The sequence below is a fragment of the Macaca nemestrina genome, chromosome 14 (genome assembly GCF_043159975.1).
Source record: "Macaca nemestrina isolate mMacNem1 chromosome 14, mMacNem.hap1, whole genome shotgun sequence".
Lineage (NCBI taxonomy): Eukaryota > Metazoa > Chordata > Mammalia > Primates > Cercopithecidae > Macaca > Macaca nemestrina.
Genome location: NC_092138.1, coordinates 104,075,406 through 104,219,584, shown reverse-complemented (window position 1 = coordinate 104,219,584; position 144,179 = coordinate 104,075,406). Strand labels below are relative to the sequence as shown.

Below are 144,179 nucleotides of genomic sequence, written 5' to 3'. Positions count from 1 at the left end.
CCCCCTCACTTTCAGGCACCCCAATCAGACGTAGATTTGGTCTTTTTACATAATCCCATACTTCTTTCAGGCTTTGTTCATTTCTTTTTCTTCTTTTTTCTTTTGGTTTCTCTTCTCGCTTCATTTCATTCATTTGATCCTCAATCGCTGATACTCTTTCTTCCAGTTGATCGAGTCGGTTACTGAAGCTTGTGCATTTGTCACGTATTTCTCGTGTCATGGTTTTCATCTCTTTCACTTCGTTTAGGACCTTCTCTGCATTAATTACTCTAGCCATCAATTCTTCCACTTTTTTTTCAAGATTTTTAGTTTCTTTGCGCTGGGTACGTAATTCCTCCTTTAGCTCTGAGAAATTTGATGGACTGAAGCCTTCTTCTCTCATCTCGTCAAAGTCATTCTCCGTCCAGCTTTGATCCGTTGCTGGCGATGAGCTGCGCTCCTTTGCCGGGGGAGATGCGCTCTTATTTTTTGAATTTCCAGCTTCTCTGCCCTGCTTTTTCCCCATCTTTGTGGTTTTATCTGCCTCTGGTCTTTGATGATGGTGATGTACTGATGGGGTTTTGGTGTAGGTGTCCTTCCTGTTTGATAGTTTTCCTTCTAACAGTCAGGACCCTCAGCTGTAGGTCTGTTGGAGATTGCTTGAGGTCCACTCCAGACCCTGTTTGCCTGGGTATCAGCAGCAGAGGCTGCAGAAGATAGAATATTTCTGAACAGCGAGTGTACCTGTCTGATTCTTGCTTTGGAAGCTTCCTCTCAGGGGTTTACTCCACCCTGTGAGGTGTGGGGTATCAGACTGCCCCTAGTGGGGGATGTCTCCCAGTTAGGCTGCTCAGGGGTCAGGGACCCACTTGAGCAGGGAGTCTGTCCCTTCTCAGATCTCAACCTCCGTGTTGGGAGATCCACTGCTCTCTTCAAAGCTGTCAGACAGAGTCGTTTGCGTCTGCAGAGTTTTCTGCTGCTTTTGTTGTTGTATAGTTGTGCCCTGTCCCCCGAGGTGGAGTCTACAGAGACAGGCAGTTTTCCTTGAGCTGCTGTGAGCTCCACCCAGTTCGAGCTTCCCAGCGGCTATGTTTACCTACTTAAGCCTCGGCAATGGCGGGCGCCCCTCCCCCAACCTCGCTGCTGCCTTGCCGGTAGATCACAGTCTGCTGTGCTAGCAATGAGGGAGGCTCCGTGGGTGTGGGACCCTCCCGGCCAGGCGTGGGATATGATCTCCTGGTGTGCCTGTTTGCTTAAAGCGCAGTATTGGGGTGGGAGTTACCCGATTTTCCAGGTGTTGTGTGTCTCAGTTCCCCTGGCTAGGAAAAGGGATTCCCTTCCCCCTTGCGCTTCCCAGGTGAGGCAATGCCTCACCCTGCTTCAGCTCTTGCTGGTCGGGCTGCAGCAGCTGACCAGCACCGATCGTCCGGCACTCCCCAGTGAGATGAACCCAGTACCTCAGTTGAAAATGCAGAAATCACCGGTCTTCCGTGTCGCTCGCGCTGGGAGTTGGAGACTGGAGCTGTTCCTATTCGGCCATCTTGCTCCGCCCCCCCTCTTTCCAGTTTTCATCATAGGCCTCAGTGCGCTCCCAAATATCCCTTTGCACATTCCACGAAAACACTGCTACCAAACTGGTCCAGGAAAAGAACAGTGCAACTTTGTGGGATGAATTGATACATCAAAAAGAAGTTTCTCTGAAAACTTTGTTCTAGTTTTAATGTGAGAATATTTTCTTTAACACCATAGGCTTCAATGTGATCCAAAATATCCCTTTTCAGATGTCCCAAAACAGGGCTACCAAACTGCTCCCTGAAAAGAAAGTTGTAACTCTATGAGACGAATTCAGAAATCACAAAGCAGTTCCTCAGAAAGCATCTTTCTAGTTTTTGTCTGAGGATATTTCCTTTGTAACCATAAGCTTCAATGTACTCCAAAATATCTCATTGCAGATTCCAAGAAAACAGCGTTAGCAGACTGCTCAATGAAAAGAACAGTGTAACTCTGTGAGATGAATTCACACATCACAAAGCAGTTTCTCAGAAAGATTCTTTCTAGTTTTTGCCTCAGGATATTTCCTTTATCACCACAGGTTTCAATGAACTCCTAAATATCCTATTGCAGATTCCATGAAAACAGTGTTATCAAATGGCTCAAAGAAAAGCATGATGTATGTCTGTGAGATGAATTCAACCACCACAAAGCAGTTTCTTAGAAAACGTCTTTCTAATTTTTATCTGAATGTATATCCTTTTTCTCCCTAGGCCTCTATTTGCTCCCAAATACCCCTTTGCAGATTCCATGAAAGCAGTGTTAGCAAACTGCTCAATGAAATCAAAGGTGTAACTCTGTGAGATGAATTCGCACATCCCTAAAGCCTTTCTCAGAAAGTCTCTTTCAGGTTGTTATCTGAGGATAATTTCTTTGTCACCCTAGGCTTCAATGCTATCCAAAATATCCCTACTCAGATCCTCGAAAAACATTGCTAAAAAATTGATCCATGAAATGAATCATGTGACTCTGTGAGATGAATTAACACATCACAAAGTGGTTTCTAAGAAAGATTCTTTCTAGTTTTCATATGAATGTATTTCCTTTGTCAATGTACATTTCAATGCGCTCCAAAGTATCCCAGTGCAGTTTCCTAGAAAACAGTGTTAGCAAACTGCTCAATGAACGTAACAGTGCAACTCTGTGAGATGAATACACTCATCACAAAACAGTTCCTCAGAAAGCTTCTTTCTAGTTTTAATCTGAGGATATTTCCTCTTTCACCATAGGCCTCAGTGCACTCAAAAATATCCCTTTGCAGATTCCATGAAAACAGTGTTAGCAAACTGGTCCGTGAAAAGAAAGGTGTAACTCTATGAGATGAATTCAGACATCACAAAGAAGTTTCTCTGAAAGCCTCTTTCTAGTTTTAATCTGATGATATTTCCTTTGATACCATAGGCTTCAAAGCAATCCAAAATATCCCCACCCAGATTCCCCTAAAACAGTGCTATCAAACTGATCCATTGAAAGCATTGTGTGTCTGTGAGATTAATTCAGAAATCACAAAGCACTTTCTCAGAAGGTTTCTTTCTAGTTCTCATCTGAGGATATTTAATTTTTAACAGAAGGCTTCAATGCACTCTAAAATATGCCATTGCAGATTCCAAGAAAACAGTGTTAGCAATCTGCTTAATGAAAAGAACAGTGTAATTCTGTGAGTTGAATTCTCACATCACAAAAGAGTGTCTCAGAAAGCTTCTTTCTCTTTTTTCTATGATGATATTTCCTTTTTACCATAGGCCTCAATGCACTCATAAATATTCTTTTGCAGATTCCACGAAAACTGTGTTAGCAACTGCTTCATGAAAATACAGGTGTAACTCTCTGAGATGAATTCACACATCACAAAGAACTTTCTCAGAAAGCTTATTTCTAGTTTTTTTTCTGAGGATAATTCCTTACTTACCATTGGCTTCAATGAGATCCAAAATATCCCTCCACAGATTCCCCAAAAACCGTGCTACAAAACTTAACCATGAAAAGAATCGTGTAAGTCTGTGAGATGAATTAACACATCATAAAGTCATTTCTCAGAAGGCTTCTTTTTTGTTTTTATATGAGGATATTTCCTTTGTCACCATAGTCTTCAATATGCTCTGAAATATCCCATTGCAGATTCCAAGAAAACAGTTTTAGCAAACTGCACAATGCATTGAACAGTGTAACTCTCTGAGATGAATTCACACATCACAAAGTAGTTTCTCAGAAAGTTTTTTCTAGTTTTTGTCAGAGGATATTTCCTTTATCACCATAGGCCTCAATGTGCTCCAAACTAACCCTTTGCAGATTCCACAAAAACAGTGTTAGCAAGCTGCTCCATGAAAATGAAGGTGTAAATCTATGAGATGAATTCACACATCTCTAAGAATTTTCTGAGAAAGCTTCTTTCTAGTTTTTATCTGAGGATATTTCGTTTTTCAACACAGGCTTGATTGGGATTCAAAACAACTGTTCTCAGATTCCTCAAAAACAGTGCTATCAAACTGATCAATGAAAAGTATTGTGTAACTCTGTGAGATGAATTAACACATCATAAAAACTTTCTCAGAAAGTATCTTTACAACTTTTGTCTGAGGATGTTTCCTTATTCACAGTAAGTTTCAATGTGCACCAAAATATCCCATTGCAGATTCCAAGAAAACAGTGTTTGGTTTCATTACTCAATGAAAGGAACAGTGTAACCCTGTGTGATGAATGTCCACATCACAAAGCAGTTTCTCAGAAACCTTCTTTTTGTTTTTTATCTGAGGATATTTCATTTGTCATCAGAGGTTTCAAAGCACTCCCACCTTTTGCATATTCCATGAAAACAGCGTTATCAATCTTTTCAATGAAAAGAATAGTGTAAACTTGTGAGATTAATTAACATATCAAAAAGCAGTTTCTCAGAAAGCTTCTTTCAAATTTTCATCTGAGGATATATCCTTTTTCACTGCAGGCCTTAATTCATCCCAAATATCACTTTTCAGATTCCATGAAAACACTGTTAGCAAACTCCTTGAAAGGAAAGGTGTAACTCTGTGAGACGAATTCACACATCCCAAAGAACTTTATCAGAAAGCTTCTTTCTAGTTATTATCTGAGGATGTTTCCTTTGTCACCATAGACTTCAATGTGCTCCAAAATATGAATTCTCAGATTCCCCAAAAGCAGTGCTACCAAAGTGGTGCATGAAAAGGATCATGTAAGTCTAGGAGATGATTTAACACATCACATAGCAGTTTCTCAGAAACGTTTTTTCTAGTTTGTATATGATGATATTTCACTTGTCACCATAAACTTCAATGCACTCAAAAATATCCCACTGCAGATTCCAAGAAAACAGTGTTAGCATACTGCTCAATGGAAAGAACAGTGTAACTCTTTGAGATGAATGTACACAAAACAACACGATTTCTCAGAAACTTTTTTCGGTTTTTATCTGAGGATATTTCCTTTGTCACCAGAGACTTCAATGCGCTCCTAAATATCCTATTTCAGATTCCACGAGAAAAGTGTTATAAAACTGCTCATTGACAAGAATGGTGTAGCTCTGTGTGGTGAATTTGCACACCACAAAGCAGTTTCTCAGAAAGCTTTTCTCTCATTTTTTTCTGAGTATATTTCCTTTTTCATTTTAGGCCTCAATGCACTCCAAAGTGTCCCTTTGCAGATTCCATGAAAACAGTGTTAGCAAACTGACCCATAAGAGGAAAGGTGTAACTCTAAGAGATGCATTCACACATCACAAAGAAGTTTCTCAGAAAGCTTCTTTCCAGCTTTTATCTGAGGATATTTCCTTAGTCACCATAAGCTTCAATGTGATCCAAAATACCCCTTCTCAGATTCCCCAAAAACCGTGCTACCAAACTGATTCATGAAAACTGTTGTGTATCAGTGTGAGATGAATTAACACATCACAAAGCAGTTTCTCAGAAAGCTTCTTTCTCGTTTCTATATGAGGATATTTTCTTTGTCACAATAAGCTTCAATGCACTCTGATATATCAAACTGCAGATTCCAAGAAAACAGTGAGGAAATTGCTCAATGAAAAGAGAAGTGTAACTCTGTGAGATGATTTCACATATCACAAAACAGTTTCTCAGAAAGCTTCTTCTTGGTTTTCATTTGAAGATAATTTCTTTGTCACCATAGGTTTCAATGCTCTCCCAAATATCCTATTGCAGATTCCATGAAAGCTCTGTTATGAAATTCTTCAATGAAAAGAATGGTGTAACTGTTTGAGATGAATTCATACATCACAAAGCAGTTTCTCAGAATGCTTCTTTCTAGTTTTTATCTGAGGATATTTCCTTTTTGAGTATAGGCCCCAATGTGCTCCCAAATATCCATTTGTAGTTTCAACAAAAACAGTGTTACCAAACTGCTCACAAAAAGAAAGTTGTATCTCTCTTAGATGAATGCACACATCACAGACAACTCTCCCAAAAAGCTTCTTTACAGGTTTCATCTGAGGATATTTCCTTAGTCATCACAGGTTTCAATGTGATCCAAAATATCACTTCTAATATTTCAGAAAACAGTGTTACCAACCTGATCCTTGAAAAGAATCATATAACCCCATGATATGAATTAACACATCACAGGGCAGTTTCTCAGAAAACTTATTTTTGATTATTTTCTGATTAAATTTTCTTTGTCACAATAGGCTTCAAAGCACTCCTGAATATCCTATTGCAGAATCCATGAAAACAGAGTTATCAGACTGTTCAATGACGGGAACGGTCTAAGCCTTTGAGATGAATTCACTCATCACAGTGTAGTTTCACAGAAAGTTTCTTTCCAGTTTTTATCTGAGGATATTTCCTTTTTCACTATGGGCCTCATTGCACTCCCAAATATCCCATTGCAGATTCCACAAAAGCAGTGTCAGCAAACTGCTTCATGAAAAGAAAGGTGTAATGCTGTGAGTTGAATTCACACATCACAAAGAACTTTCTCAAAAAGCTTCATTCTAGTTTTTATCTGAGGATATTTCCTCTGTTACCATAGGCTTCAATGCGATCCAAAATATCCTTTCTCAGATTCCTCAAAAACAGTGCTACCAAACTGATCCATGAAAAGAATCATGTAACTCTGTGAAATAAATTTAACACATTAAAACACGGTCTCTCAGAGAGCTTCTTTCTAGTTTTAATCTGAGGATATTTCCTTTATCACTACAGGCTTCAATGCAATCCAAAATATTGCTTCTCATATTTCCCAAAACAGTGCTACCAACCTGTTCCATGAAAATAATTGCATAAATCTCTGAGATGAATTTACAAATCACAAAGCAATTTCTCAGAAAGTTTCTTTCTAGTTTTTATATGATGATATTTCATTTGTCACCATAAGCTTCAATGCACTCCGAAATATCCCATTGCAGATTCCAAGAAAACAGTGTTTGCAAACTGCTCACTGAAAATAACAGAGTAACTCTGTGAAATGAATTCATACATTACAAAGAAGTTTCTCAGAAAGCTTCTTTCTAATTTTTATCTGAGGATATTTCCTTTTTAACCACAGGACTCAATGCACTCACAAATATACCTTTGCAGATTCCACAAAAACACTGTTAGCAAACTGCTCCATGAAAAGAAAGGTGTAACTCTGTGAGATGAATTCACACATCACAAAAAAAGATCTCAGTTATTAGAGATCTTCTAGTTGTTAGTTGAGGATATTTCCTTTGTCACCATAGGCTTCAAGGCAATCCATAATTTTCTTTCTCAGATTCCGCAAAAACAGTGTTACCAAACTGTTCCATGAAAAGAATCATGTAACCAGGTGAGATGAATTCACACATCACAAAGCAGTTTCTCAGAAAACTTCTTTCTATTTTTTATCTGAAAATATTTGCTTTGTCAGCATAGCTTTCAATATGATCCAAAATAAATCTTCTCAGGTTCCCCAAAAACAGGGCCAACAAAGTGATCCAACAAAACAATCATGTACCTCGGTGACACGAAGTAACAATACACAAAGCAGTTTCCCAGAAAGCTTCTTTCTAGTTTTTATATGAAGATATTTCCTTTGTCACCATAGTCTTCAATACACTCCAAAATATCCCATTGTGGATTCCAAGAAAACAGTGTAGTAAACTGATCAATGAAAAGAACAGTGTAACTCTGTGAGATGAATTGACACGTCAAAAAGCAGTTTCTCAGAAAGCTTCTTTTTGGTTTTATCTGTGGTTATTTATTTTGTCCCCATAAGCTTCAATGCACTCCCAGAAATCCTACTGCAGATTCCAGGAAAATAGTGTAATCAAACTGATCAATGTAAAGAATGGTGAAACTCTGTGAGATGAATTCCCACATCACAAAGCAGTTTCTCAGAAAGCTTCTTTCTAGTTTTTATATGAGGATATTTCCTTAGTCACCATAAACATCAATGTGATCCAAAATATCCCTTCTCAGATGCCCCATAAACAGTGCTATCAAAATGTTCCATGAATAGAATCGTGTATCATTGTGAGATGAATTAGCACATCTCAAAGCAGTTTCTCAAAAATAATCTTTCTAGTTTTTATATGAGGATGTTTCTAATGTCACCGTTGGCTTCAATCCGATCCAAAATGTACCTACTCAGACTTTCCAAAAACTGTGCTGCCAAACTGCTCCATGAAAATAATCAAGTAACTCTGTGAGGAGAATTCACAAATCACAAAGCAGTTTCTCAAAAAGCTTCTTTCTAGTTTTCGTCAGAGGATATTTATTTTGTCACCATAAGCTTCAATGTGCTCTGAAATATCCCATTGCAGATTACAAGAAAACAGGGTTAGCACATTTTTCAACGAAAAGAACAGTGTAACTCTCTGAGATGAATTCACACATCACAAAGTAATTTCTCAGAAAGCTCCTTTCTAGTTTTTATCTGAGGATATTTCCTTTTTCACCATAGGAATCAATGCGCTCCCAAACATCCCTTTGCAGATTCCATGAAAACAGTTACCAAACTGCTCCGTGAAAAGAAAGGTGTAAATCTGTTAGGTGAATTCACACATCACAAAGAACTTTCTCAGAAAGCTTCTTTCCAATCACAAAGACGTTTCTCAGAAAGCTTCTTTCTAATTTTTATTTGAGGAAATTTCCTTTGTCAGTGTCGGCTTCAATGTGATCCAAAATATCCCTTCTCAGATGCCCCAAAACAGTGGTAACAGACTGCTCCATGAAAAGAAAGTGTAACTCTGTGAGATGAATTCACCCATCAGAAAGCAGTTTCTCAGAAACTTTCTAGTTTCTCTCTGAGGATATTTCCTTTGTCACCATAAGTTTCAATGCACTGTGAAATATCCCTGTACGGATGCCAAGAAAACAGTGTTAGCAGGCTGCTCAATGAAAGGAACGTTGTAACTCTGTGAGATGTATTCACACATCACAAAGCAGTTTCACAGAAGGCTTCCTTTTGGTTTTTATCTGAGGATATTTCCTTTGTCACCATAGGCTTCAATGCACTGCCAAACATCCTCTTGCACTCTCCACAAACACAGTGTTAATAAACTGCTGTATGAAAAGAATGGTATAACTCTGTGTGATGAATTCACACATCACAAAGCACTTTCTCAGAAAGCTTCTATCTAGTTTTTATCTGAGGATATTTTGGTTTTTGCTATAGGCCTCCAACTGCTCCCAAATATTACTTTGCAGATTCCATGGAAACAGAGTTATCAAACTGCTCAATGAGAAGAACAGTGTAACTCTGTGAGATGAATTCACACATCAGAAAGCAGTTTCTCAGAAACCTTCTTTCTATTTTTCTTTTTGAGGATATTTCCTTTTTCCCTATAGGCCTCAAAGTGCTCCCAAATATCCCTTTGCATATTCCACGAAAAGAGTGTCATCAAACGCTCCATGAAAAGAAAAGTGCAAGTCTTTGAGATGAATTCACACATCACAAATAACTTTCTCAGAAATATTCTTTCCAGGTTTTATCTGAGGATATTTCCTTGTCACCATAGGCTTCAATGCGATCCAAAATATTCCTCCTCAGATTCCCCATAAACAGTGCTAACAAAGTGATCCTTGAAAAGAATCATATATCACTTTGAGGTTAATTCACATATTCAAAGCAGTTTGTCAGAAAGCTTCTTTCCGCTATTTTACTGAGGATATTTTCTTTGTCACCATAGGCTTCAATGAGATCCAAAATATCCCTTCTCAGATTTCCCAAAAACAGTGCTAACAAAGTGATCCATGATAAGTATCGTTTAACTCAGTGAGATGAATTCACACATCCAAAGCAGTTTCTCAGAAAGCTTATTTTCACTATTTTTCTGAGGATATTTCCATTGTCACCATGTTCTGCAAAGTGATCCAAAATATTCCTTTTCAGTTTTCCCAAAAACAGTGCTAATAAAGTGATCCATGAAAAGAATCATGTAACTCTGTGAGATGAATTCACACATTCAAAGCATTTTCTCAAAAAGCTTCTTTTTGTATTTTTTTCTGATGATATTCCCTATCTCACCATAGGCTTCAATGCACTTAAAAACATCCTCTTGCATTTTCCACAAAAACAGTGTTAGCATAGTGCTGTATGAAAAGAATGGTGTAACTCTGTGTGACGAATTCTCACATCACAAAGCAGTTTCTCAGAAAGCTTCTTTATAGTTTTTATCTGAGGATATTTCCTTTTTCACGATAGGCCTCAAGATGCTCCTAGATATCCCTTTGCAGATAACACGAAGAGTGTTAGCAAACTGCTCCATAAAAAGAAAGGTGCAACTCTATGAGATGAATTCACACATCACAAAGAACTTTCTCAGAGAGCTTCTTTCCAGTTTTGATCGGAGGATATTTCCTTGTCACCATAGACTTCAATGCAATTGAAAATATCCCTTCTCAGATTCCCCAAAAATAGTGCTAACAAAGTGATCCTTGAAAAGAATCGTGTAATCTTTGAGGTGAATTCACACATCCAAAGCAGATTCTCAGAAAGTTTCTTTTTGCTATTTAACTGAGGATATTTCCTTTGTCACCACAGGCTTCAAAGCGATCCATAATATCCCTTCTCAGATTCCCCAAAAATAGTGCTAACAAAGTGATCCATGAAAAAAATCATGTAACTCTGTGAGATGAATCCACACATTGAAAGCATTTTCTCAGAAAGCTTCTTTTTGGATTTTTCCTGAGGATATTTCCTATCTCACCATAGGCTTCAATGGGCTCGCAAACATCCTCTTGTATTTTCCGCAAAAACAGTGTTAACATACTGCTGTACGAAAAAAAGGTGTAACTCTGTGTGATGAATTCTCACACCACAAAGCAGTTTCTCAGAAAGCTTCTTTATAGTTTTTATCCAAGGATATTTCCTTTTTCACTATAGGCTTCACAGTGCTCCCAAATATCCCTTTGCAGATTCCATGAAAAGAGTATTAACAAACTGCTCCATGAAAGAAAGTTGCAACTGTGTGAGAGAATTCACACATCACAAAGAACTTTCTCAGAAAGCTTCTTTCCAGTTTTAATGTGAGGATGTTCCTTGTCACCACCATAGTCTTCAATGCGATCCAAATTATCCCTTCTCAGATTCGTCTTAAACAGTGCTAACTTTCTCAGAAAGCTTCTTTCCAGTTTTAATGTGAGGATGTTCCTTGTCACCACCATAGTCTTCAATGCGATCCAAATTATCCCTTCTCAGATTCGTCTTAAACAGTGCTAACAAAGTCATACATGAAAAGAATCGTATAACTCTGTGAGGTGAATTCACATATCCATAGCTGTCTCTCAGAAAGCTTCTTTTCGCTATTTATCTGAGGAGATTTACTTTGTCACCATAGGCTTCAATGTGATCCAAAATATCCCTTCTCAGATTCCCCAAAAACAGTGCCAACGAAGTGATCTATGAAAAGAATCGTGTAACTCGGTGACATGAATTGACACATCCAAAGCAGTTTCTTAGAAAGCTTTTTTTTTGGGTATTATCTGAGGATATTTCCTATGACTCAATAGGCTTCAATGTACTTCCAAATATCCTAATGCAGGTTCCACAAAAACAGTGTTATCAGACTGCTCAATGAAAAGAACGGTGTAACTCTGTGAGATGAAGTAACCCATCACAAAGCAGTTTATCAGAAAGTTTCTTTCTATTATTTATCTGACGATATGTCCTTTGTCACTGTAAGCTTCATTCTGCTAATAAATATCCCATTGCAGATTCCAAGAAAAAAGTGTTAGCAAACAGATTAATAAAAAGAAAAGCGTAACTCTGTGTGATGTATTCACACATCACAATGCAGTTTCTCAGAAAGCTTCTAGTTTATATCTGAGGATGTTTCCTTTTTCACCATAGGCCTCAATTCACTCCCAAATATCACTTTGGAGATTCCATGAAAACAGTGTTAGCAAACTGCTTCATGAAGGGAAAGGTGTAACTCTGTGAGACGAATTCGTACATCACAAAGAAGTTTCTCAGAAAGCTTCTTTCTAGTTTTTATTTGAGGATATTTCATTTGTCAGTGTAGGCTTCAGTGCAATCCAAAATATCTCTTCACAGATTCCCCAAAAACAGTGGTTACAGACTGCTCCATGAAACGAAAATGTAACTCTGTGATATGAATTCATACATCAGAAAGCAGTTTCTCAGAAATCTTCTTTCTAGTTTTTATCTGAGGATATTTTCTTTTTCACTATAGGCCTCAAAGTGCAACCAAATATCCCTTTGCAGATTCCACGAAAACAGTGTTAGCAAACAGTTCTGTGAAAAAAAGGTGAACTTCTGTTAGATGAATTCACACATCCAAAGCAGATTCTCTGAAAGCTTCTTTTTGGTTTTTATCTGAGGATATTTCCTTGTCACCATAGGCTTCAATGTGCTCCCAAATACAATAATGCAGATTTCACGAAGATAGTGTTACCAGACTGCTCATTGAAAGAACTGTGTTACTCTGTGAGATGAATTAACCTATCACCAAGCAGTTTCTCAGAAAGCTTCTGTCTACTTTTTGTCTGATGATACCTCCTTTGTCCCCATAAGCTTCATTGAGCTAGGAAATATCCCATTGCAGATTCCAAGAATATAGTGTTAGCAAAATGCTCAAAGAAAAGAGAAGTGTAACTCTGTGAGATGCATTCACACAAAACAATGCAGTTTCTCAGAAAGCTTTTTTCTAGCTTTCATCTGAGGATATTTCCTTTTTCACCATAGGCCCCAATGCGCTGCCAAATACCACTTTGCAGATTCCATGAAAACAGTGTTAGGAAACTACTTCCTGAAGAGACAGGTGTAACTCTGTGAGATGAATTCACACATCACAAAAGTTCCTCAGAAAGCTTCTTTCTAGTTTTTATTTGAGGATATTTCATTTGTCAGCCTAAGCTTCAATATGATCCAAAATATCACTTCGCAGATTCCCCAAAAACAGTGGTAACTGACTGCTCCATGAAAGGAATGTGTAACTCTGTGAGACGAATTCACACATCAGAAAGCAGTTTCTCAGAAACCTTCTTTCTAGTTTTTCTCTGAGGATATTTCCTTTGTCACCATAAGTTTCAATGCGGTGTGAAATATCCCTTTATGGATTCCAAGAAAACAGTGTTAGCAGATGGCTCAGTGAAAATCACATTGTAACTCTGTGAGATGTATTCACTCGTCACAAAGCAGTTTATTAGAAGGCTTCCTTTTGATTTTTGTCTGAGGATATTTCCTTTTTCACCTTAGGCTTCAATGTGTTCCCAAACATCCTATTGCATTTGCCACGAAAACAGTGTTAGCAAATTGCTGTATGAAAAGAACGGTGTGTGTCTTTATAGCAGCATAATTTATAATCCTTTGGGTATATACCCAGTAATGGGATGGCTGGGTCATATGGTACATCTAGTTCTAGATCCTTGAGGAATCGCCATACTGTTTTCCATAATGGTTGAACTAGTTTACAATCCCACCAACAGTGTAAAAGTGTTCCTATTTCTCCACATCCTCTCCAGCACCTGTTGTTTCCTGACTTTTTAATGATCGCCATTCTAACTGGTGTGAGATGGTATCTCATTGTGGTTTTGATTTGCATTTCTCTGATGGCCAGTGATGATGAGCATTTTTTCATGTGTCTGTTGGCTGTATGAATGTCTTCTTTTGAGAAATGTCTGTTCATATCCTTTGCCCACTTTTTGATGGGGTTGTTTGTGTTTTTCTTGTAAATTTGTTTGAGTTCTTTGTAGGTTCTGGATATTAGCCCTTTGTCAGATGAGTAGATTGCAAAAATGTTCTCCCATTCTGTAGGTTGCCTGTTCACTCTGATGGTAGTTTCTTTTGCTGTGCAGAAGCTCTTTAGTTTAATGAGATCCCATTTGTCACTTTTGGCTTTTGCTGCCGTTGCTTTTGGTGTTTTAGACATGAAGTCTTTGCCCATGCCTATGTCCTGAATGGTACTACCTAGGTTTTCCTCTAGGATTTTTATTGCAGCACTATTCACAATAGCAAAGACTTGGAATCAACCCAAATGTCCATCAGTGACAGATTGGATTAAGAAAATGTGGCACATATACACCATGGAATACTATGCAGCCATCAAAAAGGACGAGTTTGTGTCCTTTGTAGGGACATGGATGCAGCTGGAAACCATCATTCTTAGCAATCTATCACAAGAACAGAAAACCAAACACCGCATGTTCTCACTCATAGGTGGGAACTGAACAATGACATCACTTGGACTCAGGAAGGGGAACATCACACACAGGGGCCTGTCATGGGGAGGAGGGAGGGGGGAGGGATTGCATTGGGAGTTATACCTGATGTAAATGACAAGTTGATGGGTGCAGCACACCAACATGGCACAAGTATACATATGTAACAAACCTGCACGTTATGCACATGTACCCTACAACTTAAAGTATAATAATAATAAATAAATTTTAAAAAAAGAAAAAAAAAGAATGTACTAAAATATAGTTAAAGAGAAACTTTCAAAACTTGTTTATATAAATTTGACACACTACTTATAAATCATACAAATTTAAATTTGAAAAGATGACCAATGGCAATGAATTAAATTCTGTATGTTTTATACATTTATGAATAATAAAGATGTTGTCTTAGTTCACAAAAAAAAAAAGAAAGAAAAGAACGGTGTAACTCTATATGATGAATTCACACATCACAAAGCAGTTTCTTAGAAAGCTTCTTTCTAGTTTTTATCTGAGGCTATTTCTTCTTCACTATAGGCTTAAAAGTGCTCCAAAATATCCCTTTGCAGATTCCACAAAAGGAGTGCTAACAAGGTGATCCATGAAAAGAAAGGTGTAGTTCTGTGAGATGAATTCACACATCCAAAGCAGTCTCTCAGAAAGCATCTCTTTGGTTTTTATCTGAGGATATTTCCTTTGTCCCCATAGGCTTCAATGCACTCCCAAATAACCTAATGCAGATTCCACGAAAACAGTGTTAGCAGACTGCTCAGAGAAAGCAATGGTGTAACTCTGTGAGAAGAATTAAGGCATCACAAACCAGTTTCTCCAAAAGCTTAATTCTATTTTTTATCTAAGCATATTTTCTTTGCACCATAAGCTTCATTGTGCTAAGAAATGTCCCATTGCAGATTCCAAGAAAACAGTGTTAGCAATCTGCTCAATGAAACGTGTATCTCTCTGAGATGCATTCACACATCACAATGCAGTTTCTCAGAAAGCTCCTTTCTAGTTATTATGTGAGGATACTTCCTTTATCACCATATGCCTCAATGAGCTCCGAAATATCACTTTGCAGATTCCATGAAAACAGTGTTAGCAAACTGCTTCATGAAGAGAAAGGTGTAACACTGTGAGATGAATTCACACATCACAAAGAAGTTTCTCAGAAAGCTTCTTTCTAGTTTTTATTTGAGGATATTTCCTTTGTCAGTGTAGGCTTCAATGTGATCCAAAATATCCCTTCTCAGATTCGCCCAAAAGAGTGGTAGCTGACTGCTCCATGAAAGGAATGTGTAACTCTATGAGATGAACTCACACATCAGAAAGCAGTTTCTCAGAAACCTTCTTTCTAGTTATTTTCGGAGTATATCACCTTTGTCACCATAAGCTTGAATGCACTGTGAAATATCACTTTATGGATTCCAAGAAAACACTGTTAGCAGACTGCTCAATGAAAATAACATTGTAACTCTGTGAGATGTATTCACACATCACAAAGGAGTATATCAAAACGCTTCTTTTTGGTTTTTATCTGAGCATATTTCCATTGTCACCATAGGCTTCAATGCGCCCCCAAACATCCTATTGCATTTTCCACGAAAACAGTGTTAGCAAACTTCTGTATGAAAAGAATGGTGTAACACTGTGTGATGTATTCACACATCACAAAGCAGTTTCTCAGAAAGTTTCTTAATAGTTTTTATCTGAGGATATGTCCTTGTCCCCATAGGATTCAATATGCTCCCAAATATCCTAACGCAGATTCTAAGATAATAGTGTTATCAGACTGCTCAATGAAAAGAACGGTGTAACCCTGTGAGATGAATTGTCCCATCACAAAGCAGTTTCTGAGAAAGCTTCTTTCCAGTTTTTATCTGAGGATATTTCCTTTGTCACTGTAAGCTTCATTGTACTAAGAAATATCCCATTGCAGTTTCCAAGAAAACAGTGTTAGCAAACTGCTGTATGAAAAGAATGGTGTAACTCTGTGTGATGAATTCACACATCACAAAGCAGTTTCTCAGAAAGCACCTTTCTAGTTTTTATCTGAGGATATTTTCTTTTTCACCATTGACTTCAATGTGCTCCGACATACCACTTTGCAGATTCCATGAAAACAGTGCTAGCAAACGGCTTCAAGAAATAGTGGTGTAACTCTGTGAGATGAGTTTACACATCAGAAAGCAGTTTCTCAGAAATCTTCTTTCTGGTTCTTATGTGAGGATATTTACTTTGTCACCATAGGCTTCAAAGCAATTAAAAATGTCCCTTCTCAGATCCCACAAAAACAGTATAGCAAAAGGCTCCAGGAAAGTGTAGTGTAACTCTGTGAGATGAATTCACACATCACAAAGCAGTTTCTCAGAAAGCTTCTCTCTTGTTTTTATCTGAGGACATTTCAGGCCTCAATGAGCTCATGTAAACCTCATTGCATATTCTGCAAAAACAGTGTTATCAAGCTTCTCAATGTAAACAACGGTGTAACTCTGTGAGATGAATTCACACACAAAAAAGCAGTTTGTGAGAAGCCGTCTCTCCAATTTTTATCTGAGGATATTTCATTTTTCCAAATGGGATTCAGTGATATCCAAGATATTACTTCTGAGATTCCACAAAAAAGTGCTAGCCAACTCCTCCATGAAAGAGTGGTGTATCTCTGTGAGATGAATTCACACATCACAAAACAGTTTCTCAGAAATCTTCTTTCTGGTATTTAACTGAGGATATATCTTTCATCCGTAGAGTCTTCATAGTGATCCAAAATATCACTTTTCAGATTCCACAAAAGCAGTGCTAGCAAACATCTCCATGAAATAGTTGTGTAACTCTGTGAGATGAATTCACATATCTCAAAACAGTTTCTCAGACAACTTCATTCTGGTTTTTATCTCAGGATATTTCATTTGTCTGTATAGTTTTCAAAGATATCAGAAATATCAGTTCTCAGATTCCACAAAAACAGTGCTAGCTAAAGGCTCCATGAAATAGTGGTATAACTGTGAGTTGAATTCACAAATCACAAAACGGTTTCTCAGAGAAGTTCTTTCTGGTTTTTCTCTGAGGATATTTCCTATGTCAACATAGGCTTCAAAACGACACAAAATATCAATTATCAGATTCCACAAAAACAGTGCTAGTAATTGGCTCCATGAAAGGGTGGTGTAACCCACATCACAAAGCATTTTCTCGAATGGGGGCAGAGCAAGATGGCCGAATAGGAACAGCTCCAGTCTCCAACTCCCAGCGCGAGTGACACAGAAGACGGGTGATTTCTGCATTTTCAACTGAGGTACTGGGTTCATCTCACTGGGGAGTGCCGGACGATCGGTGCTGGTTGGCTGCTGCAGCCCGACGAGCGAGAGCTGAAGCAGGGCGAGGAATTGCCTCACCTGGGAAGTGCAAGGGGGAAGGGAATCCCTTTTCCTAGCCAGGGGAACTGAGACACACAACACCTGGAAAATCGGGTAACTCCCACTCCAATACTGCATTTTAAGCAAACAGGCACACCAGGAGATCATATCCCACACCTGGCCGGGAGGGTCCCACACCCACGGAGCCTCCCTCATTGCTAGCACAGCAGTCTGTGATCTACCAGCAAGGCAGCAGCGAGGCTGGGGGAGGGGCGCCCTCCATTGCTGAGGCTTAAGTAGGTAAACAAAGCTGCTGGGAAGCTCGAACTGGGTGGAGCTCACAGCAGCTCAAGGAAACCTGCCTGTCTCTGTAGACTCCACCTCTGGGGAAAGGGCAATAACAAACACAGCCAAAACCTCTGCAGACGCAAACGACTCTGTTTGACAGCTTTGAAGAGAGCAGTGGATCTCCCAACACGGAGGTTGAGATCTGAGAAGGGACAGACTCCCTGCTCAAGTGTGTCCCTGACCCCTGAGTAGCCTAACTGGGAGACATCCCCCACTAGGGGCAGTCTGACACCCCACACCTCACAGGGTGGAGTACACCCCTGAGAGGAAGCTTCCAAAGCAAGAATCAGACAGGTACACTCGCTGTTCAGAAATATTCTATCTTCTGCAGCCTCTGCTGCTGATACCCAGGCAAACAGGGTCTGGAGTGGACCTCAAGCAATCTCCAACAGACCTACAGCTGAGGGTCCTGACTGTTAGAAGGAAAACTATCAAACAGGAAGGACACCTACACCAAAACCCCATCAGTACATCACCATCATCAAAGACCAGAGGCAGATAAAACCACAAAGATGGGGAAAAATCAGGGCAGAAAAGCTGGAAATTCAAAAAATAAGAGCGCATCTCCCCCAGCAAAGGAGCGCAGCTCATCGCCAGCAACGGATCAAAGCTGGACGGAGAATGACTTTGACGAGATGAGAGAAGAAGGCTTCAGTCCATCAAACTTCTCAGAGCTAAAGGAGGAATTACGTACCCAGCGCAAAGAAACTAAAAATCTTGAAAAAAAAGTGGAAGAATTGATGGCTAGAGTAATTAATGCAGAGAAGGTCCTAAACGAAATGAAAGAGATGAAAACCATGACACGAGAAATACGTGACAAATGCACAGGCTTCAGTAACCGACTCGATCAACTGGAAGAAAGAGTATCCGCGATTGAGGATCAAATGAATGAAATGAAGCGAGAAGAGAAACCAAAAGAAAAAAGAAGAAAAAGAAATGAACAAAGCCTGAAAGAAGTATGGGATTATGTAAAAAGACCAAATCTAAGTCTGATTGGGGTGCCTGGAAGTGAGGGGGAAAATGGAATCAAGTTGGAAAACACTCTTCAGGATATCATCCAGGAGAACTTCCCCAACCTAGTAGGGCAGGCCAACATTCAAATCCAGGAAATACAGAGAACGCCACAAAGATACTCCTCGAGAAGAGCAACTCCAAGACACATAATTGCCAGATTCACCAAAGTTGAAATGAAGGAAAAAATCTTAAGGGCAGCCAGAGAGAAAGGTCGGGTTACCCACAAAGGGAAGCCCATCAAACTAACAGCAGATCTCTCGGCAGAAACTCTCCAAGCCAGAAGAGAGTGGGGGCCAATATTCAACATTCTTAAAGAAAAGAATTTTCAACCCAGAATTTCATATCCAGCCAAACTAAGTTTCATAAGTGAAGGAGAAATAAAATCCTTTACAGATAAGCAAATGCTTAGAGATTTTGTCACCACTAGGCCTGCCTTACAAGAGACCCTGAAGGAAGCACTAAACATGGAAAGGAACAACCGGTACCAGCCATTGCAAAAACATGCCAAAATGTAAAGACCATCGAGGCTAGGAAGAAACTGCATCAACTAACGAGCAAAATAACCAGTTAATAGCACAATGGCAGGATCAAGTTCACACATAACAATATTAACCTTAAATGTTAATGGACTAAATGCTCCAATTAAAAGACACAGACTGGCAAACTGGATCAAGAGTCAAGACCCATCAGTCTGCTGTATTCAGGAGACCCATCTCACACGCAGAGACATACATAGGCTCAAAATAAAGGGATGGAGGAAGATTTACCAAGCAAATGGAGAACAAAAAAAAGCGGGGGTTGCAATACTTGTCTCTGATAAAACAGACTTTAAACCATCAAAGATCAAAAGAGACAAAGAAGGCCATTACATAATGGTATAGGGATCAATTCAACAGGAAGAGCTAACTATCCTAAATATATATGCACCCAATACAGGAGCACCCAGATTCATAAAGCAAGTCTTTAGAGACTTACAAAGAGACTTAGACTCCCATACAATAATAATGAGAGACTTCAACACTCCAATGTCAACATTAGACAGATCAACGAGACAGAAAGTTAACAAGGATATCCAGGAATTGAACTCATCTCTGCAGCAAGCAGACCTAATAGACATCTACAGAACTCTCCACCCCAAATCAACAGAATATACATTCTTCTCAGCACCACATCATACTTACTCCAAAATCGACCACGTAATTGGAAGTAAAGCACTCCTCAGCAAATGTACAAGAACAGAAATTATAACAAACTGTCTCTCAGACCACAGTGCAATCAAACTAGAACTCAGGACTAAGAAACTCAATCAAAACCGCTCAACTACATGGAAACTGAACAACCTGCTCCTGAATGACTACTGGGTACACAACGAAATGAAGGCAGAAATAAAGATGTTCTTTGAAACCAATGAGAACAACGATACAACATACCAGAATCTCTGGGACACATTTAAAGCAGTGTGTAGAGGGAAATTTATAGCACTAAATGCCCACAAGAGAAAGCAGGAAAGATCTAAAATTGACACTCTAACATCGCAATTAAAAGAACTAGAGAAGCAAGAGCAAACACATTCGAAAGCTAGCAGAAGGCAAGAAATAACTAAGATCAGAGCAGAACTGAAGGAGATAGAGACACAAAAAACTCTCCAAAAAATCAATGAATCCAGGAGTTGGTTTTTTGAAAAGATCAACAAAATTGACAGACCACTAGCAAGACTAATAAAGAAGAAAAGAGAGAAGAATCAAATCGACGTAATTAAAAATGATAGAGGGGATATCACCACCGACCCCACAGAAATACAAACTACCATCCGAGAATACTATAAACACCTCTACGCAAATAAACTGGAAAATCTAGAAGAAATGGATAATTTCCTGGACACTTACACTCTTCCAAGACTAAACCAGGAAGAAGTTGAATCCCTGAATAGACCAATAGCAGGCTCTGAAATTGAGCCAATAATTAATAGCCTACCAACCAAAAAAAGTCCAGGACCAGATGGATTCACAGCTGAATTCTACCAGAGGTACAAGGAGGAGTTGGTACCATTCCTTCTGAAAGTATTCCAATCAATAGAAAAAGAGGGAATCCTCCCTAACTCATTTTATGAGGCCAACATCATCCTGATACCAAAGCCTGGCAGAGACACAACAAAAAAAGAGAATTTTAGAACAATATCCCTGATGAACATCAATGCAAATCTCCTCAATAAAATACTGGCAAACTGGATTCAGCAACACATCAAAAAGCTTATCCACCATGATCAAGTGGGCTTCATCCCTGGCATGCAAGGCTGGTTCAACATTCGCAAATCAATAAACATAATCCAGCATATAAACAGAACCAAAGACAAGAACCACATGATTATCTCAATAGATGCAGAAAAGGCTTTTGACAAAATTCAACAGCCCTTCATGCTAAAAACGCTCAATAAATTCGGTATTGATGGAACGTACCTCAAAATAATAAGAGCTATTTATGACAAACACACAGCCAATATCATACTGAATGGGCAAAAAGTGAAAAAATTCCCTTTGAAAACTGGCACAAGACAGGGATGCCCTCTCTCACCACTCCTATTCAACATAGTGCTGGAAGTTCTGGCTAGGGCAATTAGGCAAGAGAAAGAAATCAAGGGTATTCAGTTAGGAAAGAAGAAGTCAAACTGTCCCTGTTTGCAGATGACATGATTGTATATTTAGAAAACCCCATTGTCTCAGCCCAAAATCTCCTTAAGCTGATAAGCAACTTCAGCAAAGTCTCAGGATACAAAATTAATGTGCAAACATCACAAGCATTCTTATACATCAGTAACAGACAAACAGAGAGCCAAATCAGGAATGAACTTCCATTCACAGTTGCTTCAAAGAGAATAAAATACCTAGGAATCCAACTTACAAGGGATGTAAAGGACCTCTTCAAGGAGAACTACAAACCACTGCTCAGTGAAATCAAAGAGGACACAAACAAATGGAAGAACATACCATGCTCATGGATAGGAAGAATCAATATCGTGAAAATGGCCATACTGCCCAAGGTTATTTATAGATTCAATGCCATCCCCATCAAGCTACCAATGAGTTTCTTCACAGAATTGGAAAAAACTGCTTTAAAGTTCATATGGAACCACAAAAGAGCCCGCATCTCCAAGACAATCCTAAGTCAAAAGAACAAAGCTGGAGGCATCACGCTACCTGACTTCAAACTATACTACAAGGCTACAGTCACCAAAACAGCATGGTACTGGTACCAAAACAGAGATATAGACCAATGGAACAGAACAGAGTCCTCAGAAATAATACCACACATCTACAGCCATCTAATCTTTGACAAACCTGAGAGAAACAAGAAATGGGGAAAGGATTCCCTATTTAATATATGGTGCTGGGAAAATTGGCTAGCCATAAGTAGAAAGCTGAAACTGGATCCTTTCCTTACTCCTTATACGAAAATTAATTCAAGATGGATTAGAGAGTTATATGTTAGACCTAATACCATAAAAATCCTAGAGGAAAACCTAGGTAGTACCATTCAGGACATAGGCATGGGCAAAGACTTCATGTCTAAAACACCAAAAGCAACGGCAGCAAAAGCCAAAAGTGACAAATGGGATCTCATTAAACTAAAGAGCTTCTGCACAGCAAAAGAAACTACCATCAGAGTGAACAGGCAACCTACAGAATGGGAGAACATTTTTGCAATCTACTCATCTGACAAAGGGCTAATATCCAGAACCTACAAAGAACTCAAACAAATTTACAAGAAAAACACAAACAACCCCATCAAAAAGTGGGCAAATTATATGAACAGACATTTCTCAAAAGAAGACATTCATACAGCCAACAGACACATGAAAAAATGCTCATCATCACTGGCCATCAGAGAAATGCAAATCAAAACCACAATGAGATACCATCTCACACCAGTTACAATGGCGATCATTAAAAAGTCAGGAAACAACAGGTGCTGGAGAGGATGTGGAGAAATAGGAACACTTTTACACTGTTGGTGGGATTGTAAACTAGTTCAACCATTATGGAAAACAGTATGGCGATTCCTCAAGGATCTAGAACTAGATGTACCATACGACTCAGCCATCCCATTACTGGGTATATACCCAAAGGATTATAAATTATGCTGCTATAAAGACACATGCACACGTATGTTTATTGCAGCACTATTCACAATAGCAAAGACTTGGAATCAACCCAAATGTCCATCAGTGACAGATTGGATTAAGAAAATGTGGCACATATACACCATGGAATCCTATGCAGCCATCAAAAAAGATGAGTTTGTGTCCTTTGTAGGGACATGGATGCAGCTGGAAACCACCATTCTTAGCAAACTATCACAAGAACAGAAAACCAAACACCGCATGTTCTCACTCATAGGTGGGAACTGAACAATGAGATCACTTGGACTCAGGAAGGGGAACATCACACACAGGGGTCTATGATGGGGAGGGGGTACGGGGGAGGGATTGCATTGGGAGTTGTACCTGATGTAAATGACGAGTTGATGGGTGCAGCACACCAACATGGCACAAGTATACATATGTAACAAACCTGCACGTTATGCACATGAACCCTACAACTTAAAGTATAATAATAATAAATAAATTAAAAAAAAAAGAAGTGATGACAAAAAAAAAACAGTGCTAGCAAACTCCTCCCTGAAAGAAGTGTGTCACTCTGTGAAATGAATTCACACATCGCAAAGCAGTTTATGAGAAAGCTTCATTCTGGTTTTTATCTGAGGACATTTCATTTGTCTGCATAGTCTTCAAAGCGATCCGAAATATCGGTTATCAAATTCCACAGAAACAGTGCTAGCAAACGGCTCCACGAAATAGTGGTGTAACTCTATGAGATGAATTCACGTATCGCAAAGCAGTTTGTCAGAAAGAATCTTTCTGTTTTTTATCTGAGGATATATCCTTTGTCTGTATAGTTTTCATAGTGAGCCAAAATATCCCTTCTCAGATTCCACAAAACAGTGCTAGTAAACGGCTCCACAAAATAGGGGTGCAACTCTGTGAGATCAATATACACATCACAAAGCAGTTTCTCAGAAAACTTCTTTCTTGTTTTTTTCTGAGGATATTTCAGGTCTCAATGCACTGCCGTGTATCTCATTGAAGATTCTGCGAAAGCTGTGAAAGCAAACTTCTCAATGGAATCAATGGTATAAGTCTGTGAGATGAATTCACACACCACGAACCAGTTTCTGAGACGTTTTCTCTCCATTTTGTATCCGAGGATATTTCTTTTTTCACCATAGGATTCAATGTTTTCCAATATATCACTTCCGTGATTCCACACAAATAGTGCAAGCAAACTCCTCCATGAAAGAATGGTGTAACTCTGTGACATGAATTCACACATCACAAAGAAGTTTCTCAGAAAGCTTCTTTCTGGTTTTTATCTGAGGATATTTCCTTTGTCTGTATAGTCTTCATAGTGATCCAGAATAATGCTTCTTAGATTCCACAAAAACAGTGCTAGCAAATGGATTCATGAAAGAGTGGTGTAACTGTGTGTGATGAATTCACATATCACAAAGCAGTTTCTCAGAAAGCTTCTTTCTGCTTTTTATCTGAGGATATTTTATTTGTCTGTACAGTCTTCATTGTGATCCAAAATATCACTTCTCAGATTTCTCAAAAAGAGTGCTAGCAATCGGCTGCACGAAATAGTGGGTTAACACTGTGAGATGAATTCTCATATCACAAAGCAATTTCTCAGAAAACTTCTTTCTGGTTTTTATCTGAGGATATTTCAGGTCTCAATGCACTCCCGTATATCTCATTGCAGATTCTGTGAAATCAGTGATAGCAAACTTCTAATGAAAGCAATGGTGTAAATCTGTGAGGAGAATTCACACACCACAAAGCACTTTCTGAGAAGGCATCTGTCCAGGTTTTATCTGAGGATGTTTCTTTTTTCACCATAGGCTTCAAAGCGATCCACAATATCAGTTCTCAGATTCCACAAAAAACGTGCTAGCAAATGGCACCAAGAAAGAATGGTGTAACTCTGTGAGATGAATTCACACATCACAAAGTAGTTTCTCAGAAAGCTTCTTTCTGGTTTCATCTGAGGATATTTCCTTTGTCCGTATAGTCTTCATAGCAATCGAAAATATCACTTCTTAGATTCCACAAAAACAGTGCTCTCAAATTGCTCCATGAAATAGTATTGTAATTCTGTGAGATCAGTTCAGCCATCACAAAGCAGTTTCTCCGAAATCTTCTTTCTTGTTTTTATCTGAGGATATTTCAGGCCTCAATGCACTCCCTTATAACTCATTGCAGATTCTGTGAAAACAGTAATAGCAAAAATTTCAATGAAGCAATGGCGCAACTCTGTGAGATCAATTCACACACCACAAAGCAGTTTCTGAGAAGGCCTCTCTCCAGTTTTTATCTGAGGATATTCCTTTTTTCACCATAGGCTTCAAAGCGATCCAAATATTCCTTCTCATGTTCCACAAAAACAGTGCTAGCAAAGTCCTTTATGAAAGAGTGGTGTAACTCTGTGAGATGAAATCACATATCACAAAGCAGTTTCTCAGATATCTTCATTCTGGTTTACTCTGAGGATCTTTCCTTTGTCACTATAGGCTTCAAAGCCATACAAAATATCATTTCTCAGATTCCACAAAAACAATACTAGCAAACGGCTCCATGAAAGAGTGGTGTAACAATGTGAGATGAATTCACACATCACAGAGCAGTTTCTCAGAAACATTCCTTCCAATTTTTTTCTGAGGATATTACCTTTGTCACCATAATATTCAATGTGCTGTGAAATATCCCTTTACAGATTCCAAGAAAACAGTGTTAGCAGACTACTGAATGAAAATAACATTGTAACTCTGTGAGATGTATTCACATATCACAAAGCAGTTTCTCAGAAGGCTTCCTTTTGGTTTTTATCTGAGTATATGTCCTTTGTCACCGTAGGCTTCAATGTGCTCCCAAAAATCCTCTTGCATTTTCAATGAAAACAGTGTTAGCAAACTACCATATGAAAAGAATGGTGTAACTCTGTGTGATGAATTTACACATAACAAAGCAGTTTCTCAGATCTTCTTTCTAGTTTATCTCTGAGGATATTTCCTTTGTCACCGTAGGCTTCAATGTGCTCCCAAAAATCCTCTTGCATTTTCAATGAAAACAGTGTTAGCAAACTACCATATGAAAAGAATGGTGTAACTCTGTGTGATGAATTTACACATAACAAAGCAGTTTCTCAGATCTTCTTTCTAGTTTCTCTCTGAGGATATTTCCTTTTTCACTATAGGCCTCAAGGTACTCCGAAATATCCCTTTGCAGATTCCACGAAAGGAGTATTAGCAAACTGCTCCATGAAAAGAAAATTGTAACTCTGTGAGATGAATTCACTCATCACAAAGAACTGTCTCAGAAAGCTTCTTTCCAGTTTTATCTGAAGATGTTTCCTTGTCACCATAGGCTTCAATGCTATCTAAAATTTCCCTTCTCAGATTCTCGAAAAACAGGGCTAACAATGTGATCCATGAAAAGAATTGTGTAACTCTATGAGATGAATTCACACATCCAAAGCAGTTTGTCAGAATGCTTCTTTTTGGTTTTTATCTGAGGATATTTCCTTTGTCACCATAGGCTTCAATGCACCCCCAGAGATTCTCTTGCATTCTCCATGAAAACAGTGTTAGCAAACTGCTGTATTAAAAGAACAGTGTAACTCTGTGTGATGAATTCCCACATCACAAAGCAGTTTCTCAGAAAGCTTATTTGTAGTTTTTATCTAAGGATATTTCCTTTTTCACTATAGGCCTCAAATTGCTCCCAAGTATCCCTTTGCAGATTCTCCGAAAAGAGTGTTAGCAAACTGCTCCATGAAAACAAATGTTAACTCTGTGAGATGAATTCACACATCACAAAGAACTTTCTCAGAAAGCTTCTTTCCAGTTTTTATCTGAGGATAATTCCTTGTCACCATAGGCTTCAATGTGATCCAAAATATCCCTTCTCAGATTCCCCAAAAACAGTGCAAACAACGTGACCCATGGATAGAATCTTGTAACTCTATGAGATGAATTCACACATACAAAGCAGTTTCTCAGAAAGCTTCTTCTTGGTATTTATCTGTTTATGTTACTTTGCCCCCCATAGACTTCAATGCGCTCCTAAATATCCTAATGCGTTTTCCAGGAAGTGTTAGCAGACTGCTCAGTGAAAATAACATTGTAACTATGTGAGATATATTCACACATCACAAAGTAGTTTGTCAGAAGGTTTATTTGTAGTTTTATCTGAGAATATTTCCTTTTTTACTATAGACCTCAAAGTGCTCCCAAATATCCCATTGCAGATTCCACGAAGAGAGTGTTAGCAAACTGCTCCACAAAAAGAAATGTGGATCTCTGTGAGATGAATTCACACATCACAAAGAACTTTCTCAGAAAGCTTCTTTCCAGTTTTTATCTGAGGATATGTCCTTGTCACCAGAGGATTCAATGCTATCCAAAATATTCCTTCTCAGTTTCCCAAAAAAGAGTGCTAACAAAGTGATCTATGAAAAGAATCATGATACTCTGTGAGATGAATTCACATATCCAAAGCAGTTTCTGAGAAATCTTCTTTTTGGTTTTTATCTGAGGACATTTCCTTTGTCCCCATAGGCTTCAATGTGCTCCCAAATATCCTCATGCAGATTTCAAGAAAAAAGTGTTAGCAGACTGCTCAATGAAATAACATTGTAACTCTGTGAGATGTATTCACACATCACAAAGCAGTTTCTCAGAAGTCTTCCTTTTGGTTTTATCTGAGGATATTTCCTTTGTCATCACAGGCTTCAAAGTGCTCCCAAACATCCCATTGCATTTTCCACGAAAACAGTGATAGCAAACTGCCGTATGAAAAGAACAGTGTAACTCTGTGAGATGAATACACATATCACAGAGAACTTTCTCAGAAAGCTTCTTTCCAGTGTTTATCTGAAGATAATGTCCTTGTCACCATAGGATTCAATGCTATCCCTAATATCCCATCTCAGATTCCCCAAAAAGAGGGCCATCAAAGAGATCCATGAAAAGAATCGTGCAACTTGGTGAGATGAATTCACACATCCAAAGCAGTTTCTCAGAAAGCTTCATTTTGGTTTTTATCTGAGGTTATTTTCTTGCGCCCAGAAGATTCAATGGGCTCCCAAATATCCTAATGCAGATTCCAGGAAAACAGTGTTAGCAGACTGCTCAATGAAAAGAACGGTGTAACCGTATGAGATGAATTCACTCATCACAAAGCAGTTTCTCAGAAAGCATCATTCTAGGTTTTATCTGATGATATTTCCTTTGTCACCATAAGCTTCATTGCGCTAAGAAATATCCCATTGCAGATAGCATGAAAACAGTCTTAGCAACCTGCTCAATGAAATGAAAAGTGTAATTCTGTGAGATGCATTCACACATCACAAGGCAGTTTCTGAGAAAGCTTCTTTCTAGCTTTTATCTGACAATGTTTCCATTTTCACCATAGGCCTCAATATGTTCCCAAACATCACTTTTCAGATTCCACGAAAACAGTGTTACAAACTGCTTCATGAAGAGGAATGTGTAACTCTGTGAAACAAATTCACACATCACAAATAAGTTTCTCAGAAAGCTTCTTTCTAGTTTTTGTTTGAGGATAGTTTCTTTGTCAGTGTAGGCTTCAATGCAATCCAAAATATCCCTTCTCAGATTCCACAAAAACAATGGTACAGACTGCTCCATAAAATAAAAGTGTAACTCTGTGAGATGAATTCACACATCACAAAGCAGTTTCTCAGAAACATTCCTTCCAATTTTTTTCTGAGGATATTACCTTTGTCACCATAACGTTCAATGCGCTGCAAAATATCCCTTTATGGATTCCAAGAAAACAGTGTCAGCAGACTGCTCAATGAAAATAACATTGTAACTCTCAGAGATGTATTTGCATATCACAAAGCAGTTTCTCAGAAGGCTTCTTTTTGGATTTTATCTGAGGATATTTCATTTGTCACCATAGGTTTCAATGCGCTCCCAAACATCCTCTTGCATTTTCCACGAAAACAGTGTTAGCAAACTACCGTATGAAAAGAACGGTATAACACTGTGAGAAGAATTCACAAATCAGAAAGAACTTTCTCAGGAAGCTTTCTTCCAGTTTTTATCTGAGGATATGTCCTTGTCACCATAGGCTTCAACACTATCTAAACTATTCCTTCTCGGATTCCCCAAAAAGTGTGCTAATGAAGTGATCCATGAAAAGAGTCGTGTACCTCTGTGAGATAAATTCACACATCCAAAGCAGTTTCTCAGAAAGCTTCTTTTGGTTTTTATCTGAGGATGTTTCCCTTTTCCCCTAGGCTTCAATGAGCTCCCGAATATCTTAACGTGGATTCCAGGAAAACAGTGTTAGCAGACTGCTCAATGAAAAGAACGGTGTAACTCAGATGAATGAACCCATCACAAAGCAGTTTCTCAGAAAGCTTCTTTCTAGATTTTATCTGATGATATTTCCTTGTCACCATAATCTTCATTGCACTAAGAAATATCCCATTGCAGATTCCAAGAAAACAGTGTTAGCAAACTGCTCGCTGAAAAGTGTAACACTGTGAGATGTATTCACACATCACAATGCAGTTTTTCAGTAAGATTCTTTCTAGTTTTCACCTGAGGATATTTTCTTTTCCACCATAGGCCTCAATGTGCTCCTAAATATCAATTTGCAGATTCTACGAAAACTGTGTTAGCACACTGCTTCATGAAGAGAAAGGTGTAACTCTGTGAGATGAATTCACACATCACAAAGTAGTTTTCAGAAAGCTTCCTTCTGGTTTTATCTGAGGATATTTCTTTTGCCCATATAGTCTTTATAGCGATCCAAACTATCACTTTTCAGATTCCACAAAAACAGTGCTAGCAAACGGCTCCATGAAGGAGTGGTGTAACAATGTGAGATTAATTCACACATCACAAAGCAGTTTCTCAGAAAGCCTCTTTCTGATTCTTACCTGAGGATATTCCTTTGTCACCATAGGCTTCAAAGCCATCCAAAATATTAATTCTCGGATTTCAAAAAAAAAAAAAAACAGTGCTAGCAAACTCCTCCATGAAAGAGTGGTTTAACTCTGTGAGATGAATTCACATATCACAAAGCAGTTTCTCAGAAAGCTTCAATCTGGTTTTTATCTGAGGATATTTCCTTTGTCCATATAGTCTTCATAGAGATCCAAAATGTCACTTCTGAGATTCCATAAAAACAGTGCTAGTGAACGGCTCCATGAAATAGTGGTGTAACTCTGTGAGATGAATTCACACATCACAAAGCAGTTTCTCAGAAAGCTTCTTTCTTGTTTTACCTGAGGATATTTTAGGTCTGAAAGCGCCCCCTTGTGTCTCATTGCAGATTGTGCAAAAACAAGCTTCTCAATGAAAGCAAGGGTGTAACTCTGTGAGTTGAATTCACCCACAACAAAACAGTTTCTGAGAGGGCTTCTCTGCAGTTTTTATTTGAGGATATTTCATTTTTCACCATGGGATTCAACAATATCCAAAATGTCACTTCTGAGATTCCACAAAAACAGTGCTAGTAAACTCCTCCACGAAACAGTGGTGCAACTCTGTGAAATGAATTCACACATCACAAAGCAGTTTCTCAGAAAGCTTATCTGGTTTTTATCTGAGGATATTTCCTTTGTTCCTTTAGTCTTGAAAGCGATCCGAAATATCAGTTCTCAGATTGCACAAAACCACTGCTAGCAAACAGCTGCATGAAACAGTGTTGTAACTCTGTGAGATGAATTCACACATCACAAAGCAGTTTCTAAGAAAGCTTTTTTCTTGTTTTTATCTGAGGATATTTCAGATCTCAAAGCGCCCCCGTTTTTCTCATTGCAGATTCTTTGAAAACACTGTTAGCAAGCTTCTCAATGAAAGTAATGGTGTAACTCTGTGAGCTGAATTCACCCACAACAAAGCAGTTTCTGAGAAGGCTTCTCTCCAGTTTTTATCTGAGGTTATTTCATTTTTCAGCATGGGATTCAATGATATCCAAAATATCACCTCTGAGATTCCACAAAATCAGTGCTAGCAAACTCCTCCATGAACAAGTGGTGTAATTCTGCGAAATGAATTGACACATCACAAAGCAGTTTTTCAGAAAGCTTCATTCTGATTTTTATCTGAGGATATTTCCTTTGTCTGTATAGTCTTCAAAGTGATCCAAAATATCAGTTCTCAGATTCCAGAAAAACAGTGGTAGCAAGTGGCTCCATGAAGTAGTGGTGTAACTCTATGAGATGAATTCACATATCACAAAGCGGTTTCTCAAAAAGGTTCTTTCTGGCTTTTATCTGAGGATATTTCCTTTGTCTGTATAGTCTTCCCAGTGATCCAAAATATCACTTCTCATATTTCAAAGAAACAGTGCCAGCAAATGGCTGCACGAAAGAGTGGTGTAACCGTGTGAGATGAATTCACACATCACAAAGCAGTTTCTCAGAAAGTTTCTTTCTGCTTTATTCTGAGGATCATTCCTTTGTCAACATAGGCTTCAGAGACATACAAAATATCACTTCTGAGATTCCACAAATACAGTGCTAGCAAACGGCTCCATGAAAGAGTGATGTAACAATGTGAGATGAATTCACACATCAAAAAGCAGTTTCTCAGAAAGCTTCTTTGTTGTTTTTATCTGAAGATATTTCAGGTCTCACTGCACTCCCATATATCTAATTACAGAGACTATGAAAAGAGTGATAGCAAACTACTCAATGAAAGCAACGGTGTAACTCTGTGAGACGAATTCACACACTACAAAGCAGTTTCTGAAAAGGCCTCTCTCCAGTTTTTATCTGAGGATATTTCTTTTTTCACCATAGGCTTCAAAGTGATCCAAAATATTACATCTCAAATTCCACAAAAACAGTGCTAGCAAAGTCCTCCATGAAAGAGTGGTGTAACTCTGTGAGAGGAATTCACACATCACAAAGCTGTTTCTCAGAAAGCTTCTTTCTGGTTTTTTATCTGAGGATATTTCATGTCTCAAAGTGCCCCCGTGTGTCTCATTGCAGATTCGGCGAAAACACTGTTAGCAAGCCTCTCAATAAAAGCAATGGTATAAATCTGTGAGCTGAATTTACCCACAACAAAGCAGTTTCTGAGAAGGCTTCTCTCCAGTTTTTATCTGAGGATATTTCATTTTTCACCAGGGGATTCAATGATATACAAAATATCACTTATGAGATTCCACAAAAACAGTGCTAGCAAATGGCTGCATGAAATAGTGGTATAACTTTGTGAGATGAATTCACACATCACAAAGCAGTTTCTCAGAAAGATTCTTTTGGGTTTATTCTGAGGATCTTTCCTTTGTCACCATAGGCTTCAAAACAATACAAATAATCAATTCTCAGAATCCACAAAAACAGTGCTTGCAAATGGATCCATGAAATAGTGGTGTAACTCTGTGAGATCAATTCACAGAACACATAGCAGTTTCTCAGAAAGCTTCTTTGTTGTTTTTATCTGAGGATATTTCAGGTCTCAATGCACTCCCGTATATCTCATTGCAGATTCTGCAAAGACAGTGATAGCGAACTTCTCAATGAAAGCAATGTTGTAACCCTGTGAGGTGAATTCCCACACCTCAAAGCAGTTTCTGAGAAGGCTTCTCTCCAGTTTTTTTTCTGAAGATATTTCTTTTTTCCCCATGGGATACAATGTTATCCAAGACATCTCTTCTGTAATTCCATATAAAGAATGCCAGCAAACTCCTCCATGAAACAGTGGTGTAACTCTGTGAGATGAATTCACACATCACAAAGCAGTTTCTCAGAAGGCTTCATTCTGGTTTTTTTCTGAGGATACTTCCTTTGTCCGTATAGTCTTCAAAGCGATCTGAAATATCAGTTCTCAGATTCCACAAAAGCAGTGCTAGCAAACGGCTCCAAGAAAGAGTGGTGTAACTCTGTGAGATGAATTCACACATCAAAAGCACTTTCTCAGAAAGTTTCTTTCTGGGTTTTATCTGAGGATATTTCCTTTGTCCGTATAGTCTTCATAGCAATCCAAGATATCACTTCTCAGATTCCACAAACAGAGTGCTTGCAGACGGCTCCAAGAAAGAGTGGTGTAACACTGTGAGGTGAATTCACATATCACAAAGCAATTTCTCAGAAAACTTCTTTCTGGTTTTTATCTGAGGATATTTCAGGTCTCAATGCACTCCTGTGTATCTCATCGCAGATTCTGTGAAAACAGTGATAGGAAACTTCTCAATGAAAGCAATAGTGTAAATCTGTGAGGAGAATTCACACACCACAAAGCAGTTTCTGAGAAGGCATCTCTCCAGTTTTTATCTGAGGACATTTCTTTTTTCACCATAGGCTTCAAAGCGATCCACAATATCATTTCTCAGATTACACAAAAACAGTGTTAGCAAACGGCACCAAGAAAGAGTGGTGTAACTCTGTGAGATGAATTCACACATCACAAAGCAGTTTCTCAGAAAGCTTCTTTCTGGTTTCATCTGAGGATATTTCCTTTGTCCGTATAGTCTTCATAGCAATCGAAAATATCACTTCTTAGATTCCACAAAAACAGTGCTCTCAAATTGCTCCATGAAATAGTATTGTAATTCTGTGAGATCAGTTCAGCCATCACAAAGTAGTTTCTCAGAAAGCTTCTTTCTTGTTTTTATCTGAGGATATTTCAGGTCTCATTGCACTCCCGTATTTCTCATTGCAGAGTCTGCGAAAACAGTGATAGCAAACTTCTCAATGAAAGCAATGGTGTAACTCTGTGAGATGAATTCACACACCACAAAGCAGTTTCTGAGAAGGCTTTTCTCCAGTTTTTATCTGAGAAAATGCTTTGTGATGTTGCAGATTCCAAGAACACAGTGTTAACAAACTGCTCCATGAAAAGAACAGCTTAACTATGTGAATTGAATTCACACATTACAAAGCAGTTTCTCAGAAAGCTTCTTTTTGGTGTTTCTCGGAGGATATTTTCTTTGTCACCATAGGCTTCAAAGTGCTCCCAAATATCCTTTTGCAGATACCACGAAAACAGTGTTATCAAACTGCTCAATTAAAAGTATGGTGTAATTCTGTGAGATGAATTCACACATCACAAAGCTGTTTCTCAGAAAGTTTGTTTTTGGTTTTCCTATGAGGATGTTTCCTTTTTCACTATCGGCCTCAATGCACTCCCAAATATCCTTTTGCAGATTCCATGAAAACTGTGTTAGAAAACTGCTCCATGAACACTAAGTTGTAACTCTGTGAGATTAATTCCCACAATACAAATAACTTTCTCAGAAAGCTTCTTGTTAGCTTTTATCTAAGGATATTTCCTAAGTAACCATAGGCTTCAATGCCATCCAAAATATCCCTTCTCTGATTCTCCAAAAACAGTGCTAGCAAAGTGATCCATGAAAAGAATCATGTAACTCTGTGAGACGATTTAACACATCCAAAAGCGGTTTCACAGAAAGCTTCTCTTTAGTTTTTATCTGAGGATATTTCCCTTGTCACCCTAGGCTTCAATGAGATCCAAAATATCCCTTCTCAGATACCACAAAAACAGTGCTACCAAACTGATCCATGTAAAGAATCATGTAACTCTGTGAGAATAATTCACAAATTACAAAGCAATTTTCCAGAAAGCTTCTTTCTACTTTTTCTATGAGGATATTGTGTTTGTCACGATAAGATTCATTGTGCTTTGAATATCCCTTGGCAGACTATAAGAAGACATTGTCAGCACACTGCTCAAAGAAAACAACAGTGTAACTTTGTGAGATGAATTCACACATCACACAGCAATTTCTCAAAAAGCCCCTTTCTATTTTTTATCAGAGGATATTTGCTTTTTTATCATAGTCCTAAATGCAATCCCAAATATCCCTTTGCAGATTCCATGCAAACAGTGTTAGCACACTACTCTGTGAAAAGAAAGATGTAACTCTATGTGATGAAATCACACATCACAAAGAATTTTCTCTGACAGTGTCTTTCTAGTTTTTATCTGAGCATATTCAATATTTCATTATAGGCCTCCATGCTCTGCCCAATATCCCTTTGCAGATTCCATGAAAACAGTGCTACCAAACTGATGCATGAAAAGAATCTTGTAACTGGCTGAGATGAATTAACACATCAGAAAGCATTTCTTCAGAGAGATTCTTTCTAGTTTTTATATGAAGGTATTTCCTTTGTCACCTTAACTTCAATGTTTTCCAAAATATCGTTTTGTGGATTCCACAAAAACAGTGTTAGCAAACTACTCAATGAAAGGAACGGTGTATCTCTGTGAGATGAATTCACACATCACAAAGCAGTTTCTTAGAAAGCATCTTTCGAGTTTTCACCTGAGGATATGTCCTTTTACACCATAGGCCTCAATGTGCACAAAAAAATCTATGTGCAGATTCCACTAAAACAGTGTTAGAAAACTACTCTATGAAAAGAAAGGTTTAACCCCTTGGAATAAATTCACAACTCATGATGAAGTTTCTCAGAAAGCTTCTTTCAAGTTTTTATCTTATGATATTTCCTTTCTCACCATAGGCTTCAATCCGCTCCCAAACATCCTGTTGCAAATTACTCGAAAACAGTTTTATAAAACTGCTCAATGAAAAGTATGGTGTAACACAGTGATACGAGTTCACACATCCCAAAGGAGTTTCTCGGAAAGCTTCTTTCTACTTTTCTCTGAGAATAATTTCTTTTCACCATGGGCTTCAATGCAATCCTTAATATCCCTTCTGAGATTCCCCAAAAAACAGTGCTACCAAACTGATCCATGAAAAGAATCGTGTACCTCTGTGAGATGAATACACACATCACAAAGCGGTTTCTCAGAAAGCTTCTTTCTAGTTTTTATATGAGGATATTTCCTTTGAAACCATAAGCCTCAATGTGCTTCAAAATATCATATTGCAGATTCCATGAAAATAGTCTTAGCAAACTGCTGCATGAAAAGTAAGGCATAATTCTGTGAGTTGAATTCACACATGACAAAGAAGTTTCTCAGAAAGCTTCTCTTTAGTTTTAATCTGAGGATATTTGCTTTTACACCATAGACTTCAATACCATCCACAATATCCATTCTCAGATTCCCCAAAAACAGTGCTACAAAACTGCTCCATGAAAAGAAAGGTGTAACTCTGTGAGATGAATTCAAAAATCACATAGCAGATTCTCAGGAGACTTCTTACTAATTTTTGTCTGAGGATATTTCCTTTGTCACCATAGGCTTCAATGCGATCCAAAATATCCCATTGCAGGTATCAGAAAACAGTATTAGCAAACTGCTCAATGAAAAGTACAGTGTAACTCTGTGAGATCAATTCACACATCACAAAGCAGTCTCTCAGAAAGCTTCTTTTTGGTGTTTGTATGAGGATATTTCCTTTGTCACCATAGGCTTCAATGAGATCCCAAATATCCTGTTGCAGTTTCAAGGAATACAGTGTTATCAAACTGCTCAATGAAAAAAAACGGTCTACAGATGAGAGATGAATTCACAAATCACAAAGAACTTTCTCATAAAGCTTCTTTCTAGTTTTTATCTGAGAATATTTCCTCTGTCAACATAGGCTTCAATGCAATCCAAAATATCCCTTCTCAGATTTCCCTAAAACAGGGCTACCAAATTGATCCATGAAAACAGTCGTGTAATATTATGAGATGAATTCACAAATCACAAATCAGTTTCTAAGGAAGATTCTTTCCAACTTTTACTGGAGGATATTTCCTTTGTCACCATAGGCTTCGATGCACTCCAAAATATCCTATGGCAGATTCCAAGAAAACACTGTTATCAAACTGCTCAGAGAACTTGGGATATACGGGCGGAGCAAGATGGCCGAATAGGAACAGCTCCAGTCTCCAACTCCCAGCGCGAGCGACACAGAAGACCGGTGATTTCTGCATTTTCAACTGAGGTACTGGGTTCATCTCACTGGGGAGTGCCGGACGATCGGTGCTGGTCAGCTGCTGCAGCCCGACCAGCGAGAGCTGAAGCAGGGCGAGGCATTGCCTCACCTGGGAAGCGCAAGGGGGAAGGGAATCCCTTTTCCTAGCCAGGGGAACTGAGACACACAACACCTGGAAAATGGGGTAACTCCCACCCCAATACTGCGCTTTAAGCAAACAGGCACACCAGGAGATCATATCCCACACCTGGCCGGGAGGGGCCCACACCCACGGAGCCTCCCTCATTGCTAGCACAGCAGACTGTGATCTACCGGCAAGGCAGCAGCGAGGCTGGGGGAGGGGCGCCCTCCATTGCCGAGGCTTAAGTAGGTAAACATAGCCGCTGGGAAGCTCGAACTGGGTGGAGCTCACAGCAGCTCAAGGAAACCTGCCTGTCTCTGTAGACTCCACCTCTGGGGACAGGGCACAACTATACAACAACAAAAGCAGCAGAAAACTCTGCAGACGCAAACGACTCTGTCTGACAGCTTTGAAGAGAGCAGTGGATCTCCCAACACGGAGGTTGAGATCTGAGAAGGGACAGACTCCCTGCTCAAGTGGGTCCCTGACCCCTGAGCAGCCTAACTGGGAGACATCCCCCACTAGGGGCAGTCTGACACCCCACACCTCACAGGGTGGAGTACACCCCTGAGAGGAAGCTTCCAAAGCAAGAATCAGACAGGTACACTTGCTGTTCAGAAATATTCTATCTTCTGCAGCCTCTGCTGCTGATACCCAGGCAAACAGGGTCTGGAGTGGACCTCAAGCAATCTCCAACAGACCTACAGCTGAGGGTCCTGACTGTTAGAAGGAAAACTATCAAACAGGAAGGACACCTACACCAAAACCCCATCAGTACATCACCATCATCAAAGACCAGAGGCAGATAAAACCACAAAGATGGGGAAAAAGCAGGGCAGAGAAGCTGGAAATTCAAAAAATAAGAGCGCATCTCCCCCGGCAAAGGAGCGCAGCTCATCGCCAGCAACGGATCAAAGCTGGACGGAGAATGACTTTGACGAGATGAGAGAAGAAGGCTTCAGTCCATCAAATTTCTCAGAGCTAAAGGAGGAATTACGTACCCAGCGCAAAGAAACTAAAAATCTTGAAAAAAAAGTGGAAGAATTGATGGCTAGAGTAATTAATGCAGAGAAGGTCCTAAACGAAATGAAAGAGATGAAAACCATGACACGAGAAATACGTGACAAATGCACAAGCTTCAGTAACCGACTCGATCAACTGGAAGAAAGAGTATCAGCGATTGAGGATCAAATGAATGAAATGAAGCGAGAAGAGAAACCAAAAGAAAAAAGAAGAAAAAGAAATGAACAAAGCCTGCAAGAAGTATGGGATTATGTAAAAAGACCAAGTCTACGTCTGATTGGGGTGCCTGAAAGTGAGGGGGAAAATGGAACCAAGTTGGAAAACACTCTTCAGGATATCATCCAGGAGAACTTCCCCAACCTAGTAGGGCAGGCCAACATTGAAATCCAGGAAATACAGAGAACGCCACAAAGATACTCCTCGAGAAGAGCAACTCCAAGACACATAATTGCCAGATTCACCAAAGTTGAAATGAAGGAAAAAATCTTAAGGGCAGCCAGAGAGAAAGGTCGGGTTACCCACAAAGGGAAGCCCATCAGACTAACAGCAGATCTCTTGGCAGAAACTCTCCAAGCCAGAAGAGAGTGGGGGCCAATATTCAACATTCTTAAAGAAAAGAATTTTCAACCCAGAATTTCATATCCAGCCAAACTAAGTTTCATAAGTGAAGGAGAAATAAAATCCTTTACAGATAAGCAAATGCTTAGAGATTTTGTCACCACTAGGCCTGCCTTACAAGAGACCCTGAAGGAAGCACTAAACATGGAAAGGAACAACCGGTACCAGCCATTGCAAAAACATGCCAAAATGTAAAGACCATCGAGGCTAGGAAGAAACTGCATCAACTAACGAGCAAAATAACCAGTTAATAGCACAATGGCAGGATCAAGTTCACACATAACAATATTAACCTTAAATGTAAATGGACTAAATGCTCCAATTAAAAGACACAGACTGGCAAACTGGATCAAGAGTCAAGACCCATCAGTCTGCTGTATTCAGGAGACCCATCTCACACGCAGAGACATACATAGGCTCAAAATAAAGGGATGGAGGAAGATTTACCAAGCAAATGGAGAACAAAAAAAGCTGGGGTTGCAATACTTGTCTCTGATAAAACAGACTTTAAACCATCAAAGATCAAAAGAGACAAAGAAGGCCATTACATAATGGTAAAGGGATCAATTCAACAGGAAGAGCTAACTATCCTAAATATATATGCACCCAATACAGGAGCACCCAGATTCATCAAGCAAGTCCTTAGAGACTTACAAAGAGACTTAGACTCCCATACAATAATAATGGGAGACTTCAACACTCCACTGTCAACATTAGACAGATCAACGAGACAGAAAGTTAACAAGGATATCCAGGAATTGAACTCATCTCTGCAGCAAGCAGACCTAATAGACATCTACAGAACTCTCCACCCCAAATCAACAGAATATACATTCTTCTCAGCACCACATCGTACTTACTCCAAAATTGACCACGTAATTGGAAGTAAAGCACTCCTCAGCAAATGTACAAGAACAGAAATTATAACAAACTGTCTCTCAGACCACAGTGCAATCAAACTAGAACTCAGGACTAAGAAACTCAATCACAACTGCTCAACTACATGGAAACTGAACAACCTGCTCCTGAATGACTACTGGGTACATAACGAAATGAAGGCAGAAATAAAGATGTTCTTTGAAACCAATGAGAACAAAGATACAACATACCAGAATCTCTGGGACACATTTAAAGCAGTGTGTAGAGGGAAATTTATAGCACTAAATGCCCACAAGAGAAAGCAGGAAAGATCTAAAATTGACACTCTAACATCACAATTAAAAGAGTTAGAGAAGCAAGAGCAAACACATTCGAAAGCTAGCAGAAGGCAAGAAATAACTAAGATCAGAGCAGAACTGAAGGAGATAGAGACACAAAAAACTCTCCAAAAAATCAATGAATCTAGGAGTTGGTTTTTTGAAAAGATCAACAAAATTGACAGACCACTAGCCAGACTAATAAAGAAGAAAAGAGAGAAGAATCAAATCTACGCAATTAAAAATGATAAAGGGGATATCACCACCGACCCCACAGAAATACAAACTACCATCAGAGAATACTATAAACACCTCTACGCAAATAAACTGGAAAATCTAGAAGAAATGGATAATTTCCTGGACACTTACACTCTTCCAAGACTAAACCAGGAAGAAGTTGAATCCCTGAATAGACCAATAGTAGGCTCTGAAATTGAGGCAATAATTAATAGCCTACCAACCAAAAAAAGTCCAGGACCAGATGGATTCACAGCTGAATTCTACCAGAGGTACAAGGAGGAGTTGGTACCATTCCTCTGAAACTATTCCAATCAATAGAAAAAGAGGGAATCCTCCCTAACTCATTTTATGAGGCCAACATCATTCTGATACCAAAGCCTGGCAGAGACACAACAAAAAAAGAGAATTTTAGACCAATATAACTGATGAACATCGATGCAAAAATCCTCAATAAAATACTGGCAAACCGGGTTCAGCAACACATCAAAAAGCTTATCCACCATGATCAAGTGGGCTTCATCCCTGGGATGCAAGGCTGGTTCAACATTCACAAATCAATAAACATAATCCAGCATATAAACAGAACCAAAGACAAGAACCACATGATTATCTCAATAGATGCAGAAAAGGCTTTTGACAAAATTCAACAGCCCTTCATGCTAAAAACGCTCAATAAATTCGGTATTGATGGAACGTACCTCAAAATCATAAGAGCTATCTATGACAAACCCACAGCCAATATCATACTGAATGGGCAAAAACTGGAAAAATTCCCTTTGAAAACTGGCACAAGACAGGGATGCCCTCTCTCACCACTCCTATTCAACATAGTGTTGGACGTTCTGGCTAGGGCAATTAGGCAAGAGAAAGAAATCAAGGGTATTCAGTTAGGAAAAGAAGAAGTCAAATTGTCCCTGTTTGCAGATGACATGATTGTATATTTAGAAAACCCCATTGTCTCAGCCCAAAATCTCCTTAAGCTGATAAGCAATTTCAGCAAAGTCTCAGGATACAAAATTAATGTGCAAAAATCACAAGTATTCTTATACACCAGTAACAGACAAACAGAGAGCCAAATCAGGAATGAACTTCCATTCACAATTGCTTCAAAGAGAATAAAATACCTAGGAATCCAACTTACAAGGGATGTAAAGGACCTCTTCAAGGAGAACTACAAACCACTGCTCAGTGAAATCAAAGAGGACACAAACAAATGGAAGAACATACCATGCTCATGGATAGGAAGAATCAATATCGTGAAAATGGCCATACTGCCCAAGGTTATTTATAGATTCAATGCCATCCCCATCAAGCTACCAACGAGTTTCTTCACAGAATTGGAAAAAACTGCTTTAAAGTTCATATGGAACCAAAAAAGAGCCCGCATCTCCAAGACAATCCTAAGTCAAAAGAACAAAGCTGGAGGCATCACGCTACCTGACTTCAAACTATACTACAAAGCTACAGTAACCAAAACAGCATGGTACTGGTACCAAAACAGAGATATAGACCAATGGAACAGAACAGAGTCCTCAGAAATAATACCACACATATACAGCCATCTGATCTTTGACAAACCTGAGAGAAACAAGAAATGAGGAAAGGATTCCCTATTTAATAAATGGTGCTGGGAAAATTGGCTAGCCGTAAGTAGAAAGCTGAAACTGGATCCTTTCCTTACTCCTTATACGAAAATTAATTCAAGATGGATTAGAGACTTAAATGTTAGACCTAATACCATAAAAATCCTAGAGGAAAACCTAGGTAGTACCATTCAGGACATAGGCATGGGCAAAGACTTCATGTCTAAAACACCAAAAGCAACGGCAGCAAAAGCCAAAATTGACAAATGGGATCTCATTAAACTAAAGAGCTTCTGCACAGCAAAAGAAACTACCATCAGAGTGAACAGGCAACCTACAGAATGGGAGAACATTTTTGCAATCTACTCATCTGACAAAGGGCTAATATCCAGAACCTACAAAGAACTCAAACAAATTTACAAGAAAAACACAAACAACCCCATCAAAAAGTGGGCAAATTATATGAACAGACATTTCTCAAAAGAAGACATTCATACAGCCAACAGACACATGAAAAAATGCTCATCATCACTGGCCATCAGAGAAATGCAAATCAAAACCACAATGAGATACCATCTCACACCAGTTAGAATGGCGATCATTAAAAAGTCAGGAAACAACAGGTGCTGGAGAGGATGTGGAGAAATAGGAACACTTTTACACTGTTGGTGGGATTGTAAACTAGTTCAACCATTATGGAAAACAGTATGGCGATTCCTCAAGGATCTAGAACTAGATGTACCATATGACCCAGCCATCACATTACTGGGTATATACCCAAAGGATTATAAATTATGCTGCTATAAAGACACATGCACACGTATGTTTATTGCGGCACTATTCACAATAGCAAAGACTTGGAATCAACCCAAATGTCCATCAGTGACAGATTGGATTAAGAAAATGTGGCACATATACACCATGGAATACTATGCAGCCATAAAAAAGGATGAGTTTGTGTCCTTTGTAGGGACATGGATACAGCTGGAAACCATCATTCTTAGCAAACTATCACAAGAACAGAAAACCAAACACCGCATGTTCTCACTCATAGGAGGGAACTGAACAATGAGATCACTCGGACTCAGGAAGGGGAACATCACACACCGGGGCCTATCATGGGGAGGGGGGAGGGGGGAGGGGCGAGGGGGGAGGGATTGCTTTGGGAGTTATACCTGATGTAAATGACGAGTTGATGGGTGCAGTACACCAACAAGGCACAAGTATACATATGTAACAAACCTGCACGTTATGCACATGTACCCTACAACTTAAAGTATAATAATAATAATTAAAAATAAATAAATAAATAAATAAATAAATAAATAAAAAAACAAAAGAAGCCTTTCACTAAGACAGTTCTTGTGGAATGGGCAAAGTGATATTTGGAAGCCCATAGAGGGCTATGGTGAAAAGGATATATCCTCAGGTGAAATCTGGAAAGAAGCTTTCTGAGAAACTGCTTAGTGTTCCGTGACTTCCACTCACAGAGTTACATCTGTATTTCGTGGATCTCTTTGCTAGCCTCATTTCTGTGGAATCTGAGCACAGATATTTCGGATCCCTTTGACGACTATAGGGCCAAAGGAAATATCCTCCGATAACAAAGAGAAAGAAGCTTTCTGAGAAACTTCTTTGTGTTCTTTGAAATCATCTCACAGAGTTACAGCTTTCGCCTCAAGAAGCCATTCACTAAGACAGTTTTTGTGGAATTGTCAAAGTGATATTTGGAATCCCATAGAGGGCTATGGTGAAAACGGAAATATCCTCAGATGAAATCTGGAAACAAGCTTTCTGAGAAACTGCTTAGTGTTCTGTTAATTCTTCTCACAGAGTTACATCAGTATTTCGTGGATCTCTTTGCTAGCCTTATTTCTGTGGAATCTGAGAACAGATATTTCAGATCCCTTTGAAGACTACAGGGTCAAAGGAAATATCCTCCGATAACAAAGAGAAAGAAGCTTTCTGAAAAACTTCATTGTGTTCTGTGAAATCATCTCACACAGTTACAGCTTTCGCCGCAAGAAGCCTTTCGCTAAGTCAGTTCTTGTGGAATTGGCAAAATGATATTTGGAAGCCCATAGAGGGCTATGGTGAAAAAGGAAATATCCTCAGATGAAATCTGGAAAGAAGCATTCTGAGAAACTGCTCTGTGATGTGTGACTTCCACACACGGAGTTCCATCTGTATTTCGTGGATCTCTTTGCTAGCTTTATTTCTGTGGAACCTGAGAACAGATATTTCGGATCCCTTTGAAGACTATATGGCCAAAAGAAGTATCCTCCGATAACAAAGGGAAAGATGCTTTCTGAGAAACATCTTTGTGTTCTGTGAAATCATCGCACAGAGCTACAGCCTTCCCCTCAAGAAGCCTTTCGCTAAGACAGTTCTTATGGAATTGGCAAAGTGATATTTGGAAGCCCATAGAGGGCTACGGTTAAAAAAGGAAACATCCTCAGATGCAATCTGGAAAGAAGCTTTCTGAGAAAGTGCTTAGGGTTCTGTGACTTCCACTCACAGAGTTACATCTGTATTTCGTGGATCTCTTTGCTAGCCTCATTTCTGTGGAATCTGAGAACAGATATTTCGGATCCCTTTGAAGACTACACGGCCAAAGGAAATATCCTCCGATAACAAAGAGAAAGAAGCTTTCTGAGAATCTTCTTTGTATTCTGTGAAATCATCTCACAGAGTTACAGCTTTCCCCCCAAGAAGCCTTTCGCTAAGACAGTTTTTGTCGAATTGGGAAAGTGATATTTGGAAGTCCATAGAGGACTATGGTGAAAAAGGAAATATCCTCAGATGAAATCTGGAAAGAAGCTTTCTGAGAAACTGCTTAGTGTTCTGTTAGTTTATCTCACAGAGTTACATCTGTATTTCGTGGATCTCTTTACTAGCCTTATTTCTGTGGAATCTCAGAACAGACATTTCTGATCCCTTTGAAGACTATAGGGCCAAAGGAAATATCTTCCCATAACAAAGAGAAAGAAGCTTTCTGAGAAACTTCTTTGTGTTCTGTGAAATCATCTCACAGAGTTACAGCTTTCGCCTGAAGAAGCCTTTCGCTAAGACAGTTCTTGTGGAATTGGCAATGTGATATTTGGAATCCCATAGAGGGCTATGGTGAAAAAGGAAATATCCTCAGATGAAATCTGGAAAGAAGCTCTCTGAGAAACTGCTCTGTGATGTGTGACTTCCACTCACAGAGTTACATCTGTATATCGTGGATCTCTTTGCAAGCCTTATTTCCGTGGAATCTGAGAACAGATATTTCGGATCCCTTTGAAGACTATAGGGCCAAAGGAAATATCCTCCGATAACAAAGAGAAAGAAGCCTTCTGAAAAACCTCTTTGTTTTCTGTGAAATCATATCACAGAGCTACAGCTTTCCCCTCAAGAAGCCTTTCGCTAAGACAGATCTTGTGGAATTGGCAATGGGACCTTTGGAAGCCCATAGAGGGCTATGGTGAAAAAGGAAATATCCTCAGATGAAATCTGGAAAGAAGGTTTCTGAGAAACTGCTCTGTGATGTGTGACTTCAACTCACAGAGTTACATCTGTATTTCGTGGATCTCCTTGGTAGCCTTATTTCTATGGAATCTGAGAACAGATATTTCAGATCCCTTTGAAGACTTTAGGGCCAAAGGAAATATACTCCGATAACAAAGAGAAAGAAATTTTCTGTGAAACTTCTTTGTGTTCCGTTATATCATCTAACAGAGTTACAGCTTTCCCCTCAAGAATCCTTTCGCTAAGACAGTTCTTGTGGAATTGGCAAAGTGATATTTGGAAGCCCATACAGGGCTATTGTGAATAAGGAAATATCCTCAGATGAAATCTGGAAAGAAGCTTTCTGAGAAACTGCTCTGTGATGTGTGACTTCCACTCATAGAGTTACATCTGTATTTCGTGGGTCTCTTTGCTAGCCTTATTTCTATGAAATCTGAGAACAGATATTTCGGATCCCTTTGAAGACTGTAGGTCCAAAGGAAATATACTCCGATATCAAAGAGAAAGAAGCTTTCTGAGAAAATTTTTTGTGTTCAGTTAAATCATCTCAAAGAGTTACAGCTTTCCCCTCAGGAAGCCTTTCGCTAAGACAGTTCTTGTGGAATTGGCAAAGTGATATTTGGAAGCCCCTAGAGGGATATGGTGAAAAAGGAAATATCCTAAGATGAAATCTGGAAAGAAGCTTTCTGAGAAACTGCATAGTGTTCTGTTAATTCATCTCACAGAGTTACATCTGTATTTCTTGGATCTCTTTGTACCCTCATTTCTGTGAAATCTGAGAACAGATAATTCGGATCCCTTTGAAGACTATAGGGCCAAAGGTAATATCCTTCCATAACAAAGAGAAAGAAGCTTTCTGAGAAACTTCTTTGTGTTCTGTGAAATCATCTCACAGAGTTACAGCTTTCGCCTCAAAAAGCCTTTTGCTAAGACAGTTCTTATGGAATTGGCAAAGTGATATTTGGAATCCCTTAGAGGGCTATGGTGAAAAAGGAAATATGCTCAGATGAAATCTGCAAAGAAGCTTTCTGAGAAACTGCTTAGTGTTCTCTTAATTCTTCTCACAGAGTTACATCTGTATTTCGTGGATCTCTTTGCTAGCCTTATTTCTTTGGAATCTGAGAACAGATATTTCGGATCCCTTTGAATACTATAGGGCCAAAGGAAATATCCTCCAATAACAAAGAGAAAGAAGCTTTCTGAGAAACATATTTGAGTTCTGTGAAATCATCTCATAGAGTTACAGCTTTCGCCTCAAGAAGCCTTTCGCTAAGACAGCTCTTGTGGAATTGGCAAAGTGATATTTGGAATCCCATAGAGGGCTATGGTGAAAAAGGAAATACCCTCAGATGAAATCTGGAAAGAAGCTTTCTGAGAAACTGCTCTGTAATGTGTGACTTCCACTGACAGGGTTACATCTGTATTTCCTGGATCTCTTTTCTAGCCTTATTTCTGTGGAATCTGAGAGCAGATATTTCGGATCCCTTTGAAGACTATAGGGCCAAAGGAAATATCCTCCCATAACAAAGAGAAAGAAGCTTTCTAAAAAACATCTTTGTGTTCTGTGAAATCATCTCACAGAGCGTCAGCTTTCCCCTCAAGAAGCCGTTCGCTAAGACAGTTCTTGTGGAATTGGCAATGTGATATTTGGAAGCCCATAGAGGGCTATGGTGAAAAAGAAAATATCCTCTGATGAAATCTGTAAAGAAGCTTTCTGAGAAACTGCTCTGTGATGTGTGACTTCCACCAACAGAGTTACATCTGTATTTCGTGGATCTCTTTGCTAGCCTTATTTCTGTGGAATCTGAGAAGAGATATTTCGGATCCCTTTTAAGACTATAGGGCCAAAGGAAATATCCTCCGATAAAAAAAGAGAAAGAAGCTTTCTGAGAAACTTCTTTGTGTTCTGTGAAATCATCTCACAGAGTTACAGCTTTCCCCTCAAGAAGCCTTTCGCTAAGACAGTTCTTGTGGAATTGGCAAAGTGATACTTAGACGCCCTTAGAGGGCTATGTTGAAAAAGGAAATATCCTCAGATGAAATCTGGAAAGAAGCTTTCTGAGAAACTGCTTACTGTTTTGTTAATTCTTTTCACAGAGTTACATCTGTATTTCGTGGTTCTCTTTTCAAGCCTTATTTCTGTGGAATCTGAGAGCAGATATTTCGGATCCCTTTGAAGACTATAGGGGCCAAAGGAAATACCCTCGGATAACAAAGAGAAAGAAGCTTTCTGAGAAACTTCTTTGTGTTCTGTGAAATCATCTCACGAGAAACAGCTTTCGCCTCAAGAAGCCTTTCGCTAAGAAAGTTCTTGTGGAATTGGCAAAGTGATATTTGGAAGCCCATAGAGGGCTATGGTGAAAAAGGAAACATCCTCAGATGAAATCTGGAAAGAAGCTTTCTGAGAATGTGCTTAGTGTTCTGTGACTTCCACTCACAGAGTTACATCTGTATTTCCTGGATCTCTTTGCTACCACTATTTCTGTGGAAACTGAGAACTGATATTTCGGATCCCTTTGAAGACTACAGGGCCAAAGGAAATATCCTGCGATAACAAAGAGAAAGAAGCTTTATGAGAATCTTCTTTGTGTTATGTGAAATCATCTCACAGAGTTACAGCCTTCCCCCAGAGAAGCCTTTCGCTAAGACAGTTTTTGTGGAATTGGGAAAGTGATATTTGGAAGTCCATAGAGGGCTATGGTGAAAAAGGAAATATCCTCAGATGAAATCTGGAAAGAAGCTTTCTGAGAAACTGCTTAGTGTTGTGTTAATTCATCTCAAAGAGTTACATCTGTGTTCGTGGATCTCTTTGCTAGCCTTATTTCTGTGGAATCTGAGAACAGATATTTCGGATCCCTTTGAAGACTGTAGGGACAAAGGAAATATCCTCCGATAACAAAGAGAAAGAAGCTTTTTGAGAAACATCTTTGTGTTCTGTGAAATCATCTCACAGAGTTACAGCTTTCCCCTCAGGAAGGCTTTCGCTATGACAGTTCTTGTGGAATTGGCAAAGTGATATCTGGAAACCCATAGAGGGCTGTGTTGAAAAAGGAAATATCCTCAGATGAAATCTGGAAAGAATCTTTCCGAAAAACTGCTCAGTGTTCTCTGACGTCCACTCACAGAGTTAAATCTGTATTTCATGGATCTCTTTGCTAGCCTTATTTCGGTGGAATCTGAGAATAGATATTTCTGATCCCATTGTAGAGTATAGGGTCGAAGGAAATATCCTCCGATAACAAAGAGAAAGATGCTTTCTGAGAAACATATTTGTGTTCTGTGAAATCATCTCACAGAGTTACAGCTTTCGCCTGAAGAAGCCTTTCGCTAAGACAGTTCTTGTGGAATTGGCAATGTGATATTTGGAATCCCATAGAGGGCTATGGTGAAAAAGGAAATATCCTCAGATGAAATCTGGAAAGAAGCTCTCTGAGAAACTGCTCTGTGATGTGTGACTTCCACTCACAGAGTTACATCTGTATATCGTGGATCTCTTTGCTAGCCTTATTTCCGTGGAATCTGAGAACAGATATTTCGGATCCCTTTGAAGACTATAGGGCCAAAGGAAATATCCTCCGATAACAAAGAGAAAGAAGCCTTCTGAAAAACATCTTTGTTTTCTGTGAAATCATATCACAGAGTTACAGCTTTCCCCTCAAGAAGCCTTTCGCTAAGACAGATCTTGTGGAATTGGCAATGGGACCTTTGGAAGCCCATAGAGGGCTATGGTGAAAAAGGAAATATCCTCAGATGATATCTGGAAAGAAGGTTTCTGAGAAACTGCTCTGTGATGTGTGACTTCCACTCACAGAGTTACATCTGTATTTCGTGGATCTCCTTGGTAGCCTTATTTCTATGGAATCTGAGAACAGATATTTCAGATCCCTTTGAAGACTGTAGGGCCAAAGGAAATATACTCCGATAACAAAGAGAAAGAAATTTTCTGTGAAACTTCTTTGTGTTCCGTTATATCATCTAACAGAGTTACAGCTTTCCCCTCAAGAATCCTTTCGCTAAGAGAGTTCTTGTGGAATTGGCAAAGTGATATTTGGAGGCCCATAGAGGGCTATTGTGAATAAGGAAATATCCTCAGATGAAATCTGGAAAGAAGCTTTCTGAGAAACTGCTCTGTGATGTGTGACTTCCACTCATAGAGTTACATCTGTATTTCGTGGGTCTCTTTGCTAGCCTTATTTCTATGAAATCTGAGAACAGATATTTCGGATCCCTTTGAAGACTGTAGGTCCAAAGGAAATATACTCCGATATCAAAGAGAAAGAAGCTTTCTGAGAAAATTTTTTGTGTTCAGTTAAATCATCTCAAAGAGTTACAGCTTTCCCCTCAGGAAGCCTTTCGCTAAGACAGTTCTTGTGGAATTGGCAAAGTGATATTTGGAAGCCCCTAGAGGGATATGGTGAAAAAGGAAATATCCTAAGATGAAATCTGGAAAGAAGCTTTCTGGGAAACTGCTTAGTGTACTGTGACTTCCACTGACAGAGTTACATCTGTATTTCGTGGATCTCTTTGCTAGCCTTATTTCTGTGGAATCTGAGAACAGATATTTCGGATCCCTATGAAGACTGTAGGGCCTAAGGAAATATCCTTCGATAACAAAGAGAAAGAAGCTTTCCGATACACTTCTTTGTGTTCAGTTAAATTATCTCACAGAGTTACAGCTTTCCCCTCAAGAAGCATTTCGCTAAGACAGTTCTTGTGAAATTGGCAAAGTGATATTTGGAAGGCCATAGAGGGATATTGTGAAAAAGGAAATATCCTCAGGTAAAATCTGCAAAGAAGCTTTCCGAGAAACTGCATAGTGTTCTGTTAATTCATCTCACAGAGTTACATCTGTATTTCTTGGATCTCTTTGTACCCTCATTTCTGTGGAATCTGAGAACAGATAATTCGGATCCCTTTGAAGACTATAGGGCCAAAGGTAATATCCTTCCATAACAAAGAGAAAGAAGCTTTCTGAGAAACTTCTTTGTGTTCTGTGAAATCATCTCAAAGAGTTACAGCTTTCCCCTCAAGAATCCTTTCGCTAAGACAGTTCTTGTGGAATTGGCAAAGTGATATTTGGAAGCCCATAGAGGGCTATGGTGAAAAAGGAAATATCCTCAGATGAAATCTGGAAAGAAGCTTTCTGAGAAAATGTTCTGTGACGTGTGACTTCCACTCACAGAGTTACATCTGTATTTCGTTTATCTCTTTGCTAGCCTTATTTCTGTGGAATCTGAGAGCAGATATTTCGGATCCCTTTGAAGACTATAGGGCCAAAGGAAATATCCTCCCATAACAAAGAGCAAGAAGCTTTCTGAGAAACATCTTTGTGTTCTGTGAAATCATCTCACAGAGCTACAGCTTTCCCCTCAAGAAGCCTTTCGCTAACACAGTTCTTGTGGAATTGGCAAAGTGATATTTGGAAGCCCATAGAGGGCTATGGTGAAAAAGGAAATATCCTCAGATGAAATCTGGAAAGAAGATTTCTGAGAAACTGCTTAGTGTTCTGTGACTTCCACTCACAGAGTTACATTTGTATTTCGTGCATCTCTTTGCTAGCCTTATTTCTGTGGAATCTGAGAACAGATATTTCGGATCCCTTTGAAGACTATAGGGCAAAAGGAAATATCCTCCGATAACAAAGAGAAAGAAGGTTTCTGAGAAACTTCTTTGTGTTCTGTGAAATCATCTCACAGAGTTACAGCTTTTCCCTCAAGAAGCCTTTCGCTAAGAGAGTTCTTGTGGAATTGGCAAAGTGATATTTGGAAGCTCATAGAGTGCTATGGTGAAAAAGGAAATATCCTCAGATGAAATCTGGAAAGAAGCTTTTGAGAAACTGCATAGTGTTCTGTTAATTCATCTCACAGAGTTACATCAGTATTTCGTGGATCTCCTTGCTAGCCTTATTTCTGAAGAATCTGAGAACAGATATTTCGGGTCCCTTTGAAGACTATAGGGCCAAAGGAAATATCCTCCGATAACAAAGAGAAAGAAGCTTCCTGAGTAACTTCTTTGTGTTCTGTGAAATCATCTCACAGAGTTACAGCTTTAACCTGAAGAAGCCTTTCGCTAAGACAGTTTTTCTGGTTTTGGGAAAGTGATATTTGGAAGCCCTTAGAGGACTATGGTGAAAAAGGAAATATCCTCAGATGATATCTGCAAAGAGGTTTTCTGAGAAACTGCTCTGTGATGTGTGACTTGCACTCACAGAGTTACATCTGTATTTCGTGGATTTCTTTGCTAGCCTTATTTCTAGGAATTTGAGAACAGATATTCCGGATCCCTTTGAAGACTATAGGGCCAAAGGAAATATCCTGCGAAAACAAAGAGAAAGAAGCTTTCTGAGAAACTTCTTTGTGTTCTGTGAAATCATCTCAAAGAGTTGCAGCTTTCCCCTCAAGAAGCCTTTCGCTAAGACAGTTCTTGTGGAATTGGCAAAGTGATATTTGGAAGCCCATAGAGGGCTGTGTTGAAAAAGGAAATATCCTCATATGAAATCTGGAAAGAAGCTTTTGAGAAACTGCTTAGTGTTCTGTTAATTCATCTCACAGAGTTACATCTGTATTTCTTGGATCTCCTTGCTGGCCTTATTTCTGTGGAATCTGAGAACAGATGATTCGGATCCCTTTGAAGTCTATAGGGCCAAAGGAAATATCCTCCGATAACAAAGAGAAAGAAGCTTTCTGAGAAACTTCTTTGTGTTCTGTGAAATCATCCCACAGAGTGACAGCTTTCAATTAAAGAACCTTTCGCGAAGACAGTTCTTGTGGAATTGGCAAAGTGATATTTGGAAGCCCATAGAGGGCTATGGTGAAAAAGGAAATATCCTCAGATGAAATCTGGAAAGATGATTTCTGAGAAACTGCTCTCTGATGGGTTTCTTCCACTCACAGAGTTACATCTGTATTTCTTGGATCTCTTTGCTAGCCTTATCTGTGGAATCTGAGAACAGATATTTCGGATCCCTTTGAAGACTATAGGGCCAAGGGAAATATCCTCCGAAAAAAAGAGAAAGAAGCTTTCTGAGAAACTTCTTTGTGTTCTGTGAAATAATCTCACAGAGTTACAGCTTTCCCCTCAAGAAGCCTTTCGCTAAGAGAGTTCTTGTGGAATTGGCAAAGTGATATTCGGAAACCCATAGAGGGCTGTGTTGAAAAAGGAAATATCCTCAGCTGAAATCTGGAAAGAAGCTTTTGAGAAACTGCTTAGTGTTCTGTTAATTCATCTCACAGAGTTACATCGGTATTTCGTGGATCTCCTTGCTAGCCTGATTTCTGTAGAATCTGAGAACAGATATTTCGTGTCCCTTTGAAGACTATAGGGCCAAAGGAAATATCCTCCGACAACAAAGAGAAAGAAGCTTTGTGAGAAACTTCTTTGTGTTCTGTGAAATCATCTAACAGAGTTACAGCTTTCCCCTCAATAAGCCTTTCGCTAAGACAGTTCTTGTTGAATTGTCAAGGTGATATTCGGAAGACCATAGAAGGCTGTAGTGAAAAATGAAATATCCTCAGATGAAATATGGAAAGAAGCTTTCTGAGAAACTGCTCTGTGATGGGTGATTTCCACTCATAGAGTTACATCTGTATTTCGTGGATCTCTTTGCCAGCCTTATTTCTGCGGAATCTGAGAACAGATATTTCGGATCCCTTTGAAGACTATAGGGCCAAAGGAAATATCCTCCGATAACAAAGAGAAAGAAGCTTTCTGAGAAACTACTTTGTGTTCTGTGAAATCATCTCACAGAGTTACAGCTTTCCCCTCAAGAAGCCTTTCGCTAATGGAGTTCTTGTGGAATTGGCAAAGTGATATTTGGAAGCCCATAGAGGGCTGTGTTGAAAAAGGAAATATCCTCAGATGAAATCTGGAAAAAAGCTTTTGAGAAACTGCTTAGTGTTCTGTTAATTCTTCTCACAGAGTTACATCTGTATTTCGTGGATCTCCTTGCTAGCCTTATTTCTGTAGAATCTGAGACCAGATATTTCGGATCCCTTTGAAGACTATAGGGCCAAAGGAAATATCGTCCGATAACAAAGAGACAGAAGCTTTCTGAGAAACTTCTGAGTGTTCTGTGAAATCACCTCACAGAGTTACTGCTTTTGTCTGAAGAAACCTTTTACTAAGACAGTTGTTGTGGAATTGGCAAAGTGATATTTGGAATCCCATCGAGGGCTATGGAGAAAAAGCAAATATCCTCAGATGAAATCTTGAAAGAAGCTTTCTGAGAAACTGCTCTGTAATGGCTGACTTCCACTCACAGAGTTACATCTGTGTTTCGTGGATCTCTTTGCTAGCCTTATCTCTGTGGAATCTCAGAACAGATATTTCGGATCCCTTTGAAGACTATAGGGCCAAAGGAAATATCATCCGATAACAAAGAGACAGAAGCTTTGTGCGAAACTTCTTTGTGTTCTGTGAAATCATCTCACAGAGTTACAGCTTTCCCCTCAAGAAGCCTTTCGCTAAGACAGTTCTTGTGGAATTGGCAAAGTGATATTTGGAAGCCCATAGAGGGCTATGGTGAAAAAGGAAATATCCTCAGATGAAATCTGGAAAGAAGCTTTCTGAGAAAATGCTTAGTGTTCTATTAATGCATCAAAAAGAGTTACATCTGTGTTCGTGGATCTCTTTGCTAGCCTTATTTCTGTGGAATCTGAAAACAGATATTTCGGATCCCTTTGAAGACTATAGGGCCAAAGGAAATATCCTCCGATAACAAAGAGAAAGAAGCTTTCTGAGAAACTTCTTTGTGTTCTGTGAAATCATCTCACAGAGTTACAGCTTTCCCCTCAGGAAGGCTTTCGCTATGACAGTTCTTGTGGAATTGGCAAAGTGATATCTGGAAACACATAGAGGGCTGTGTTGAAAAAGGAAATATCCTCAGATGAAATCTGGAAAGAAGCTTTCTGAGAAACTGCTCAGTGTTCTCTGACGTCCACTCACAGGGTTAAATCTGTATTTCATGGATCTCTTTGCTAGCCTTATTTCGGTGGAATCTGAGAACAGATATTTCGGATACATTTGAAGAATATAGGGCCAATGGAAATATCCTCCGATAACAAAGAGAAAGAAGCTTTCTGAGCAACATCTTTGTGTTCTGTGAAATCATCTCACAGAGCTACAGCTTTCCCCTCAAGAAGCCTTTCGCTAAGAGAGTTCTTGTGGAATTGGCAAAGTGATATTTGGAAGCCCACAGTGGGCTGTGTTGAAAAAGGAAATATCCTCAGATGAAATCTGGAAAGAAGCTTTTGAGAAACTGCATAGTGTTCTGTTAATTCATCTCACAGAGTTACATCTGTATTTCGTGGATCTCCTTGCTAGCCTTATTTCTGTAGAATCTGAGAACAGATATTTCGGGTCCCATTGAAGACTATAGGGTGAAAGGAAATATCCTCCGATAACAAAGAGAAAGAAGCTTTCTGAGAAACTTCTTTGTGTTCTGTGAAATCATCTAACAGAGTTACAGCTTTCCCCTCAAGAATACTTTCGCTAAGACAGTTCTTGTGGAATTGTCAAGGTGATATTCAGAAGCCCGTAGAAGGCTGTAGTGAAAAATGAAATATCCTCAGATGAAATCTGGAAAGAAGCTTTCTGAGAAACTGCTCTGTGATGGGTGATTTCCACTCATAGAATTACATCTTTATTTCGTGGAATTCTTTGCTACCCTTATTTCTGCGGAATCTGAGAACAGATATTTCAGATCCCTTTGAAGACTATAGGGCCAAAGGAAATATCCTCCGATAACAAAGAGAAAGAAGCTTTCTGAGAAACTTCTTTGTGTTCTGTGAAATCATCTCACAGAATTACAGCTTTCCCCTCAAGAAGCCTTTCGCTAAGACAATTCTTGTGGAATTGGCAAAGTGATATTTGGAATCCCTTAGAGGGCTATGGTGAAAAAGGAAATATCCTCAGATGAAATCTGGAAGAAGCTTTCTGAGAAACTGCTTAGTGTTCTGTTAATTCATCTCACAGAGTTACTTCTGTATGTCGTGGATCTCTTTGCTAGCCTTATTTCTGTGGAATCTGAGAACAGATATTTCGGATCCCTTTGAAGACAATAGGGACAAAGGAAATATCCTCCGATAACAAAGAGAAAGAAGCTTTCTGAGAAACATCTTTGTGTTCTGTGAAATCATCTCACAGAGTTACAGCTTTCCCCTCAGGAAGGCTTTCGCTAAGACAGTTCTTGTGGAATTGGCAAAGTGATATCTGGAAGGCCATAGAGGGCTATGGTGAAAAAGGAAATATCCTCAGATGAAATCTGGAAAGAAGCTTTCTGAAAAACTGCTCAGTGTTCTCTGACGTCCACTCACAGGGTTAAATCTGTATTTCATGGATCTCTTTGCTAGCCTTATTTCGGTGGAATCTGAGAACAGATATTTCGGATCCCTTTGAAGACTATAGGGCCAAAGGAAATATCCTCCGATAAAAAAGAGAAAGAAGCTTTCTGAGAAACATCTTTGTGTTCTGTGAAATCATCTCACAGAGCTACAGCTTTCCCCTCAAGAAGCCCTTCGCTAAGACAGTTCTTTTGGAATTGGCAAAGTGATATTTGGAAGTCCATAGAGGGCTATGGTGAAAAAGGAAATATCCTCAGATGAAATCTGGAAAGAAGCTTTTCAGAAACTGCTTAGTGTTCTGTTAATTCATGTAACAGGGTTACATCTGTATTTCGTGGATCTCCTTGCTAGCCTTATTTCTGTAGAATCTGAGAACAGATAATTCGGATCCCTTTGAAGACTATAGGGCCAAAGGAAATATCGTCCTATAACAAAGAGACATAAGCTTTCTGAGAAACTTCTTTGTGTTCTGTGAAATCACCTCACAGAGTTACTGCTTTTGTCTGAAGAAACCTTTTACTAAGACAGTTGTTGTGGAATTGGCAACGTGATATTTGGAATCCCATCGAGGGCTATGGAGAAAAAGCAAATATCCTCAGATGAAATCCTGAAAGAAGCTTTCTGAGAAACTGCTCTGTAATGGCTCACTTCCACTCACAGAGTTACATCTGTATTTCGTGGATCTCTTTGCTAGCCTTATCTCTGTGGAATCTCAGAACATATATTTCGGATCCCTTTGAAGACTATAGTGCCAAAGGAAATATCGTCCGATAACAAAGAGACAGAAGCTTTCTGCGAAACTTCTTTGTGTTCTGTGAAATCATCTCACAGAGTTACAGCTTTCCCCTCAAGAAGCCTTTCGCTAAGACAGTTCTTGTGGAATTGGCAAAGTGATATTTGGAAGCCCATAGAGGGCTATGGTGAAAAAGGAAATATCCTCAGATGAAATCTGGAAAGAAGCTTTCTGAGAAAATGGTTAGTGTTCTATTAATTCATCTCAAAGAGTTACATCTGTGTTCGTGGATCTCTTTGCTAGCCTTATTTCTGTGGAATCTGAGAACAGATATTTCGGATCCCTTTGAAGACTATAGGGACAAAGGAAATATCCTCCGATAACAAAGAGAAATAAGCTTTCTGAGAAACATCTTTGTGTTCTGTGAAATCATCTCACAGAGTTGCAGCTTTCCAATCAGGAAGGCTTTCGCTAAAACAGTTCTTGTGGAATTGGGAAAGTGATATCTGGAAACCCATAGAGGGCTGTGTTGAAAAAGGAAATATCCTCAGATGAAATCTGGAAAGCAGCTTTCTGAGAAACTGCTCAGTGTTCTCTGACGTCCATCACAGGGTTAAATCTGTGTTTCATGGATCTCTTTGCTAGCCTTATTTCGGTGGAATCTGAGAACAGATATTTCGCATACCTTTGAAGACTATAGGGCCAAAGGAAATATCCTCCGATAAAAAAGAGAAAGAAGCTTACTGAGAAACATCTTTGTGTTCTGTGAAATCATCTTACGGAGCTACAGTTTTCCCCTCAAGAAGCCCTTCGCTAAGACAGTTCTTTTGCGTTTGGCAAAGTGATATTTGGAAGCCCATAGAGGGCTATGGTGAAAAAGGAAATATCCTCCGATGAAATCTGGAAAGAAGCTTTCTGAGAAACTGCTTAGTGTTCTGTGGCTTCCACTCACAGAGTTACATTTGTATTTCGTGGATCTCTTTGCTAGCCTTATTTCTGTGGAATCTGAGAACAGATATTTCAGATCCCTTGAAGACTATAGGGCCAAAGGAAATATCCTCCGATAACAAAGAGAAAGAAGCTTTCTGAGAAACTTCTTTGTGTTCTGTGAAATCATCTCACAGAGTTACAGCTTTCCCCTCAAGAAGCCTTTCGCTAAGAGAGTTCTTGTGGAATTGGCAAAGTGATATTTGGAAGCCCACAGTGGGCTGTGTTGAAAAAGGAAATATCCTCAGATGAAATCTGGAAGGAAGCTTTTGAGAAACTGCTTAGTGTTCTGTTAATTCATCTCACAGAGTTACATCAGTATTTCATGGATCTCCTTGCTAGCCTTATTTCTGTAGAATCTGAGAACAGATATTTCGGGTCCCTTTGAAGACTATAGGGCCAAAGGAAATATCCTCCGATAACAAAGAGAAAGAAGCTTTCTGAGAAACTTCTTTGTGTTCTGTGAAATCATCTAACAGAGTTACAGCTTTCCCCTCAAGAATCCTTTCGCTAAGACAGTTCTTGTGGAATTGTCAAGGTGATATTCAGAAGCCCGTAGAAGGCTGTAGTGAAAAATGAAATATCCTCATATGAAATCTGGAAAGAAGCTTTCTGAGAAACTGCTCTGTGATGGGTGATTTCCACTCATAGAATTACATCTTTATTTCGTGGAATTCTTTGCTACCCTTATTTCTGCGGAATCTGAGAACAGATATTTCAGATCCCTTTGAAGACTATAGGGCCAAAGGAAATATCCTCCGATAACAAAGAGAAAGAAGCTTTCTGAGAAACTTCTTTGTGTTCTGTGAAATCATCTCACAGAATTACAGCTTTCCCCTCAAGAAGCCTTTCGCTAAGACAATTCTTGTGGAATTGGCAAAGTGATATTTGGAATCCCTTCGAGGGCTATGGTGAAAAAGGAAATAACCTCAGATGAAACCTGGAAGAAGCTTTCTGAGAAACTGCTTAGTGTTCTGTTAATTCATCTCACAGAGTTACTTCTGTATGTCGTGGATCTCTTTGCTAGCCTTATTTCTGTGGAATCTGAGAACAGATATTTCGGATCCCTTTGAAGACTATAGGGACAAAGGAAATATCCTCCGATAACAAAGAGAAAGAAGCTTTCTGAGAAACATCTTTGTGTTCTGTGAAATCATCTCACAGAGTTACAGCTTTCCCCTCAGGAAGGCTTTCGCTAAGACAGTTCTTGTGGAATTGGCAAAGTGATATCTGGAAGGCCATAGAGGGCTATGGTGAAAAAGGAAATATCCTCAGATGAAATCTGGAAAGAAGCTTTCTGAAAAACTGCTCAGTGTTCTCTGACGTCCACTCACAGGGTTAAATCTGTATTTCATGGATCTCTTTGCTAGCCTTATTTCGGTGGAATCTGAGAACAGATATTTCGGATCCCTTTGAAGACTATAGGGCCAAAGGAAATATCCTCCGATAAAAAAGAGAAAGAAGCTTTCTGAGAAACATCTTTGTGTTCTGTGAAATCATCTCACAGAGCTACAGCTTTCCCCTCAAGAAGCCCTTCGCTAAGACAGTTCTTTTGGAATTGGCAAAGTGATATTTGGAAGTCCATAGAGGGCTATGGTGAAAAAGGAAATATCCTCAGATGAAATCTGGAAAGAAGCTTTTCAGAAACTGCTTAGTGTTCTGTTAATTCATGTAACAGGGTTACATCTGTATTTCGTGGATCTCCTTGCTAGCCTTATTTCTGTAGAATCTGAGAACAGATAATTCGGATCCCTTTGAAGACTATAGGGCCAAAGGAAATATCGTCCTATAACAAAGAGACATAAGCTTTTTGAGAAACTTCTTTGTGTTCTGTGAAATCACCTCACAGAGTTACTGCTTTTGTCTGAAGAAACCTTTTACTAAGACAGTTGTTGTGGAATTGGCAACGTGATATTTGGAATCCCATCGAGGGCTATGGAGAAAAAGCAAATATCCTCAGATGAAATCCTGAAAGAAGCTTTCTGAGAAACTGCTCTGTAATGGCTCACTTCCACTCACAGAGTTACATCTGTATTTCGTGGATCTCTTTGCTAGCCTTATCTCTGTGGAATCTCAGAACATATATTTCGAATCCCTTTGAAGACTATAGTGCCAAAGGAAATATCGTCCGATAACAAAGAGACAGAAGCTTTCTGCGAAACTTCTTTGTGTTCTGTGAAATCATCTCACAGAGTTACAGCTTTCCCCTCAAGAAGCCTTTCGCTAAGACAGTTCTTGTGGAATTGGCAAAGTGATATTTGGAATCCCTTCGAGGGCTATGGTGAAAAAGGAAATATCCTCAGATGAAACCTGGAAGAAGCTTTCTGAGAAACTGCTTAGTGTTCTGTTAATTCATCTCACAGAGTTACATCTGTACTTCGTGGATCTCTTTGCTATCCGTATCTGTGGAATCTGAGATCAGATATTTCGGATCCCTTTGAAGACTATAGGGCCAAAGGAAATATCCTCCGATAACAAAGAGAAAGAAGCTTTCTGAGAAACATCTTTGTGTTCTGTGAAATCATCTCACAGAGTTACAGCTTTCCCCTCAGGAAGGCTTTCGCTAAGACAGTTCTTGTGGAATTGGCAAAGTGATATCTGGAAGGCCGTAGAGGGCTATGGTGAAAAAGGAAATATCCTCAGATGAAATCTGGAAAGAAGTTTCTGAGAAACTGCTCAGTGTTCTCTGACGTCCACTCACAGGGTTAAATCTGTATTTCATGGATCTCTTTGCTAGCCTTATTTCGGTGGAATCTGAGAACAGATATTTCGGATCCCTTTGAAGACTATAGGGCCAAAGGAAATATCCTCCGATAAAAAAGAGAAAGAAGCTTTCTGAGAAACATCTTTGTGTTCCGTGAAATCATCTCACAGAGCTACAGCTTTCCCCTCAAGAAGCCCTTCGCTAAGACAGTTCTTTTGGAATTGGCAAAGAGATATTTGGAAGCCCATAGAGGGCTATGGTGAAAAAGGAAATATCCTCAGATGAAATCTGGAAAGAAGCTTTCTGAAAAACTGCTTAGTGTTCTGTGACTTCCACTCACAGAGTTACATTTGTATTTCGTGGATCTCTTTGCTAGCCTTATTTCTGTGGAATCTGAGAACAGATATTTCAGATCCCGTCGAAGACTATAGGGCCAAAGCAAATATACTCCGATAAGAAAGAGAAAGAAGCTTTCTGAGAAACTTCTTTGTGTTCTGTGAAATCATCTCACAGAATTACAGCTTTCCCCTCAAGAAGCCTTTTGCTAAGTCAATTCTTGTGGAATTGGCAAATTGATATTTGGAATACCTTAGAGGGCTATCGTGAAAAAGGAAATATCCTCAGATGAAATCTGGAAGAAGCTTTCTGAGAAACTGCTTAGTGTTCTGTTAATTCATCTCACAGAGTTACATCTGTATTTCGTGGATCTCTTTGCTATCCGTATCTGTGGAATCTGAGGTCAGATATTTCGGATCCCTTTAAAGACTATAGGGCCAAAGGAAATATCCTCCGATAACAAAGAGAAAGAAGCTTCCTGAGAAACTTCTTTGTGTTCTGTGAAATTATACCTCAGAGTTACAGCTTTAACCTCAAGAAGCCTCTCGCTAAGACAGTTTTTCTGGTATTGGAAAAGTGATATTTGGAAGCCCTTAGAGGACTATGGTGAAAAAGGAAATATCCTCAGATGAAATCTGCAAAGAGGTTTTCTGAGAAACTGCTCTGTGATGTGTGACTTGCACTCACAGAGTTACATCTGTATTTCGTGAATCTCTTTGCTAGCCTTATTTCTGTGGAATTTGAGAACAGATATTTCGGATCCCTTTGAAGACTATAGGGCCAAAGGAAATATCCTGCGAAAACAAAGGGAAAGAAGCTTTCTGAGAAACTTCTTTGTGTTCTGTGAAATCATCTCAAAGAGTTACAGCTTTCCCATCAAGAAGCCTTTCGCTAAGAGAGTTCTTGTGGAATTGGCAAAGTCATATTTGGAAGCCCAAAGAGGGCTGTGTTGAAAAAGGAAATATCCTCATATGAAATCTGGAAAGAAGCTTTTGAGAAACTGTTTAGTGTTCTGTTAATTCATCTCACAGAGTTACATCTGTATTTCTTGGATCTCCTTGCTGGCCTTGTTTCTGTGGAATCTGAGAACAGATGTTTCGGATCCCTTTGAAGACTATAGGGCCAAAGGAAATATCGTCCGATAACAAAGAGAAAGAAGCTTTCTGAGAAACTTCTTTGTGTTCTGAAATCATCTCACAGATTTACAGCTTTCAATTCAAGAAGCCTTTCGCGAAGACAGTTCTTGTGGAATTGGTAAAGTGATATTTAGAAGCCCATAGAGGGCTATGGTGAAAAAGGAAATGTCCTCAGATGAAATCTGCAAAGAAGCTTTCTGAGAAACTGCTCTCTGATGGGTGACTTCCACTCACAGAGTTACATCTGTATTTCGTGGATCTCTTTGCTAGCCTCATCTCTGGAATCTGAGAACAGATATTTCAGATCCCTTTGAAGACTATAGGGCCAAAGGAAATATCCTCCGATAAAAAAGAGAAAGAAGCTTTCTGAGAAACTTATTTGTGTTCTGTGAAATCATCTCACAGAGTTACAGCTTTCCCCTCAACAAGCCTTTCGCTAAGAGAGTTCTTGTGGAATTGAAAAAGTGATATTTCGAAGCCCATAGAGGGCTGTGTTGAAAAAGGAAATATCCTCAGATGAAATCTGGAAAGAAGCTTTTGAGAAACTGCTTAGTGTTCTGTTAATTCATCTCACAGAGTTACATCAGTATTTCATGGATATCATTGCTAGCCTTATTTCTGTAGAATCTGAGAACAGATATTTCGGGGCCCTTTAAAGGCTATAGGGCCAAAGCAAATATCGTCCGATAACAAAGAGAAATAAGCTTTCGGAGAAACTTCTTTGTGTTCTGTGAAATCATCTCACAGAGTTACAGCTTTCCCCTCAAGAAGCCTTTCACTAAGACAGTTCTTGTGGAATTGTTAAGGTGATATTCGGAAGCCCATAGAAGGCTGTAGTGAAAAACGAAATATCCTCAGATGAAATCTGGAAAGAAGCTTTCTGAGAAACTGCTCTTTGATGGGTGACTTCCACTCATAGAGTTACATCTGGATTTCGTGGAATTCTTTGCTAGCCTTATTTCTGTGGAATCTGAGAACAGATATTTCGGATCCCTTTGAAGACTATAGGGCCAAAGGAAATATCCTTCGATAACAAAGAGAAAGAAGCTTTCTGAGAAACTTCTTTGTGTTTTGTGAAATCATCTCACAGAGTTACAGCTTTCCCCTCAAGAAGCCTTTCGCTAAGACAATTTTTCTTGTATTGGAAAAGTGATATTTGGAAGCCCATACAGGGCTGTGTTGAAAAAGGAAATATCCTCAGATGAAATCTGGAAAGAAGCTTTTGAGAAACTGCTTAGTGTTCTGTTAATTCATCTCACAGAGTTACATCGGTATTTCGTGGATCTCCTTGCAAGCCATATTTCTGTGGAATCTGAGAACAGATATTTCGAATCCCTTTGAAGACGATAGGGCCAAGGAAATATCCTCCGATAACAAAGAGAAAGAAGCTTTGTGAGAAACTTCTTTGTGTTCTGTGAAATCATCTCACAGAGTTACAAATTTTCCCTCAAGAATCCTTTCGCTAAGACAGTTCTTGTGGAATTGTCAAGGTGATATTTGGAAGCCCATATAGGGCTATGGTGAAAAAGGAAATATACTCAGATGAAATCTGGAAAGAAGCTTTCTGAGAAACTGCTCTGTGATGTGTGACTTCCACTCACAGAGTTACATCTGTATTTCGTGGATCTCTTTGCTAGCCTTTTTTCTGTGGAATCTGAGAACAGATATTTAGGATCCCTTTGAAGATTTTAGGGCCAAAGGAAATATCCTCCGATAACAAAGAGAAAGAAGCTTTCTGAGAAACTTCTTTGTGTTCAGTGAAATCATCTCACACAGTTAAAGCTTTCCCCTCAAGAAGCCTTTCGCTAAGACAGTTCTTGTGGAATTGCCAAAGTGATATTTGGAAGCCCATAGTGGGTTATGTTGAAAAAGGAAATATCCTCAGATGAAATCTGGAAAGAAGGTTTCTGAGAAACTGCTTAGTGTTCTGTTAATTCATCTCACAGAGTTACATCTGTATTTCGTGAATCTGTTTGCTAGCCTTATTTCTGTGTAATCTGAGAACAGATATTTCGGATCCCTTTGAAGACTATAGGGCCAAAGGAAATATCCTCCAATAACAAAGAGAAGGAAGCTTTCTGAGAAACTTCTTTATGTTCTGTGAAATCATCTCACAGAGTTACAGCTTCCCCTCAAGAAGCCTTTCGCTAAGACAGTTCTTGTGGAATTAGCAAAGTGATATTTGGAAGCCCATAGAGGGCTATGGTGAAAAAGGAAATATACTCAGATGAAATCTGGAAGAAGCTTTCTGAGAAACTGCTCTGTGATGTGTGACTTCCACTGACAGTGTGACATCTGTATTTCGTGGATCTCTTTGCTAGCCTTATTTCTGTGGAATCTGAGAACAGATATTTCGGATCCCTTTGAAGACTATAGGGCCAAAGGAAATATCCTCCGATAACAAAGACAAAGAAGCTTTCTGAGGAACTTGTTTGTGTTCTGTGAAATCATCTCACAGAGTTACAGATTTCCCCTCAAGAAGCCTTTCGCTAAGACGGTTCTTGTGGAATTCGTAAAGTGATATTTGGAAGCCCACAGAGGGCTATGGTGAAAAAGGAAATACCCTTAGAGGAAATATGGAAAGAAGCTTTCTGAATAACTGCTTAGTGTTCTGTTAATTCAGCTCACAGAGTTACATCTGTATTTCGTGAATCTCTTTGCTAGCCTTCTTTCTGTGGAATCTGAGAACAGATATTTCAGATCCCTTTGAAGACTATAGGGCCAAAGTAAATATCCTCCGAAAACAAAGAGAAAGAAACTTTCTGAGAAACTTCTTTGTGTTTTGTGAAATCAGCTCACAGAGCTACAGCTTTCACCTCAAGAAGCCTTTCGCTAAGAAAAGTTCTTCTGGAATTGGCAAAGTGATATTTGCAAGCCCATAGAGGGCTATGGTGAAAAAGGAAATATCCTCAAATGAAATCTGGAAAGAAGCTTTCTGAGAAACTGCTCTGTGATGAGGAACTTCCACTCACAGAGTTACATCTGTATTTCCTGAATCCATTTACTGGCCTTATTTCGGTGGAATCTGAGAACAGATATTTCAGATCCCTTTGAAGACTATAGGGCCAAAGGATATATCCTCAGATAACAAAGAGAAAGAAGCTTTCTGAGAAACTTCTTTGTGTTCTGTGAAATCATCTCACAGAGTTACAGCTTTGCCATCAAGAAGCCTTTCGCTAAGACACTTCATGTGGAATTTGAAAAGTGATATTTGGAAGCCCTTAGAGTGCTATGGTGAAAAAGGAAATATCCTCAGATGAAATCTGGAAAGAAGCTCTGTAAAACTCCTCTGTGATGTGTGACTTAGACTCACAGAGTTACTTCTGTATTTCGTGGATCTCATTGCTAGCCTTATTTCTGTGGAATCTGAGAACAGATATTTAGGATCCCTTTGAAGACTGTAGGGCCAAAGGAAATATCCTCCGATAACAAAGAGAAAGAAGGTTTCTGAGAAACTTCTTTGTGTTCTGTGAAATCATCTCAGAGATTTACAGCTGACCCCTCAATAAGCCTTTCGCTAAGACAGTTCTTGTGGAATTGGAAAAGTGATATTTGGAAGCCAATAGAGGGCTATGGTGAAAAAGGAAATATCCTGAGATGAAATCTGGAAGAAGCTTTCTGAGAAACTGCTCTTTGATGTGTGACTTACACTCACAGAGTTACATCTGTATTTCGTGGATCTCTTTGCTAGTCTTTTTTCTGTGGAATCTGAGAACAGATATTTCGGATCCCTTTGAAGACCATAAGACCAAAGGAAATATCCTCCGATAACAAAGAGAAAGAAGCTTTCTGAGGAAGTTGTTTGTGTTCTGTGAAATCATCTCACAGAGATACAGCTTTCCCCTCAAGAAGCCTTGCGCTAAGACAGTTCTTGTGGAAATGGAAAAGTGATGAATGAAAGCCCAAAGAGAACTATGGTGAAAAAGGAAATATCCTCAGATGAAATCTGGAAAGAAGCTTTTTGAGAAACTGCTCTGTGATGTGTGACTTCCACTCACAGAGTTACATCTGTATTTCGTGGATCTCTTTGCTAGCCCTATTTCTGTGGAATCTGAGAACAGATATTTCGGATCCCTTTGAAGACTATAGGGCCAAAGGAACTATCCTCTGATAACAAAGAGAAGGAAGCTTTCTGAGAAACTTCTTTGTGTTCTGTGAAATCATCTCACAGAGTTACAGCTTTCCCCTCAAGAAGCCTTTCGGTAAGACAGTTCGTGTGGAATTGGCAAAGTGATATGAGGAAACCCATAGAGGGCTATGGTGAAAAAGGAAATATCCTCAGATGAAATCTGAAAGTAAGCTTTCAGAGAAACTGCTCTGTGATGTGTGAATTCCACTCACAGTGTTACATCTGTATTTCGTGGATCTCTTTGCTAGCCTTATTTCTGTGGAATCTGAGAACAGATATTTCGGATCCCTTTGAAGTCTACAGGGCCAAAGGAAATATCCTCCGATGACAAAAAGAAAGAAGCCTTCTGAGAATATTCTTTTTGTTCTTTGAATTCATCTCACAGAGTTACAGCTTTCCCCTCAAGAAGCCTTTCGCTAAGAGAGTTCTTGTGGAATTTGCAAAGTGATATTTGGAAGCCCATAGAAGGCTATGGTGAAAAAGGAAATATTCTCAGAGGAAATCTGGAAAGATGCTTTCTGAAAAACTGCTTAGAGTTCTGTTAATTCATCTCACACAGTTACATCTGTATTTCGTGGATCTCTTTGCCTGCCTTATTTCTTTGGAATCTGAGAACAGATATTTAGGATCCGTTTGAAGACAATAGGGCCAAAGGAAATATCCTCCCATCACAAAGAGAAAGAAGCTTTCTGAGAAACTTTGTGTTCTGTGAAATCATCCCACAGAGTTACAGTTTTTCCCTCAGGAAGACTTTCGCTAAGATAGTTCTTGTGGAATTGGCAAAGTGATATTTGGAAGCCCCTAGAGGGCTATGGTGAAAAAGGAAAAATCCTCAGATGAAATCTGGAAAGAAGCTTTCTGAGATACTGCTCTGCGATGTGTGACTTCCACTCACAGAGTTACATCTCTATTTCGTGGATCTCTTTGCTAGCCTTATTTCTTTGGAAACTGAGAACAGATATTTAGGATCCCTTTGAAGATTATAGGGCCAAAGAAAATATCCTCCGATAACAAAGAGAAAGAGCCTTTCTGAGAAACTTCTTTGTGTTCAGTGAAATCATCTCACACAGTTAAAGCTTTCCCCTCAAGAAGCCTTTCGCTAAGACAGTTCTTGTGGAATTGGCAAAGTGATATTTGGAAGCCCATAGAGGGTTATGTTGAAAAAGGAAATATCCTCAGATGAAATCTGGAAAGAAGGTTTCTGAGAAACTGCTTAGTGTTCTGTTTATTCATCTCACAGAGTTACATCTGTATTTCGTGAATCTCTTTGCTAGCCTTATTTTTGTGCAATCTGAGAACAGATATTTCGGATCCCTTTGAAGACTATAGGGTCAAAGGAAATATCCTCCGATAACAAAGAGAAGAAAGCTTTCTGAGAAACTTCTTTATGTTCTGTGAAATCATCTCACAGAATTACAGCTTTCCCCTCAAGAAGCCTTTCGCTAAGACAGTTCTTGTGGAATTTGCAAAGTGATATTTGGAAGCCCATAGAGGGCTATGGTGAAAAAGGAAATATACTCAGATGAAATCTGGAAGAAGCTTTCTGAGAAACTGCTCATTGATGTGTGACTTCCACTCACAGAGTTACATCTGTATTTCGTGGATCTCTTTGCTAGCCTTTTTTCTGTGGAATCTGAGAACAGATATTTCGGATCCCTTTGAAGACTATAGGGCCAAAGGAAATATCCTCAGATAACAAAGAAAAAGAAGCTTTGTGAGAAACTTTTTATGTTCTGAAAATCATCTCACATTGTTACAGCTTTCCCCTCAAGAAGCCTTTCGCTAATGCAGTTCTTGTCGAATTTGCAAAGTGATATTTGGAAGCCAATAGAGTGCTATGGTGAAAAAGGAAATATCCTCAGATGACCTTTGGAAATAAGCTTTCTGAGAAACTGCTTAGTGTTCTGTTAATTCATCTTACAGAGTTAAATCTGTATTTCGTGGAACTCTTTGCTAGCCTTATTTCTGTGGAATCTGAGAACAGATATTTCGGATCCCTTTGAAGACTATAGGGCCAAAGGAAATATCCTCCGATAACAAAGAGAAAGAAGCTTTCAGAGAAACTTCTTTGTGTTCTGTGAAATCATCTTACAGAGTTACAGCTTTCCCCTCAATAAGCCTTTCGATTACATAGTTGTTGTGGAATTGGAAAAGTGATATTTGGAAGCACATAGAAGGCTATGGTGAAAAAGGAAATAACCTCAGATGAAATCTGGAAAGAAGCTTTCTGAGAAACTGGTTAGTGTTCTGTTAATTCATCTCACTGAGTTACATCTGTATTTCGTGGATCTCTTTACTAGCCTTATTTCTGTGGAATCTGAGAACAGATATTTCGGATCCAATTGAAGAATACAGGGCCAAAGGAAATATCCGCCGATAACAAAGAGAAAGAATCTTTCTGAGAAACTTCTTTGTGTTCTGTGAAATCATCTCACAGAATAACAGCTTTCCCCTCAAGAAGCCTTTCGCTAAAACAGTTCTTGTGGAATTGGCAAATTGATATTTGGAAGCCAATAGAGGGCTATGGTGAAAAAGGAAATATCCTGAGATGAAATCTGGAAGAAGCTTTCTGAGAAACTGCTCTTTGATGTGTGACTTACACTCACAGAGTTACATCTGTATTTCGTGGATCTCTTTGCTAGTCTTTTTTCTGTGGAATCTGAGAACAGATATTTCGGATCCCTTTGAAGACCATAGGACCAAAGGAAATATCCTCCGATAACAAAGAGAAAGAAGCTTTCTGAGTAAGTTCTTTGTGTTCTGTGAAATCATCTCACAGAGTTACAGCTTTCCCCTCAAGTAGCCTTGCGCTAAGACAGTTCTTGTGGAAATGGAAAAGTGATGAATGAAAGCCCAAAGAGAACTATGGTGAAAAAGGAAATATCCTCAGATGAAATCTGGAAAGAAGCTTTTTGAGAAACTGCTCTGTGATGTGTGACTTCCACTCACAGAGTTACATCTGTATTTCGTGGATCTCTTTGCTAGTCTTTTTTCTGTGGAATCTGAGAACAGATATTTCGGATCCCTTTGAAGACCATAGGACCAAAGGAAATATCCTCCGATAACAAAGAGAAGGAAACTTTCTGAGAAACTTCTTTGTGTTCTGTGAAATCATCTCACAGAGTTTCAGCTTTCCCCTCAAGAAGCCTTTCGGTAAGACAGTTCTTGTGGAATTGGCAAAGTGATATGAGGAAACCCATAGAGGGCTATGGTGAAAAAGGAAATATCCTCAGATGAAATCTGAAAGTAAGCTTTCAGAGAAACTGCTCTGTGATGTGTGAATTCCACTCACAGTGTTACATCTGTATTTCGTGGATCACTTTGCTAGCCTTATTTCTGTGGAATCTGAGAAAAGATATTTAGGATTCCTTTGAAGACTATAGGGCCATAGGAAATATCCTCCGATAACAAAGAGAAAGAAGCCTTCTGAGAATCTTCTTTGTGTTCTTTGAAATCATCTCACAGAGTTACAGCTTTCCCCTCAAGAAGCCTTTCGCTAAGACAGTTCTTGTGATATTGGCAAAGTGATATTTGGAAGTCCATAGTGGGCCATGGTGAAAAAGGAAATATCTTCCGATGAAATCTGGAAAGAAGTTTCTGTTGAAACTGCTTAGTGTTCTGTTAATTCATCTCACGGAGTTACATCTGTATTTCGTGGATCTCTTTGCTAGCCTTATTTCTGTGGAATCTGAGTACAGATATTTCGGATCCCTTTGAAGATTATAGGGCCAAAGGAAATATCCTCCGATGACAAAGAAAAAGAAGTTTTCTGGGAAACTTCTTTGTGTTCTGTGAAATCATCTCACAGAGTTACAGCTTTCCCCTCAAGAAGCCTTTCACTAAGACAGTTCTTGTGGAATTGGAAAAGTGATATTTCGAAGCCCAAGAGGGGTATGGTGAAAAAGGAACTATCCTCAGATGAAATCTGGAAAGAAGCTTTTTGAGAAACTGCTTAGTGTTCTGTTAATTCATCTCACAGAGTTACATGTTTATTTCGTGGATCTCTTTCCTAGCCTTATTTCTGTGGAATCTGAGAACAGATATTTCGCATCCCCTTGAAGACTATAGGGCCAAAGGAAATATCCTCCGAGAACAAAGAGAAAGAAGTTTTCTGAGAAACTTCTTTGTGGTCTGTGAAATCATCTCACAGAGTTACAGCTTTCCCCTCAAGAAGCCTCTCCCTAAGACAGTTCTTGTGGAATTGGCAAAGTCATGTATGGAAGCCCATAGAGAACTATGGTCAAAAAGGAAATATCCTTAGATGAAATCTGGAAAGAAACTTTTTGAGAAACTGCTCTGTGATGTGTGACTTCCACTCACAGAGTTACATGTGTATTTCGTGGATCTCTTTGCTAGGCTTATTTCTGTGGAATCTGAGAACAGATATTTCGGATCCCTTTGAAGACTATAGGGCCAAAGGAAATATCCTCCGATAACAAAGAGAAAGAAGCTTTCTGAGAAACTTCTTTGTGTTCTGTGAAATCATCTCACAGAGTTACAGCTTTCCCCTCAAGAAGCCTTTCGCTAAGACAGTTCTTGTGGAATTGGCAAAATGATATTTGGAAGCCCATAGAGGGCTATGGTGAAAACGGAAATATCCTCAGATAAAATCTGGAAGTAAGCTTTCTGAGAAACTGTTCTGTGATGTGTGACTTCCACTCACAGTGTTACATCTGTATTTCGTAGGTCTCTTTGCTAGCCTTATTTCTGTGGATTCTGATAACAGATATTTCGGATCCCTTTGAAGACCATAGAGCCAAAGGAAATATTCTCCGATAACAAAGAGAAAGAAGCTTTCTGAGGAAGTTCTTTGTGTTCTGTGAAATCATCTCACAGAGTTACAGCTTACCCCTCAAGAAGCCTTTCGCTAAGACAGTTCTTGTGGAAATGGCAAAGTGATGTATGGAAGCCCATAGAGAACTAGGAGGAAAAAGGAAATATCCTCAGATGAAATATGGAAAGAAGCTTTTTGAGAAACTGCTCTGTGATGTGTGACTTCCACTCACAGAGTTACATCTGTATTTCGTGGATAACTTTGCTAGCCTTATTACTGTGGAATCTGAGAACAGATATTTCGGATCCCTTTGAAGACTATAGGGCGAAAGGAAATATCCTCCGATAACAAAGAGAAAGAAGCTTTCTGAGGAAGTTCTTTGTGTTCTGTGAAATCATCTCACAGAGTTACAGCTTTCCCCTAAAGAAGCCTTTCGCCAAGACAGTTCTTGTGGAATTGGCAAAGTGATATTTGAAAGCCCATAGAGGGCTATGGTGAAAAAGGAAATATCATCAGATGAAATCTGGAAAGAAGCTTTCTGAGAAACTGCTCTGTGATGTGTGAATTCCACTCACAGAGTTACATGTGTATTTCGTGGATCTCTTTGCTAGGCTTATTTCTGTGGAATCTGAGAACAGATATTTCGGATCCCTTTGAAGACTATAGGGCCAAAGGAAATATCCTCCGATAACAAAGAGAAAGAAGCTTTCTGAGAAACTTCTTTGTGTTCTGTGAAATCATCTCACAGAGTTACAGCTTTCCCCTCAAGAAGCCTTTCGCTAAGACAGTTCTTGTGGAATTGGCAAAATGATATTTGGAAGCCCATAGAGGGCTATGGTGAAAACGGAAATATCCTCAGATAAAATCTGGAAGTAAGCTTTCTGAGAAACTGTTCTGTGATGTGTGACTTCCACTCACAGAGTTACATCTGTATTTCGTGGATATCTTTGCTAGCCTTATTACTGTGGAATCTGAGAACAGATATTTCGGATCCCCTTGAAGACTATACGGCGAAATGAAATATCCTCCGATAACAAAGAGAAAGAAGCTTTCTGAGGAAGTTCTTTGTGTTCTCTGAAATCATCTCACAGAGTTACAGCTTTCCCCTAAAGAAGCCTTTCGCCAAGACAGTTCTTGTGGAATTGGCAAAGTGATATTTGAAAGCCCATAGAGGGCTATGGTGAAAAAGGAAATATCATCAGATGAAATCTGGAAAGAAGCTTTCTGAGAAACTGCTCTGTGATGTGTGAATTCCACTCACAGAGTTACATGTGTATTTCGTGGATATCTTTGCTAGCCTTATTTCTGTGGAATCTGAGAACAGATATTTCGGATCCCTTTGAAGACTATAGGACCAAAGGAAATATCCTCCGATAACAAAGAGAAAGAAGCTTTCTGAGAAACTTCTTTGTGTTCTGTGAATTCATCTCACAGAGTTACAGCTTTCCCCTCAAGAAGCCTTTCGCTAAGACACTTCTTGTGGAATTGGCAAAGTGATATTTGGAAGCCCTTAGAGGGCTATGGTGAAAAAGGAAATATCCTCAGATGAAATCTGGAAAGAATCTTACTGAGAAACTTCTTAGTGTTCTGTTAATTCATCTCACAGAGTAACATCTGTATTTCGTGGATCTATTTGCTAGCCTTATTTCTGTGGAATCTGAGAACAGATATTTCGGATCCCCTTGAAGACTATAGGGCCAAAGGAAATATCCTCCGATAACAAACAGAAAGAAGCTTTCTGAGAAACTTCTTTTTGTTCTCTGAAATCATTTCACAGAGTTACAACTTTCTCCTCAAGAAGCCTTTCGCTAAGACAGTTCTTGTGGAATTGGCAAAGTGATATTTGGAAGCTCATAGAGGACTATGGTGAAAAAGGAAATATCCTCAGATGAAATTTGGAAAGAAGCTTTCTGAGAAACTGCTCTGTGATGTGTGACTTCCACTCACAGAGTTACATCTGTATTTCGTGGATCTCTTTGCTAGCCTTATTTCTGTGGAATCTGAGAACAGATATTTCGGTTCCCTTTGAACACTATAGGGCCAAAGGAAATATCCTCCGATAAGAAAGAGAAAGAAGCTTTGTGAGAAACTTTTTTATGTTCTGTGAAATCATCTCACAGAGTTACAGGTTTCCCCTCAAGAAGCCTGTCGCTAAGACAGTTCTTGTGGAATTGGCAAAGTGATATTTGGAAGCCCATAGTGGGCTATGGTGAAAAAGGATATATACTTCGATGAAATTTGGATAGAGCCTTTCTGAGAAACTGCTCTGTGATGAGTGACTTCCACTCACACAGTTACATCTTTATTTCGTGGATCTCTTTGTTACCCTTATTTCTGTGGTATCTGAGAACAGATATATCGGAACCCTTTGAAGACTATAGGGCCAAAGGAAATATCCTCCGATAGCAAAGAGAAAGAAGCTTTCTGAGAAAATTCTTTGTGTTTTGTGAAATCATCTCACAGAGCTACAGCTTTCCCTTCAAGAAGCCTTTCGCTAAGACAGTTCTTGTGGAATTGGCAAAGTGATATTTGGAAGCCCATAGAGGACTATGTTGAAAAAGGAAATATCCTCAGATTAAATCTGGAAAGAAGGTTTCTGAAAAACTGCTCTGTGATGTGTGACTTCCACTCACAGAGTTACATCTGTATTTCGTGGATCTCTTTGCTAGCCTTATTTCTGTGGAATCTGAGAACAGATATTTCGGATCCCCTTGAAGACTATAGGGCCAAAGGAAATATCCTCCGATAACAAAGAGAAATAAGCTTTCTGAGAAACTTCTTCGGGTTCTGTGAAATAATCCCATAGAGTTACAGCTTTCCCCTCAAGAAGCCTTTCGCTAAGACAGTTCTTGTGGAATTGGCAATGTGGTATTTAGAAGCTCATAGAGGGCTATGGTGAAAAAGGAAATATCCTTCGATGAAATCTGGAAAGAACTTTTCTGAGAAACTGATCTGTGATGAATGACTTCCACTCACACAGTTACATCTGTATTTCGTGGATCTCTTTGCTACCCTTATTTCTGTGGAATCTGAGAGCAGATATTTCGGATCCCTTTGAAGACTATAGGGCCGAAGCAAATATCCTCCGATAACAAAGGGAAAGAAGCTTTTAGAGAAACTTCTTTGTGTTCTGTGAAGTCATCTCAGAGAGATACAACTTTCCCCTCAAGAAGCCTTTCGATAAGACAGTTCTTGTGGAATTGTCAAAGCAATATTTGGAAGCCCATGGAGATTTACGGTGAAAAAGGAAATATCCTCACATGAAATTTGGAAAGAAGCTTTCTGAGAAAATTCTTAGTGTTCTGTTAATTCATTTCACAGAGTTACATCTGTATTTCGTGGATCTCTTTTCTAGCCTTATTTCTGTGGAATCTGAGAACAGATATTTCGGATCCCTTTGAAGACTATAGGGCCAAAGGAAATATCCTCCAATAACAAAGAGAAAGAAGCTTTGTGAGAAACTTCTTTGTGTTCTGTGAAATCATCTCACAGATTTAAAGCTTTCCAATCAAGAAACCTTTCGCTAAGACCGTTCCTGTGGAATTGGCAAAGTGATATTTGGAAGCCCATTGAGGGCTACGGTGAAAAAGGAAATATCCTCCTATGTAATCTGGAAAGAAGCTTTCTGAGAAATTTCTTAGTGTTCTTTTAATTCATCTCACAGACTAACATCTGTATTTCGTGGATCTCTTTGCTAGCCTTATTTCTGTGGAATCTGAGAACAGATATTTCGGATCCCTTTTTAGACTATAGGGCCAAAGGAAATATCCTCCGATAACAAAGAGAAAGAAGCTTTGTGAGAAACTTTTTTGTGTTCTGTGAAATCATCTCACAGAGTTACAGGTTTCCCCTCAAGAAGCCTTTCGCTAAGACAGTCCTTGTGCAATTGGCAAAGTGATATTTGGAAGCCCATAGAGGGCTATGGTGAAAAAGGAAATATCCTTCGATGAAATATGGAAATAAGCATCCTGAGAAACTGCTCTGTGATGAGTGACGTCCACTCACAGTGTTACAACTGTATTTCGTGGATCTCTTTGCTAGCCTTATTTCTGTGGAATCGGAGAACAGATATTTCGGATCCCATTGAAGACTATAGGGACAAAGGAATTATCTTCCGATAACAAAGGGAAAGAAGTTTTCTGAGAAACTTCTTTGTGTTCTGTGAAGTCATCTCATAGAGATACAGCTTTCCCCTAAAGAAGCCTTTCGCTAAGACAGCTCTTGTGGAATTGGCAAAGTGATATTTGGAAGCCCATAGAGGACTATGGTGAAAAAGGAAATATCCTCAGATGAAATCTGGAAAGAAGCTTTCTGAGAAACTGCTATGTGATGTGTGACTTCCACACACAGAGTTACATCTGTATTTCATGGATCTCTTTGCTAGCCTTATTTCTGTGGTATTTGAGAACAGATATTTCGGTTCCCTTTGAAGACTCTAGGGCCAAAGTAGTATCCTCCGATAAAAAAGAGAAAGAAGCTCTCTGAGAAACTTCTTTGTGTTCTGCGATGTCATCTCACAGAGATACAGCTTTCCCGTCAATAAGCCTTTCTCTAATACAGTTCTTGTGGAATTGGCAAAGTGATATTTGGAAGCCAATAGAGGGCTATGGTGAAAAAGGAAATATCCTCAGATGAAGGCTGTAAATAAGATTTCTGAGAAACTGCTTAGTGTTCTGTAAATTTATCTCACAGAGTTACATCTGTATTTCGTCGATCTCTTTGCTAGCCTTATTTCTGTGGAATCTGAGAACAGATATTTCGGATCCCTTTGAAGACTATAGGGCCAAAGGAAATATCCTCTGATAACAAAGAGAAAGAAGCTTTGTGAGAAACTTCTTTGTGTTCTGTGAAATCATCTCACAGAGTAACAGCTTTCCAATCAAGAAGCCTTTCGCTAAGACAGTTCTAGTGGAATTGGCTAAGTGATATTTGGAAGCCAATAGAGAGCTATGGTGAAAAAGGAAATATCCTCAGATGAAATCGGAAAAAAAGCTTTCTGAGAAACTGCTTAGTGTTCTCTTAATTCATCTCACAGAGTTTCATCTGTATTTCGTGGATCTCTTTGCTAGCCTTATTTCTGTGGAATCTGAGAACAGATATTTCGGATCCCTTTGAAGACTATAGGGCCAAAGGAAATATCCTCCGATAACAAAGAGAAAGAAGCATTCTGAAAAACTTCTTTGTGTTCTGTGAAATCATCTAACGGAGTTACAGCTTTCCCCTCAAGAAGCCTTTCGCTAAGACAGTTCTTGTGGAATTGGCAAAGTGATATTAGGAAGCCAACAGAGGGCTATGCTGAAAAAGGAAATATCCTCCGATGAAATCTGGAAAGAAGCTTTCTGAGAAACTGTTCTGTGATGTGTGACTTCCACTCACAGAGTTACATCTGTATTTCGTGAATCTCTTTGCTAGCCTTATTTCTGTGGAATCTGAGAACAGATATTTCGGATCCCTTTGAAGACTATAGGGCCAAAGGAATTGTGCTCTGATAACAAAGAGAAATAAGCTTTCTGAGAAACTTCTTTGTGTTCTATGAAATTGTCTCACAGATTTACAGCTTTCCCCTCAAGAATCCTTTCGCTAAGATCGTTCCTGTGGAATTGTCAAAGTGATATTTGGAAGCCTATAAAAGGCTATGGTGAAAAAGGAAATATCCTCAGATGAAATCTGGAAAGAAGCTTTCTGAAAAACTCCTTAGTGTTCTCTCAATTCATTTCACCGAGTTACATCTGTATTTCGTGTATCTCTTTGCTAGCCTTATTTCTGTGGAATCTGAGAACAGATATTTCGGATCCCTTTGAAGACTATAGGGCCAAAGGAAATATCCTCCGATAACAAAGAGAAAGAAGCTCTCTGAGAAACTTCTTTGTGTTCTGCGAAGTCATCTCACAGAGTTGCATCTTTCCCGTCAATAAGCCTTTCTCCAAGACAGTTCTTGTGGAATTGGCAAAGTGATATTTGGAAGCCCATAGAGGGCTATGGTGAAAAAGGAAATATCCTCAGATGAAGGCTGTAAATAAGCTTTCTGAGAAACTGCTTAGTGTTCTGTTAATTAATCCCACAGAGTTACATCTGTATTTCGTCGATCTCTTTGCTAGCCTTATTTCTGTGGAATCTGAGAACAGATATTTCGGATCCCCTTGAAGACTATAGGGCCAAAGGAAATATACTCCGATAACAAAGAGAAATAAGCTTTCTGAGAAACTTCTTTGGGTTCTGTGAAATAATCTCATAGAGTTACAGCTTTCCCCTAAAGAAGCCTTTCGCTAAGACAGTTCTTGTGGAATTGGCAATGTGGTATTTGGAAGCTCATAGAGGGCTATGGTGAAAAGCGAAATATCCTTCGATGAAATCTGGAAAGAACTTTTCTGAGAAACTGCTCTGTGATGAATGACTTCCACTCACACAGTTACATCTGTATTTCGTGGATCTCCTTGCTACCCTTATTTCTGTGGAATCTGAGAGCAGATATTTCGGATCCCTTTGAAGACTATAGGGCCAAAGCAAATATCCTCCGATAACAAAGGGAAAGAAGCTTTCAGAGTAACTTCTTTGTGTTCTGTGAAGTCATCTCACAGAGATACAGCTTTCCCCTATAGAAGCCTTTCGCTAAGACAGTTCTTGTGGAATTGGCAAAGTGATATTTGGAAGCCCATAGAGATTTACGGTGAAAAAGGAAATATCCTCACATGAAATTTGGAAAGAAGCTTTCTGAGAAACTTCTTAGTGTTCTGTTAATTCATCTAAGAGAGTTACATCTGTATTTCGTGTATCTCTTTGCTAGCCTTATTTTTGTGGAATCTGAGAACAGATATTTCGGATCCCTTTGAAGACTATAGCGCCAAAGGAAATATCCTCCGATAACAAAGAGAAAGAAGCTTTGTGAGAAACTTCTTTGTGTTCTGTGAAATCATCTCAAAGAGTTACAGCTTTCCCCTCAAGAAGACTTTCGCTAAGGCAGTTCTTGTGGAATTGGCAAAGTGATATTTGGAAGCCCATAGAGGACTATGGTGAAAAAGGAAATATCCTTCGATGAAATCTGGAAGGAACTTTTCTGAGAAACTGCTCTGTGATGAGTGACTTCCACACACAGAGTTACATCTGTATTTCGTGAATCTCTTTGCTAGCCTTATTTCTGTGGAATCTGAGAACAGATATTTCGGATCCCTTTGAAGACTATAGGGCCAAAGGAAATATCCTCCGATAACAAAGAGAAAGAAGCTTTCTGAGAAACTTCTTTGTGTTCTGTGAAATCATCTCACAGAGTTACAGCTTTCCCCTCAAGAAGCCTTTCGCTAAGACAGTTCTTGTGGAAATGGCAAAGTGATGTATGGAAGCCCATAGAGAACTAGGATGAAAAAGGAAATATCCTCAGATGAAATATGGAAAGAAGCTTTTTGAGAAACTGCTCTGTGATGTGTGACTTCCACTCACAGAGTTACATCTGTATTTCGTGGATATCTTTGCTAGCCTTATTACTGTGGAATCTGAGAACAGATATTTCGGATCCCTTTGAAGACTATAGGGCGAAAGGAAATATCCTCCGATAACAAAGAGAAAGAAGCTTTCTGAGGAAGTTCTTTGTGTTCTGTGAAATCATCTCACAGAGTTACAGCTTTCCCCTCAAGAAGCCTTTCTCCAAGACAGTTCTTGTGGAATTGGCAAAGTGATATTTGAAAGCCCATAGAGGGCTATGGTGAAAAAGGAAATATCATCAGATGAAATCTGGAAAGAAGCTTTCTGAGAAACTGCTCTGTGATGTGTGAATTCCACTCACAGAATTACATGTGTATTTCGTGGATCTCTTTGCTAGGCTTATTTCTGTGGAATCTGAGAACAGATATTTCGGATCCCTTTGAAGACTATAGGGCCAAAGGAAATATCCTCCGATAACAAAGAGAAAGAAGCTTTCTGAGAAACTTCTTTGTGTTCTGTGAAATCATCTCACAGAGTTACAGCTTTCCCCTCAAGAAGCCTTTCGCTAAGACAGTTCTTGTGGAATTGGCAAAATGATATTTGGAAGCCCATAGAGGGCTATGGTGAAAACGGAAATATCCTCAGATAAAATCTGGAAGTAAGCTTTCTGAGAAACTGTTCTGTGATGTGTGACTTCCACTCACAGTGTTACATCTGTATTTCGTAGGTCTCTTTGCTAGCCTTATTTCTGTGGATTCTGATAACAGATATTTCGGATCCCTTTGAAGACCATAGAACCAAAGGAAATATCCTCCGATAACAAAGAGAAAGAAGCTTTCTGAGGAAGTTCTTTGTGTTCTGTGAAATCATCTCACAGAGTTACAGCTTACCCCTCAAGAAGCCTTTCGCTAAGACAGTTCTTGTGGAAATGGCAAAGTGATGTATGGAAGCCCATAGAGAACTAGGATGAAAAAGGAAATATCCTCAGATGAAATATGGAAAGAAGCTTTTTGAGAAACTGCTCTGTGATGTGTGACTTCCACTCACAGAGTTACATCTGTATTTCGTGGATATCTTTGCTAGCCTTATTACTGTGGAATCTGAGAACAGATATTTCGGATCCCTTTGAAGACTATAGGGCGAAAGGAAATATCCTCCGATAACAAAGAGAAAGAAGCTTTCTGAGGAAGTTCTTTGTGTTCTGTGAAATCATCTCACAGAGTTACAGCTTTCCCCTAAAGAAGCCTTTTGCCAAGACAGTTCTTGTGGAATTGGCAAAGTGATATTTGAAAGCCCATAGAGGGCTATGGTGAAAAAGGAAATATCATCAGATGAAATCTGGAAAGAAGCTTTCTGAGAAACTGCTCTGTGATGTGTGAATTCCACTCACAGAGTTACATATGTATTTCGTGGATCTCTTTGCTAGGCTTATTTCTGTGGAATCTGAGAACAGATATTTCGGATCCCTTTGAAGACTATAGGACCAAAGGAAATATCCTCCGATAACAAAGAGAAAGAAGCTTTCTGAGAAACTTCTTTGTGTTCTGTGAAATCATCTCACAGAGTTACAGCTTTCCCCTCAAGAAGCCTTTCGCTAAGACACTTCTTGTGGAATTGGCAAAGTGATATTTGGAAGCCCATAGAGGGCTATGGTGAAAAAGGAAATATCCTCAGATGAAATCTGGAAAGAATCTTACTGAGAAACTTCTTAGTGTTCTGTTAATTCATCTCACAGAGTAACATCTGTATTTCGTGGATCTATTTGCTAGCCTTATTTCTGTGGAATCTGAGAACAGATATTTCGGATCCCCTTGAAGACTATAGGGCCAAAGGAAATATCCTCCGATAACAAACAGAAAGAAGCTTTCTGAGAAACTTCTTTTTGTTCTCTGAAATCATTTCACAGAGTTACAACTTTCTCCTCCAGAAGCCTTTCGCTAAGACAGTTCTTGTGGAATTGGCAAAGTGATATTTGGAAGCTCATAGAGGACTATGGTGAAAAAGGAAATATCCTCAGATGAAATTTGGAAAGAAGCTTTCTGAGAAACTGCTCTGTGATGTGTGACTTCCACTCACAGAGTTACATCTGTATTTCGTGGATCTCTTTGCTAGCCTTATTTCTGTGGAATCTGAGAACAGATATTTCGGTTCCCTTTGAACACTATAGGGCCAAAGGAAATATCCTCCGATAAGAAAGAGAAAGAAGCTTTGTGAGAAACTTTTTTATGTTCTGTGAAATCATCTCACAGAGTTACAGGTTTCCCCTCAAGAAGCCTGTCGCTAAGACAGTTCTTGTGGAATTGGCAAAGTGATATTTGGAAGCCCATAGTGGGCTATGGTGAAAAAGGATATATACTTCGATGAAATTTGGATAGAGCCTTTCTGAGAAACTGCTCTGTGATGAGTGACTTCCACTCACACAGTTACATCTGTATTTCGTGGATCTCTTTGTTACCCTTATTTCTGTGGTATCTGAGAACAGATATATCGGAACCCTTTGAAGACTATAGGGCCAAAGGAAATATCCTCCGATAGCAAAGAGAAAGAAGCTTTCTGAGAAAATTCTTTGTGTTCTGTGAAACCATCTCACAGAGATACAGCTTTCCCTTCAAGAAGCCTTTCGCTAAGACAGTTCTTGTGGAATTGGCAAAGTGATATTTGGAAGCCCATAGAGGACTATGGTGAAAAAGGAAATATCCTCAGATGAAATCTGGAAAGAAGGTTTCTGAAAAACTGCTCTGTGATGTGTGACTTCCACTCACAGAGTTACATCTGTATTTCGTGGATCTCTTTGCTAGCCTTATTTCTGTGGAATCTGAGAACAGATATTTCGGATCCCCTTGAAGACTATAGGGCCAAAGGAAATATCCTCCGATAACAAAGAGAAATAAGCTTTCTGAGAAACTTCTTTGGGTTCTGTGAAATAATCTCATAGAGTTACAGCTTTCCCCTCAAGAAGCCTTTCGCTAAGACAGTTCTTGTGGAATTGGCAATGTGGTATTTAGAAGCTCATAGAGGGCTATGGTGAAAAAGGAAATATCCTTCGATGAAATCTGGAAAGAACTTTTCTGAGAAACTGATCTGTGATGAATGACTTCCACTCACACAGTTACATCTGTATTTCGTGGATCTCTTTGCTACCCTTATTTCTGTGGAATCTGAGAGCAGATATTTCGGATCCCTTTGAAGACTATAGGGCCGAAGCAAATATCCTCCGATAACAAAGGGAAAGAAGCTTTTAGAGAAACTTCTTTGTGTTCTGTGAAGTCATCTCAGAGAGATACAACTTTCCCCTCAAGAAGCCTTTCGATAAGACAGTTCTTGTGGAATTGGCAAAGCGATATTTGGAAGCCCATGGAGATTTACGGTGAAAAAGGAAATATCCTCACATGAAATTTGGAAAGAAGCTTTCTGAGAAACTTCTTAGTGTTCTGTTAATTCATTTCACAGAGTTACATCTGTATTTCGTGGATCTCTTTTCTAGCCTTATTTCTGTGGAATCTGAGAACAGATATTTCGGATCCCTTTGAAGACTATAGGGCCAAAGGAAATATCCTCCAATAACAAAGAGAAAGAAGCTTTGTGAGAAACTTCTTTGTGTTCTGTGAAATCATCTCACAGATTTAAAGCTTTCCAATCAAGAAACCTTTCGCTAAGACCGTTCCTGTGGAATTGGCAAAGTGAAATTTGGTAGCCTATGGAGGGCTACGGTGAAAAAGGAAATATCCTCCTATGTAATCTGGAAAGAAGCTTTCTGAGAAATTTCTTAGTGTTCTTTTAATTCATCTCACAGACTAACATCTTTATTTCGTGGATCTCTTTGCTAGCCTTATTTCTGTGGAATCTGAGAACAGATATTTCGGATCCCTTTTTAGACTATAGGGCCAAAGGAAATATCCTCCGATAACAAAGAGAAAGAAGCTTTGTGAGAAACTTTTTTGTGTTCTGTGAAATCATCTCACAGAGTTACAGGTTTCCCCTCAAGAAGCCTTTCGCTAAGACAGTTCTTGTGCAATTGGCAAAGTGATATTTGGAAGCCCATAGAGGGCTATGGTGAAAAAGGAAATATCCTTCGATGAAATATGGAAATAAGCATCCTGAGAAACTGCTCTGTGATGTGTGACTTCCACTCACAGAGTTACATCTGTATTTCGTGAATCTCTTTGCTAGCCTTATTTCTGTGGAATCTGAGAACAGATATTTCGGATCCCTTTGAAGACTATAGGGCCAAAGGAATTGTGCTCTGATAACAAAGAGAAATATGCTTTCTGAGAAACTTCTTTGTGTTCTGTGAAATCGTCTCACAGATTTACAGCTTTCCCCTCTAGAAGCCTTTCGCTAAGATCGTTCCTGTGGAATTGTCAAAGTGATATTTGGAAGCCTATAAAAGGCTATGGTGAAAAAGGAAATATCCTCAGATGAAATCTGGAAAGAAGCTTTCTGAAAAACTCCTTAGTGTTCTCTCAATTCATTTCACCGAGTTACATCTGTATTTCGTGTATCTCTTTGCTAGCCTTATTTCTGTGGAATCTGAGAACAGATATTTCGGATCCCTTTGAAGACTATAGGGCCAAAGGAAATATCCTCCGATAACAAAGAGAAAGAAGCTCTCTGAGAAACTTCTTTGTGTTCTGCGAAGTCATCTCACAGAGTTGCATCTTTCCCGTCAATAAGCCTTTCTCCAAGACAGTTCTTGTGGAATTGGCAAAGTGATATTTGGAAGCCCATAGAGGGCTATGGTGAAAAAGGATATATCCTCAGATGAAGGCTGTAAATAAGCTTTCTGAGAAACTGCTTAGTGTTCTGTTAATTAATCCCACAGAGTTACATCTGTATTTCGTCGATCTCTTTGCTAGCCTTATTTCTGTGGAATCTGAGAACAGATATTTCGGATCCCCTTGAAGACTATAGGGCCAAAGGAAATATACTCCGATAACAAAGAGAAATAAGCTTTCTGAGAAACTTCTTTGGGTTCTGTGAAATAATCTCATAGAGTTACAGCTTTCCCCTAAAGAAGCCTTTCGCTAAGATAGTTCTTGTGGAATTGGCAATGTGGTATTTGGAAGCTCATAGAGGGCTATGGTGAAAAGCGAAATATCCTTCGATGAAATCTGGAAAGAACTTTTCTGAGAAACTGCTCTGTGATGAATGACTTCCACTCACCCAGTTACATCTGTATTTCGTGGATCTCCTTGCTACCCTTATTTCTGTGGAATCTGAGAGCAGATATTTCGGATCCCTTTGAAGACTATAGGGCCAAAGCAAATATCCTCCGATAACAAAGGGAAAGAAGCTTTCAGAGTAACTTCTTTGTGTTCTGTGAAGTCATCTCACAGAGATACAGCTTTCCCCTATAGAAGCCTTTCGCTAAGACAGTTCTTGTGGAATTGGCAAAGTGATATTTGGAAGCCCATAGAGATTTACGGTGAAAAAGGAAATATCCTCACATGAAATTTGGAAAGAAGCTTTCTGAGAAACTTCTTAGTGTTCTGTTAAATCATCTAAGAGAGTTACATCTGTATTTCGTGTATCTCTTTGCTAGCCTTATTTTTGTGGAATCTGAGAACAGATATTTCGGATCCCTTTGAAGACTATAGCGCCAAAGGTAATATCCTCCGATAACAAAGAGAAAGAAGCTTTGTGAGAAACTTCTTTGTGTTCTGTGAAATCATCTCAAAGAGTTACAGCTTTCCCCTCAAGAAGCCTTTCGCTAAGGCAGTTCTTGTGGAATTGGCAAAGTGATATTTGGAAGCCCATAGAGGACTATGGTGAAAAAGGAAATATCCTTCGATGAAATCTGGAAGGAACTTTTCTGAGAAACTGCTCTGTGATGAATGACTTCCACTCACCCAGTTACATCTGTATTTCGTGGATCTCCTTGCTACCCTTATTTCTGTGGAATCTGAGAGCAGATATTTCGGATCCCTTTGAAGACTATAGGGCCAAAGCAAATATCCTCCGATAACAAAGGGAAAGAAGCTTTCAGAGTAACTTCTTTGTGTTCTGTGAAGTCATCTCACAGAGATACAGCTTTCCCCTATACAAGCCTTTCGCTAAGACAGTTCTTGTGGAATTGGCAAAGTGATATTTGGAAGCCCATAGAGATTTACGGTGAAAAAGGAAATATCCTCACATGAAATTTGGAAAGAAGCTTTCTGAGAAACTTCTTAGTGTTCTGTTAAATCATCTAAGAGAGTTACATCTGTATTTCGTGTATCTCTTTGCTAGCCTTATTTTTGTGGAATCTGAGAACAGATATTTCGGATCCCTTTGAAGACTATAGCGCCAAAGGTAATATCCTCCGATAACAAAGAGAAAGAAGCTTTGTGAGAAACTTCTTTGTGTTCTGTGAAATCATCTCAAAGAGTTACAGCTTTCCCCTCAAGAAGCCTTTCGCTAAGGCAGTTCTTGTGGAATTGGCAAAGTGATATTTGGAAGCCCATAGAGGACTATGGTGAAAAAGGAAATATCCTTCGATGAAATCTGGAAGGAACTTTTCTGAGAAACTGCTCTGTGATGAGTGACTTCCACACACAGAGTTACATCTGTATTTCGTGAATCTCTTTGCTAGCCTTATTTCTGTGGAATCTGAGGACAGATATTTCGGATCCCTTTGAAGACTATAGGGCCAAAGGAAATATCCTCCGATAACAAAGAGAAAGAAGCTTTCTGAGAAACTTCTTTGTGTTCTGTGAAATCATCTCACAGAGTTACAGCTTTCCCCTCAAGAAGCCTTTCGCTAAGACAGTTCTTGTGGAATTGGCAAAGTGATATTAGGACGCCCTTAGAGGGCTATGGTGAAAAAGGAAATATCCTCAGATGAAATCTGGAAAGAAGCTTTCTGAGAAACTTCTTAGTGTTCTCTTATTTCATCTCCCAGAGTTACATCTGCATTTCGTGTATCTCTTTGCTACCCTTATTTCTGTGGAATCTGAGAACAGATATTTCGGATCCCTTTGAAGACTATAGGGCCAAAGTAATTATCCTCAGATAACAAAGGGAAAGAAGCTTTTTGAGAAACTTCTTTGTGTTCTGTGAAGTCACCTCACAGAGATACAGCTTTCCCCTAAAGAAGCCTTTCGCTATGACAGTTCTTGTGGAATTGGCAAAGTGATATTTGGAAGCCCATAGAGGACTATGGTGAAAAAGGAAATATCCTCAGATGAAATCTGGAAAGAAGCTTTCTGAGAAACTGCTCTGTGATGTGTGACTTCCACACACAGAGTTACATCTGTATTTCGTGGATCTCTTTACTAGCCTTCTTTCTGTGGAATCTGAGAACTGATATTTCGGATCCCTTTGAAGACTATAGGGCCAAAAGAAATATCCACTGATAACAAAGAGAAAGATGCTTTGTGAGAAACTTCTTTGTGTTCTGTGAAATCATCTCACAGAGTTACAGCTTTCCCCTCAAGAAGCCTTTCGCTAAGACAGTTCTTGTGGTATTGGCAAAGTGATATTTGGAATCCCATAGAGGGCTATTTTAAAAAAGGAAATATCTTCAGATGAAATCTAAAAAAAAGCTTTCTGAGAAACTGCTTAGTGTTCTCTTAATTCATCACATAGAATTTCATCTGTATTTCGTGGATCTCTTTGCTAGCCTTATTTCTGTGGAATCTGAGAAAAGATATTTCGGATCCCTTTGAAGAGTATAGGGCCAAAGAAAATACCCTCCGATAACAGAGAGAAAGAAACTTTATGAGAAACTTCTTTGTGTTCTGTGAAATCATCTCACAGATTTCCAACTTTCCCCTCAAGAAGCCTTTCGCTAAGACCGTTTCTGTGGAATTGGCAAAGTGATATTTGGAAGCCTATAGAGGGCTATGGTGAAAAAGGAAATATCCTCAGATGAAATCTGGAAAGAAGCTTTCTAAAAAACTGCTTAGTGTTCTCTCAATTCATCTCACAGAGTTACATATGTATTTCGTGGATCTCTTTGCTAGCCTTATTTATGTGGAATCTGAGAACAGATATTTCGGATCCCTTTGAAGACAATAGGGCCAAAGGAAATATCCTCTGATAACAAAGAGAAAGAAGCTTTCCGAGAAACTTCTTTGTGTTCTGTGAAATCATCTCACAGAGTTACAGCGGTCCCCTCAAGAAACCTTTCGCTAAGACCGTTCTTGTGGAACTGGCAAAGTGACATTTGGAAGACTATGTAGGGCTAGGGTGAAAAATGAAATATCCTCAGATGAAATCTGGAAAGAAGCTTTCTGAGAAACTGCTTAGTTTTCTGATAATTCATCTCACAGAGTTACATCTGTATTCCGTGGATCTCTTCGCTAGCCTTATTTCTGTGGAATCTGAGAACAGATATTTCGGATCCCTTTGAAGACTATATGGCCAATGGAAATATCCTTCGATAACAAAGAGAAAGAAGCTTTCTGAGAATCTTCTTTGTGTTCTGTGAAATCATCTTACAGAGTTACAGCTTTCCCTTTAAGAAGCCTTTCGCTAAGAGAGTTCTTGTGGAATGGGTAAAGTGATATTTGGAAGCCCATAGAGGGCTAAGGTGAAAAAGGAAATATCCTCTGATGAAATCTGGAAAGAAGCTTTCTGAGAAACTGCATTGCGATGTGTGACTTCCACTCACAGAGTTACATCTGTATTTCGTGGATCTCTTTGCTAGCCTTATTTATGTGGAATCTGAGAACAGATATTTCGGATCCCTTTGAAGACTATAGGGCCAAAGGAAATATCCTCCGGTAACAAAGAGAAAGAAGATTTCTGAGAAACTTCTTTGTGTTCTGTGAAAACATCTCACAGAGTTACAGCTCTCCCCTCAAGAAGCCTTTCACTAAGAGAGTTCTTGCGGAACTGACAAAGTGATATTTGGAAGACTATATAGGGCTATGATGAAAAAGGAAATATCCTCAGATGAAATCTGGAAAGAAGCTTTCTGAGAAACTGCTTAGTGTTCTGATAATTCATCTCACAGAGTTACATCTGTATTCCCTGGATCTCTTTGCTAGCCTTATTTCTGTGGAATCTGAGAACAGATATTTCGGATCCCTTTGAAGACTATAGGGCCAAAGGAAATATCCTCCGATAACAAAGAGAAAGAAGCTTTCTGAGAAACTTCTTTGTGTTCTGTGAAATCATCTCACAGAGTTACAGCTTTACCCTCAAGAAGCCTTTCGCTAAGACAGTTTTTGTGGAACTGGCAATGTGATATGTGGAAGCCCATAGAGGGCTATGGTGAAAAAGGAAATATCCTCAGATGAAATCTGGAAAGAAGCTTTCTGAGAAACTGCTTAGTGTTGTGTTAATTCATCTCACAGAGTTACATCTGTATTCCGTGGATCTCTTTGCTAGCCTTATTTCTGTGGAATGCGAGAAGAGATATTTCGAATCCCTTTGAAGACTATAGGGCCAATGGAAATATCCTCCGATAACTAAGAGAAAGAAGCTTTCTGAGAAACTTCTTTGTGTTCTGTGAAATCATCTTACAGAGTTACAGCTTTCCCTTCAAGAAGCCTTTCGCTAAGACAGTTCTTGTGGAATTGGTAAAGTGATATTTGGAAGCCCATAGAGGTCTATGGTGAAAAAGGAAATATCCTCAGATGAAATCTGGAAAGAAGCTTTCTGAGAAACTGCATTGTGATGTGTGATTTCCACTCACAAAGTTACATCTGTATTTCGCGGATCTCTTTGCTAGCCTTATTTCCGTAGAATCTGAGAACAGATATTTCAGATCCCTTTAAAGACTATAGGGCCAAAGGAAATATCCTCCGATAACATAGAGAAACAAGCTTTGTGAGAAACTTCTTTGTGTTCTGTGAAATCATCTCACAGAGTTACAGCTTTCCCCTTAAGAAGCCTTTCGCTAAGACAGTTCTTGTGGAAAACAAAAAGTGATATTTGGATGCCCGTAGAGGGCTATGGTGAAAAAGGAAATATCCTCTGATGAAATCTGGAAAGAAGCTTTCTGAGAAACTGCTCTGTGATGTGTGACTTCCACTCACAGAGTTACATCTGTATTTCGTGGATCTCTTTGCTAGCCTTATTTCTGTGGAATCTGAGAACAGATATTTCAGATCCCTTTGAGGAATATAAGCCAAAGGAAATATCCTCCGGTAACAAAGAGAAGGAAGATTTCTGAGAAATTTATTTTTGTTCTGTGAAATCATCTCACAGAGTTACAGCTTTCCCCTCAAGAAGCCTTTCGCTAAGACAGTTTTTGTGGAATTGGCAAAGTGAAATTTGGAAGCCCATAGGGGGCTATGGTGAAAAAGAAAATATCCTCAGATGAAATCTGGAAAGAAGGTTTCTGAAGAACTGCTTAGTGTTGTGTTATTTCATCTCACAGAGTTACATCTGTATTTCGTGGATCTCTTTGCTAGCCTTTTTTCTGTGGTATCTGAGAACAGATATTTCAGATCCCTTTGAAGACTATAGGACCAAAGGAAATATCCTCCGATAACAAAGAGAAAGAAGCTTTCTGAGAAACTTCTTTGTGTTCTTTGAAATCATCTCACAGATCTACAGCTTTCCCCTCAAGAAGCCTCTCGCGAAGACAGTTCTTTTGGAATTGAAAAAGTGATATTTGGAAACCTCTGGAGGGCTATGGTGAAAAAGGAAATATCCTCAAATGAAATTTGGAAAGAAGCTCTCAGAGAAACTGCTCTGTGATGTGTGACTTCCACACTCAGAGTTACATCTGTATTTCGTGGATCTCTTTGCTAGCCTTATTTATGTGGAATCTGAGAACAGATATTTCGGATCCTTAAGAAGATTGTAGGGCCAAAGGAAATATCCTCCGATAACAAAGAGAAAGAAGCTTTCTGAGAAACTTCTTTGTGTTCTCTGAAGTCATCTCACAGAGATACAGCTTTCCCCTCAAGAAGCCTTTCGCTAAGACAGTTCTTGTGGAATTGGAAAAGTGATATTTTTTAGCCAATAGAGGGCTATGGTAAAAAAGGAAATATCCTCAGATGAAATCTGGAAAGAAGTTTTCTGAGAAACTGCTTAGTGTTCTGTTAATTCATCTAACAGTGTTACATCTGCATTTCGTGTATCTCTTTGCTAGCCTTATTTCTGTGGAATCTGAGAACAGATATTTCGGATCCCTTTGAAGACTATAGGGCCAATGGAAATATCCTCCGATAACAAAGAGAAAGAAGCTTTGTGAGAAAATTCTGTGTGTTCTGTGAAATCATCTCAAAGAATTACAGCTTTCCCCTCCAGGAGAATTTCGCTAAGACAGTTTTTGTGGAATAGGCAAAGTGATATTTGGAAGTCCATAGAGGGCCATGGTTGAAAAGGAAATATCCTCAGATGAAATCTGGAAAGAACCTTTCTGAGAAACTACTCTGTGATGAGTGACTTCCACTAACAGAGTAACATCTGTATTTCTTGGATCTCTTTGCTACCCGTATTTCTGTGGAATCTGAGAACACATATTTCGAATCCCTTTGAAGACTATAGGGCCAAAGGAAATATCCTCCAATAACAAAGAGAAAGAAGCTTTCTGAGAAATTTCTTTGTGTTCTGTGAAGTCATCTCACAGAGTTACAGCATTCCCCTCAAGATGCCTTTCGCTAAGACAGTTCTTAAGGAATTGGCAAAGTGATATTTAGAAGCCTAAAGAGGGCTATGGTGAAAAAGGAAATATCCTCTGATGAAATCTGCAAAGAATCTTTCTGAGAAACTGCTCTGTGATGTGTGACTTCCACTCACAGAGTTACATCTGTATTTCCTGGATCTCTTTGCTAGCCTTATTTCTGTGGAATCTTAGAACAGATATTTCGGTTGCCTTTGAACACTATAGGGCCAAAGGAAATATTCTCTGATAACAAAGAGAAAGAAGCTTTCTGAGAAACTTCTTTGTGTTCTGTGAAATCATCTCACAGAGTTATAGCTTTCCCCTCAAGAAGCCTTTCGCTAAGACAGTTCTTGTGGAATTGGCAAAGTGATATTTGGAAGTTTATAGAGGGCAAGAGTGAAAAAGATAATATCCTATGATGAAATCTGGAAAGAAGCTTTCTGAGAAAATGCTCTGTGATGTGTGACTGACATACACACAGTTACATCTGTATTTCGTGGATCTCTTTGCTAGCCTTATTTCTGTGGAATCTGAGAACAGATATTTCGGATCCTTATGAAGACTATAGGGCCAAAGGAAATATCCTCCGATAACAAAGAGAAAGAAGCTTTTTGAGAAACTTCTTTGTGTTCTCTGAAATCATCTCACAGAGTTACAGCTTTCCCCTCAAGAAGCCTTTCGCTAAGACAGTTCTGGTGGAATTGGCAAAGTGATGTTTGGAAGGCCATTGAGGGCTATGGTGAAAAAGGAAATATCCTTCTATGAAAACTTGAAAGAACCTTTCTGAGAAACTGCTCTGTGATGAGTGCCTTCCACTCACACAGTTACATCTGTATTTCATGGATCTCTTTGCTACCCTTGTTTCTGTGGAATCTGAGAACAGATATTTCGGATCCCTTTGAAGACTTCAGGGCCAAAGGAAATATCCTCCGATAACAAAGAGAAAGAAGCTTTCCGAGAAATTTCTTTGTGTTCCGTGAAATAATCTCACAGAGTTACAGCTTTCCCCTCAAGAAGCCTTTCGCTAAGACAGTTCTTGTGGAATTGGCAAAGTGATATTTGGAAGCCCAAAGAGGGCTGTGGTGAAAAAGGAAATATCCTCTGATGAAATCTGGAAAGAAGCTTTCTGAGAAACTACTTAGTGTTCTGTTAATTTATCTCACAGAGTTACATCTGTATTTGTGGATTTCTTTGCTAGCCTTATTTCTGTGGAATCTGAGAACAGATATTTCGAATCCCTTTGAAGACTATAGGGACGAAGGAAATATCCTCCGATAACAAAGAGAAAGAAGCTTTCTGAGAAACTTCTTTGTGTTCTGTGAAATCATCTCACAGAGTTACAGCTTTCCCCTCAGGAAACCTTTCGCTAAGACAGTTCTTGTGGAATTGGCATAGGATATTTGAAAGCCCATAGAGGGCTATGTCGAATAAGGAAATATCCTCAGATGAAATCTGGAAAGAAGCTTTCTGAGAAACTGCTTAGTGTTCTGTTAATTCATCTCACAGAGTTACATCTCTACTTCGTGGTTCTCTTTGCTACCCTTATTTCTGTGGAATCTTAGAACAGATATTTCGGATCCCTTTGAAGACTATAGGGCCAGAGAAAATATCCTTCGATAACAAAGAGAAAGAAGTTTTCTGTGAAACTTCTTTGCGTTCTGTGAAATCATCTCACAGAGTTACAGCTTTGCCCTCAAGAAACCTTTCGCTAAGACAGTTCTTGTGGAATTGGCAAAGTGATATTTGGAAGCCCATAGAGGGCTATAGTGAAAAATTAAATATCCTCATATGAAATCTGGAAAGAACATTTCTGAGAAACTGCTCAGTGATGTGTGACTTCCACTCACAGATTTACATCTGTATTTCGTGGATCTATTTACTAGCCTTATTTCTGTGGAATTTGAGAAGAGATATTTCGGATCCCTTTGCAGACTATAGGGCCAAAGGAAGTGTCCTCTGATAATAAAGAGAAAGAAACTTTCAGAGAAACTTCCTTGTGTTATCTGAAGTCATCTCAAAGAGATACAGCATTCCCCTGAAGATGCCTTTCGTTTAGACAGTTCTTGTGGAATTGGCAAAGTGATATTTGGAAGCCTATAGAGGACTATGGTGAAAAAGGAAATATCCTCCGATGAAATCTGGAAAGAAGTTTTCTGAAAAACTGCTCTGTGATGTGTGACTTGCACTCACAAAGTTACATCTGTATTTGGTGGATCTCTTGGCTAACATTATTTCTGTGGAATCTGAAAACAGATATTTCGGATCCATTTGAAGACTATAGGGCAATACGAAATATCCTCTGATAACATAGAGAAAGAAGCTTTCTGAGATACTTCTTTGTGTGATGTGAAATCATCTCACAGAGCTACAGCTTTCCCCTCAAGAAGCCCTTCGCTAAGACAGTTCTTGTGGAATTGGCAAAGTGATATTTGGAAGCCCATAGAGAGCTATGTTGAAAAAAGAAGTTATCCTCACATGAAACCTGGAAAGAAGGTTTCTGAGAAACTGCTCTGTGATATGTGGCTTCCACTCACAGAGTTATATCTGTATTTCGTGGATCTCTTTGCTAGCCTTATTTCTGTGGAATATGAGAACAGATATTTCGGATCCCTTTGAAGACTATAGGGCCAAAGGAAATATCCTCTGATAACAAAGAGAAAGAAGCTTTCTGAGAAACTTCTTTGTGTTCTGTGAAATCATATCACAGAGTTAGAACTTTCCCCTCAAGAAGCCTTTCGCTAAGACAGTTTTATGGAATTGGCAAAGTGATATTTGGAAGCCCATAGAGGGCTATGGTGAAAAAAGAAATGTCCTCAGATGAAAACTGGAAAGAAGCTTTCTGAGAAACTGCTTAGTGTTCTGTTGATTCATCTCACAGAGTTACATCTGGGTTTCCCGGATCTTTTTGTTGGCCTTATTTCTGTGGAATCTGAGGAGAGATATTTCAGATCCCTTTGAAGGCTATAGGGTCAAAGGAAATATCCTCCGATAACAAAGAGAAAGAAGCTTTCTGAGAAACTTCTTTATGTTCTGTGAAATCATATCACAGAGTTACAGCTTTCCCCTCAAGAAGCCTTTCGCTAAGACAGTTGTTGCGGAAGTGGAAAAGAGATATTTGGAAGCCCATAGAGGGCTATGGTGAAAAAGGAAATATCCTCAGACGAAATCTGGAAAGAAGCTTTATGAAAAACTGCTTAGTGTTCTGTTAATTCATCTCACAGAGTTACATCTGTATTTCGTGGATCTCTTTGTTTGACTTAGTGCTGTGGAATCTGAGAACAGATATTTCGGATCCCTTTGAAGAATAGAAGACCAAAGGAAATATCCTCCGATAACGAAGAGAAAGAAGCTTTCAGGAAACTTCTTTGTCCTCTGTGAAACAACTCACAGAGTTTCAGCTTTCCCCTCAAGAAACCTTTCGCTGAGACAGTTCTTGTGGAATTGGCAAAGTGATATTTGGAAGCCCCTGGAGGGATATGTTGAAAAAGAAAATATCCTCAGATGAAATCTGGAAAGAAGATTTCTTAGAAACTGCTCTGGGATGTGTGACTTCCACTCACAGAGTTACATCTGTATTTCGTGGATCTCTTTGCTAGCCTTATTTCTCTGGAATCTGAGAACAGATATTTCGGATCCCTTTGAAGACTATAGGGCCAAAGGAAATATCCTCCGATAACAAAGAGAAAGAAGCTTTCTGAGAAACTTCTTTGTCTTCTGTGTAATCATCTCACAGAGTTACAGCTTTCCCCTCAAGAAGCCTTTCGCGAAGACAGTTCTTGTGGAATTGGCAAAGTGATATTTGGAAGCCCCTGGAGGGATATGGTGAAAAAGGAAATATCCTCAGATGAAATCGTGATAGAAGCTTTCTGAGAAACTGCTCTGTGTTATGTGGGTTCCACTCAAAGAGTTACATCTGTATTTCGTGGATCTCTTTGCTAGCCTTATTTCTGTGGAATCTGAGAACGAACAGATATTTCGAATCCCTTTGAAGGCTATACGGTCAAAGGAAATATCCTCCGATAACAAAGAGAAAGAAGCTTTCTGAGAAACATCTTTGTGTTCTGTGAAATCATCTCACAGACTTACAGCTTTCCCCTCAAGAAGCCTTTCGCTAAGACAGTTCGTGTGGAAATGGCTACGTGATGTTTGGAAGCCCTTAGAGGGCTATATTGAAAAACGAAATATCCTCAGATGAAATCTGGAAAGAAGCTTTCTGAGAAACTGCTCTGTGATGTGTGGCTTCCACTCACACAGTTACATCTGTATTTCGTGGATCTCTTTGCTAGCCTTATTTCGGTGGAATCTGAGAACAGATATTTCGGATCCCTTTGAAGACTATAGGGCCAAAGGAAATATCCTCTGATAACAAAGAGAAAGAATCTTTCTGAGAAACTTCTCTGTGTTCTGTGAAATCATATCACAGAGTTACAGCTTTCCCCTCAAGAAGCCTTTCGCTACGACAGTTCTTGTGGAATTGGCAAAGTGATATTTGGAAGCCCATAGAGGGGTATGGTGAAAAAGTAAATATTCTCAGATGAAATCTGGAAAGAAGCTTTCCGAGAAACTGCTTAGTGTTCTCTTAATTCATCTCACAGAGTTACATCTGTGTTTCGTGGACCTCTTTGCTAGCCTTTTTTCTGTGGAATGTGAGAACAGATATTTAGGATCCCATTGAAGGCTATAGGGTCAAAGGAAATATCCTCCGATAACAAAGAGAAATAAGCTTTCTGAGAAACTTCTTTGTGTTCTGTGAAATCATCTCACAGAGTTACAGCTTTCCCCTCAAGAAGCCTTTCGCTAAGACAGTTCTTGTGGAATTGGTAAAGTGATATTTGGAAGCCCATAGAGATGTATGGTGAAAAAGGAAATATCCTCAGATGAAATCTGGAAAAAAGCTTTCTGAGAAACTGGTTAGTGTTCTGTTAATTCATCTCACAGAGTTACCTCTGTATTTCGCGATCTCTTTGCTAGCCTTACTTCTGTGGAATCTTCGAACAGATATTTCGGATCCCTTTGAAGACTATAGGGCCAAAGGAAATATCCTCCGATAACAAAGAGTAAGAAGCTTTCTGAGAAACTTCTTTGTGTTCTGTGACATCAACTCACAGAGTTACAGCTTTCCCCTCAAGAAGTCTTTCGCGAAGACAATCCTTGTGGATTTGGCAAAGTGATATTTGGAAGCCCATAGAGGGCTGTGGTGAAAAAGGTTATATCCTTAGATGAAATCTGGAAAGAAGCTTTCTGAGAAGCTGCTCTGTGATGTGAAACTTCCACTCACAGTGTTACATCTGTATTTCGTGGATCTCTTTGCTAGCCTTATTTCTGTGGAATCTGAGAACAGGTATTTCGGATCCATTTGAAGACTATAGGGCCAAAGGAAATATCCTCCGATAACAAAGAGAAAGAAGGTTTCTGAGAAACTTCTTTGTGTTCTGTGAAATCAACTCACAGAGATAAGCTTTCCCCTCAAGAAGCCTTTCGCTAAGACGGTTCTTCTGGAATTGGCAAAGTGATATTTGGAAGTCCATAGAGGGCTATGGTGAAAAAGGAAATATCCTCAGATGAAATCTGGAAAGAAGCTTTCTGAGAAACTGCTCTGTGATTTGTGACTTCCACTCACAGCGTTACAACTGTATTCGTGGATCTCTTTGCTAGCCTTATGTCTGTGGAATCTGAGAACAGATATTTCGGATCCCTTTGAAGACTATAGGGCCAAAGGGAATATCCTCCAATAACAAAGAGAAAGAAGCATTTTGAGAAACTTCTTTGTGTTCTGTGAAATCATTTCACAGAGTTACAACTTTCCCCTCAAGAAGCCTTTCGCTACGACAGTTCTTGTTGAATTGGCAAAGTGATATTTGGAAGCCCCTGGAGGGCTATGGTGAAAAAGGAAATATCCTCAGATGAAATCTGGAAAGAAGCTTTCTGAGAAACTGCTCTGTGATGTGTGACTTCCACACACAGAGTTACATCTGTATTTCGTGGATCTCTTTGCTAGCCTTATTTCTGTGGAATCTGAGAACAGATATTTCGGATCCCTTTGAAGACTATAGGGCCAAAGGAAATATCTTCCGATAACAAAGAGAAAGAAGCTTTCTCAGAAACTTCTTTGTGTTCTGTGAAATCATCTCACAGAGTTACAGCTTTCCCCTCAAGAACCCTTTCGCTAAGACAGTTCTTGTGGAATTGGCAAAGTGATATTTGGAAGCCCATAGAGATCTACGGTGAAAAAGGAAATATCCTCCGATGAAATCTGGAAAGAAGCTTTCTCAGAAACTGCTTAGTGTTCTGTAAATTCATCTCATAGAGTTATATCTGTATTTCTTGGATCTCTTTGCTAGGCTTCTTTCTGTGGAATCTGAGAACAGACATTTCGGATCCCTTTGAAGACTATAGGGCCAAAGGAAATATCCTCCGTTAACAAAGAGAAAGAAGCTTTTTGAGAAACTTCTTTGTGTTCTGTGAAATCATATCACAGAGTTACAGCTTTCTCCTCAAGAAGTCTTTCGTTAAGACAGTTCTTCTGGAATTGGCAAAGTAATATTTGGAAGCCCATAGAGGGCTATGGTGAAAAAGTAAATATCCTCCGATGAAATCTGGAAAGAAGCTTTCTGAGAAACTTCTCTGTGATATGTGTCTTCCACTCACAGGGTTACATATGTATTTCGTGGATCTCTTTGCTAGCCTTATTTCTGTGGAATCTGAGAACTGATATTTCGGATCCCTTTGAAGAATATAGGTTCAAGGAAATATTCTCCGATTACAAAGAGAAAGAAGCTTTTTGAGAAACTGCTTAGTGTTCTGTTAATTCATCTCACAGAATTTCATCTGTGTTTCCTGGAACTCTTTGCTAGGCTTATTTCTGTGGAATCTGAGAACAGATATTTCGGATCCCTTTGAAGACTATAGGGCCAAAGGAAATATCCTCCGACAAGAAAGAGAAAGAAGATTTCTGAGAAACTTCTTTGTGTTCTGTGAAATCATCTCACAGAGTTACAGCTTTGCCCTCAGGAAGCCTTACGCTAAGACAGTTCTTGTGTAATTGGCAAAGTGATATTTCGAAGCCCACAGAGGGCTATGGTTAAAAAGGAAATATCCTCAGTTGAAATCTGGAAAGAAGCTTTCTGAGTAACTGCTTAGTGTTCTGTTGATTCATCTCACAGAGTTACATCTGTGTTTCCTGGATCTCTTTGCTAGCCTTATTTCTGTGGAATCTGAGAACAGATATTTCGGATCCCTTTGAAGGCTATAGAGTCAAAGGAAATATCCTCCAATAACAAAGAGAAAGAAGCTTTCTGAGAAACTTCTTTGTGTTCTGTGAAATCATAACACAGAGTTACAGCTTTCCCCTCAAGAAGCCTTTTGCTAAGACAGTTCTTGTGGTATTGGCAAAGTGATATTTGGATGCCCATAGAGATCTATGGTGAAAAAGGAAATATCCTCAGATGAAATCTGGAAAGAAGATTTCTTAGAAACTGCTCTGTCATGTGTGACTTCACTCACAGAGTTACATCTGTATTTCGTAGGATCTCTTTGCTAGCCTTATTTCTGTGGAATCTGAGAACAGATATTTCGGATCCCTTTGAAGACTATAGGGGCAAAGGAAATATCCTCCTATAACAAAGAGAAAGAAGCTTTCTGAGAAACTTCTTTGTGTTCTGTGAAATCAACTCACAGAGTTTCAGCTTTCCCCTCAAGAAGCCTTTCGGTAAGACAATTCTTGTAAAATTGGCAATGTGATATTTGGAAGCCAATAGAGGGATATGGTGAAAAAGAAATATCCTCAGATGAAATCTGGAAAGAAGCTTTCTGACAAACTGCTCTGTGATGTGAGTCTTCCACTCACAGTGTTACATCTGTATTTCGTGGATCTCTTTGCTAGCCTTATTTCTGTGGAATCTGAGAACAAATATTTCGGATCCCTTTGAAGACTATAGGGCCAAAGGAAATATCCTCCGATAACAAAGAGAAAGAAGCTTTCTGAGAAACTTCTTTGTGTTCTGTGAAATCATCTCACAGAGTTACAGCTTTCCCCTCAAGAAGCCTTTAGCTAAGACAGTTCTTGTGGAATTGGCAAAGTGATATTTGGAAGCCCAAAGAGGGCTATTTTGAAAAAGGAAATATCCTCAGATGAAATCTGGAAAGAAGCTTTCTGAGAGACTGCTTAGTGTTCTGTTGATTCATCTCAGAGAGTTACATCTTTGTTTCCTGGATCTCTTTGCTAGCCTTATTTCTGTGGAATCTGAGAACAGATATTTCGGATCCCTTTGAAGGCTATAGGGGCAAAGGAATATCCTCCGATAACAAAGAGAAAGAAGCTTTCTGAGAAACTTCTTTGTGTTCTGTGAAATCATCTCACAGAGGTACAGCTTTCCTCTCAAGAAGCATTTCGCTAAGACAGTTCTTGTGGAATTGGCAAAGTGATATTTGGAAGCCCATAGAGGGCTATGGTGAAAAAGGAAATATCCTCAGATGAAATCTGGAAAGAAGCTTCCTGAGAAACTGCTTAGTGTTCTGTTAATTCATCTCACAGAGTTACATCTGTATTTCGTGGATCTCTTTGCTAGCCTTATTTCTGTGGAAGCTGAGAACAGATATTTCGGATCCCTTTGAAGACTATGGGGCCAAAGGAAATATCTCCCGATAACAAAGAGAAAGAAGCTTTCTGAGAAACTTCTTTGTGTTCTGTGAAATCATCTCACAGAGTTACAGCTTTCCCCTCAAGAAGCCTTTCGCTAAGACAGTTCTTGTGGAATTGGCAAAGTGATATTTGGAAGCCCATAAGGGCTATGGTGAAAAAGGAAATATCCTCAGATGAAATCTGGAAAGAAGCTTTCTGAGAAACTGCTCTGTGATGAGTGACTTCCACTCACAGGGTTACATCTGTATTTCGTGGATCTCTTTGCTAGCCTTATTTCTGTGGAATCTGATAACAGATATTTCGGATCCCTTTGAAGACTATAGGGCCAAAGGAAATATCCTCCGATAACAAAGAGAAAGAAGCTTTTTGAGAAACTTCTTTGTGTTCTGTGAAATCATCTCACAGAGTTACAGCTTTCCCCTCAAGAAGTCTTTCACTAAGACAGTTCTTGTGAAATTGGCCAAGTGATATTTGGAAGCCCATAGAGGGCTAAGGTGAAAAAGGAAATATCCTCCGATGAAATCTGGAAAGAAGCTTTCTGAGAAACTGCTTAGTGTTGTGTTAATTCCTCTCACAGAGTTTCATCTGTGTTTCGTGGAACTCTTTGCTAGGCTTATTTCTGTGGAATCTGAGAACAGATATTTCGGATCCCTTTGAAGAATATAGGGCCAAAGGAAATATCCTCCGATAAGAAAGAGAAAGAAACTTTCTGAGAAACTTCTTTGTGTTCTGTGAAATCATCTCACAGAGTTACAGCTTTCCCCTCAAGAAGCCTTTCGCTAAGTCAGTTCTTGTGGAATTGGCAAAGTGATATTTGGAAGCCCAAAGAGGGCTATTTTGAAAAAGGAAATATCCTCAGATGAAATCTGGAAAGAAGCTTTCTGAGAAACTGCTTAGTGTTCTGTTGATTCATCTCACAGGGTTACATCTTTGTTTCCTGGATCTCTTTGCTAGCCTTATTTCTGTGGAATCTGAGAACAGATATTTCGGATCCCTTTGAAGACTATAGGGCCAAAGAAAATATCCTCCCATAATAAAGAGAAAGAAGCTTTCTGAGAAACTTCTTTGTGTTCTGTGAAATCATCTCAAAGAGTTCCAGCTCTCCCCTCAAGAATCCTTTCGCTAAGACAGTTCTTGTGGAATTGGCAAAGTGATATTTGAAAGCCCCTAGAGAGCTATGGTGAAAAAGGAATTATCGTCATATGAAATCTGGAAAAAAGCTTTCTGAGAAACTGCTCTGTGAAGTGTGACTTCCACTCACAGATTTACCTCTGTGTTTCGTGGATCTCCTTGCTAGCCTTATTTCTGTGGAATCTGAGAAGAGATATTTCGGATTCCTTTGAAGATATAGGGCCAAAGGAAATATCCTCTGATAACAAAGAGAAAGAAGCATTCTGAGAAACTTCTTATGTTCTGTGAAATCAACTCACAGAGTTTCAACTTTGCCCTCAAGAGGCCTTTCGCTAAGACAATTTTTGTGGATTTGGCAAAGTGATATTTGGAAGCCCATAGAGGGCTGTGGTGAAAAAGGAAATATCCTCAGATGAAATCTGGAAAGAAGCTTTCTGAGAAACTGCTCTGTGATGTGAGACTTCCACTCACAGAGTTACATCTGTGTTTCGTGGATCTCCTTGCTAGCCTTATTTCTGTGGAATCTGAGAACAGATATTTCGGAACCCTGAAGACTTAGGGCCAAAGGAAGTATCCGCCGATAGCAAAGATAAAGTAGGTTTCTGAGAAACTTCTTTGTGTTCTGTGAAATCATATCACAGAGTTACAGCTTTCTCCTCAAGAAGCCTTTCGCTAAGACAGTTCTTGTGGAATTGGCAAAGTAATATTTGGAAGCCCATAGAGGGCTATGGTGAAAAAGTTAATATCCTCAGATGAAATCTGGAAAGAAGCTTTCTGAGAAACATCTCTGTGATGTGTGACTTCCACTCACAGAATTACATCTGTATTTCGTGGATCTCTTTGCTAGCCTTATTTCTGTGGAATCTGAGAACTGATATTTCGGAACCCTTTGAACACTATAGGGCCAAAGGAAATATCCTCCGATAACAAAGAGAAAGAAGCTTTCTGAGAAACTTCTTTGTGTTCTGTGAAATCATCTCACAGAGTTACAGCTTTCCCCTCAAGAAGCCTTTAGCTAAGACAGTTCTTGTGGAATTGGCAAAGTGATATTTGGAAGCCCAAAGAGGGCTATTTTGAAAAAGGAAATATCCTCAGATGAAATCTGGAAAGAAGCTTTCTGAGAGACTGCTTAGTGTTCTGTTGATTCATCTCACAGAGTTACATCTTTGTTTCCTGGATCTCTGCTAGCCTTATTTCTGTGGAATCTGAGAACAGATATTTCGGATCCCTTTGAAGGCTATAGGGGCAAAGGAATATCCTCCGATAACAAAGAGAAAGAAGCTTTCTGAGAAACTTCTTTGTGTTCTGTGAAATCATCTCACAGAGGTACAGCTTTCCTCTCAAGAAGCATTTCGCTAAGACAGTTCTTGTGGAAGTGGCAAAGAGATATTTGGACCCATAGAGGGCTATGGTGAAAAAGGAAATATCCTCAGATAAAATCTGGAAAGAAGCTTTCTGAGAAACTGCTTAGTGTTCTGTTAATTCATCTCACAGAGTTACATCTGCATTTCGTGGATTTCTTTGTTTGCCTCATTGCTGTGGAATCTGAGAACAGATATTTCGGATCCCTTTGAAGACTATAGGGCCAAAGGAAATATCCTCCGATAACAAAGAGAAAGAATCTTTTTGTGAAACTTCTTTGTGTTCTGTGAAATCATCTCACAGAGTTGCTGCTTTCCCTTCAAGAAGCCTTTCGCTAAGAATGTTCTTGTGGAATTGGCAAAGTGATATTTGGAAGCCCAAAGTGGGCTATGGTGAAAAAGGAAATATCCTCAGTTGAAACCTGTAATGAAGTTTTCTAAGAAACTGCTTAGTGTTCTTTTAGTTCATCTCACCGAGTTACCTCTGTGTTTCGTGGAACTCTTTGCTAGGCTCATTTCTGTGGAATCTCAGAACAGATATTTCGGATCCCTTTGAAGAATATAGAGCCAAAGGAAATATCCTCCGATAACAAAGAGAAAGAAGCTTTCTGAGAAACTTCTTTGTGTTCTGTGAAATCATCTCACAGAGTTACAGCTTTCCCCTCAAGAAGCCTTTCGCTAAGACAGTTCTTGTGGAATTGGCAAAGTGATATTTGGAAGCCCAAAGAGGGCTATTTTGAAAAAGGAAATATCCTCAGATGAAATCTGGAAAGAAGCTTCCTGAGAAACTGCTTAGTGTTCTGTTGATTCATCTCACAGAGTTACATCTGTATTTCGTGGATCTCTTTGCTAGCCTTATTTCTGTGGAATCTGAGAACAGATATTTCGGATCCCTTTGAAGACTATGGGGCCAAAGGAAATATCCTCTGATAACAAAGAGAAAGACGCTTTCTGAGAAACTTCTTTGTGTTCTGTGAAATCATCTCACAGAGTTACAGCTTTCCCCTCAAGAGGCCTTTCGCTAAGACAGTTCTTCTGGAATTGGCAAAGTGATATTTGAAAGCCCTTAGATGGCTACGGTGAAAAAGGACATATCCTCAGATGAAATCTGGAAAGAAGCTTTCTGAGAAACTGCTCCGTGATGTGTGACTTCCACTCACAGAGTTACATCTGTATTTCATGGATCTCTTTGCTAGCCTTATTTCTGTGGAATCTGAGAACAGATATTTCGGATCCCTTTGAAGACTATAGGGCCAAAGGAAATATTCTCCGATAACAAAGAGAAAGAAGCTTTCTGAGAAACTTCTTTGTGTTCTGTGAAATCATCTCACAGAGTTACAGCTTTCCCCTCAAGAAGCCTTTCGCTAAGACAGTTCTTGTGGAATTGGCAAAGTGATTTTTGGAAGCCCATAGAGGGCTATGGTGAAAAAGGAAATATCCTCAGTTGAAACCTGGAAAGAAGCTTTCTAAGAAACTGCTTAGTGTTCTGTTAGTTCTTTTCACCGAGTTACATCTGTGTTTCGTGGATCTCTTTGCGAGATTTATTTCTGTGGATTCTGATAACAGATATTTCGGATCCCCTTGAAGAATAGAAGGCCAAAGGAAATATCCTCCGATAACCAGAGAAAGAAGCTTTTTGAGAAACTTCTTTGTGTTCTGTGAAATCAACTCACAGAGTTTCAGCTTTCCCCTCAAGAAGCCTTTCGCTAAGACAGTTCTTGTGGAATTGGCAAAGTGATATTTGGAAGCCCTTAGAGGGCTACGGTGAAAAAGGACATATCCTCAGATGAAATCCGGAAAGAAGCTTTCTGAGAAACTGCTCCGTGATGTGTGACATCCACTCACAGAGTTACATCTGTATTTCGTGGATCTCTTTGCTAGCCTTATTTCTGTGGAATCTGAGAACAGATATTTCGGATCCCTTTGAAGACTACAGGGCCAAAGGAAGTATCCTCCGATAATAAAGAGAAAGAAGCTTTCTGAGAAACTTCTTTGTTTTCTGTGAAATCATCTCACAGAGTTACAGCTTTCCCCTCAAGACTCCTTTCGCCAAGACTGTTCTTGTGAAATTGGCAAAGTGATATTTGGAAGCCCAAAGTGGGCTATGGGTAAAAAGGAAATATCCTCAGACGAAATCTGTAAAGAAACTTTCTGAGAAACTGCTCTGTGATGTGTGACTTCCACTCACAGAGTTACATTTGTGTTTCGTGGATCTCTTTGCTAGCCTTATTTCTGTGGAATCTGAGAACAGATATCTCGGATCCCTTTGAAGACTATAGGGCCAAATGAAATATCCTCCGATAACAAAGAGAAAGAAGCTTTCTGAGAAACTTCTTTGTGTTCTGTGAAATCACCTCAAAGAGTTACAGCTTTCCCATCAGGAGCCTTTCCCTAAGACATTTCTCGTGGAATTGACAAAGTAATATTTGGAAGCCCATAGAGGGCTATGGTGAAAAACTAAATATCCTCAGATGCAATCTGGAAAGAGGCTTTCTGAGAAACTGCTTAGTGTTCTGTTAATTCACCTCACAGAGTTACATTTGTATATCGTGGATCTCTTTGCTAGCCTGATTTCTCTGGAGTCTGAGTATAGATATTTCGGATCCCTTTGAAGACTACAGGGCCAAAGGAAATATCCTCCGATAACAAAGAGAAAGAAGCTTTCTGAGAAACTTCTTTGTGTTCTGTGAAATAACCTCACAGAGTTACAGCTTTCTTCCCAAGAAGCCTTTCGCTAAGACAATTCTTGTGGAAATGGCAAAGTGATATTTGCAAGCCCATAGAGAGCTATGGTGAAAAAGGAAATATCCTCAGATGAAATCTGGAAAGAAGCTTTCTGAGAAACTGCTCTGTGATGTATGACTTCCACTCACAGATTTACAGCTGTATTTCGTGGATCTCTTTGCTACCCTTATCTGTGTGGAATCTGAGAATAGATATTTCGGATCCCTTTGAAGACTATAGGGCCAAAAGAAATATCCTCCCATAACAAAGAGAAAGAAGCTTTCTGAGAAACTTCTTTGTGTTCTGACAAATCAACTAACAGAGTTTCAGCTTTCCCCTTAAGAAGCATTACGCTAAGACAATTCTTATAGAATTCGCAAAGTGATATTTGGAAACCCATAGAGGGCTATGGTGAAAAAGGAAATATCCTCAGATGAAATCTGGAAAGAAACTTTCTGAGAAACTGCTTAGTGTTCTGTTAATTCATCTCACAGAGTTACATCTGTATTTCATGGATCTCTTTGCTAGTCTTATTTCTGTGGAATCTGAGAACAGATATTTCGGAGCCCTTTGAAAACTATAGGGCCAAAGGAAATATCCTCCGATAACAAAGAGAAAGAAGCTTTCTAAGAAACTTCTTTGTGTTCTGTGAAATCATCTCACAGAGTTACAGCTTACCCCTGAAAAAGCCTTTCGCTAAGAGAGTTCTTGTGGAATAGGCAAAGAGATGTTTGGAAGCCCATAGTGGGCTATGGTGAAAAAGGAAATATCCTCAGATGAAATCTGGATAGAAGCTTTCTGAGAAACTGCTCTGTGATGTGAGACTTCCACTCACAGAGTTACATCTGTATTTCGTGGATCTCTTGGCTAGCTTTATTTCTGTGGAATCTGAGAACAGATATTTCGGATCCCTTTGAAGACTATAGGGCCAAAGGAAATATCCTCCGATAACAAAGAGAAAGAAGCTTTTTGAGAAACTTGTTGTGTTCTGTGAAATCGTCTAACAGAGTTACAGCTTTCCCCTCAAGAAGCCTTTCCCTAAGAGAGTTCCTGTGGAATTGGCAAAGTGATATTTGGAAGCCCATAGAGGGCTATGGTGAAAAAGGAAATATCCTCAGATGAAATTTGGAAAGAAGCTTTCTGAGAAACTGCTTAGTGTTCTGTTAGTTCATCTCACAGAGTAACATCTGTAATTCGTGCATCTCTTTGCTAGCCTTATTTCTGTGGAATCTGAGAACAGCTATTTCGGATCCCTTTGAAGACTATAGGGCCAAAGGAAATATCCTCCGATAACAAAGAGAAAGAAGCTTTCTGAGAAACTTCTTGGTATTCCGTGAAATCATCTCACAGAGATACATCTTTCCCCTCAAGAAGCCTTTCGCGAAGTCACTTCTTGTGGAATTGGCAAAGTGATATTTGGAAGCCTATAGAGGGCTATGGTGAAAAAGGAATTATCCTCAGATGAAATCTGGAAAGAAGCTTTCTGAGAAACTGCTCTGTGATGTGTGACTTCCACTCACAGAGTTACCTCTGTGTTTCGTGGATCTCTTTGCTAGCCTTATTTCTGTGGAATCTGAGAACAGATATTTCGGATTCCTTTGAAGAATAGAGGGCCAAAGGAAATATCCTCCGATAACAAAGAGAAAGAAACTTTCTGAGAAACTTCTTTGTGTTCTGTGAAATCATCTCACAGAGTTACAGCTTTCCCCTCAAGAAGCCTTTCGCTTAGACACTTCTTGTGGAATTGGCAAAGTGATATTTGGAAGCCCATAGAGGGCTATGGTGAAAAACGAAATATCCTCAGATGAAATCTGGAAAGAAGCTTTCTGAGAAACTGCTTAGTGTTCTGTTAATTCATCTCACTGGGTTACATCTGCATTTCGTGGATCTCTTTGCTAGCCTTATTTCTGTGGAATCTGAGTACAGATATTTCGGATACCTTTGAAGACTATAGGGCCAAAGGAAATATCCTCCGATAACAAAGAGAAAGAAACTTTCTGAGAAACTTCTTTGTGTTCTGTGAAATCATCTCACAGAGTTACAGCTTTCCCCACAAGAAGCATTTCGCTAGGACAGTTCTTGTGGAAATGGCAAAGTGATATTTTGAAGCCCATAGAGGGCTATGGTGAAAAAGGAAATATCCTCAGATGAAATCTGGAAAGAAGTTTTCTGAGAAACTTCTCTGTGACGTGTGACTTCCACTCACCGATTTACAGCTGTATTTCGTGGTTCTCTTTGCTAGCCTTATTTCTGTGGAATCTGACAACAGATATTTCGGATCCCTTTGAAGGCTATAGGATCAAAGGAACTATCCTCCGATGACAAAGAGAAAGAAGCTTTCTGAGAAACTTCTTTGTGTTCTGTGAAATCATATCACAGACTTAGAGCTTTCCCCTCAAGAAGCCTTTTGCTAAGACAGTGCTTGTGGTATTGGCAAAGTGATATTTGGAAGCACATAGAGATCTATAGTGAAAAAGGAAATATCCTCAGATGAAATCTTTAAAGAAGCTTTCTGAGAAACTGCTTAGTGTTCTGTTAATTCATCTCACAGAGTTACATTTGTATTTCGTGGATCTCTTTGCGAGACTTATTTCTGTGGATTCTGATAACAGATATTTCGGATCCCCTTGAAGAATAGAAGGCCAAAGGAAATATCCTCCGATAACCAAGAGAAAGAAGCTTTTTGAGAAACTTCTTTGTGTTCTGTGAAATCAACTCACAGAGTTTCAGCTTTCCCCTCAAGAAGCCTTTCGCTAAGACAGTTCTTCTGGAATTGGCAAAGTGATATTTGGAAGCCCTTAGAGGGCTACGGTGAAAAAGGACATATCCTCAGATGAAATCCGGAAAGAAGCTTTCTGAGAAACTGCTCCGTGATGTGTGACTTCCACTCACAGAGTTACATCCGTATTTCGTGGATCTCTTTGCTAGCCTTATTTCTGTGGAATCTGAGAACAGATATTTCGGATCCCTTTGAAGACTACAGGGCCAAAGGAAATATCCTCTGATAACAAAGAGAAAGAAGCTTTCTGAGAAACTTCTTTTTGTTCTGTGAAATCAACTCACAGAGTTTCAGCTTTTCCCTCAAGAAGCCTTTCGCTAAGACAATTCTTGTGGATTTGGAAAAGTGATATTTGGAAGCCCATAGAGGGCTGTGGTGAAAAAGGAAATATCCTCAGATGAAATCTGGAAAGAAGCTTTCTGAGAAACTGCTCTGTGATGTGTGACTTCCACTCACAGAGTTACATCTGTATTTCGTGGATTCTCTTTCCTAGCCTTATTTCTGTGGAATCTGATAACTGATATTTCGGATCCCTTTGAAGACTATAGGGCCAAAGGAAATATCCTCCAATAACAAAGAGAAAGAAGCTTTTTGAGAGACTTCTTTGTGTTCTGTGAAATCATCTCACAGAGTTACAGCTTTCCCCTCAAGAAGCCTTTCGCTAAGACAGTTCTTGTGGAATTGGCAAAGTGATATTTGGAAGCCCATAGAGAGCTAAGGTGAAAAAGCAAATATCCTCAGATGAAATCTGGAAAAAAGCTTTCTGAGAAACTGCTTAGTGTTCTGTTAATTCATCTCACTGAGTTCCATCTGTATTTCCTGGATCTCTTTGCTTACCTTATTGCTGTTGAATCTGAGAGGAGATATTTCAGATCCCTTTGAAGACTATAGGGCCAAAGGAAATATCCTCCGATAACAAAGAGAAAGAAGTTTCTGAGAAACTTCTTTGAGTTCTGTGAAATCACCTCACAGAGTTACAGCTTTCCCCTCAAGAAGCCTTTCGCTAAGACAGTTCTTGTGGAGTTTGCAAAGTGATATTTGGAAGCCCATAGAGGGCTATGGTGAAAAAGGAAATATCCTCAGATGAAATCTGGAAAGAAGCTTTCTGAGAAACTGCTTAGTGTTCTGTTAATTCATCTCACAGAGTTACATCTGTATTTCGTGGATCTCTTTGCTAGCGTTATTTCTGTGGAATCTGAGAACAGATATTTCGGATCCCTTTGAAGACTATAGGGCCAAAGGAAATATCCTCCGATAACAAAGAGAAAGAAGCTTTCTGAGAAACTTCTTTGTGTTCTGTGAAATCATCTCACAGAGTTACATCTTTCCCCTCAAGAAACCTTTCACTAAGAATGTTCTTGTGGAATTGGCAAAGTGATATTTGGAAGCTATTCGAGGGCTATGGGGAAAAAGAAAATATCCTCAGATAAATACTGGAAAGAAGCTTTCTGAGAAATTGCTTCGTGTTCTGTGAATTCATCTCACAGAGTTACAGCTTTCCCTTCAAGAAGCCGTTCGCTAGGAGTGTTCTTGTGAATTTGCAAAGTGATATTTGGAAGCCCATAGAGGGCTATGTTGATAAAGAAAATATCCTCACATTAAACCTGGAAAGAATCTTTCTGAGAAACTGCTTTGTGATGTGTGACTTCCACTCACTGAGTTACATCTGAATTTCGTGGAGCTGTTTGCTAGCCTTATTTCTGTGGAATCTGAGAACTGATATTTCGGATCACATGGAGGACTGTAGGGCAAAAGGGAATATCCTCCGATAGAAATGAGAAAGAATCTTTCTGAGAAACTTCTTTGTGATTCCTGAATTCATCCCACAGATTTACAGCTTTCCCCTCAAGAAGCCTTTCGCTAAGACTGTTCTTGTGGAATTTGCAAAGTGATATTTGGAAGCCCATGGAGGACTATGGGACAAAAGAAAATATCCTCAGAGAAAAACTGGAAAGAAGCTTTCTGAGAAACTGCTTTGTGATGTGTGACTTCCACTCACTTAGTTACAGCTGTATTTCGTGAAGATCTTTGCTAGCTTTATTTTTGTGGAATCTGCGAACTGATAATTTGGATCTCTTGGAAGACTATAGAGAAAAAGTAAATATCCTCTGATAGAAATGAGATATAAGCTTTCTGAGAAACTTCTTTGTTTTCTGTGAATCCATCGCAGATAGTTACAGCTTTTCCCTCAAAGAGTCTTTCGCTGAGACTGTTCTTGTGGAATTTCCAAAATGTTATTTGGAAGACCATGGAGGGTTAGGGGTAAAGAAAATATCCTAATATAAAAACTGGAAACAAGCTTTCTCAGAAACTGCTTTGTGTTCCGTGAATTCACCTCACAAATATACAGCTTTCCGCTGAAGAAGCCATTCGCTAAGACTGTTCTTGTGTAATTTGCAAAGTGGTATTTGGTAGCCCATGTAGGGCTATGGTGAAAAATGAAATATACTCAGATAAAAACTGGAAAGAAGCTTTCTGAGGAACTGCTTTGTGATCTATGAATTCATCTCACAGAATTACAGCTTTCCCCTCAAGAAGCCGTTCGCTAACATTGTTCTTGTGGAATTTGCAAAGTGATATTTGGAAGCACCTAGAGGGCTATGGGGAAGAAGAAACTATCCTCAGATAAAAACTGGAAAGAAGCTTTCTGAGAAAATGCTTTGTGATTTGTGACTTCCAGTCACTGATTACAGCTCTGTTTCGTGGAGTTGTTTGCTAGCCTTATTTCTGTGGAATCTGAGAACTTATAATTCGAATCCCTTGAAAGACTGTAGGAAAAAGGAAATATCCTCGGAGAGAAATGAGATCTTTCTGAGAAACTTCTTTGTGATCTGTGAATTCATCTCACAGAGTTACAGCTTTGCCCTCAAGCAGCCTTTCGCTAAGACTGTTCTTGTGGAGTTTGCAAAGTGATATGTAGAAGCCCATGGAGGGCTGTGGGGAAAAAGAAAGTATCCGCAGATATAAACTGGAAGAATCTTTCTGAGGAACCGCTTTGTGTTCTATGAATTCATCTCAGCGTGTTACAGCTTTCCCCTCAAGAAGCCGTTCGCTAAGACTGTTCTTGTGGAATTGGCAAAGTGATATTTGGAAGCCCATTGGGAGCTATGGTGAAAAGGTAATATCCTTAGATAAAAACTGGAAAGAAGCTCTCTGAGAAACTGCTTTGTGTTCTGTGAATTCAAATCACAGAGTTACTGCTTTCATCTCAAGAAGCTTTTCGCTGAGGCTGTTCTTGTGGAATTTGTAAAGTGATATTTGGAAGCCCATGGAGGGCTAAGGGGAAAAAGAAAATATCCTCAGATAAAAACTGGAAAGAAGCTTTCTGAGAAACTTCTTTCTGATCTGTGAATTCATCTCACAGAGTTACAACTTTCCCCTCAAGAAGCCGTTCGCTAAGAATGTTCTTGTGGAATTTGCAAAGTGATATTTGGAATCCCCTAGAGGACTATGGGGAAGAAGAAAATATCCTCAGATAAAAACTGGAAAGAAGCTTTCTGAGAAACTGCTTCGTGATCTGTGAGTTTATCTCACAGAGTTACAGCTTTCCCCTCAAGAAGCCGTTCGCTAAGACTGTTCTTGTGGAATTGGCAAAGTGATATTTGGAAGCCCTTTGGGTGCTATGGTGAAAAAGAAAATATCCTCAGATAAAAACTGGAAACCAGCATTCTGAGAAACTGCTTTGTGATGTGTGACTTCTACTCACTGAGTTACAGCTGTATTTCGTGGAGCTGTTTTCTACCTGTATTTCTGTGGAATCTGAGAACTGATATTTCAGATCCCTTTTAAGACTATACGGCCAAAAGATATCCTCGGATGGAAATGTGAGACAAGCTCTGAGAAACTTTTTCGTGATCTGTGAATTCATCTCACAGAGTTACAGCTTTGACTTCAAGAAGCCTTTCCCTAAACTGTTCTTTTGGAATTTGCAAAATGATATTTGTAAGCCCATAGAAGGCTACGGTGGAAAAGAAAGCATCCTCAGATAAAAACTGCAAAGAAATTTTCTGAGAAACTGCTTTGTGATGTGTGACTTCTACTCACTGAGGTACAGCTATATTTCGTGGAGCTGTTTGCTAGCCTTATTTCTGTGGAATCTGAGAAGAGATATTTCGGATCCCTTGGAAGACTATCGGGCCAAAGGAAATATCCTCGGATAGAAATGAGAGGGAAGCTTTCTAGAAACTACTTTGTGATCTGTGAATTCATCTCACAGAGTTACAGCTTTGCCCTCAAGAAGCCTTTCGTTAAGACTGTTCTTCTAGAAATTGCAAAGTGATATTTGGAATCCCATGGGGGGCTAAGGGAAAAAGAAAATATCCTCAGATAAAAACTGGAAGGAAGCATTCTGAGAAACTGCTTTGTGGTGTATGACTTCCACACAGTGAGTTACAGCTGTATTTCGTGCTGCTGTTTACTATCCTTATTTCTGGGGAATCTGAGATCTGATATTTCGGATCCCTTGGATGACTATAGGGCAAAAGGAAATATCCTCAGATAGAAATGAGAAAGAAGTTTTCTGAGAAACTTCTTTGTGATATGTGAATTCATTTCACAGAGTTACAGCTTTGCCCTCAAGAAGCCTTTCGCTAAGACTGTTCTTGTGGAACATGCAAAGTGATATTTGGAAGCCCATGGAGGGCTATGGGGAAAAAGAAAATATCCTCAGATAAAATCTGGAAAGAAGCTTTCTGAGAAACTGCCTTGTGTTCTGTGAATTCATCTCACAGAGTTACAGCTTTACCCTCAAGAAGAAGTTCGCTAAGACTGTTCTTGTGGAAATTGCAAAGTGATATTTGTAAGCCCATACAGGGCTGTGGTGAAAAAGAAAATATCCTCAGAGGAAAACTGGAAAGATTTCTGAGAAACTGCTTTGTGATGTGTGACTTCCACTCACTGAGTTACAGCTGTATTTCGTGGAGCTGTTTGCTATCCTTATTTCTGTGGAATCTGAGAACTGATATTTCAGAACCCTTGGAAGGCTATAGGACCAAAGGGAATACACTGCGATAGAAATGAGAAAGAAGGTTTCTGAGAAACTTCTATATGATCTTGAATTTATCTCACAGAGTTTCAGCTTTCCCCTAAAGAAGCCTTTCGCTAAGTCTGTTCTCGTGGAATTTGCCAAGTGATATTTGGCAGCCTATGGAGCGCTATGCGGAAAAAGAAAATATCCTCAGATAAAAACTGGAAAGAAGCTTTGTGTGAAACTGCCTTGTGTTTGTGAATTCATCTCATAGTGTTACAGCTTTCCCCTCAAGAAGCCGTTGGCTAAGACTGTTCTTCTGGAATTTGCAAAGTGATATTTGGTAGCCCATACTGGGTTATGGTGAAAAAGAAATTATCCTCTTTTAAAAATGGAAAGAAGCTTTCCGAGAAACTGCTTTGTGATGTGTAAATTTCACTCCCTGAGTTACAACTGTATTTCCTGGAGCTGATTGCTAGCCTTATTTCTGTCGAATCTGAGAACTGATATTTCGGATCCCGTGGAAGACTTTAGGTCCAAAGGAAACATCCTCCCATGGAAATGAGCAAGAAGCTTTGTGAGAAACTTCTTTGTGATCTGTGAATTCATGTCACAGGGTTGCAGCTTTCCCCTCAAGAAGCCTTTCGCTTAGACTGTTCTTGTGGAATTTGTAAAGTGATATTTGGAAGCCCATAGAGGGCTATGGGGAAAAAGAAAGTATCCTATGATAAAAACTGGAAAGAAGCTTTCTGGGAAACTGCTTTGTGATCCGGGACTTCCACTCACTGAGTTACAGCTGTATTTCGTGGAGCTCTTTGCTAGCCTTATTTGTGTCGAATCTGAGAACAGATATTTCAGATCCCTTGGAAGACTTTAGGGCTAAAGGAAATATACTCCGATAGAAATGAGGCGGAAATTTCCTGGGAAACTTCTTTGTGACCTGTGAATTCATCTCACAGAGTTACACCTTTCCTTTCAAGAAGCCTTTCACTAAGACTGTTCTTGTGATACTTGCAAAGTAATATTTGGAATCCCATGGAGAGCTATGGGGAAAAAGAAAACATCCTCAGATAAAAACTGGAAAGAAGCTTTCTGGGAAACTGCTTTGTGTGCTGTAAAATCATGTCACAGAGGTAAAGTTTACCCTGAAGAAGCCTTTCGCTAAGACTGTTCTTGTGGAATTTGCAAAATGATATTTGGAAGCCCTTTCAGGGCTATGGAGAAAAAGAAAATATCCTCAGATAAATCTGGAAAGAAGCTTTCTGAGAAACTGCTTTGTGATATGTGACTTCCACTCACAGAGTTACGGCTGTATTTCGTAGAGCTGTTTGCTAGCCTTATTTCTGTGGAATCTGAGAACTGATATTTCGGATCTCATAGAAGACTATAGGGCCAAAGGAAATATCTTCCCATAGAAATAGGAAAGAAGCTTTCTGAGAAACTTCTTTGTGATCTGTGAATCCATCTCACAGAGTTACAGCTTTCCCCTCAAGAAGCCTTTCGCTAAGACTGTTCTTGGGGGACATGCAAAGTGATATTTGGAATCCCAAGGAGGGATAGCAAATGGAATGAAGCTTTCTGAAAAAGTGCTTTGTGATGTGTGATTTCCACTCAGAGTGTTACAGCTATATTTCATGGAGCTGTTTGCTAGCCTTATTTCTGTGGAATCTGAGAAATGATATTTCGGATCCCTTGGAAGAGTATAGGCCAATGGAAATATCCCCCGATAAAAATGAGAAAAAAGCTTTCTGAGAAACTTCAGTGTGGTCTGTGAAACCATTTCACAGAGTTACAGCTTTGCCTTCAAGAAGCCTTTTGCTACGTCTGTTCTTGTGGAATTTACAAAGTGATGCTTGGAAGGCAATGGAGGGCTATGGGGAAAAAGAAAATATCCTAAGATAAAAACTGGAAAGAAGATTTCTGAGACTGCTTTGTGTTCTGTGTATTCATCTCACATAGTTACAGCTTTCCCCTCAAGAACCCATTCTCTAAGACTGTTCTTGTGGAATTTGCAAAGTGATATTTGGAAGCACATAGAGGGCTATGGTGAAAAAGAAAATAAACTGAGATAGAAACTGGAAAGAAGCTTTCTGAGAAACTGCTTTGTGATGTGTGACTTCCACTCACTGAGTTACAGCTGTATTTCGTGGAGCTGTTTGCTAGCCTTATTTCTGTGGAATCTGAGAACTGATGTTTCGGATCCCTTGGAAGACTATAGGGCCAAAGGAAATATCTTCCGATAGAAATGAGAAGAAGCTTTCTGAGAAACTTCTTTGTGTTCTGTGAAATCATCTCACAGAGTTACAGCTGTGCCCTCAAGAAGCCTTTTGCTAAGACTGTTCTTGTGTAATTTGCAAAGTGATATTTGGAAGCCCTTAGAGGGCTATGGTGAAAAAGAAAATATCCTGAGATAAAAACTGGAAAGAAGATTTCTGAGAAACTGCTTTGTGATATGTGACTTCCACACACTGATTTACAGTTGTATTTCGTGGAGCTGTTTGCTAGTCTTATTTCTGTGGAATCTGAGAACTGATATTTCGGAACCCTTGGAAGACTATAGGGCCAAAGGAAATATCCTCCGATAGAATTGAGAAAGAAGCTTTCCGAGAAACTTTTTTGGTCTGTGAATTCATCTCTCAGTGTTATGACTTTGCCCTCAAAAAACCTTTTGCTAAGACTCTTCTTGTGGAATTTGTAAAGTGATATTTCGAATCCTATGGAGGGCTAAAAGGAAAAAGAAAATATCCTCAGATAAAAACTGGAAAGATGCTGTCTGAGAAACTGCTTTGTATTCTGTGATTTCATCTAACATAGTTGTAGCTTTCCCCTCAAGGAGCAGTTCGCGAGAATGTTCTTGTGGAATATGCAAAGTGACATTTGGAAGCTCTTAGAGGGCTATGGTGAAAAAGAAAATATCCTCATTTAAAAACTAGAGAGCAGCTTTCTGAGAAGCTCATTTCTTTTCGGTGAATTCACCTCACGCAGTTACGTCTTTCGCCTGAAAAAGCCGTTCGCTAAGACTGTTCTTGTGGAATTTGCAAAGTGATATTTGGAAGCCCCTAGAGAGCTATGGGGAAAAAGAAAATATCCTGCGATAAAAACTGGAAAGAAAGTTTTTGAGAAACTGCTTTTTGATGTGTGACTTCCACTCACTGAGTTAAAGCTGTATTTCTTGGAGCTGTTTGCTAGCCTTATTTCTGTAGAATCTGAGAACTGATACTTCGAATCCCTTGGAAGAATATAGGGCCAAAGGAAATATCCTATGATAGAAATGAGAAAGAAGCTTTCTGAGAAACTTCATTGTGGTCTGTGAATTCATTTCACAGAGTTACAGCTTTGCCTTCAATAAGCCTTTCGCTAAGACTGTTCCTGTGGTATTTGCAAAGTGATATTTGGAAGCCCATAGACGGCTATGGGGAAAAAGAAAATATCCTCATATAAAAACTGGAAAGAAGTTTTCTGAGAAACTGCTTTGTGTTCTGTGGATTCATCTCAAAGAGTTACAGGTTTCTCCTCAAGAAGCCGTTCGCTAAGACTGTTCTTGTGGAATTTGCAAAGTGATATTTGGAAGCCCATCGAGGGCTATGTTGAAAAAGAAAATATGCTCAGATTAAAACTCGAAAGAAGCTTTCTGAGAAACTGTTTTATGATGTGTGACTTCCACTCACTGAGTTACAGCTGTATTTCGTGGAGCTGTTTGCGAGCCTTATTTCTGTGGAATCTGAGAACTGATATTTCGGATCACTTGGAAGAATATAGGGCAAAAGGGAATATCCACCGATAGAAATGAGAAAGAATCTTTCTCAGAAACTTCTTTGTGATTTGTGAAATCATCTCACAGAGTTACAGCTTTCCCCTCAAGAAGTCTTTCGCTAAGAAGGATCTGGTGGAATTCGCAAAGTGATATTTGGAAACCCATGGAGGGCTATGAGGAAAAAGAAAATATCCTCAGATAAAAACTGGAAAGAAGATTTGTGAGAAACTGCTTTGTGTTCTGTGAATTCATCTCAGAGAGTTACAGCTTCCCCCTCAAGAAGCCTTTGGCTAAGACTGTTCTTGTGGAATTGGCAAGTGATATTTGGAAGCCCATAGAGGGCTATGGTGAAAAAGAAAATATCCTCAAGTAAAAAGTGGAATGAATCTTTCCGAGAACCTGCTTTGTGTTCTGTGAATTTATCTCACAGAGTTACAGCTTTCGCCTCAAGAAGCCGTTGGCTAAGACTGCTTTTGGTGAATTGGAAAAGTGACATTTGGAAGGCCTTAGATGTCTATTCGGAAAAAGACAATATCCTCAGATAGCAAATGGAAAGAAGATTTCTGAAAAAGTGCTTTATGTTGTGTGACTTCCACTCACTTAGTTACAGCTGTATTTCGTGGAGCTGTTTGCTAGCCTTATTTCTGTGGAATCTGAGAACTGATATTTTGGATCCCTTGGAAGACTATAGGGCCAAAGGAAATATCCTGTGATAGAAATGAGAAAGAAGCTTTCTGAGAAACTTCATTGTGGTCTGTGAATTCATTTCACAGAGTTACAGCTTTGCCTTCAAGAAGCCTTTCGCAAAGACTGCTTCTGTGGAATTTGTAAAGTGATATTTGGCAGCCCATGGAGGGCTATGGGGAAAAAGAAAATATCCTCAGATAAAAACTGGAAAGAAGCTTTCTGGGAAACTGCTTTGTGTTCTGTGTATTCATCTCACAGAATTACAGCTTTCCCATCAAGAAGCCGTTCCCTAGGACTGTTCTTGTTTAATTTGCATAGTGATATTTGGAAGCCCATAGAGGGCTATAGTGAAAAAGAAAATATCCTCCGATAAAAAATGGAAAGAAGCTTTGGGAGAAACTGCTTTGTGATGTGTGACTTCCACTCACTGAGTTACAGCTGTATTTCGAGGAACTGTTTGTGAGACTTATTTCTGTGGAATGTGAGAACTGATATTTCGGATCCCTTGGAAGACTAGAGGAAAAAAGGGAATATCCTCTGATAGAAATGAGAAAGAAGCTTTCTGAGAAACTTCTTTGTGATATTTGAATTCATCTCACAGAGTTACAGATATCCCCTCATGAAGCCTTTTGCTAAGACTGTTCTTCTGGAATTTGCAAAGTGATATTTGGAAGCCCATAGAAGGCTATGGGGAAAAAGAATATATACTCAGATAAAAACTGGGAAGAAGCTTTCTGAGAAACTGCTATGTGTTCTGTGAATTCATCTCACAGAGTTACAGCTTTCCCCTCATGAAGCCATTTTCTAAGACTGTTCTTGTGGAATTTGCAAAGTGATATTTGGAAGACCATAGTTAGCTACGGGGAAAAAGAAAATATTCTCAGATAAAAACTGGAAAGAAGCTTTCTGAGAAAGTGCTTTGTGATGTGTGACTTCTGCTCACTGAGTTACAGCTGTATTTCGTGGATCTGTTTGCTAGCCTTATTTCTGTGGAATCTGAGAACTGATATTTTGGATCCCTTGGAAGAGTATAGGGCCAAAGGAAATATCCTGTGATAGAAATGAGAAAGAAGCTTTCTGAGAAACTTCATTGTGGTATGTGAATTCATTTCACACAGTTACAGCTTTGCCTTCAAAAGCCTTTCGCTAAGACTGTTTCTGTGGAATTTGTAAAGTGATATTTGGTAGCCCATGGAGGGCTATGGGGAAAAAGAAAATATCCTCAGATAAAAACTGGAAAGAAGCTTTCTGAGAAACTGCTTTGTGTTCTGTGTATTCATCTCAGAATTACAGCTTTCCCATCAAGAAGCCGTTCCCTAAGACCGTTCTTGTGGAATTTGCAAAGTGATATTTGGAAGCCCATAGAGGGCTATAGTGAAAAAGAAAATATCCTCAGATAAAAACTAGAAAGAAGCTTTGGGAGAAACTGCTTTGTGATGTGTGACTTCCACTCACGTAGTTACAGCTCTATTTCGTGGAACTGTTTGTGAGACTTATTTCTGTGGAATGTGAGAACAGATATTTCGGATCCCTTGGAAGACTAGAGGGAAAAAGGGAATATCCTCCGATAGAAATGAGAAAGAAGCTTTCTGAGAAACTTCTTTGTAATCTGTGAGTTCGTCTCACCGAGTTACAGGTTACCCCTCAAGAAGTCTTTCGCTAAGACTGTTCTTGTTTAATTTGCAAAGTGATATTTGGAAGCCCATGGAAGGCTATGGGGAAAAAGAAAATAGACTCAGATAAAAACTGGAAAGAAGCTTTCTGAGAAACTGCTATGTGTTCTCTGAATTCATCTCACAGAGTTACAGCTTTCTCCTCAAGATGCCATTCGCTAAGACTGTTCTTGTGGAAATGGTAAATTGACATTTCTAAGCCCATAGAGGTCTATGGTGAAAAAGAAAATATCCTCAGATAAAAACTGGAAAGAAGCTTTGTGAGAAACTGCTTTGTGATGTGTGACTGCCACTCACTGAGTTACAGCTGTATTTCATGGAGCTGTTTGCTATCCTTATTTCGGTGGAAATTGAGAACTGATATTTTGGATCCCTTGGAAGACTATAGGGCCAAAGGAAATATCCTACGATAGAAATGAGAAAGAATCTTTCTGAGAAACTTCTTTGTGATCTGTGAATTCAATACACAGAGTTACAGCTTTGCCTTCAAGAAGCCTTTTGCTAAGACTGTTCTTGCGAAATTTGCAAAGTGATATTTGGAAGCTCATGGAGGGCTACGTGGAAAAAGAAAATATCCCCAGATAAAAACTGGAAAGAAGCTTTCTGAGAAACTGCTTTGTGTTCTTTGAATTCATCTCAAAGAGTTACAGCTTTCCCCTCAAGAAGCCGTTCACTAAGACTGTTCTTGTGGAATTTGCAAAGTGATATTTGGAGGCCCATAGAGGGTATGTTGAAAATGAAAATATCTTCAGATTAAAACTGGAAAGAAGCTTTCTGAGAAACTGCTATGTGATGTGTGACTTCCACTCACTGAAATACAGCTGTATTTCGTGGAGCTGTTTGCTAGCCTTATTTCTGTGGAATCTGAGAACTGATATTTCGGATCCCTTGGAGGGCTATAGGGCCAAAGGAAATATCCTCCGATAGAAATGAGAAAGAAGCTTTCTGAGAAACAACTCTCTGATCTGTGAATTCCTCTCACAGAGTTACAGCTTTCACCTGAAGAAGTGTTTTGCTAGGGCAGTTTTTGTGGAAGTTCAAAGTGATATGTGGAGGCCCGTGGAGTGCGATGGGGAAAAAGTAAATATCCTCAGATAAATACTGGAAAGAAGCTTTCTGAGAAACTGCTTTGCGTTCTGTGAATACATCTCACAGAGTTACAGCTTTCACCTGAAGAAGCGTTTCACTAAGACTGTTCTTGTGGAATTTGCAAAGGGATATTTGGAAGCCCATGGAGTGCAAAGGGGAAAAGAAAATATCCTCAGATAAAAACTGGAAAGAATCTTTCTGAGAAACTGCTTTGTGATGTGTGACTTCCAGTCACTGAGTTACAGCTGTATTCCGTGGAGCTGTTTGCGAGCCTTATTTCTGTGGAATCAGAGAACTGATATTTCGGATCCCTTGGAAGACTTTAGGGCCAAAGGAAATATCCTCCGATTGAAATGTGAAAGAAGCTTTCCGAGAAACTTCTTTGTGATCTGTGAATTCATCTCACAGCGTTACAGATTTCCCCTCATGAATTCTTTCGCTAAGACTGAACTTGTGGAATTTGCAAAGTCATATGTGGAAGCCCATGGAAGGCTATGGGGAAAAAGAAAATATCCTCAGATAAAAACTGGAAAGAAGCTTTCTGAGAAACTGCTTTGTGATGTGTGACTTCTACTCACTGAATTACAGCTGTATTTCATCGATCTGTTTGCTAGTCTTATTTCTGTGGAATCTGAGAACTGATATTTTAGATCCCTTGGAAGACTATAGGGCCAAAGGAAATATCCTGTGATAGAAATGAGAAAGAAGCTTTCTGAGAAACTTCTTTGTGGTCTGTGAATTCATCACACAGAGTTACAGCTTTCCCCTCAAGAAGCCTTTTGCTAAGACTGTTGTTGTGTAATTTGCAAACTGATATTTAGAAGCCCATGGAGGTCTATGGGGAAAAAGAAAATATCCTCAGATAAAAACTGGAAAGAAGCTTTCTGGGAAACTGCTTTGTGATGTGTGTCTTCCACTAACTGAGTTACAGCTGTATTTCATTTAGTACTTTGCTAGCCTTATTTCTGTGGAATCTGAGAACTGATAATTCGGATCCCTTGGACGACTATAGGGCCAAAAGAAATATCCTCCGATAGAAATGAGAATGAACTTTTCTGAGAAACTTCTCTGTGATCTGTGAATTCACCTCACAGAGTTACAGCTTTGCCCTCAAGAAGCCTTTCGCTAAGACTGTTCTTGTGGAATTTGCAAAGTGATATTTAGAAGCACATGGAGGCCTATGGGGAAAAAGAAAATATCCTCAGATAAAAACTGGAAAGAAGCTTTCTTAGAAACTGTTTTGTGTTCTGTGAATTCATCTCACAGAGTTACAGCTTTCCCCTCAAGAAGCCGTTCGCTAATACTGTTCTTGTGGAATTTGCAAAGTGATATTTGGAAGCCCATAGAGGGCTATGGTGAAAAAGAAAATATCCTCATATAAAAACAGGAAAGAAGCTTTCTGAGAAAGTGCTTTGTGATGTGTGACTTCCATCACTGGGTGACAACTGTATTTCGTGAAGCTGTTTGATATCTTTATTTCTGTGGTCTCAGAACTGATATTTCGGATACCTTGGAAGTCTAGAGTGCCTAAGGAAATATCCGCTGATAGAAATGAGAAAGAAGCTTTCTGAGAAACGTCTTTGTGTTCTGTGAATTCATCTCACAGAGTTACAGCTTTCCCCTCAAGACGCCGTTGGCTATCACTGTTCTTGTGGAATTTGCAAAGTGATATTTGAAAGCCCATGGAGGGCTACGGTGAAAAAGAAAATATACTCAGATAAAAACTGGAAAGAAGCTTTCTGAAAAACTGCTTTGTGATGTGTGACTTCCACTCACTCAGTTACAGCTGTATTGAGTGGAGCTGTTTGCTAACCTTATTTCTGTGGAATCTGAGAACTGATATTTCGGATCCCTTGGAAGAATATAAGGCCAAAGGAAATATCTTCCGATAGAAATGAGAAAGAAGCTTTCTGAGAAACTTCTTTGTGATCTGTGAATTCATCTCACGGAGATATAGCTATGTCCTCAAGAAGCGTTTCGCTAAGACTGTTCTTGTGGAATTTCCAAAGTGATATTTGGAAGCCCATGCAGGGCTATGGGGAAAAAGAAAATATCCTCAGATAAAAACTGGAAAGAAGCTTTCTGAGAAACTGCTTTGTGTTCTGTGAATTCTTCTCACAGAGTTACAGCTTTCCCCTCAAGAAGCCGATAGCGAAGACTGTTCTTCTGGAATTTGCAAAGTGACGTTTCGAATCTCTTAGAGGGCTATGGTGAAAAAGAAAATATCCTCATTTAAAAACTGGAAAGAAGCTCTCTGAGAAACTGCTTTGTGATGTGTGACTTTCACTCACTGAGTTACAGTGGCATTTCATGGAGCTGTTTGCTAGGCTTATTTCTGCGGAATCTGAGAACTGATATTTCGGATCCCATGGAAGACTATAGGGCCAAAGGAAATATCCTCCGATAGAAATGAGAAAGAAGCTTTCTGAGAAACTTCTTTGTGGTCTGTGAATTCATCACACAGAGTTACAGCTTTCCCCTCAAGAAGCCTTTTGCTAAGACTGTTGTTGTGTAATTTGCAAACTGATATTTAGAAGCCCATGGAGGTCTATGGGGAAAAAGAAAATATCCTCAGATAAAAACTGGAGAGAAGCTTTCTGAGAAGCTACTTTGTGTTCTGTGAATTCACCTCACAGAGTTACGGCTGTATTTCGTGGAGCTGTTTGCTAGCCTTATTTCTGTGGAATCTGAGATCTGATATTTCGGAACCCTTGGAAGACTATAGGGCCCAAGGAAATATAGTCCGATAGAATTGAGAAAGAAGCTTTCTGAGAAACTTCTTTTTGATCTGTGAATTCATCTCTCAGTGATACGGCTTTGCCCTCAAAAGCCTTTTGCTAAGACTGTTCTTGTGGAATTTGCAAAGTGATATTTGGAAGCCCATAGAGGGCTATGGAGAAAAAGAAAATATCCTGAGATAAAAACTAGAAAGAAGCTTTCTGAGAAACTGCTTTGTGATGTGTGACTTCCACTCACTGAGTTAGAGCTGTATTTCATGGAGCCGTTTGCTCGCTTTATTTCTGTGTAATCTGACAACTGATATTTAGGATCCCTTGGAAGTTAGAGGGCCAAAGGAAATATCAACCGATAGAAATGAGAAAGAAGCTTTCTGAGAAACTTCTTTGTGATCTGTAAATTCATCTCACAGAGTTACATCTTTGCCCTCAAGAAGCATTTCGCTAAGACTGTTCTTGTGGAATTTACAAAGTGATATTTGGAAGCGCATAGAAGGCTATGGTGAGAAAGAAAATATCCTCAGATAAAAACTGGAAAGAAGCTTTCTGACAAACTGCTTGCAGTTCTGTGAGTTCATCTCACACAGCTACAGTTTTCCCTCAAGAAACCGTTCGCTAAGACTGTTCTTGTGGAATTTGCCAGGTGATATATGGACGCCCATAGAGGACTATGGTGAAAAAGAAAATATCCTCACATAAAAACTGGAAAGAAGCTTTCTTAGAAACTGCTTTGTGATATGTGACCTCCACTCACTGACTTACAGCTGTATGTTTGCTAGCCTTATTTTTGTAGAATCTGAGAACTTATTTTTCGGATGCCTTGGAAGACTATAGGGCCTAAGGAAATATCCTCCAATAGAAAAGAGAAAGAAACTTTCTGAAAAACTTCTTTTTGATCTGTGAATTCATCTCATAGAGTTACAGCTTTCCCCTCAATAAGCCTTTCGCTAAGACTGTTCTTGTGGAATTTGCAAAGAGATACTTGGAAGACCATGTAGAGCTATGGTGAAAAAGAAAATATCCTCAGATAAAAACTGGAACGAAGCTCTCTGAGAAACTGCTTTGTGATGTGTGACTTCCACTCACTGAGTTACAGCTGTTTTTCGTGAAGCTTTTTGCTAGCCTTATATCTGTGGAATCTGAGAACTGATATTTCGTATCCCTTTGAAGGCTATAGGGCCAAAGGAAATATCCTAAGATAAAAATGAGAAAGAAGCTTTCAGAGAAACTTCTTTTTGATCTGTGAATTCATCTCGCAGAGTTACAGCTTTTCCCTCAAGAAGTCTTTCCTAAGTCTGTTCTTGTGGAAGTTGCAAAGTGATATTTGGACGCCCATGGAAGCCTATGGTGAAAAAGAAAATATCCTCCAATAAAAACTGGAAAGAAGCTTTCTGAGAAACTTCTTTGTGATCGGTTAATTCATCTCACAGAGTTACAGCTCTATCCTCAAGAAGCCGTTCGCTAAGACTGTTCTTGGGGAATTTTCAAAGTGATATTTGGAAGGTCATAGAGGCCTATGGTGAAAAAGAAAATATCCTCATATATAAACTGGAAAGAAGATTTCTGTGAAACTTCTTCATGATGTGTGAATTCCACTCACTGGGTTACAGCTGTATTTCTTGGGGCTCCTTGCCAGCCTTATTTCTGTGCAATCTGAGAACTGATATTTTTGATCCCTTTGAAGGTTCTAGGCCAAAGGAAATATCCTAGGATAAAAAAGAGAAAGAAGCTTTCTGGGAAATCTTCTTTGTGATCTGTGAGTTCTCTCATAGAGTTACACCTGTTCCCTAAGGTAGTCTTTCGCTAAGACTGTTCTTGAGGCATTTGCAAAGTGATATTTGGAAGCCCATGGAGGGCTATGGTGAAAAAGAAAATATCCTTAGTTAAAAACTGGAAAGAAGCTTTCTGAGAGACTGGCTTGTGTTCTGTTAATTCATCGCACAAAGTTACAGCTTTCCCCTCAAGAAGCCGTTCTAAGACTGTTCTTGTGGAATTTTCAAAGTGTATTTGGAAGCCCCCAGTGACCTATGGTGAAAAAGAAAATATTCTGAGATAAAATCTACAAAGAAGCTTTCTGAGAAACTGCTTTGTGATGTGGGACTTCCACTCACTGAGTTACAGCTATATTTCGTGGAGCTGTTGGCTGGCCTTATTTTTGTGGAATCTGAGAACTGATATTTCAGATCCCTTCGAAGGCTATAGGGCCAAAGCAAATATCCTCTGATAAAAATGAGAAAGAAGATTTCTGAGAAACTTATTTGAGATCTCTGAATTCATCTAACAGAGTTACAGCTTTTCCCTCAGGAAGCCTTTCGCAAAGATTGTTCTTGTGGAATTTCAAAGAGATACTTGAAAGCCCATGGAGGGCTATGGTGAAAAAGAAAATATCCTCAGATAAAAACAGGAAAGAAGCTTTCTGAGAAACTGCTTCGATTTCTCTTATTTCATATCACAGAGTTACAGCTTCCCCTCAAGAAGCCGTTCGCTAAGACTGTTCTTGTGAAATTTGCAAAGTGATATTTGGAGCCCCATAGAGGCCTAAGGTGAAAAAGGAAATATCCTGAGATATAAAATGGAAAGAACCTTTCTGAGAAACTGCTTTGTGATGCGTGACTTCAAATCACTGAGTTACAGCTGTATTTCGTAGAACTGTTTGTGAACCTTATTTGTGTGGAATCTGAGAACTGATATTGCGGATCCCAATGAAGGCTATAGGGCCAAAGGAAATATCCTAAGGTAAAAATGAGAAAGAAGCCTTCTGAGAAACTTCTTTGCGATCTGTTAATTCATCTCAAAGAGTTACAGCTTTTCCCTCAAGAAGCCTTTCTCTCAGACTGTTATTGTGGAATTTGCAAAGTGATATTTGGAAGCCCGTAGGAGCCTATCGTGAAAAAGAAAATATCCTCAGATAAAAAGTGGAAAGAAGCTTTCTGAGAAATTGCTTTGTGATGTGTGACTTCCACTCACTGAGTAACAGCTGTATTTCGTGGAGCTGTTTGCTAGCCTTGTTTCCGTGGATTTGGAGTACTGATAATTCAGATCCGTTTGAATGCTATAGGGCCAAAGGAAATATCCTCCAAAAAAAATGAGAAAGAAATTTTTTTAGAAACTTCTTTGTGATCTGTGAATTCATCTCACAGAGTTGCAGCTTTTCCCTCAGGAAGCCTTTTGCTACGACTGTTCTCGTGAAATTTGCAAAGTGATATTTGGAAGCTCATGGAGGGCTACGGTGGAAAAGAAAATATCCTCAGAAAAAACTGGAAAGAAGCTTTCTGAGAATGTGCTTTGTGTTCTGTTAATTCATCTCACAGAGTTACAGCTTTCCCCTCAAGAAACCGTTCACTAAGACTGCTCTGGTGGAATTTGCAAAGTGATATTTGAAAGCCCATAGAGGCCTATTGTGAAAAAGAAAATATCCTCAGGTAAAAACTGGAAAGAAGCTTTCTGAGAAACTGCTTTGTGATGTGTGACTTCTACTCACTGAGTTACAGTTGTATTTCGTGTAGCTGTTTGCTATCCTTATTTCTTTGGAATCTGAGAACTGATATTTCGAATCCTTTGAGGCCACAGGGCCAAAGGAAATATCCGTCGATAAAAATGAGATAGAAGCTTGCTGAGAAACGTCTTTGTGATCTGTGAATTCATCTCACAGTGTTACACCTTTTCCTCAAGAAGCCTTTTGCTAAGATTGTTCTTGTGGAATTTTAAGGAGATACATGGAAGCCCATGGAGGACTATGGTGAAAAAGAAAATATCCTCTGATAAAAACTGGAAAGAAGCCTTCTGAGAAACTGCTTTGTGTTCGGTTAATTCATCTCACAGAGTTACATCTTTTCCCTCAAGAAGCCGTTCGCTAAGGCTGTTCTTGTGGAATTTCCAAAGTGATATTGGAAGCCCATAGAGTCCTATGGTGAAAAAGAAAATATCCTCATATATAAACTGGAAAGAAGATTTCTGTGAAACTTCTTCATGACGTGTGAATTCCACTCACTGAGTTACAGCTGTATTTCTTGGAGCTCCTTGCCAGCCTTATTTCTGTGCAATCTGAGAACTGATATTTTTGATCCCTTTGAAGGTTCTAGGGCCAAAGGAAATATCCTAGGATGAAAATGAGAAAGAAGCTTTCTGGGAAAACTTCTTTGTGATCTGCGAGTTCTCTCATAGAGTTACACCTGTTCCCTAAGGTAGCCTTTCGCTAAGACTGTTCTTGAGGCATTTGCAAAGTGATATTTGGAAGCCCATGGAGGTCTATGGTGAAAAAGAAAATATCCTCAGTTAAAAACCGGAAAGAAGCTTTCTGAGAGACTGGCTTGTGTTCTGTTAATTCATCTCACAGAGTTACAGCTTTCCCCTCAAGAAGACGTTCTAAGACTGCTCTTGTGGAATTTGCAAAGTGATATTTGAAAGCCCATAGAGGACTATGGTGAAAAAGTAAATATCCTAAGATAAAAACTGGAAAGAAGCTTTCTGAGAAACTGCTTTGTGATGTGAGACTTCCACTCACTGAGGTACAGCTGTATTTCCTGTAGCTGTTCGCTAGCCAGATTTATTTGGAATCTGAGAACTGATATTTCGAATCCCTTTGAAGGCCACAGGGCCAAAGGAAATATCCGCTGAGAAAAATGAGATAGAAGCTTGCTGAGAAACTTCTTTGTGATCTGTGAATTCCTCTCACAGTGTGACACCTTTTCCCTCAAGAAGCCTTTAGCTAAGACTGTTCTTGTGGAATTTCAGGGAGATATATGGAAGCCCATGGAGGACTACGGTGAAAAAGAAAATATCCTCTGATAAAAACTGGAAAGAAGCCTTCTGAGAAACTGCTTTGTGTTTGGTTAATTCATCTCACAGAGTTACATCTTTTCCTTCAAGAAGCCGTTCGCTAAGGCTGTTCTTGTGGAATTTCCAAAGTGATATTGGAAGCCCATAGAGGCCTATGGTGAAAAAGAAAATATCCTCAGATAAAAAGTGGAAAGAAGCTTTCTGAGAAACTGCTTTGTGATGCGTGACTTCAAATCACTGAGTTACAGCTTTATTTCATGGAGTTGTTTGCTAGCCTTATTTCTGTGGAATCTGAGAACTGATATTTCGTATCCCTTTGAAGGCTATAGGGCCAAAGGAAATATCCTCTGATAAAAATGTGAAAGAAGCTTTCTGTGAAATTTCTTTGTGATCTGTGAATTCATCTCACAGAGGTACAGCCTTTCCCTCAGGAAGCCTTTCGCAACGACTGTTCTTGTGGAATTTGCAAAGTGATATTTGGAAGCCCATGGAGGGCTATGGTGAAAAAGAAATTATCCTCAGATAAAAACTGGAAAGAAACTTTCTGAGAAACTGCTTTGTGTTCTGTTAATTCGTTCTCACAGAGTTACAACTTACCCCTCAAGACACCGTTCACTAAGACTGTTCTTGTGGTATTTGCAAAGTGATATTTGGAAGCCCATGGAGGGCCATGGTGAAAAAGAAAATATCCTCAGACAAAAACTGGAAGGAATCTTTTGGTGAAACTGCTTTGTGTTCTGTTAATTCATCTCACAGAGTTACTGCTTTCCCTTCAATAAGTCGTTCGCTAAGACTGTTCTTGTGGAATTTGCAAAGTGATATTTGGAAGCCCATAGAGGCCAGTGGTGAAAAAGAAAATATCCTCAGATAAAAAGTGGAAAGAAGCTTTCTGAGAAACTGCTTTGAGATGTGTGACTTCCACTCACTGAGTTACAGCTGTATTTCATGGAGTTGTTTGCTAGCCTTATTTCTGTGGAATCTGATAACTGATATTTCGGATCCCTTTGAAGGCTATAGGGCCAAAGGAAATATAACCCGATAAAAATGAGAAAGAAGCTTTCTGAGAAACTTCTTTGTGATCTGTGAATTCATCTCACTGAGTTACAGCTTTTCCCTCAAGAAGACTTTTGCTAAGACTGTTCTTGTGGAATTTGCAAAATGATATTTGGAAATCCATGGAGAGCTACGGTGAAAAAGAAAATATCCTCAGATAAAAACTGGAAAGAATCTTTCTGCGAAACTGCTTTGTATTCTGTTAATTCATCTCACAGAATTACAGATTTCCCCTCAAGAAGCCTTTCGCTGAGACTGTTCTTGGGGAATTTACAAAGTGATATTTAGAAGCCTATAGAGGCCTATGGTAAAAAAGAAAATATCCTCAGATAAAAACTGGAAAGAAGATTTTTGAGAAACTGCTTTGTGATGTGTGACTTCCACTCACTGAGTTACAGCTGTATTTCGAGGACTTGTTTGCTAGTCTTATTTCTGTGGAATCTGGGAACTGATATTTCGAAACCCTTAGAAGGCTATAGGGCCAAAGGAAATACCTCCGATAAAAATGATAAAGAAGCTTTCTGAGAAACTTCATAATCTGTGAATTCATCTCACAGAGTTACAGATTCTCCCTCAGGAAGCCTTTCAGTGAAACTGTTCTTCTGGAATTTCAAAGAGATTCTTGGAAGCCCATGGAGGGCTACGGTGAAAAGGAAAATATCCTCAGGTAAAAACTGGAACGAAGCTTTCTGAGAAACTGCTTTGTGATTTGTGACTTCCAATCACTGAGTTACAGTTCTATTTCGTGGAGGTGTTTGCTAGACTTATTTCTGTGGAATCTGAGAACTGATATTTTGGATCCCTTTGAAGGGTATAGGGCCAATGGAAACATCCCCTGATAAAAATGAGAAAGAAGCTTTCTGTGAAACTTCTTTGTGATCTCTGAATTCATCTCACAGAGTAACAGCTTTTCCCTCGAGAAGCCTTTCGCTGTAAGACTCTTCGTGTGGAATTCCTAAGAGAAACGTGGAAGTCCATGGAGGGCTATGTTGAAAAAGAAAATATCCTCAGATAAAAAGTGGAAAGAAGCTTTCTAAGAAACTGCTTTGTGTTCTGTTAATTTTTCTCACAGAGGTACAAGATTCCCCTCCAGAAGTCGTTGGCTAAAACTGTTCTGGTGGAATTTGCAAAGTGATATTTGGAAGACCATAGAGGCCTATGGTGAAAAAGAAAATATCCTCAGGTAAAAACTGGAAAGAAGCTTTCTGAGAAACTGCTTTGTGATGTGTGACTTCCACTCACTGAGTTACAGCTGTATTTCATGGAGCTGTTTGCTAGCCTTATTTCTGTGGTATCTGAAAACTGATATTTCGGATCCCTTTGAAGGCTATAGGGCCAAAGGAAATATACTCTGATAAAAATGAGAAAGAAGCTTTCTGAGAAACTTCTTCATGATCTGTGAATTCATCTCACAGAGTTACAGCGTTTCCCTCAAGAAGCCTTTCGCTAGGACTGTTCTTGTGGAATTTCAAAGAGATTCTTGGAAGCCCATAGAGGGGTACAGTGAAAAAGAAAGTATCCTCAGAAAAAAACTGGAAATAAGCTTTCTGAGAAACTGCTTTGTGTTCTGTTAATTAATCTCACAGAGTTACAGCTTTCCCTGCAAGAAGCCGTTCGCTAAGACTGTTCTTAAGGAATAAGCAAAGTGATATTTGGATGCCCATAGAGGCCTAAGGTGAAAAAGAAAATATCCTCAGATAAAAAGTGGAAAGAAGATTTCTGAGAAACTTCTTTGTGATGTGTGACTTCCACTCACTGACTTAGAGCTGTATTTCGTGGAGTTGTTTGCTAGCCTTATTTCTGTGGAATCTGATAACTGATATTTCGGATCCCTTTGAAGGCTATAGGGCCAAAGGAAATATATTCCGATAAAAATGAGAAAGAACCTTTCTGAGAAAATTCTTTGTGATCTGTGAATTCATCTCACAGAGTTACAGCTTTTCCTTCAGGAAGCCTTTCGCTAAGACTATTCTTGTGGAATTTGCAAAGTGATATTTGGAACCCCATGGAGGGCTATGGTGAATAAGAAAATATCCTCAGATAAAAACTGGAAAGAATCTTTCAGCGAAACTGCTTTGTGTTCTGTTAATTCATATCACAGAGTTACAGCTTTCCCCTGAAGAAGCCGTTCGCTGAGACTGTTCTTGTGGTATTTGCAAAGTGATATTTGGAAGCCCATAGAGGCCTATGGAGAAAAAGAAAATATCCTCAGAAAAAAAACTGTAAAGAAGCTTTCTGAGAAACTGCTTTGTGATGTGTGACTTCCATTCACTGACTTACAACTGTATTTCATGGAGCTGTATGCCAGCCTTATTTCTGTGGAATCTGAGAACTGATATTTCGGATCCCATTGAAGGGTATAAGGCCAAGGGAAATATCCTCCGATAAAAATGAGAAACAAGCTTTCTGAGAAGCTTCTTTGTGATCCCTGAATTCGTCTCACAGAGTTACAGCTTTTCCCTCAGGAAACCTTTCACTAAGACTGTCCTTGTGGAATTTTAAAGAGATACTTGGAATTCCATAGAGGGCTGTAGTAAAAAAGAAAATGCCCTCATTTAAAAACTGAAAGAATCTTTCTGTGAAACTGCTTTGTGTTCTGTTGATTCATCTTACAGAGTTACAGATTTCCCCTCAAGAAGCCGTTCGCTAAGACTGCTCTTGTGGAATTTGCAAAGTGATATTTGGAAGCCCATAGTGGGCTATGGTGAAAAAGAAAATATCCTCAGATAAAAACTGGAAAGAAGTTTCTGAGAAACTGTTTTGTGATGTGTGCCTTCCACTCACTGAGTTACAGCTGTATTTCATGGAGCTGTTTGGTAGCCTTCTTTCTGTGGAATCTGAGAACTGATATTACAGATCCCTTTGAAGACTATAGGGCTAAAGGAAATATCCTCCGATAAAAATGAGAAAGAAGCTTTCTTAGAAACTTCTTTGTGATTTGTGAATTCATCTCACAGAGTTACACTTTTCCCTCAAGAAGTCTTTCGCTAAGACAGTTCTTGTGGAATTTGAAAGAGATACGTGGAAGTCCATGGAGGGCTATGGTGAAAAACAAAATATCCTCAGAAACAAAGTGGAAAGAAATTTTCTGAGAAACTGCTCTGTGTTCTGTTAATTCATCTCACAGAGTTACAGGTTTCCCTTCAAGAAGTCATTCACTAAGACTGTTCTTGTGGAATTTGCAAAGTGATATTTGGAATCTCATGAAAAACTATGGTGAATAGTAAATTTTCCTCAGATAAAATCTGGAAAGAAGCTTTCTGAGAAACTGCTTTGTGATGTGTGACTTCCACTCACTGAGTTACAGCTGTATATCGTGGAGCTGTCTGCTAGCCTTATTTCTGTGGAATTTGAGAATAGAAATATCTAATCCCATTGAAGACTATAGGAAAAAAGGAAACATCCTCCGTTAAAACAGAGAAAGAAGCTTTCTGAGAAACTTCTTTGTGATCTGTGAATTCATCTCACAGAGTTACAGCTTTCCAACAAGAAGCCTTTTGCTAAGACTGTTCTTGTGGAATTTGCAAAATGATATTTTGAAGCCCATGGAGGGCTATGGTGAAAAATAAAATAATCTCAGAAAAGAACTGGAAAGAAGCTTTCTGCGAAACTGCTTTGTGTTCTGTTAATTCATCTCCAAGAGTTACAGCTTGCCCTTCAAGAAGCCGTTCGCTAAGCGGGTTCTTGTGGAATTTGCAAAGTGATATTTGGAATTCCGTAGATGGCTATGGTGAAAAAAAAATTATCCTGAGATAAAAATTGGGAAAAATCTTTCTGAGAAACTGCTTTGTGATATGTGATTTCCACTCACTGAGTTACTGCCGTATTTCCTGGCGCTGTTTTCCAGCCTTATATCTGTGGAATCTGAGAATTGATATTTCAGATCCCTTTGAAGGCTATAGGGCCAAAGGATATATCCTCCGAAAAACATGAGAAGGAAGCTTTCTGAGAAACTGGTTTGTGATGTGTGACTTCCACTCACTGAGTAACAGCTGTATTCATGGAGCTGTCTGCTAGCCTTACTTCTTTGTAATTTGAGAATAGAAATTTGTTATCCCATTGAAGACTATAGGGAAAAGGAAATATCCTCCATTAAAAATGAGAAAGAAACTTTCTGAGAAACTTCTTTGTGATCTGTGAATTCATCTCATAGAGTTACAGATTTCCCCACAACAAGCCTTTCGCTAAGACTGTTCTTGTGGAATTTGTAAAATGATATTTGGAAGCCCATGGAGGGCTATGTTGAAAAAGAAAATATCCTCAGGTAAAAATTGGAAAGAAGTTTTCTGCAAAACTGCTTTGGGTTCTGTTAATTCATCTCACAGAGTTACAGCTTTCCCCTAAAGAAGCCATTCAATAATACTGTTCTTGTGGATTTTGCACAGTGATATTTGGAAGCCCATGGAGGGCTATGGTGAAAAAGAAAATATCCTCAGATAAAAACTGGAAAGAAGCTTTCTGAGAAACTGCTTTGTGATGTGTGACTTCCACCCACAGAGTTACATTGTATTTCGTGTTGCTGTTTGCTACCCTTAAATCTGTGCAATCTGAGAACTGATATTTCCGATCCCTTTGAAGACTATAGGGCAAAAGGAAATATCCCCCGATAACAAAGAGAAAGAAGCTTTCTGAGAAACTTCTTTGTGTTCTGTGAAATTATCTCACAGAGCTACAGCTTTCCCTCAAGAAGCCATTTGGTAAGACTTTTCTTGTGGAATTTGCAAGGTGATATTTTGAAGCCCATGGAGGGCTACGGTGGAAAAGAAAATATCTACAGATAAAACCTGGAAAGAAGCTTTCTGAGAAACTGCTTTGTGTTCTGTTGATTCATCTCACAGAGTTACAGCTTTTCTTTCAAGAAGCCATACGCTAAGACTGTTCTTGTGGAATTCGCAACGTGATATTTGGAAGCCCATAGAGAGCTATGTTGAAAAAGAAGATATCCTCAGATAAAAAGTGGAAATAAGCGTTCTGAGAAACTGCTTTGTGATGTGTGATTTCCACTCACTGAGTTACTGCCATATTTCCTGGAACTTTTGCTAGCCTTAGATCTGTGGAATCTGAGAACCGATATTTAGGATCCCTTTGAAGACTACAGGGCCAAAGGAAATATTCTCCGATAAAAATGAGAAAGAAGCTTTCTGAGAAACTTTCTTATGATCTGTGAATTCATCTCTCAGAGTTACAGCTTTCCCCTCTAGAAGCCATTTACTAAGACTGTTCTTTTGGAATTTGCAAAGTGATATTTGGAACGCTGTGGAAAGCTATGGTGAAAAAGAAAATATCCTCAGATAAAAAGTGTTTTGAAGCTTTCTGAGAAACTGCTTTGTGATGTGTGACTTCCAGTCACTGAGTTACAGCTGTATTTCTTGGAGCTGTTTCCTAGCCTTATTTCTGTGGAATCTGAGAACTCATATTTCGGATCCCATTGAAGACAATTTGGCCAAAGAAATATCCTCTGATAAAAACTGTAAAGAAGCTTTCTGTGATACTTCTTTATGATCTGTGAATTCATCTCACAGATTTACAACTTTCCCCCAGAAAAACCTTTCACTAAGACTGTTCTTGTGGAATTTACAAAGAGATATTTGGAAGCCCATAGAGGGGTAAGGTGAAAAAGAAAATATCCTGAGATGAAAACTGTAAGAAGCTTTCTGTGAAACTTCTTTGTGATCTGTGAATTCATCTCACAGAGTTACAGCTTTCCCTTCAAGAAGCCTTTGGCTAAGACTGTTCTTGTGGAATTGGCAAAGTGCTATTTGGAAGCCCATGGAGGGCTATTGTGAAAAAGAAAATATCGTCAGAAAAAAACTGGAAAGAAGCTTTCTGAGAAACTGCTTTGCGTTCTGTTGGTTCATCTCACAGAGTTACAGCTTTCCTCTCAAGAAGCTGTTCGCTAACACTGTTTGTGTGGAATTTGCAAAGTGATATTTGGAACCCCGAGAGGGCTATGGTGAAAAAGAAAATATCCTCAGATAAAAACTGAAAAGAATCTTTCTGAGAAACTGCTTTGTGTTGTGTGACTTCCACTCAGTGAGTTACAGCTGTATTTCGTGGAGCTCTTTGCTTGCCTTATTTCTGTGGAATCTGAGAACTGATATTTTGGATCCTTTGAAGACTATAGGGCTAAAGGAAATATCCTTCGATAAAAATGAGAAAGAAGCTTTCTGAGAAACTTCTTTGTGATTTGTGAATTCATCTCACAGAGTTACAGCTTTCTCCTCAGGAAGCCGTTCCCTAAGACTGTTTTTGTGGAATTTGCAAGATGATATTTGGAAGACCATGGAAGGTATGGTGAAAATGAAAATATCTTCAGATAAAAACTGGAAAGAAGCTTTCTGAGAAACTGCTTTGTGTTCTGTTAATTCATCTCACAGATGTACAGCTTTCCCTCAAGAAGCCGTTCGCTAATCCTTTTCTTTTGTATTTTGCAAAGTGATATTTGGGAGCCTATAGAGGGCTATGGTGAAAAAAAAAATATCCTCAGATAAAAACTGAAAAGAAGCTTTCTGAGAAACTTCTTTGTGATTTGTGAATTCATCTCACAGAGTTACAGCTTCTCCCTCAAGAAGTCTTTCGCTAAGACTGTTCTTGTGGAATTTGAAAGAGATACGTGGAAGTCCATGGAGGGATATGGTGAAAAACAAAATATCCTCAGAAACAAAGTGGAAAGAAGTTTTCTGAGAAACTGCTCTGTGTTCTGTTAATTCATCTCACAGAGTTACAGGTTTCCCTTCAAGAAATCGTTCGCTAAGACTGTTCTTGTGGAATTTGCAAAGTGATATTTGGAACCTCATGGAAAACTATGGTGAAAAGTAAATTTTCCTCAGATAAAAACTGGAAAGAAGCTTTCTGAGAAACTGCTTTGCAATGTGTCACTTCCACTCACTGAGTTACAGCTGTATTTGGTGGAGTTGTTTGCTAGCCTTATATCTGTGGAATCTGAGAACTGATATTTCGGATCCCTTTGAGGACTATAGGGCCAAAGGAAATATCCTCCAATAAAAATGAGAAAGAAGCTTTCTGAGAAACTTCTCTGTGATCTGTGAGTTCATATCACAGAGTTACAGCCTTCCCCTCAAGAAGCCATTTGCTAAGGCTGTTCCTGTGGAATTTGCAAAGTGATGTTTGGTAGCCCATGGAAGGCTGGAGTTAAAAAGGATATATCCTCAGATAAAAACTGGAAAGAAGCTTTGTGAGAAACTGCTTTGTGATGTGTGGCTTCCACTCACAGAATTACAGCTGTATTTCATGGAGCTGTTTGCTAGCTTTTTTCTGTGGATACCGAGAACTGATATTTTGGATCCCTTTGAAGAATATAGGGCCGAAAGAAGTATCCTCCGATAGAAATGAGAAAGAAGCTTTCTGAGAAACGTCTTTGTGATCTGTGCATTCATCTCAGAGGGTCACATTTTTCCCCTCAAGAAGCCTATCACTTAGACTGTTCTTCTGGAGTTTGCGAAGTGATATTTGTAAGCCCATGTAGGGCTATGGTGAAATAGAAAATATCTTCAGATAAAAACTGGAAAGAAACTTTCTGAGAACCTGCTTTGTGTTCTGTTGATTCATCTCACAGAGTTACAGCTTTCCTCTCAAGAAGCCGTTCGCTAAGACTGTTCTTGTGGAATTTGCAAAGTGATATTTGGAAGCCCATAGAGGGCTATGGTGAAAAAGAAAATATCCTCTGATAAAACAGGAAATAAGTTTTCTAGGAAACTTCTTTTCGATGTGTGACTTCCACACACTGAATTACAGCAGTATTTCATGGAGTTGTTCCCTAGCCTTATATCTGTGGAATCTGAGAACTGATATTTCGGATCCCTTTGAAGACTATAGGGCAAAAGTAAATATCCTCTGATGAAAATGCGAAAGAAGCTTCTGATAACCTTTTTTGTGATCAGTAAATTTATCTCACAGAGTTACAGCATTCCCTGAAAGAAGCCGTTCGCTAAGACTGTTCTTGTGGAATTGGCAAAGTGATATTTGGAAGCCCATGGAGGGCTGTGGTGAAAAAGAAAATATCCTCAGATAAAAACTGGAAGGAAGCTTTCTGAGAAACTGCTTTGTGATGTGTTACTTCCACTCACTGAGTTACAGCTCTATTTCGTGGAGCTGTTTGCTAGTATTATATCTGAGGAATCTGATAACTGATATTTCGGATCCCTTTGAAGACTACAGCGCCAAAGAAAATATACTCCACTAAAAATGAGAAAGAAGCTTTTGAGAAAAATCTTTGTGATCTGTGAATTCATTTCACAGAGTTACAGCTTTTCCCACAAGAAGCCATATGCTAAGACTGTTTTTGTGGAATTCGCAAAGTGATATTTGGAAGCCCTTGGAGGGCTATGGTGAAAAAGAAAATATCTTTAGATAAAAACTGGAAAGAAGCTTTCTGAGAAACTCCTTTGTGATGTGTGACTTCAACTCACTGAATGACAGCTGTATTTCGTGGAACTCTTTGCTTGCCTTATTTCTGTGGAATCTTAGAACTGATATTTCGGAACCCTTTGAAGAATATAGGTCCAAAGGAAATATCCTCCGATAGAAATGAGAAAGAAGCTTTCTGAGAAACTTCTTTGTTATCTGTGAATTCATCTCACAGAGTTACAGTTTTCCCCTCAAGAAGCTGTTTCCCAAGACTGTTCTTGTGGAATTTGCAAAGTGATATTTGGAAGCCCATATAGGGCTATGGTGATAAAGGAAATATCCTCAGATAAAAACTGGAAAGAAGCTTTCTGTGAAACCTCTTTGTGATCTGTGAATTCATCTCACAGAATTAGAGCTTTCCCCTCAAGAAGCCGTTCGCTAAGAGTGTTCTTGTGGAATTTGCAAAGTGATATTTGCAAGCCCATGGAGGGCTATGGTGAAAAGGAAAATATGCTCAGATAAAAACTGAGAGGAAGCTTTCTGAGAAATTGCTTTGTGACGTGTGAATTCAACTCACTGAGTTTCACTTGTATTTGCAGGAGCCATTGGCTAGCCCTGTTTTCGTGTAAGCTGAGAACTGATATTTCGTATCCCTTTGAAGACTCTTAGGGCCAAAGAAAATATCCTCCAATGAAAATGAGAAAGAAGCTTTCTGAGGAACTTCTCTGTGATCTGTGAATTCATCTCACAGAGTGACACCTTTCTCCTCATGAAGCCGTTCACTAAGGCTTTTCTCGTGGGATTTGCAAAGTGATATTTGGGAGCCCATGGAGGGCTATGTTGAAAAAGGAAATATCCTCAGATAATAACTGCAAAGAAGTGTTCTGAAAAACTGCAATGTGATGTGTGAATGCAACTCCAAGAGTTACACTTTTCTCTTCGGGAATCTGTTGGCTAACACAGTTTTCTGGAATTCTGCAATAGGATACTTCTTACCGCAGCAAAGCTTACGGTGAGAAAGGAAATATGCTCAGTTTAAAACTAGAAAGAAGCTTTCTTAGAAACTTCTTTTGGATGTGTGAATTCCTCTTTCGGAATTGCACTTACATTTCATGGAACAATCGATTAACACTGTCTTTGAGGAACCTGAGAAGGGCTACTTTGGATCACATTGAGGCCTATGCTGATAAAGGGAATATCCTCAATTAAAAACGTGAAAGAATCTTTCTCAGAAACTTCTTGTTATACGTGAATTTATCTCACAGAGTTACAGCTTAGTCTTCAGGCAGCAGTTTGCTCACACTGTTTTCTTGGAATCTACAAAGTGATATTTTGGAGCGCATTGAGGCCTATGCTGAAAACGGAAATATCCTCAGATAATTAGTAGAAAGAAGCTTTCTGAGAAATTGCTTCCTGATGTCTGAGTTCATCACACAGAGATTCGCCTTTCCCTTCTTGTAGCAGTTTGCTAACACTGTTTTCATGGATTCTGCAAAGTGATATTTGGCAGCTCATTGAGGGCTATGGTGAAAAAGGAAATATCCCCAGATAAAAACTGGAAAGAAGCATTCTGAGAAATGGCATTATGATGTGTGAATGCAACTCACAGAGTAACTCTTTTCTCTTCAGTGATCAGTGTGCTAACACAGTTTTCTGGAAATCTGCAATGGGTTACTTCTTAGCCTTATGCAGCTTATGGTGACAAAGGAAATATCCTCACATGAGAAATGAAAGAAGCTTCCTGAGAAATTGCTTTCTGATATGCGACTTCATCTCACAGAGTTACACCACTATTTCTTGGAGCCGTTTCCTAGTACTGTTTTTGTGGATTCTGAGAACTGATATTTCCGAAGGGTTTGAAGAGTCTAAGGACCAAGGAAACATCCTCTGAGAAAAACTGGAATGAAGCTTTCTGAGAAACTGCTTTCTGATGTGTGAATTCATTTCAAAGTGTTCCACCACACTTTCATGGAGGAGTTTGCTGGCACTGAGTTTGTGGAATCTCACAAGTGATATCTTGGATATCGTTGAATCCCATGGTGAATCATGAAATATCCTCAGATAAATCTGCAGAGAAGCCTTCTCAGAAACTTCTTTGTTGTGGGTGAATTCAGCTCACAGAGTTACTTCATTGTTTTCATTGAGAAGCTTGCTAAGAGTGTTTAAGCAGAATCTGCAATCAGACACATGGTGGTGCTCCGAGACCACAAATAAACTCAGCTCAGCAGAGAAAGAAGCTTTCTGAGAAACTGCTGGGTCGTGTGTGAATTCAACTCGCTGAGTTACAGCTGTATTTCGTGGAGTAGTCGGCTAGCCCTGTTTTCCTGGAAACTGAGAACTGATATTTCGGATCCCTTTGAAGACTATAAGGCCAAATAAATATCCTCCAATGAAAATGAGAAAGAAGCTTTCTGAGGAACTTCTCTGTGATCTGTGAATTCATCTCACAGAGTGACACTTTCTCCTCATGAAGCCATTCGCTAAGACTTTTCTCGTGGAATTCCAAAGTGATATTTGGGAGCCCATGGAGGGCTATGGTGAAAAAGGAAATATCCTCGGATAAAAACTGAAAAGAAGCTTTCTGAGAAACTGCATTGTGACATGTGAATGCAACTCACAGAGTTACACTCTCCTTTTGATAGAACATTTTCCCAACACTCTTCTTGAAATCTGCATTGGGAGATTTCTTAGTGCAATGAAGCTGATGGTGACAGGGGAAATATCCTCAAATAAAATCTAGAGTGTAGCTTTCTGAGAAACTTCTTTGTGATATGTGAATTCATCTCACCGAGTTACAACTTTGTCTTCACGAAGCAGTTTGCTCACACTGTTTTCCTGGAATCTGCAAAGTGATATTTGTGACTGCATTGAGGCCCATGGAGAAAACGGAAATATCCTCAGAAAATAACTAGAAAGAAGCTTTCTGAGAAACTGCTTTGTGATGTATGAATTCAACTCACTGAGTTACACGTGTATTTGGAGGAGCCGTTGGCTAGCCCGGTTTTCGTGGAATCTGAGAACTGATATTTCGAATCCCTTTGAAGACTAGAGGGCCAAAGGAAATATCCTCCGATGAAAATGAGAAAGAAGCTTTCAGAGACACTTCTCTCTGATCTGTGAATTCATCTCACAGAGTGTCACCTTTCTCCTCATGAAGCCGTTTGTTAAGACTTTTCTCGTGGAATTTGCACAGTGATATTTGGAAGCCCATGGAGGGTTATGGTGAAAAAGGAAATATCCTCAGATAAAAACTGGAAAGAAGCTTTGTGAGAAACTGCATGGTGACATGTGAATGCAACTCATAGAGTTACACTCTGCTTTTCATTGAACCGTTTGTCAACACTGTTTTCTTAAAATCTGCATTGGGAGATTTCTTAGTGCAATGAAGCTGATGGTGACAGGGGAAATACCCTCAAATAAAAACTAGAGTGTAGCTTTCTGAGAAACCTATTTGTGATATGTGAATTCATCTCACCGAGTTACAACTTTGTCTTCATGAAGCAGTTTGCTCACACTGTTTTCCTGGAATCTGAAAAGTGATATTTGGGAGCGCATTGAGGCCCATGGTGAAAACGGAAATATCCTCAGATAATAACTAGAAAGAAGCTTTCTGAGAAACTGCTTTGTGATGTGTGAATTCAACTCACTGAGTTACACGTGTATTTGGAGTAGCCGTTGGCTAGCCTGGTTTTCGTGGAATCTGAGAACTGATATTTCGGATCCCTTTGAAGACGAGACGATCAAAGGAAATATCCTCCGATGAAAATGAGAAAGAAGCTTTCTGAGGCACTTCTCTGTGATCTGTGAATTAATCTCACAGAGTGACACCTTTCTCCTCATGAAGCCATTCACTGAGACTTTTCTCGTGGAATTTGCAAAGTGAGATTTGGTAGCCCATGGAGGGCTATGGTGAAAAAGGAAATATCCTCAGATAAAGACTGGAAAGAAACTTTCTGAGAAACTGCATTGTGACACGTGAATGCAACTCACTGAGATAGACTCTCCTTTTAGTTGAACCGTTTGCCAACACTATTTTTTTGAAATCCGCATTGGGAGATTTCTTAGCACAATGAAGCTGAGGGTGACAGTGGAAATATCCTCAAATAAAATCTAGAGTGTAGCTTTCTGAGAAACTTCTTTGTGATATGTGAATTCATCTCACCGAGTTATAACTTTGTCTTCATGAAGCAGTTTGCTCACACTGTTTTCCTGGAATCTGCAAAGTGATATTTGGGAGTGCATTGAGGCCCATGGAGAAAGTGGAAATATCCTCAGATAGTAACTAGAAAGAAGCTTTAAGAAAAACTGCTTTGTGATGTGTCAATTCAACTCACTGAGTTACACATGTGTTTGGAACAGCCGCTGGCTAGCCCTGTTTTCGTGGAATCTGAGAACTGATATTTCGAATCCCTTTGAAGACTAGAGGGCCAAAGGAAATATACTCAGATGAAAATGAGAAAGAAGCTTTCTGAGGAACTTCTCTATGATCTGTGAATTCATCTCACACAGTGACACCTTTCTCCTCATGAAGCCATTCGCTAAGACTTTCTCGTGGAATTTGCAAAGTGATATTTGGGAGCCCATGGAGGGCTATGGTGAAAAAGGAAGTATCCTCAGATAAAAACTGGAAAGAAGCTTTGTGAGAAACTACATTGTGACATGTGAATGCAACTCACAGAGTTACACTCTCCTTTTCATTGAACCGTTTGTCAACACTCTTTTCCTCAAATCTGCATTGGGAGATTTCTTAGCGCAATGAAGGGGACGGTGACAAGGGAAATATCCTTCAATAAAAACTGGAAAGAAGCGTTCTGAGAAACTGCAATGCGATGTGTGAATGCAACTCCCAGAGTACACTTTTCTCTTCAGGGATCAGTTGGCTAACACAGTTTTCTGTAAATCCGGAATGGGGTACTTCTTAGTGCAATGAAGCTTACGGTAACAAAGGAAATATCCTCAGATAAAAACTAGAAAGAAGCTTTCTTAGAAACTTCTTTTGGATGTGTGAATTCCTCTCATGGAGTTACACTTACGTGTCATGGAACAGTTGGTTAACACTGTCTTTGAAGAACCTGAGAAGGGCTACTTTAGATCGCATTGAGGCCTACTCTGATAAAGGAAATATCCTCAATTAAAAACGTGAAAGAAGCTTTCTCAGAAACTTCTTTGTGGTACGTGAATTCATCTCACAGAGTTACAGCTTAGTCTTCACGAAGAAGTTTGCTCACACTGTTTTCTTTTAATCTGCAAAGTGATATTTGGGAGTGCATTGAGGCCCATGGTGAAAAGGGACATATCCTCAGATAATAAGTAGAAAGAAGCTTTGTGAATAATTGCTTTCTGATGTGTGAATTCATCACACAGAGATTCAACTTTGCCTTCGTGTAGCAGTTTGCTAACACTGTTTTTGTGAATTCTGCAAAGTGATATTTGGTAACTCATTTAAGGCTATGCTGAAAAACGAACTATTGTCAGATAAAAACTGGGAAGAAGCATTCTGACAAACTGCATTGTTATGTGTGAATGCAACTCACAGAGTTACACTTTTCTCTTCAGTGTTCAGTTTGCTAACACAGTTTTCTGGAAATCTGCCATGGGTTACTTCTTAGCGCGATGCAGCTTACGGTGACAAAGGAAATATCCTCACATAAAAAATGAAAGAAGATTCCTGAGAAATTGCTTTTGATATGTGAGTTCATCTCACAGAGTTACACCAGTATTTCTTGGAGTCATTCCCTTGCACTGTTTTTTTGGATTCTGAGAACTGATATTTCCAATGGTTTTCAAGAGTATAAGGACCAAGGAAACATCCTTCGAGACAAACCGGAATGAAGCTTTCTGAGAAACTGCTTTGTAACGTGTGACTTCATTACAAAGTGTTCCACCACTCTTTCATGGAGGAGTTTGCTAGCACTGAGTTTGTGGAATCTCACAAGTGATATCTTGGATATCATTGAATCCCATGGTGAATCTTGAAATATCCTCTGTCAAATCTGCAGAAAAGCCTTCTCAGAAACTTCTTTGTTATGGGTGAATTCAGCTCACGGTATTACATCATTGTTTTCATTGAGAATATTGCTAACAGTGTTTTTGCAGAATCTGCAATAAGACACTCGATGGATTATTCCTAAGATGGCCAAATAGGAACAGCTCCAGTATCCAACTCCCAGCGTGAGCGACACAGAACACAGGTGATTTCTGCATTTTCAACTGAAGTACTGGGTTTATCTCTCTAGGAAGTGCCCGACAATCATTGCTAGTCAGCTGCTGCAGCCCGACCAGCGAGAGGTGAAGCAGGGTGAGGCATCGCCACACCTGGGAAGCGCAAGGGGGAAGGGAATCCCTTTTCCTAGCCAGGAGAACTGACACACAACACCTGGAAAATCGGGCAACTCCCACCCCAATACTGTGCTCTACCAAAGATCTTAGCAAACGGGCACACCAGTAGACTATATCCCACACCTGGCTGGGAGGGTCCCATGCCCACCGAGCTTCCCTCATTGCTAGCACAGCAGTCTGCCATCTCGCCGGCAAGGTGGCAGCAAGGCTGTGGGAGGGTCGCCCACCATTGCTGAGGCTTAAGTAGATAAAAAAAGTGGCTGGGAAGCTCCAACTGGGTGGAGCTCACAGCAGCTCATGGAGTCCTGCCTGTCTCTGTAGGCTCCACCTCTGGGGACAGGGCACAGCTAAACAACAACAACAACAACAACAAAAGCAGCTGAAATCTCTGCAAATGCAAACGACTCTGTCTGACAGCGTTGAAGAGAGCAGTAGATCTCCCAACACGGAGGTGGAGATCTGAGAACGGACAGACTGCCTGCTCAAGTGGGTCCCTGACGTCTCAGTAGCCTAACTGGGAGACATCCCCCAGGGGCAGACCGACAACCCACACCTCACACGGTGGAGTACCCCTTTGAGAGGAATCTTCCAAAGCAAGAATCAGACAGGTACACTTGTGGTTCAGCAATATTCTCTCGTCTACAGCCTCTGGTACACATACCTAGGCAAACAGGGTCTGGAGTGGACCTCAAGCACTCTCCAACAGACCTACAGCTGTGGGTCCTGACTGTTAGAAGGAAAACTAACAAACAGGAAGGACACCCACACCAAAACGCCATCAGTACGTCACCATCATCAAAGATCAGAGGCAGATAAAACCACAAAGATGGGGAAAAAGCAGGGCAGAAAAGCTGGAAATTCAAAAAATAAGAGCGCATCGACCCCTGCAAAGGAACGCAGCTCATCACCAGCAACCTATCAAAGCTGGACGGAGAATGACTTTGACGACATGAGAAAAGAAGGCTCCAGTCCATCAAACTTCTCAGAGCTAAAGGAGGAATTACGTACCCAACGCAAAGAAACTAAAAATCTTGAAAAAAGAGTCGAAGAATTGGTAACTAGAATAATTAATGCAGAGAAGGCCATAAACTAATGGACCGAGATGAAAACCATGATACGAGAAATACGTGAAAAATGCACAAGCTTCAGTAACTGACTCGATCAACTAGAAGAAAGAGTATCAGCGATTGAGGATCAAATGAATGAAATGAAGCGAGAAGAGAAACCAAAAGAAAAAAGAAGAAAAAGAAATGAACAAAGCCTGTAAAAAGTATGGGATTATGTAAAAAGACCAAATCTACGTCTGATTGGGGTGCCTGAAAGTGAGGGGGAAAATGGAACCAAGTTGGAAAACACTCTTCAGGATATCATCCAGGAGAATTTTCCCAACCTAGTAGGGCAGGCCAACATTCAAATTCAGGAAATACAGAGAATGCCACAAAGATACTCCTCGAGAAGAGCAACTCCAAGACACATAATTGTCAGATTCACCAAAGTTGAAATGAATGAAAAATCTTAAGGGCAGCCAGAGAGAAAGGTCGGGTTACCCACAAAGGGAAGCCCATCAGACTAACAGCAGATCTCTTGGCAGACATTCCACAAGCCAAACGAAAGTGGGGACCAATATTCAACATTCTTAAAGAAAAGAATTTTAACCCAGAATTTCATATCCAGCCAAACTAAGTTTCATAAGTGAAGGAGAAATAAAATCCTTTACAGATAAGCAAATGCTTAGAGATTTTGTCACCACTAGGCCTGCCTTAAAAAAGACCCTGAAGGAAGCACTCAACATGGAAAGGAACAACCGGTACCAGCCATTGCAAAAACATGCCAAAATGTAAAGAGCATCGAGGCTAGGAAGAAACTGCATCAACTAATGAGCAAAATAACCAGTTAATATCATAATGGCAGGATCAAGTTCACACATAACAATCTTAACCTTAAATATAAATGGACTAAATGCTCCAATTAAAAGACACAGACTGGCAAACTGGATAAAGAGTCAAGACCCATAAGTTTGCTGTATTCAGGAGACCCATCTCACATGCAGAGACATACATAGGCTCAAAATAAAGGGATGGAGGAAGATTTACCAAGCAAATGGAGAACAAAAAAAAAAGCAGGGGTTGCAATCCTAGTCTCTGATAAAACAGACTTTAAACCATCAAAGATCAAAAGAGACAAAGAAGGCCATTACATAATGGTAAAGGGATCAATTCAACAGGAAGAGCTAACTATCCTAAATATATATGCACCCAATACAGGAGCACCCAGATTCATAAAGCAAGTCCTTAGAGACTTGCAAAGAGACTTAGACTCCCATACAATAATAATGGGAGACTTCAACAACCCACTGTCAACATTAGACAGATCAATGAGACAGAAAGTTAACAAGGATATCCAGGAATTGAACTCATCTCTGCAGCAAGCAGACCTAATAGATCTACAGAACTCTCCACTCCAAATCAACAGAATATGCATTCTTCTCAGCACTACATCACACTTATTCCAAATTAACAACATAATTGGAGGTAAAGCACTCCTCAGAAAATGTACAAGAACAGATATTATAACAAACAGTCTCTCAGACCACAGTGCAATCAAACTAGAACTCAGGACTAAGAAACTCAATCAAAACCCCTCAACTACATGGAAACTGAATAACCTGCTCCTGAATGGCTACTGGGTACATAACGAAACGAAGGCAGAAATAAAGACGTTCTTTGAAACCAATGAGAACAAAGATACAACATACCAGAATCTCTGGGACACATTTAAAGCAGTGTATAGAGGGAAATTTATGTCACTAAATGCACACAAGAGAAAGCTGGAAAGATCTAAATTTAACACTCTAACATCACAATTAAAAGAAGTAGAGAAGCAAGAGCAAAACACATT

At 39.3% G+C, this 144,179-nt stretch overlaps 2 pseudogenes; both read left to right on the top strand.

Moving 5' to 3' along the window:
- The first annotated feature begins 28,898 nt into the window (after positions 1–28,898).
- LOC139358058 (uncharacterized) lies at positions 28,899–135,464 on the top strand (annotated as a pseudogene).
- On the top strand, positions 108,766–109,478 carry LOC139358272 (uncharacterized; annotated as a pseudogene).
- Positions 135,465–144,179: the final 8,715 nt, after the last annotated feature.